Source organism: Schistocerca serialis, chromosome 2 (assembly GCF_023864345.2).
Source record: "Schistocerca serialis cubense isolate TAMUIC-IGC-003099 chromosome 2, iqSchSeri2.2, whole genome shotgun sequence".
Taxonomy (NCBI): Eukaryota; Metazoa; Arthropoda; class Insecta; order Orthoptera; family Acrididae; genus Schistocerca; species Schistocerca serialis.
In genome coordinates this window covers 696,215,386-696,359,564 of record NC_064639.1, presented here as the reverse complement: position 1 = coordinate 696,359,564, position 144,179 = coordinate 696,215,386, and the positions used below count along the sequence as shown (strand labels likewise).

At 43.8% G+C, this 144,179-nt stretch overlaps 1 protein-coding gene across 1 annotated transcript; it reads left to right on the top strand.

Moving 5' to 3' along the window:
* The first annotated feature begins 62,413 nt into the window (after positions 1–62,413).
* LOC126456343 (allatostatin-A receptor-like) lies at positions 62,414–135,671 on the top strand. Its single transcript, XM_050092095.1, has 4 exons — positions 62,414–62,602; positions 68,261–68,458; positions 115,444–115,808; positions 133,070–135,671. Exons 1-3 carry the CDS (start codon positions 62,414–62,416, stop codon positions 115,795–115,797), a joined length of 741 nt encoding a protein of 246 aa, XP_049948052.1. The 3' UTR covers positions 115,798–115,808; positions 133,070–135,671.
* The last annotated feature ends 8,508 nt before the right edge of the window (positions 135,672–144,179 follow it).

Below are 144,179 nucleotides of genomic sequence, written 5' to 3'. Positions count from 1 at the left end.
TAGATAAAGGAGAAAAAACAACTGCAGCGCAATAAAAAAAATTCACAACAGAATTATTTTATTGAGATAATAACCCCTGTTTATTTATTCACTGTTATAGATTCCTCAAAAATAACTGTTATAAAGGCTGAGCTAATATCGCAGCATCTGATAAGGGCAACTATTGAATCTAAACAGTATATACTTGCGTAGCCGGCAGGAGTGGCCGAGCGGTTTTAGACGCTGCAGTCTGGAACCTCGCGACCCCTACCGTCGCAGGTTCGAATTCTGCCTCGGGCATGGATGTGTGTGTTGTCCTTAGGTTAGTTGGTTTAAGTAGTTCTAAGTTCTAGGGGACAGATGACCTCAGAAGTTAAATCCCATAGTGCTCAGAGCCATTTGAACCATTTATACTTGCGTATTAAATGCGTTGGTGGTTCGGAGATTTTGGTCAGTACGTGTGTTACTAAGAAATTACACATCTGCCCTGTAGTAGTCGTCGAACTCCCTATTAGATGAAATCATCTTAAACCTTGATTCGACAGAAATATCTGTTAAATTAGTATTCCGAGAACTTGAAATTAGAGTCAGACTTTATTCCATGTTGACTATAAATCAGACAAGAGATTATCATGCGCCTTTATGTGAGAATGACATCCAATTCAGGCTATGGCATTCAACCAATTTTTAAAAATATACTACTAAAAAAAGATTCCATATGTATATTGACATTATTGCTATATACTATGTTAAAGTCGTTGTTACGCCTTGGAGTCGCTATGGCACAGCGGTCTCCTTGCTACACTTGTGATGACGTCGATTACGATGTTACCGTTATTGTCGCCGCAAGAAATCTGTAAGGAATATGATGCAAGTAAATACAACAACGACGACAGAACGCTCTCCATACTAAACCTTCACACATAACAGATATAGTTCCAGCTGTCGAAACGACTTTTCTAGTCAACTTTTCCTAAATACACAACTATGTACGCTTATTCATCTATATATCAAAATAGTACGGGATTTTCCTCTTAATCCAGTGTTTCCTTTTTTGAAATTTTTACCAATAAGACAGCGGAAAATGTAATACTCTTACGATGTTACGTTTCATATTGTCTTCCTAATTAACCTACTACATAATCTACATACATTCTCGCCTAATGAACTATAAGACAAAGAAATTCGCTCACAGGTAATGTGCGTTACGCTCCCAAACTTTGCAGCTACAGTCGTGGCACGAACATAACTCCTTGTAATAGCGATGTGTGAGTCGACAGGGGACCTGGATATGCTAATTTATGAGGCCGTCGGAGGGAGACTGATGTACTATCATCCTCCAACGTGTGCTAATGACCTGAACTGCGTTTCATCTGATTTACATATGGCACACATAACATAATTTTTTCCAGGTTTTCTAATTTCCTTCAGATATGGTAGTTTCACTGTACAAACCACAAGTGAGCACTAGACAATACTGTTGCATATATAAATCAGTCCGGATGTAAATTAATAACACAATATTACAAATATCAGGAAGGACGTTATTAGAGACGAGACGGTCCTTAAAGCTTGAAAAGAAGTTTCAAAAATTTTACCACAGCTCATTACTATCGGAGACAATAATGTATCTCACAAATTATTTAGTAATCCTTTGTCAAAACTAGACTTTTGTGGGTACGAAATTTCGCATGAATACCTTGATTACCTATCTACGATGATTCGAAGTTTTCTTACTCTCTAAAAGTTATTCGTTCAGTTGGCGAATGATTTTGCATAAACCGAATAATGAACTAACCTGTTAGGAAAACCGTGATTAACAGCATCTAGCACTCTGTTGAAACCTCTCCATCAACAGCATTTCACTAATAATTTCCCCGTACTCATGAATACACCTACATTTGTCTGCATTTCGATGGTCACCTATCGTCTTCGTTATCTAGCTCAAAGCGACATACAATACTACAGAATTCATTAACAGCTAGTTGTGCCCATTTTTTAACTTTAAATGACATGCCGAAATCTTTTGCTTTGGTACGATTCGAGTACAGCTCGTATGGCGAATGATAATTAAACAGAGTTATCATGTCTAACCAAGATTCGAACGGCAGAATCAAGGAACCGGTGGTTAGTGTTCACTAAGGGTAGCACAGACGTCGCAGCGGCCAGACAGTTAAGGACATGGTGATTAATTTCGGTAGTGTACCAGATTCACAAGACGGACATTTGATATTAATAGGGACCGCCCACATAATTTGAACTCCGGAAAGATTATAAGACTTTTAACTTAAAGCCGGCCGAAGTGGCCGTGCGGTTAAAGGCGCTGCAGTCTGGAACCGCAAGACCGCTACGGTCTCAGGTTCGAATCCTGCCTCGGGCATGGATGTTTGTGATGTCCTTAGGTTAGTTGGGTTTAACTAGTTCTAAGTTCTAGGGGACTAATGACCTCAGCAGTTGAGTCCCATAGTGCTCAGAGCCATTTTTTAACTTAAGTTTCTCTGTACAGAACTAAAATTTGCGAGAAATCCACATCGGTGGGAACAGTGGAGGTGCATAACGGTGTAAGAATCTGTTACTATTCTTTATCGTCTTTATAGTGAAGTGGTAGTATGCTAGGGAAGAAATTAAATCGACTTCAAAAAAGTGTAAGCTTAGGACGTGTTTCTGTGATTAACTAGCACATGATCGAAATGTTGTGTGTGTGGTGTAAAAAAGTATCGATACTGGCCACGTACTGTTGACGTACTGCTCTGCAATTCTTTCACAGGCATAAATTCATTTTGATTACAAAATGGCTGACAAAGAACACTGTTAAGGACTTTCAGTAGTCTGTTAAAATGAATCAGCAGCATCTGGATAGTCTCGACACATTACAGCACCATCTGCCCATCTATACTGTTGAAGTCCTGTTGCTGTGGTCCGCTGTGTGTAAATGCTGCTGCAAGCAATATTTTTAAATGTCTCTTTATTTAAATACCTGCTATCATTGGGTCCTTCGGCAGAATGAGAACTCAGCCATTTAAAAATTTAAAACTGACATGACGCTCTATTCTAACAATTACTCCTCGGTAATTCTCACATAAATATTCTGATAACCTAAAGCCTAAAACAAAAGTAATGACAGGCATTGAGAGGAGGGCTCCTAAACTAATTGGCAAAGACCTTAATTTATGGTGTCCCCGTTAGCTTATACTCCTTGGCTTCTACTTTTCGTATTTCAGTTCTATGTCAATTTGGCAGCTTCTTCCACTGAATTGCCTGTGGAAACATTATCTTCCTGCTGCTGCGAAAAGGGCAGAATTGTAAAATATGTCTAGCAGCTCAGTGATAATCGACTTACTTCCTTGGGTGACACGAAACTATCCTGCTACATTCACTTGTTCGTTGCTTGCATTTTCGTTAAATATTCTGAATGACTTTTAAAGAGTCTGTGCCTGATACGAACGCGTAATCCGTGATCAGTTCCAAGGACTCGTGAGTGGAGCACTGTATAAACACCAAGAACATACGACAGAAAGTCAATGTCCAAAGCAGTGTCGATATCCGAATGGCAGGTACGCGAGACCTGACAGAACTCATGCGGCGTACGAAACGTGACTGCCTCTCGATCCGGCCTGCTATCGGCCTCGGTGAGGTGACATCTGTGGACTGCACCAGACTGCTGGTAATATCGTTGCATCGCCTGCCATCGTAGCAGTACTTACCACGATGCTTTACTTGCATATATGAAAGAACAGACATTGTTGACAAAGTTATTCGAAATTTATTTGCTGACTGCGAATTCTTTGACATCAGCGGTATTAGGTGTAGATATAATACCTATCAGTGACATATGTTCGAGTCCCAGTTTGCCACAATTTTTCGTGTTATACACTGAAGAGCCAAAGAATCCGGCACACCTGCTTAATATCGTGTAGGGCTCCCGCGACCACGCAGAAATGCCGCAACACGACGTGCCATCGACTCGACTAATGTCTGAAGTATTGCTGGAGGGAGGTGACACCATGAATCCTACAGGGCTGTCCATAAATCCGTAAGAGTACAAGAGTTCTGAACACCATGTTGCAAGGCAGCCCAGATATGCTCAATAATGTTTATGTCTGGGGAGTCTGATAGCAAGCGGAAGTGTTTGAACTCAGAAGAGTGTTCATGGGGCCACTCTGTAGCAATTCTGGACGTGTCGGGTGTCACATAGTCCTGAAGAAACTGCGCAAGTTCGTCGGAAGGCACAACGTGCATGAATGGATGCAGATGGTTGGACAGAATGCTTACGTACGTGACACCTGTCAGAGTCGTTTCTAGACATATCATAGGTCCTGTGTCACTGCCACCACAACATTACAGGACCCCCACCTGCTTGAACAGCCCTCTATTGACATGCATGGTCCATGGATTCATGAGATTGTCCACATACCCGTACACGTGCATCTTCTCGATATAACTTGAAGCGAAGCTCGTCCGCCCAGGCAACATATTCCCAGTCATCAACATTCAAATGTTGGTGTTGACGGGTCCAGGAGAGGCGTAAAACTTTGTGTCGTGCACTCATCCAGGGCACACGAGTGGACCTTCAGATCCGAAAGCCCATATCGATGACGTTTCGTTGAATGGTTCGCACGCGATGGACCAGCATTGAAATGGTTCAAATGGCTCTGAGCACTATGGGACTTAACAGCTATGGTCATCAGTCCCCTAGAACTTAGAACTACTTAAACCTAACTAACCTAAGGACAGCACACAACACCCAGCCATCACGAGGCAGAGAAAATCCCTGACCCCGCCGGGAATCGAACCCGGGAACCCGGGCGTGGGAAGCGAGAACGCGACCGCACGACCACGAGATGCGGGCGGCATTGAAATCTACAGCAATTTGAGGGAGAGTTGCACTTCTGTCACGTTGACCAATCCTCTTCAGACATCGTTGGTCCTGTTCTTGCAAGATATTTTTCCGGCCGCAGCGATGTCGGAGATTCGATGTTCTACAGGATTCGTGATGTTCACGGTACACTAGTGAAATGGCCATAAGGAAAAACCCCACTTCGTCGCTACCTCGTAGATGCTGTGTCCTATCGCTCGTGCACCAACTATAACACCACGTTCTAACTCACTTAAATCTTGATAACCTGTCATTGCAAAAATCAAATGGCTCTGAGCACTATGGGACTCAACTGCTGTGGTCATAAGTCCCCTAGAACTTAGAACTACTTAAACCTAACTAACCTAAGGACATCACACACATCCATGCCCGAGGCAGGATTCGAACCTGCGACCGTAGTGGTCGTGCGGTTCCAGGCTGTAGCGCCTTTAACCGCTCGGCCACTCCGGCCGGCCCTGTCATTGCAGCAGCAGGAATCGATCTAACAACTGCGCCAGACACTTGTTGTCTTATACACACGTTGCTGACCGCTGCGCCGTATTCTGCCTGTTTATACATATCTGTATTTGAATACGCATGCCTATATCAGTTTCGTTGGCGCTTCAGTATACAATTTTTCATATTGTATAATATTTTGGTGTGGTGCAATCAGTGGACACATCATGGCAGACACATGGGTATGGAAACATCTCTAGGAGCCAGAAAAGAGTATCGTCTAACTGCAATATCAATTGAGTAGAATCTAGTAAACAGTGATTATAGTAATCTCTGCTGCAAGAACATAAGAATTCATAGATGCTTTGCGGACGAATTTTAAATCTCTGTCGCACCCTTTTTCGCTCGCACCATTACTTATATTTACAAATACTATTGTCGCCACTATCCACCTCCATTTTGCAGTTTTCTGTCCGAGAGAACTGTGTTGGCGCTCATGTTCGCCTGTTGTAATCAATTTATAATTAACGTTTCATGAAGGGTTAGCGAGCTAAGCAAAGCTAATTGACTTTTATTAGTTCCAGTATCTAATACAATTATTCATTAATAAAAATCATCCCTCTTTCATTTCATGGTTATGAGAAAGAAATATGTATGTAATGTATGCTATTGTGGGTCTCTCTGACTCTGTAACAGATCGAGACGTTGAACGCTCATTTCTTTTAGTACTTTTCTGAACCTGCAATTCCGTTATTTCTTTCCAAAGATCAGTTGTATTACAACTTATCTACATCTACATCTACATGACTACTCTGCAATTCACATGTAAGTGCTTGGGAGAGGGTTCATCGAACCACAATCATACTATCTCTCTACCATTCCACTCTCGAACAGCGCGCGGGAAAAACGAACACCTAAACCTTTCTGTTCGAGCTCTGATTTCTCTTATTTTATTTTGATGATCATTCCTACCTATGTACGTTCGGCTCAACAAAATATTTTCGCATTCGGAAGAGAAAGTTGGTGACTGAAATTTCGTAAATAGATCTCACCGCGACGAAAAACGTCTTTGCTTTAATGACTTCCATCCCAATTCGCGTATCACATCTGCCACACTCTCTCCCCTATTACGTGATAATACAAAACGAGCTGCACTTTTTTGCACCCTTTCGATGTCCTCCGTCAATCCCACCTGGTAAGGATCCCACACCGCGAAGCAATGTTCTAACAGAGGATGAACGAGTGTAGTGTAAGCTGTCTCTTTAGTGGACTTGTTGCATCTTCTAAGTGTTCTGCCAATGAAACGCAACCTTTGGCTCGCCTTCCCCACAATATTATCTACGTGGTCTTTCCAACTGAAGTTGTTCGTAATTTTAACTCCCAGGTACTTAGTTGAATTGACAGCCTTGAGAATTGTACTATTTATCGAGCAATCGAATTCCAACGGATTTATTTTGGAACTCGTGTGGATCACCTCACACTTTTCGTTATTTAGCGTCAACTGCCACCTACCACACCATACAGCAATCTTTTCTAAATCGCTTTGCAACTGATACTGGTCTTCGGATGACCTTACTAGACGGTAAATTACAGCACCTGCGAACAACCTAAGAGAACTGCTCAGATTGTCACCCAGGTCATTTATATAGATCAGGAACAGCAGAGGTCCCAGGACGCTTCCCTGGGGAACACCTGATATCACTTCAGTTTTACTCGATGATTTGCCGTCTATTATTACGAACTGCGACCTTCCTGACAGGAAATCACGAATCCAGTCGCACAACTGAGACGATACCCCATAGGCCCGTAGCTTGATTAGAAGTCGCTTGTGAGGAACGGTGTCAAAAGCTTTCCGGAAATCTAGAAATACGGAATCAACTTGAGATCCCCTGTCTATAGCGGCCATTACTTCGTGCGAATAAAGAGCTAGCTGCGTTGCACAAGAACGATGTTTTCTGAAACCATGCTGATTACGTATCAATAGATCATTCCCTTCGAGGTGATTCATAATGTTTGAATACAGTATATGTTCCAAAATCCTACTGCAAACCGACGTCAATGATATAGGTCTGTAGTTCGATGATTACTCCTACTACACTTCTTAAACACTGGTGCGACCTGCGCAATTTTCCAATCTGTAGGTACAGATCTATCGGTGAGCGAGCGGTTGTATATGTATGCTAAGTACGGAACTATTGCATCAGCGTAATCTGAAAGGAACCTAATCGGTATACAATCTGGACCTGAAGACTTGCCCGTATCAAGAGATTTGAGTTGCTTCGGAACCCCTAAGATATCTACTTCTAAGAAACTCATGCTAGCAGCTGTTCGTGTTTCAAATTCTTGAACATTCCATTCGTCTTCCCTTCTGAAGGAATTTCGGAAAACTGCGTTCAATAACTCCGCTTTAGCGGCGCAGTCGTCGGAAACAGTACCATCGGCAGTGCGCAGCGAAGGTATTGACTGCGTCTTGCCGCTTGTGTGCTTTACATACGACCAGAATTTCTTCGGATTTTCTATCAAATTTCGAGACAATGTTTCGTTGTGGAACCTATTAAAGGCATCTCGCATTGAAGTACGTGCCAAATTTCGCGCGTCTGTAAATTTTAGGCAATCTTCGGGATTTCGCATTCTTCTGAACTTCGCATGCTTTTTCCGTTGCCTCTGCAACAGCGTTCGGACCTGTTTTGTGTACCACGGGGGATCAGTTCCATCTCTTACCGATTTTAAACATACATGTATGTTATAAGTCGTTAGGTAGTACAGGCAAATACTCATTCAATTCCATTACATGTCCTTCCGCAGAATGAAACAGATCTAATCGATCTTTTGGCCACAAACCAGACGTACAGACACGAATTCGAGAAACTTTGCTGAAAAGCAGTTGGTTCCCCGGTGTGTTTTATATGTTCTGCGGGATAATAATAATAATGGCGTTTGACGAGGGCCTCCCGTCGGGTAGACCACTCGCCTGGTACAAGTCTTTCAAGTTGACGCCACTTCGGCGACTTGCGCGTCGATGGGGATGAAATGATGATGATTAGACAACACAACACCCAGTCCCTGTGCGGAGAAAATCTCCGACCCAGCCGGGAATCGAACCCGCGCCCTTAGTATTGACAGTCTGTCGCGCTGACCACTCAGCTACCGGGGACGGACTTCTACGGGGTGACATCCAACAAGTACCATCTAGTTTCGTTGTGGAGTCGTAAATCACTACCACAGATTGTGTAGGACTGGCGCCGGATTGAATTTTCCGACAACTCCAGATTCTGGCTGCACAATAGTGACGTTCGTGTGTGTTGGGAGGACGCCTAAGGCAGCAGTGGCTCGATTTTGTTACATATGGTGGTTACAATTAAACTTTCGCTACCTGAGTCAGTGTAGACGGAAAGCTATATACCGTGTGGGTAAATAGCTTTATAGGAATGATGTTCAGATTGAGCACTGCAGGATTAGAGTTGTTATTGGTGTCAGTGTAATAGCTTGCGTTTAGGCGCCGGTACTGGTACGGCGGCAATAGGATTGGAATACAAGCGTCAGTGTGCATTACAAGACAGACATCATGCGTCTGGACAAGGTGAGAAGGACTTCAATCGTAAATCTATTTTACCGAAACAACAGCAATAGCGCTGCCAGCGATGGCAGTTATCGGCGCACTAAGGGAAGAGAACATGATTCGGAAGTTCGAACAACCGGAGTTCCAGATTGTGCGGCCACCAAGATTACTAGATTTGAACCCGTGTGATTTCTGGCTGTGGAGTCCAACGGGACACTGACACACGTTGGAGGCTGAAGAGCAGCATAACGAGCGAGGTAGCCAACTTCCCACCTGTGATGTTTCGGGCAGTAGTAGAACAAACAATCTCTAGTACGATTCCAGGCTATCGTGGATGTAGATGGTCGTCGCATTGAGCAAAGTTTGTTACCTTCTCATCTGGAAATTAAAATGTGTTTCTTTCAGTGGTTTATTCGTTATTTCTCTTCTGCATTACAAATATTTCAACAAAGTTTCGCTGTCCTACGTTCACTCGTTTTTCATGGGGACCCTCTCAGGCAGCGAAAGTTTAATTGTAACCACCCCCTGTCTCTGCTGCAACCCAACTCCACTTCTCACACGATACAGGCCAGCACTAGTAGCGACGCGACGTGTGTTAACAGCACAAAGACGAGATAATCTGCGGCCATTTCAAGGCTCCCCGGTGGTATTTCCCTGCAGGATAATAGATGGACTTGCTCCCGATGATAAAGCCCACATAACTCACCATCTGCAATCACATCATAGTGCTCACAATCCAGTGAGAGAGTTGCAGCAAATATGAACGAACATACAGTAAGGAATCATACGATTCAAATATGTCTGCATGGCCGCTCAGGTCACGCTATGCCTACAGCGTACAAAGTAAGATGTATGTTTTCTGTTCTCTCTTCACCCTGTATACTTGTTAAGTGGCTAGAAACAAATTTTAAAACATTGGATATTCTCATTTAAAATTTTTCATTACGCCTCTAAATGCAACTGGCAATGCTTTAGTCTGCTTTCAAGCCACAACAAAAAGCAGATAATGGGATAAAATAGCACCCATTCATTTTCCGGCAATAAATGCTTTTGTTTGTTACAGCAGTAATAGTTAAAGAACACAGCCACACTAATCAATGAATCAGTGAAAATATCCTTGTCTTCGTTTATTCGTATCAGCACTAATAATGAATGCTAGTAGACATTACAGAATACAAGAAGCTGTGAAGCTATTCAGTTTATAAATCATGTGACAGTGTAGCAAATTATAAATTGCACACCAAATTCGAATCTCAGAAATCTCATTAACACATTATGCAAACAGACGGGATACACAAATTCCGTCCCGGGGGAAAGTGCTATTGACAAGAAAGGCGTTTGGCCACCCTCTACCACTAACACGGACAGATCCAGATTTACACGTTGAACATGTCAACGTACTGGATAAGGGCGGAAAAAAAAGAATTGTTGGGAATAAAAATTAGTTCATCTGAAAAGACGAAGTCGATTTTGATCCGATGATAGGACATGCCACCTTATGGATAGTAGATACTCTGATAAACGTCTCAGCATCGTTCCTATCAGATAGCGTAGTGGCATAGCTACCAGAGCGCAACCTGTGTCTACGCTTTAACAGTGAATGCTCACACCCAGAATGCTTAGTGTGGTATAGACCTTTGAAACAAGTTGGCAACCATGCCATGGAGATCCACTTATGATTCCTACAGTCAAATGAGCAGGTTTCAAAGGGATCAAATTGTGGTCCTCCGAGTGGCGGGATGGTCCTTTCGGAGAATTGCCACACAAGTTGGAGATGCTGTGCCAGTTGTGCAATGATGTATCAGTGGTCACGTGAACATTCTCACACCCGTACTCGAGGTTCTACACCTACAGCTACATATATACTCCACTAGCCACCAAGCGTCGTGGCACATTTCGCACAAAAGTCATATTTGCCCCCTCCCCCTCCCCCCCCCCCCCCCCCCTGTTCCACTCTCGGATCGCGTGAGGGAAAAACGACTGTCTGAGCGCCTCAGTACGAGCTCTTATTTCCTTTATCTTTGAATCGTGATCATCGCGCGATTTGAAAGTTGGTGGTAATAATATATGCTCTACATCCTCGGTGAAGATCGGATTTCGGAATTTAGTGAGCAGCCCCTTCTGTTTAGCGCGCCGTCTATCTGCAAGTGTGTTCCACTCGAAACTATGAGATTTGTAACGCTCTCGCGATGGCTAAATGTACCAGTCACGAATCTTGGCGCTCTTCTTTGGACCTTCTCAACCTCTTGAATCAGACCCAACTGGAAAGGGTCCCATAGAGACGAACTAAAGTATTGTAAGCAATTTCCTTTGTTGAAGGACTGCATCGTTCCAGGATTCTACCAATAAACAGCAATCTAGAGTTCGCCTTAACCGTTACTTGTGTAATCTGATCATTCCATTTGAGATCATTTCGAATAGGCCCACCCAGATACGTGACGGACGTTACCGATTCCAAAGACTGGGCATTTATTTTGTACTCATACACTAATGGGGATTTTCACCTGGACATCCACACAGCACGGACGCCTGCCAGAATTGTCTTATTTTTTAGGGCAGCAGAAGCAGATCGTACAGCTACCACAACACAGATAAGTGGGCTTATGAGCCCAGACCTATCAACACCAACCTTTATGAACCAGTTATTAGCAGTGGGATTGCGGACACGCACACCTGTAGCCCACCTTCCACTCACGCCACAACATCGAGGTGCATGGCTCGACTGGTGCCGTCAGAGGATCACTTGGAAGGTGGAATGTTGCGCCATGGATTTCAGCAATGAAAGCTGATTTTGCCTGCACGAAAGTGATGATCGTTTGCACGTATGACGTAGACCTGGCGAGTACTGTCTCGTAGAGTGCATTCGTCCAAGCCGCACTGGCCCCACTCCAGGCCTTATGGTCTGGAGTACGACAAGCCACAATTCTCGTTCACCTTTGGTGTTTCTGGCGCGGACGCTACCGAGCGCCCGGAACGTGCATAATGTTGTTAGACCCATTCTTTTACCATTCTTGCAGCAGAAAGGTGATGTGTCGTTCTAATAGCCTGTTATCCACTGCCTGTGAAACTCAACGTGGTCAGCAATACGTACAGTAGCTTCGCTGGCCAGTAGTCTCCAGACTTGTTCCCAATCGACACTACAAGAAATTACTCTTGGGACTCGTTAGCCAACAACTCTTATAAAACTTCATGAATAGGTCGAGAAAGCGTGATATAACCCCAGAACAGTACTTCCCATCTGTACGTTCGACTGGTTGCCAGAGTCAGCACCTGCATTGCCGCCCGTGAAGGCTATGCCATTTAGTAATGTGGGTATTTTAGCATGGTTAGATAACTGGTATCTCAAAAAAAAAATGGTTCAAATGGCTCTGAGAACTATGGGACTTAACTTCTAAGGTCATCAGTCCCCTAATACTTAGAACTACTTAAACCTAACTAACCTAAGGACATCACACACATCCATGCCGAAGCAGGATTCGAACCTGCGACCGTAGCGGTCGCGCGGTTCCAGACTGTAGCGCCTAGAACCGCTCGGCCACCCCGGCCGGCCTGGTATCTCAGAATCAGTTACTATTGATCTATAAATGTAATCTTTTGATGTATTTCTTGTGCACCTTCGCAGCAATAAATCTGGAGTGAACTGGAAATCTCCAAAAGTGTGTACCAATTTCTTTTCTGACAGTGTAAGTTGATGGTCACAGCTTATGCCTGGACAGGAGATCCATCGCTGTTTTCTCCGTGTTAGCCAAACTCATCTTCTATGGAATTCCCACTACCGAAAATTTGACTTGCGACTCGCAATGTCACATCAGTCTGCAGAGATCCTTCCATGTCTCCCAGTCGATATCTTCACAAGCGGGAAAACATCTTTTAACATTCGAGTGCATACTCTGTGTTGCAGACTGGATGCTTCTTGGTTCACGGGTAGTTTTTGAGAGGACCAGATGAAACTCTCTCGGGACCTTAGCCGAGCCCTGTGAAGCTCTTGTCCAATACGAGAACGTTATGGGTGTAGAGATGCCTATCTTAATTCGTGCCGAGCAGCAATGTTACGCATACAAAATGCTGTACTGTGCCAGCCAAATAATGAAAACACGTAGAAGGTCGTAAATTTCAGATAGTTCGAATTATTCATGAATCGTTTACAGCCACATAAACCTGGTACCACACAGGGTTTCCATATTTGCCTGCTGAATAGCGCTATGTCAGCGCCGCTGTTTGTTATGTCTGGTGCTGTGTATCACACGTGACCCCTGACAGCTTTTCTTTTGCTTTGTCTTCGAGCGGTATGGCAGAGTGAAACATTATAGCTCACACATGTTACAATTAATTTGGAGTCTTTGATGTCCGCCCTCATCGATGTTGGTGCTGATGTGGCGTGTGGAGTAGCTGAGGGCTCCTCTAGGGAGACTGCCAAGTGATGGAGATGAGATTGGCTGGCAGTGTCCGGGATGGACACTGTGGAGGACTCCGCCTCTTGTGCTTTCAGCACTCTCTGCATCTTCAACTGTCGGCCCACCCATGTCCAGCCCAGAAGATTGGAAACGACTACAGGAAATCAATACTGCCGGCCATGGGTTAAGAAAAGGACCTACATGGGATCTCGGAAAGAGATATGGTGGCAGCTGGCTCACAATGATTTACGTGTTCGGCCATGGAGATTTTTTGCCGGAGGTGACCTATCCTGAGGAGTAGAACAATAAGAAGCCAGAAAGAGTGTAAGAACCTCGCCAAAAGAGTGATGTTGGTGGAGCTTGAACTGCTGTAATTTAGAGGTACAGTCAGAGCAATTGGCTAGGTCTTTAGAAACAGGATGGATGGGCACAGTATGTGTCAGTACTATGCTATTTACTTCACAGAAAGAAGAAATTACCATGGACATAATGCATGACAGCATTTGAATGGTGTTCCCTGTGGATGTGGCAGTTATGTGTGAGACATAGGGGAAACCACTGCCGACATCTATGGCGATTAATCAGACCCCAGAATCCTGGACAGGTGGCAGCAACGTCTTCACAAGGAGGGTCGCCCTGATTGCTCTTTCAGGATCACTGTGACTGATCACTGCATCCATGTCCCAAAAGTAAACATGTTAGCTGGCCAGGCTCCTGGTGAGCACAATGCCCCACTGCCCTGTGTGCAAGAGAGACAAGACATGCTCCTGTAGGGCCTCTGGGATCACGACCCTGGTGCAGTCATTGTCCACCCTCAGCAGGAAAACACCATTGATGGTGAAGAGCTCATTCCAGTGATGTCAGTAGGCTTTGAGATCCCCGGCTGCTTGTGGTCTAGCAGGCAACTATGTTGTACCAGATGGAGAACCTCACAGAACACTAGGTCCTCAGCAATGTGGCATGTGATCAGCTTGGCATTTAACATTTTTACCTTGGTAACGACATGCAGTTGGAAGCAGACTTCAGAAGCCGCTTCAGAGGCAGCGTCATGGCCCAAAAGCAGATGCAAGAGGAGGTGAGCATCAGCACATTGGGTCACTGATTGGTAACGAATGTCACAATTGTAACTTGAAAGAAATAGACCCCCTACTGAAGGCAGCATGTCATTTTGGTTGGAATATTTTCTGAACATTTTGAAAAGAGGGAATAAGGGCTTGTAGTCCGTGAACAATGTGAAACTGTACCTGTAGGCACAGTCATGAAGCTTTCTTAGGCCAAATATGATGGCTAGGGTTTCTTTTTCTATCTGACTGTAGCTACGCTATGCAGCAGAGAGACTCTTAGACGCAAATGCAGTTGGTTGCTGCGCCATGTCAGTCACTTGTGAAGGGCTGCTCCCAACCCATAGTCCTATGCTTCAGCTGTCAAGATTAAAGGCTTTGTGGGGTCATACACTGTGAGATATGTGTAATGTAGGAGGGCTTGTTCAAATCACACAAGACTTATCACATACTGGGTTCCATTGCCACTGGAAGTTTTTGCACGGCCTCAATATACTGTGGGTTTGAGTGGCCATCTGACACATTAAAAACGTGACGCAAATATTCCACCTGGTGAACCAGACAACAATACTTGTCTCCACTGCATTTGAGGCTGGCCTATTGAAGGAGCAGGGTTTGTCAGTGCGAGTAGATTGGGCATTCATGGTTGTCTTGAAGTCTGCACAAGTTTGCAATGCATCGTTTGGTTTTTTCTAGAATAATGATGTGATGGTTGTGGCCCCCTGGCTGTTGCGAATGTAAGTGAGAATACTGTCGTCCAGCAACAGCTGTAGCTCCGGCCTAATTTGGTCTTCGAGTGCGAAGGGAGCATTTCTGTCTTTGAAGAACTTCAGTGTTACTAGTGGAAGAAGAGGCACATGTGCATTAACAAACAGTTAAGTTTATGCGGACATTAAACTACACTTTGAAACAAGGTCTTCTGCCGGCCGATGTGGCCGAGCGGTTCTAGGCACCTCAGTCTGGAACCGCGCGACCGCTACGGTCGCAGGTTCGAGTTCTGCCTCGGGCATGGCTGTCTGTGATGTCCTTAGGTTAGTTAGGTTTAAGTAGTTCTAAGTTCTAGGGGACTGATGACCTCATATGTTGAGTCCCATAGTGCTCAGAGCCATCTGAACCAAGGTGTTCTAAGTAGGAGTTGGTGCCCAGCAACTTGACGGTGGCGATGCAGTCGTGGATTTCTAAGCCGCGTTGAATAGATACAGACCCAAGAGACCGATGGTTTCAGGAGCATCGACAACTAAAATCCTGGCTGTGAGAGTGGGCAAATGCTACTGAACTTGGACCGTAAACTGCCTAAAGTTCAAGCAATTACAGCCTCTGTCGCAAAAATTAAGTCTTTTGACCTGGTTTCGACACTTCTATGAATCTAGAGACTGTTGAAAAGCTCTAATAATAGGGACACATTTTTCTAAGGAAAGGATTTTCAACTCAAGGAGTTCTATGTATAGTCCTTCATTACGAGCATGCACGAGGATCATGTCCGAGACCAAGAAAGCCACTTACGGTTACTTAGAAGATTACTAAAGGGGCAGTCGCAAGACAAACCTTGGAGGCAGGTGACTCATTCGCAGTCAGATCTCCCATTAAGTTCATGGCAGCTGGTGAATTTCTAGTGAGCTGCAGCTACATGCACCTGGTAGTCAAAATATTCTAACAAGCAGAACCTTAATCTGGCAAACAGCAGAACATAGAGTTCGACGTTTGCAGTTGGTAGTGAATGTCTGGGCCCACGAATGCTAGAAAGAAGGCGCGTTGCTGTGTTTAACTGTGATGCTGTGGGCTAAGAAATACGGTTCCATGCACGCGACGTACTTTGCCAACAGGATGGCCTTCTAGTCGAACTGCTGGAATGGCGGGACTGCTGCTCGGTAGTCTTTGCCCATAGAGTGGATCCTGGAGAGGCAGTTCTTAGAGCTCAGGAGGAGACATAAAGATAGCTGACAGCCACTCAATGAGGAGTTCGGGGTGCTCTGCAGCTGCCCGAGCAGTAACAATACTTGGGCACAGACATTCTTCAGTTTCTTCATGCTGTAAAAAATGTGACAAAAGTAGAACTTGTACCAAAATACTATCTACTGTGAGACACTGACTCAGATCATCGCCAACTGGTATGTCCGTGAAACGCCTGCGCTAGCAGGACAGAGCGGATTAGGTTGTGGAAAGAAGCCAAAATGAGTTGTTGTCAGTTGCACTCAACATACAAATTTTATTTATCAACACACAGTATTACAACAAGGATACAAAACACTCAAAACTTTAATAGACCTCCTTTGATTAACTTCAGATCGGCTCTAGGCCACACTCAAAATCCAAGACACAAGGCCAAAGTAAGAAATTGAAATACAAGGTTCTTCTGGAGGTTTCACCCTTTTGTATTTTCTAAATCTTCAATCTAAACAGGCTGAAGGACTTAGCAATTTAATTTGAATGGAACTTGGCTGGAGGCCGCATATTAAGCAATAAGAAGATTTACAATCAAAAGGCAGAAGGCCTTATCTTAAAACATTTCATGCCAAAGGGAAAGACAAGAACATCAATTTAAGAGAAATTAAAAATCGGCTGAAGGCCACACATGGACCAGATAACTAAAACTCAAACAGGGAAGTTACTATGTAACAGACATGGAACAGCGCTCAGAAGTTTCCAAGGGTCGGCCTGGAATTGTAAGACTAACGCCCGTTTAGGCGAAATCTGGCAGCCTGACCAACAGCTTCTAAAACGGAAGGCAACCCAACCGACAGACAGCCGACGAACCAACCAACTACCTGATTTCGATCACCAGACCAAAAACACTGCAACCAAAATGCCAAGCAGATCATTAACACTAGTCTTCAAATATTGGTTTGTTAATAAGCCAAGGCACAATAACTACTGACATGCATGAACATCGCAACAGCTGTGGAACTACACGCCTTGGCGGACAGCACCAACACGGTAAGAAAGCACACTCGCTGCTCTGTCGCAGCAGACCAACTGGCTACTGCAGTACGCAGACAGCATTACAGAGTTTAAAGCATTGCTCAGTCGAACTGACACAGGGTACACAGTGTTGCACGAAACACTACCACAAGAAACTCGAATCCCTGATGAACAACTAGAGAAATTGTCAGCGGACACAAACACAAACGCGAAGGACGGTCGTTGACGAAACACACGTCGTCTGACCAGACGACCAACCAACATTCAACCAAGGTCGTTGGCACTCAAACCATGTGCGTCCGCTGTGCGTCGGGAACTGGGAGACACGGCGATCCCGGCACACTGGCTCGGAACCAATCATGCAGATGTAACTCTTGCCCACTGGCCACGACGCCTCTGCACAAGAAGGAACAGAGCCACGCCCAGCAAGGTGACCCAGTGACGAGGCCCAGAAACGTTCAAAAGACCAAACATACGTCCAACTGAACGACCGACCAACAGTCGATGCCGCCGCCATCTCAGTCTGTCGGACAGTTCATCCTGTGTCGCGAGCGGTGAAAACCGGCTGTCCACGCCTCATTAGCGCTCCGTCCCCGACTGCTGCTACGTCCTAACTGCACTTCTGCCGCGTTCCAATTCCAATTACTCCAGGTCCGATCTCCAACTGACTGCCAGACACACGACGACCCGGAAATACTATCGGTCGCCCAGAGATAGTGCGACAGTGTACTTATCGATACGCGCTGCTGCTGCCGCTCACGGGCGGACAAGACAGCAATTCAGTGACACCAGTAATTGAAATTAAAATGACGAGGCGGCCGTACGGTAAAAACAAGATGGTAAACAAAGGCGCTTCAGTCCGGAAACGCGCTGCTGCTACGGTCGCAAGTTCGAATCCTGCATCAGGCATGAATGTGTGTCATGTACTTAGGTTAGTTAGGTTTAAGTAGTTCTAAGGGACTGATGACCTCAGATGTTAAGTCCCACAGTGCTTAGAGCCAATTGAACTATTTCTTGGTTAAATAAAGATGGCACGAATATGAGCCACTCACGGCTCAGTCCGCTGAAAGCGGTGCAGGAAAAGTGCCCAGTTATAAAATGAATAAGACATTTATTGTAACACATATAAACATCATCTCTGATAGAAGGTAGTTTGGAACACAACAGCTGGAAACGATTCACTACTCGAATATTTAAAGAACAACAACACTATATAAAGGCTGAACGCCTGATAATGTCACAGTAGATCGATAGTTCCGACATCCGATGTCCAGACACTAAGATGCCACAAAGTCCTGAGAGGACGAACAAGGAGGAATGCACAAAAGTCCAGCCTACTATCGATGAAAAACAAAGACAAACATTACAAGGTGCAATTGCTAGTAACAGAGTTGGAGTCACATCTCTTCGTTGTAGAGGCCACGACTGGAGTAGGTCCATAGTTGGCAGATCCTGGAGGTGAAGGTCGACGTGGCGTCGTCCTAGCGCTGGATCCAGAGTGAGATCCCGATTGTGGAAATACTTTTACAATGTGGGCCTTGCCCTGAAACCTCACTTGGAGTGAACTGAACCTGCTGAAGCTAGCCGCTGTCTTAAGGCTCTGAGAACAGCTTATAAGCCTGGAAGGTGTTAGCCACGTAGTGCATATTCCTTAAGCTCAGGGAAATGTAAGTCTGGGGTGCTGATTCAGGACTGTACGAACGATATGGTAAGACAGTACAGCTAAAATTTGAATTGAGATCTATGGTCACAGCATCATTGTAGGGACTGTCGTTATTGTGTTGCATGCTGAAGTTTGCCTTCTTCCGCAGACTGACTCCGGAACTTCAGGCTTTCAAGATAGTCAGCGTAGTGTTGTAACGCTCTGAACAGACAGTTACTTTACGCTCCAGCCACGTACAGCCTGTCCCAGGGAATTGTGTACATCACTTTGCCTGCAGATAGCTGTGTCTTTAAAGTCACTTGTTGGTACTGCATGGACCGTCTTGTGGACTGCAGCTCTAAGTTATGACACGTTCATGGAGGTGATGATATTCAGAAAATTATCACCTTCCGTCTCGTATTGCTTCGACAGGTCTCGAAAAATTACCATTCAGTAGTGTTTATGATGTTGAGTAAAAGTCTATAGCCAGCCAAAGTGGCCGAGTGGTTCTAGGCGCTACACTCTGGAACCGCGCGACCGCTACGGTCGCAGGTTCGAATGCTGCCTCGGACATGGATGTGTGTGATGTCCTTAGGTTAGTTAGGTTTAAGTAGTTCTAAGTTCTAGGGGACTGATGACCTCAGAAGTTAAGTCCCATAGTGCTCAGAGCCATTTGAACCAAAGGTCTGTAGGATCCATTCCTCACACTGCCGCAACAAAGGTTGCATAACATCTCGTGTAAGGCAATACAGCCGACATTCAGCTCTGCGCACAATTCGTTCGTGGTAGCCCGCCAATCGTCTCAGCGCAGTTGATCCAGACTATATCTTACCAGGGATTGTAGCTGAACAGAGTTTATCGGGCACAGCCTGTTGTGCACATCCTTTTCATCACTACTGAAACACAGCACCCACCGCCTTACATTACTCATGTTTACCCTATCGTCTCTATACATCTTTAGAAAGCGTCGTGATTGGAGCATTTGTACAGCAGTGAGAAATTCAATGATACATTTCTGTATGTATATGCACTTCAGTGTCAGACTCCATTTAGGAACCCTCACTTACTGTTTTTATCTGTCCCAAGACCACTAAACAATAAGACATTAGTTAGGAAATTCCAAAATTAACACTAACATAACGCTGCTCCGACACTGAAAGTCAACACAGAGAAATAGGAATATAGTATTAGACTGACACTTGCGTTTGGTTTGGACTGACATAATCACGTATCTTGGCGTTTTGGGCTCATGCTTAATCTCCTTACAAGTCACCAAGTTCCATCTTCTGCACATATTAAGCTAACTGCGTGATCAGATCATGAAGACCGGCCGCGGGGTGGGCAAAGATGTCTGCTCAGCACCATAGACGTCTGCAAGAGGAGGAGGGGGGGGGTGAAGGGGATGGAAGCACTCCTCCCCCACCCCCCACCCCCCACCCCCCCAACGCGTATCTGGCATATATGTTTTTAGTTCCTATACTGCGTGGAACACCATCGATTCTCTGAGGTATACACTGAGGTGACCAAAGTAGTTCAGCAACTCGACATGACGTGGACTCAGCTAGTTGTTGAAAGTCTCTTGCAGAAATATTGAATATTGAATATAGCTGTCCATAATGCGAAAATGTTGCCAGTGCACGATTTTGTACACGAACTGACCTCTCGGTAGTGTCCCATGTATGTTCAGTGGGATTCATGCAGGGCAATCTTGGTGGCCCAATCATTCGCTCGACTTGCCCAGAATGTTCTTCAAACTAATCGGGACCAATTGTGGCCCGGTGACATGGCGCATTTCATCGATAAAAATTCCATCGTCGTTCAGGAGTTCTTGTATGGCTGCACATGGCCTCCCAGTAGCGGAACGTACTCACTTTGAGCCAATGATCGGTTGCCTTGGACCAGAGGATCAAGTCCATTCCATGTAAACACAGCCCACGCCATTATGGAGCCGCCACCAGCTTGCACTCCGGCTTGTGATAACTTGGGTCCAGGGCTTCGTGAGGTCTGCGCCACATTCGCACCCTACCATCAGCTCTTAGCAAGTTAAACCGAGACTCATCTCAACAAGTCACTGTTTTACAGTCGTGTAGGGTTAGCGGAAACGGTCACGGACACAGGAGAGGCGCTGCAGGCGTCTCGTGCTATTAGCGAAGGTACTCGCGTCGGTCATCTGCTTCCAAAGCCCAGTAACACAGAAGTTCGCCACACTGTGGCAACGAATACGTTTGTCGTACATCTCACATTCATTTCTGCGGTTATGTCACACAGTATTGCTTGTCTTTTAGCACCGACAATTCTGTGCAAACGTCACTGTTCTCGGTCGGCCACTGCGTTGTTCATAGTGAGAGATAATGCCTGAAGTCTGGCAGTCTCAGCACACTCTTGACTCAGTTGGTCTCGGAATATTGAATTCGCTAACGATTTCCGAAATAGAATATCCCAAATGTCTAGCTCCAACTACCGTTCTGCGTTCAAAGATTACTGATTCCTGTCGCGCGCCCATAATTACGTCGGAAACCTTTTTCACTATTCACTTGAGTACATATGACAGCTCCGAAAATGCTCTTCAATCGACCTCACGAAGCTGTCTGTGTGCACCAGTCCTCCCACCGAGGATAGTTATCCCGAATTATCCACTTACTTAGACTCAGACACACTAACCGCAATGGTTCCCAACAGGTGGTCCGTGGACCCCCAGCAGTCCGCGAGCTATGCCAGAGGGGTCCGCAAGATGCTATTAGAATAAAAAATATATGTTAAATATATTTCGTATGATAACAAATTTTTTGTTTTGGCCGCTTCCTCACGAGCAGAGCTTTAGCGAACGCTAACTTGTGACTCTTAATTTGGCTTTTTTAGGCCCTTGATACTCTGATATGATAAGGTACCAATGATGAGGGGGTCCTCGAGAAAATTTTGTTGGGAACCCCTGCGTGGAATAGTTTGACATGAAAGCTACTCTTAAGCTACCTCCAGTGGAGAAGCAGGAGGTCGGAATGACAGTAAGACTGCTGTACCGTGAGTGAGCCGGTGCACGTCTCGGCTGTCGGGTGGCGGGTAATTACGGCTTCGGGTGACGGCGCGATGTGCCGCGTTGGAGTCAAAGAACAGAGGGGTGCGTGCGGGGGCGGCGGCACCTGCGGCTGCTCCCCCGCGTATCGCCGCTTTGATCACGAGCCGAGGCGCCGTGCAGAGGCGAGGCGCGGCGCCTGATTAGGCAGGGCCTGTGCCGGGCCTGCAGGACGGCCGCCTGTCATTGGCCGTCGCTTTGAGGAGCGGCTCTGCTCGGCTCCTCTCGATGGCCGCCGGCGCCCTGCAGCCACGTAACTCACTTCCGCCACACGAGCCGCGCAGCACTCCGCTTCTCCTGTCCCACAGGCCCGTCACAGTCCCTGACGCACTAATTCCTCCAACCACCGCGGCGACGAGTTCAGATGCTTCCCGTATGCCACAATGAGTCTTGCAGTTCCTCCTCGGTTTTCATTCTCTCTTAGAATTCCAGTATGTGACCTGCCACTTACACTATTGGCCATTAAAGTTGCTACACCACGAAGATGACGTGCCACAGACGCTAAACTTAACCGACAGGAAGAAGATGCTGTGACATGCAAATGATTAGCTTTTCAGAGCATTCACACAAGGTTGGCGCCGGTGGCAACACCTACAACGTGCTCACATGACGAAAGTTTCCAACCGATTTCTCATACACAAACAGTAGTTGACAGGCGTTGTTGTGATGCCTCGTGTAAGGAGGAGAAATGCGTACCATCACGTTTCCGACTTTGATAAAGGTCGGATTGTAGCCTATCGCGATTGCGGTTTATCGTATCGCGACATTGCTGCTCGCGTTGGTCGAGATCCAATGACTGTTAGCGGAATATGGAAACGGTGGGTTCAGGAGGGTATCACGGAATTCCGTGCTGGATCCCAAGGGCCTCGTATCACTAGCAGTCGAGATGGCAGGCATCTTATCTGCATGGCTGTAACGGATCGTGCAGCCACGTCTCGATCCCTGAGTCAACAGATGGGGACGTTTGCAAGACAACAACCATCTGCACGAACAGTTAGACGACGTTTGCAGCAGCATGGACTATCAGCACGGACCATGGCTGCGGTTACCCTTGAAGCAGCATCACAGACAGGAGCGCCTGTGATGGTGTACTCGACGACGAACCTGGGTGCACGAATGGTAAAACGTAATTTTTTCGGATGAATACAGGTTCTGTTTACAGCATCAGGATGGTCGCATCCGTGTTTGGTGACATCGCGGTGCACGCACATTGGAAGCGTGTATTCGTCATCGCCATACTGGCGTATCACCCGGCGTGATGGTATCGGGTGCCATTGGTTACACGTCTCGGTCACCTCTTGTTCGCATTGACGGCACTTTGAACAGTGGACGTTACATTTCAGATGTGTTACGACCAGTGGCTCTCCCCTTCATTCGATCCCAGTGAAACCTTACATTTCAGCAGGATAATGCACGACCGCATGTTGCAGGTTCTGTACGGGCCTTTCTGGATACAGAAAATGTTCGACTGCTGCCCTGGCTAGCACATCCTCCAGATCTCTCACCAATTGAAAACGTCTGGTCAATGGTGGCCGAGCAACTGGCTCGTCACAATACGCCAGTCACTACTCTTGATGAATTGTAGTATCGCGTTGAAGCTGCATGGGCAACTGTACCTGTACGCGCCATCCAAGCTCTGTTTGACTCAATGCCCAGGCGTATCAATGCCGTTATTACGGCCAGAGGTGGTTTTTCTGGGTACTGATTTCTCAGGATGTGTTGTTGTTGTTGTGGTCTTCAGTCCTGAGACTGGTTTGATGCAGCTCTCCATGCTACTCTATCCTGTGCAAGCTTTTTCATCTCCCAGTACCTACTGCAACCTACATCCTTCTGAATCTGCTTAGTGTATTCATCTCTTGGTCTCCCTCTACGATTTTTACCCTCCACGCTGCCCTCCAAAACTAAATTGGTGATCCCTTGATGCCTCAGAACATGTCCTACCAACCGATCCCTTCTTCTGGTCAAGTTGTGCCACAAACTTCTCTTCTCCCCAATCCTATTCAATACTTCCTCATTAGTTATGTGATCTACCCATCTAATCTTCAGCATTCTTCTGTAGCACCACATTTCGAAAGCTTCTATTCTCTTCTTGTCCAAACTATTTATCGTCCATGTTTCACTTCCATACATGGCTACACTCCATACGAATACTTTCAGAAATGACTTCCTGACACTTAAATCAATACTGGATGTTAACAAATTTCTCTTCTTCAGAAACGCTTTCCTTGCCATTGCCAGCCTACATTTTATATCCTCTCTACTTCGGCCATCATCAGTTATTTTGCTCCCCAAATAGCAAAACTCCTTTACTACTTTAAGTGCCTCATTTCCTAATCTAATTCCCTCAGCATCACCCGACTTAATTAGACTACATTCCATTATCCTTGTTTTGCTTTTGTTGATGTTCATCTTATATCCTCCTTTCAAGACACTGTCCATTCCATTCAACTGCTCTTCCAAGTCCTTTGCTGTCTCTGACAGAATTACAATGTCATCGGCGAACCTCAAAGTTTTTATTTCTTCTCCATGAATTTTAATACCTACTCCGAATTTTTCTTTTGTTTCCTTTACTGTTTGCTCAATATACAGATTGAACAACATCGGGGAGAGGCTACAACCCTGTCTTACTCCCTTCCCAACCACTGCTTCCCTTTCATGTCCCTCGACTCTTATAACTGCCATCTGGTTTCTGTACAAATTGTAAATAGCCTTTCGCTCCCTGTATTTTACCCCTGCCACCTTTAGAATTTGAAAGAGAGTGTTCCAGTCAACATTGTCAAAAGCTTTCTCTAAGTCTACAAATGCTAGAAACGTAGGTTTGCCTTTCCTTAATCTTTCTTCTAACATAAGTCGTAAGGTCAGTATTGCCTCACGTGTTCCAGTGTTTCTACGGAATCCAAACTGATCTTCCCCAAGGTTGGCTTCTACTAGTTTTTCCATTCGTCTGTAAAGAATTCGTGTTAGTATTTTGCAGCTGTGACTTATTAAGCTGATAGTTCGGTAATTTTCACATCTGTCAACACCTGCTTTCTTTGGGATTGGAATTATTATATTCTTCTTGAAGTCTGAGGGTATTTCGCCTGTTTCATACATCTTGCTCACCAGATGGTAGAGTTTTGTCAGGACTGGCTCTCCCACGGCCGTCAGTAGTTCCAATGGAATATTGTCTACTCCGGGGGCCTTGTTTCGACTCAGGTCTTTCATTGCTCTGTCAAACTCTTCACGCAGTATCGCATCTCCCATTTCATCTTCATCTACATCCTCTTCCATTTCCATAATATTGTCCTCAAGTACATCGCCCTTGTATAGACCCTCTATATACTCCTTCCACCTTTCTGCTTTCCCTTCTTTGCTTAGAACTGGATTTCCATCTGAGCTCTTGATATTCATACAAGTCGTTCTCTTATCTCCAAAGGTCTCTTTAATTTTCCTGTAGGCGGTATCTATCTTACCCCTAGTGAGATAGGCCTCTACATCCTTACATTTGTCCTCTAGCCATCCCTGCTTAGCCATTTTGCACTTCCTGCCGATCTCATTTTTGAGACGTTTGTATTCCTTTTTGCCTGTTTCACTTACTGCATTTTTATATTTTCTCCTTTCATCAATTAAATTCAATATTTCTTCTGTTACCCAAGGATTTCTACTAGCCCTCGTCTTTTTACCTACTTGATCCTCTGCTGCCTTCACTACTTCATCCCTCAAAGCTACCCATTCTTCTTCTACTGTATTTATTTCCCCCATTCCTGTCAATTGCTCCCTTATGCTCTCCCTGAATCTCTGTACAACCTCTGGTTCTTTTAGTTTATCCAGGTCCCATCTCCTTAAATTCCCACCTTTTTGCAGTTTCTTCAGTTTTAATCTACAGGTCATAACCAATAGATTGTGGTCAGAGTCCACATCTGCCCCTGGAAATGTCTTACAATTTAAAACCTGGTTCCTAAATCTCTGTCTTACCATTATATAATCTATCTGATACCTTTTAGTATCTCCAGGGTTCTTCCAGGTATACAACCTTCTTTCATGATTCTTAAACCAAGTGTTAGTTACGATTATGTTGTGCTCTGTGCAAAATTCTACCAGGCGGCTTCCTCTTTCATTTCTGTCCCCCAATCCATATTCACCTACTATGTTTCCTTCTCTCCCTTTTCCTACACTCGAATTCCAGTCACCCATGACTATTAAATTTTCGTCTCCCTTCACAATCTGGATAATTTCTTTTATTTCATCATACATTTCTTCAATTTCTTCGTCATCTGCAGAGCTAGTTGGCATATAAACTTGTACTACTGTAGTAGGTGTGGGCTTCGTATCTATCTTGGCCACAATAATGCGTTCACTATGCTGTTTGTAGTAGCTTACCCGCATTCCTATTTTCCTATTCATTATTAAACCTACTCCTGCATTACCCCTATTTGATTTTGTGTTTATAACCCTGTAGTCACCTGACCAGAAGTCTTGTTCCTCCTGCCACCGAACTTCACTAATTCCCACTATATCTAACTTCAACCTATCCATTTCCCTTTTTAAATTTTCTAACCTACCTGCCCGATTAAGGGATCTGACATTCCACGCTCCGATCCGTAGAACGCCAGTTTTCTTTCTCCTGATAATGACATCCTCTTGAGTAGTCCCCGCCCGGAGATCCGAATGGGGGACTATTTTACCTCCGGAATATTTTACCCAAGAGGACGCCATCATCATGTAATCATACAGTAAAGCTGCATGCCCTCGGGAAAAATTACGGCTGTAGTTTCCCCTTGCTTTCAGCCGTTCGCAGTACCAGCACAGCAAGGCCGTTTTGGTTATTGTTACAAGGCCAGATCAGTCAATCATCCAGACTGTTGCCCTTGCAACTACTGAAAAGGCTGCTGCCCCTCTTCAGGAACCACACGTTTGTCTGGCCTCTCAACAGATACCCCTCCGTTGTGGTTGCACCTACGGTACGGCTATCTGTATCGCTGAGGCACGCAAGCCTCCCCACCAACGGCAAGGTCCATGGTTCTTGGGGGGGTCTCAGGATGTATGCATACTCTCAGGATGTATGCACCTAAATTGCGTGAAAATGTAATCACATGTCAGTTCTAGTATAATATATTTGTCCAATGAATACCCGTTTATCATCTGCATTTTTCTTGGTGTAGCAATTTTAATTGGCAGTAGTGTATTTTCGGTAATGTTGTCTGGTGTCACCACATTCACAAGACCAGACTTTGAAGACAGTATTTTGCAGGCGATTAGCCTGCGTAATACTCTTCCGCAAACTCGTCGTTCCGACCACTCTCCGGATCTTCCTCAGGAGTCTTCCAGAGTTCCCGTCTCGCTGAACACTGAGGAAGATCCCCACAGAGTGTTCAGAAACGTCGAGTTTGTAGGAAAGGTTGGCCTAATCAGAAGCCTTATCGTCGTCAAGGGTGGCTGAGCACTCAGGAAGATTCCAATAGAGTGTTCAAAATGTCAAGCTCGGAGAGGAATAGTACACAGTATAATCAAGAAATTTGTCGTGTTCGTGTTGTGTCTAGACAAAGCCTAGACACAATGAGAGGAAGCCGAAAGGCACGCGCTACGCTCACTCAGATGGGCGTGAGGTCTGAAACAGGATACGTAATGAATGCTATAAAGAAAAGTACGTAGCTTCTGCAATACTTAACTTTAATCCATCTTTTGGTACATCTGGAGATTGTGGCGATACAAGTGAGACTCTTTAGATACATGCAATGTTACTAATGGCGCCTTGCTAGGTCGTAGCCATTGACTTAGCTGAAGGCTATTCTAACTATTGGCTCGGCTAATGAGCAATGCTTCGTCCATGTAGTCGCTAGCAAAGTCGTCCGTACAACTGGGGCGAGTGCTAGCCCGTATCTCGAGACCTGCCATGTGGTGGCGCTCGGTCTGCGATCACACAGTGGCGACACGCGGGTCCGACATGTACTAATGGACCACGGCCGATTTAAAACTACCACCTAGCAAGTGTGGTGTCTGGCGGTGACACCACAGTTCGCATGTGAGAGAATACTGAGAAAGTAGAGGATCTGAAATGTCGAGTTTCTAGAATGGACTTGTATTAACAATGAGCCTTCCTGAGTACCTGAACACTGGGGAAGATCCCAGCAGAGAGTTCAAAACGTCATGTTTGGAGAAAAGTTTGTCTACCTATCAGGAGCCGTTGGGTGTTCCTGTGTGGTTGAACAGTGGAGAAGACCCTAGCAAAGGTTTTGAAACGTAGCGCTTGGACAAGAACATGATGCAGTCCAAGCATCAGTCTTAGGGTATTCCCATTTAACATAACACTGTGGAGGATCCCAGCAGAGTCTTTGAAACGCTGAGTTGGTAGAATAACATGTGGCCTAATCAAAAGACTTAGACGTTCCCAGAGATGGCATAACACTGAGGAAGATGCCAGCGGAGGGTCCGAAACAGCGAGTTTGTAGAATAGGGCGAGGCGTAATGAGAAATTTCATGGTGCCCTGTGGCAGCGGAACACTAAGGAAGATCCCAACTGAAATGTGCGAAAGGTCGAGCTTGGAGACTAATAGGACGCAGCCCAGTCGTTCGGAAGATTTTATCGTCAATAATGGACAGAAAGGCCAGCAGGCTTACATAAAATACAACTGTTCTTTTGTTTTGTGCTGCCATGTTAGTATCCTCATAATAGTTACATGTAGCAGCCTGTGAGAAAGACTGCAAGACCGGAAAGCATTTTTGAAAATTATAATTCTCACTAACTGATCATCCAAAAGAGCGCCCAAGCAGACTAAAACTACGAGTACTGCCGATAAGGTGGCAACGCGAACTACACTCCACCATATCATATATATTAGATCAGTATCCGCCTCATTACTAATTGTGTTTTCAAATCCTTGAAAGACATTCATTACGTCTCGCTTTTAGCACCCTGCTAACCTCTCCCACCCGGATTCTACACCAGTTCGCGAAGATACCTCTCCAACTCCAGCATCTAGAACACCTTCTCCGTCACACATCTTCCGTAAAGTTGAGTCCTAACATCACACTTTTTCCTCCAAACTTGAGAAACGGACCTCCATCAACACTTCCTATCTTTCTTTCATCTCCCATCGGCTCCTACAGCAACTGCAACCACCTCCCTCTAAAACAACTCAAGGTAATCCCAGAGATCTACCTCTCATATCAATTACATCGCCCGTTCCCTCCCAATTGAAGCCCTCGATCATACGTAAACAACAGCGTCACTTTGTTTTGGTCCTTACGTAAATAAATCATGAACGTGTGCTCTTGCTAATGTAAACAATGACGTCGTTTCGTTTAAGACCACAAATTAAGTCTGTGGCGCCAAACCTGCGAACAGGCTTCTGGGGTGACTACTGGCAGAGTACACCCCTCTGTTCTTTGACTCCCGCGCGGCACATCGCGCCTTCATCCGAAGCCGTAATTCCTCGCCGCCTCACGCCCGAGGCGTGTACCGCCTCACTCACGGTACAACAGCCTTACCGTCATTCCAACCTGCAGCTTCTCGCAGAACTACGGCTGTTGACCCCTGACATGACAGTTGATCAGGTCCTGGAGGAAATCTAATTCAAATGCTGCATTTGACCTATACATAACCGCAAATTGACAAAAACGTTCAAACGTCTGTGAAATCTTATGGGACTTAACTGCTAAGGTCATCAGTCCCTAAGCTTACACACTACTTAACTTAAATTAGCCTAAGGACAAACACACACACCCATGCCCGAGGGAGGACTCGAACCTCCGCCGGGACCAGCCGCACAGTCCATGACTGCAGCGCCTAGACCGCACGGCTAATCCCGCGCGACGCAAATTGACAGCTTCAGGAATCAGGAGTTAAAATTTCATCGAATATGCTTCCACAAATCATTCATTGCTCTATAGGTAATGTAAATTACTAGTTTGCCTCGTTACTTGTTTCTAACAAATGTTTTACAAATTTGCTGCATTATTCTATGTCGCACAGAAACACAGCGTCATCAGTCCCCTAGAACTTAGAACTACTTAAACCTAACTAACCTAAGGACATCACACACATCCATGCCCGAGGCAGGATTTGAACCTGCGACCGTAGTGGTCGTGCGGTTCCAGACTGAAGCGCCTAGAACCGCTCTGGCACTACGGCCGGCCTGAGAGTGGACACTGCGGCAGACGCTTCGCCATAAACAGAAAAAATCACTGCCTGCATGTTCTTATAGTAACCAACGTGAGATTCTACTCACTGGTGTCTTGGAGCAATTGGAACGGGTATCATGTCATTAGTCATCAGAATATTAACCAGTGATGAAATATCCATTCTATTTGAATCCCAAGAAAATAGGTACCTTCTCACAAAGTAATTTAAGGTGATGTCAAAATTTATCCCACACACAAAAATTAACTGCAGAGCTTTCATGCACGCAATAGTAGCACACAAGGAAGTATTATGTCTTGGAAGCGTATACTTCATTTCCTCTTCTCATATCGATGCCCTTGTTTTAGTATGAAGTGAGAAAATAGACACGAAAAACTGAAGTTTCTGAGAAGCTTGTAACTCATTTCTTCTTCTCATATCATAGCTTTTGTTTTATTATTAGGTGAAAAATAAACAGTGTAGGGTTCTGAAGCATCACACGACACCGAATCTTGTCGTAGGCCCTAACGGAAACGCAAAAAGCTGTGAGCTCTCCATTCTTTTGTCCAACAGTCTGTTTCCTTTCATGCGTTACCACCTCTCGCAGATTCGTATTTAAGGACTTGCGGGCACCAAGTTCTTCAGCAGAATGAGCCTTATGTTATTGTGATAATAACGGTAGGGAAAAAATTCAACAAAGACGAGTTCCCCTAGAGCAGTGAAGATATTTGCGCATGTCTGTATTCAGCAGTGACTGCCAGCTGCCACAACACAACTGTGAGTGCACTTCAGACTTCATTCAGTAAGTCGTCAGGACACGTCAAATTAACATTGCTTTCCGAGTCATATTCAATCCAGAAGGAGGTGTTATTAAGGTAGTTGTGTGTTCTAGCAATTACACTTTGATAATTCCCATATGAGTATTCCGATAGCCAAAAGAACCCGTTAGTGTTAAACCGTCGGGAACTACATTAATATCAAACTTCAAGAACTCGAGACAATACGTGGACTCGTCCCTTCGCTGGGTAACCTCTTACTGTTATTTAGGCATTCTCTCTGTCATAGGCGTAATGCAAATGGAACTTCACATTCATGAGGCGCTCTCCGCTATTCTTGACAAACATCAGCAACTTACAGTCACTGCGAGTAACAACTGTGTGAAGATAATGCTACAGGCCGTCAGTGGATGTGGTGGTGTTATGCTGTCAAATTGCTTACGTTAAACATTAATGGTGGCGCACATAATCTAGCGCTGTGGTAGCGTCGTCGCTTCTCTTTATCTGGCGTCAGCTTGAGTAATCTAACGAAGATAGTACCCCATTCACGAGCTGCTACTGATACAGTATGACTACAGAGATCATCGTGCGGGTATTGCATTAATTCTACAATGAATTTCTTGACAAATATTACCATCAGCTATGTAGCTGAAATGACTCACTACACAGGTACTCTATGTTGCCCTTGGTTAAGTGAGCATCTCGCTGCAATCCTGCTTCTACTGTTCTTAAATACTTGTATACTGACCATTTGTTATTTGACTAAATATGCGCTACAAGCTGATTCGCATGTACGTGATACGGGTTAGCGCCATCACAAAGCAATGACTAAGGAATGTATGCCTGTGAAGTCCCGTTACATTGATGGCAAGACAGATGCTCGCAAATCACATGTATTGCCTCAAAAAACATTTGCATCTTAAATATCGAAGGGCAGACGTCCATATTTTCACAGGGCATTGAAATACAGCAACGACGGCAGATAAAAATATGTGCCCGACTGGTGTTCTAACCTGGACCTCCTGCTTATTAGACAGACGCGCTGACCATTGCACTACCTGCAAGGCCTATCTACACAAGTTCCTCGCTAGACGCAAATTCCCATATTTGCCGCATACCACATGCGAGGTACCCCTCGTCCATTATACCACTCGCTCGCAGCCACACTGTATTCCTTCGAGGATTCGGACGATGACGTGCGTCTAGCACTGAAAACTTTCTATGGCCCGTCGAGACGAGAATAATTATACAGGGTGTTCCAGGAGGAATACTAAATATTGTAGGAGGTGGTAGTATAGAGAAATTGCAGAAAAAATACCATATAACATATATCCAATTTTTATCGAGTGCATACAGCTGGGTTCAATGCATTTTCGTTTCGTTTGTTGGTCCTTACAGGACCCCGTTGTCTATACTTCCTTCAAAAGGATCTTCCAGGATTACTAGAATAGATTCCTTTGGCTGCCAGAATGCGTATGTTCCTCCAGCATGACATCATCCAAACTAAAATTTCCCTGAAGATGGATCAGTGGACTTGGCACTTGTCTTGCCTGTGGGGATGGTTGACAGGCGAAGTCTACAAAGAAAAAGTAAACCCACGAGCCGATTTCATCGTATGGATTATGAATAGGGCAGCCCTCATAAAAGAACGCAAAGACGACCTCAGAAGAGCTACATATGGTGTTATCAAGAGAAGTCAAAAGTGTATTGAAGTTAGGGGGGAAATTTTTGAAAATTAACTTTGAATGTCATTTGCCTTTGCTTTGAGTTTGTTAGGGTTACGTACTAACAGCTGTATCTCTGTACACAATAAAAAGTGGGACACATTTCTATGGAATTTTTTATGCAGTTCCTCTAGACTACCACTATTCCTCCTGAAACACCGTGTATATGCATATATGTGTGTTGTCTGCTCTTTCGGACATGTACGAAGAAAAAGACACCACGAATCCGGATTCGAAAGTGGTCAGGCACAAATTAACAAGGCTGTCTGTTTCGATTCGTAGTGTCTGTTGTTCTTTCGAACATGTCCGAAAGAACAGACACCACATACACACACACACACACACACACACACACACACACACACACACACACACACACACACACACACACACTCATGTTCATAGATTAAGGATAATTGCAGAATGTGGTGCCACACAACGTGGCACTACACAAAATTGGCACTAATAGTATAGGCACACAGAGAACACACAAGACACATATCTGTAAGTCCACGGTATTGGTGATAAGTTAAGAAAACCGTCCCGAAACACATGTGCTACTAAACGCCACTGTTTCCTGCGCATGTACCCCGACATCAGTATGGGATATGTTCACCATGCACACGTACACAGGCCGCACAACGGGTTGGCATACTCTGGATCAAGTGGTCGAGCAGCTGCTGGGGTACAGCCTCCCATTCTTGCACCAGTGCCTGTCAGAGCTCCTGCAGTGCCCTAGGGGTTCGAAGACGTGCATTCCAGACGTGCTCGATGGGGTTTAGGTCTGTAGAACAGGCAGGCCACTCCATTCGCCTGATATCTTTTGTTTCAAGGTACTGCTCCATGATGGCAGCTCGGTGGAGCAGTGCGTTATCATCCATCAGGAGGAAGGTGGGACCCACTGCACCCCTGAAAAGGCGGACATACTGCTGCAAAATGACGTCCCGATACACCTGACCTGTTACAGTTCCTCTGTCAAAGATATGCAGGGGTGTACGTGCACCAATCATAATCCCACCCCACACCATCAAACCACGACCTCCATACAGGTCCCTTTCAAGGACATTAAGGGGTTTGTGTCCGGTTCCTGGTTCACGCCAGATGAAAACCCGGCGAGAATCACTGTTCACACTATACCTGGACCCGTCCGTGAACATAGCCTGGGACCACTGTTCCAATGACGATGTACTGTGTTCTTGACACCAGGCTTTACGGGCTCTCCTGTGACCAGGGGCAATGGAATGCACCTTGCAGGTCTCCGGGCGAATAAGCCATGTCTGTTCAGTCGTCTGTATACTGTGTGTCTGGAGACAACTGTTCCAATGGCTGCGGTAAGGTCCCGAGCAAGGCTATTTGCAGTACTCCGTGGCCGTCTGCGGGCACTGATGATGAGATATCGGTCTTCTTGCGGTGTTTTACACTGTGGACGTCCCGTACTGTAGCGCCTGGACACGTTTCCTGACTGCTGGAATCGTTGCCATAATCTTGAGATCACATTTTGTGACACACGGAGGGCCCGTGCTATGACCTGCTGTGTTTGACCAGCTTCCAGTCGCCCTAGTATTCTATCCCTCATAATGTCATCAATGTGTGTTCTCTGAGCCATTTTCAAACGCAGTCACCATTAGCACCTCTGAAAACGTCTGCACACTTACTCGCTGCACTGTACTGTGACATGCACCAACACACCTCTGCGTATGTGAACTGCTACCAGTGCCACCGCGCGACGACCGCAGGACATATGCACCCCATGGTCATACCCCGAGGTGATTTAAACCCGCAGACCGCCCACCAGAGCGTTGTTTCACTATGTATCAGCATTATCCTTAATTTATGAGCATGTCGGTCGATTTTTTTACATTGCGACCAAAATGTGTCTCAGTTGTTGGCAACAAATTCCAGCTGTGATGGACACTCCTTTGGGGAAGAATTCGTAGTGCAAAACACACTTGGAGCTATCAGATGGAATGTTCACATTACTCTTTTCTCGAGTTTATGTCTTTTGGCAGTGCTCAGTCTTTCATTTCTTCTTGGGAACTTAACGATAAAGGCATCATATTCGTAACCAGTAAGAGTACTGCATAGGAATGCTCAATGAGCGACCTGATGACGTTCAAGCAAAACTGCAATTTAGTCACTCTGTTGATTTTTGTTGTTTCAAAGTAGAGCATACAGTATTCCTGCACAAAACTTCTGAACCTCGCCTGTTGAATGCAAATGTCTCATGATGGTTAAATGGTAACCCATCACTTATTGTGGAAAATAATTCATGCCAGAACGATCTTTGTTGAAACAAGAATATCTTCTTCTGGCGTATTTTTCGCAAGAGCACTCGCTCCATACACAGTTCAAATCTTTCAAGCTGCCTCCTCTGCATTCATCCCTCTATTATACCAAAAGTAAATATTGTGTTGCAGGTGTTACACCTTTTTCCACTTGCGACCCGATTTTACAAAATTCAACCATAGTTCATGATTTTCAAGTATGGAAAATCCAGTGCTTAAATACAAGTCGATAGCTAGAACTTCAAATTCGAACATGACGGTCGAGACATATACTGACAGCGTCGCGCCGCGTTCACCTGGCGTCTGGCCGGTGGCCGGTAGCCGCTGCAGCTGGAGGAAACGCTCGAGCGTAAGCTGTTCTGATCGTGACGCAGCCACAAGCTGTCCTGCGGGATTGTTTCTGGAAGTATTTGTTATTACTGGTGGGTAGAATGTGAAGTGAATTATCTTCGATAGTCAATGAGACTCATAACTTTAGACAAGGGCCGAAAAAGAGGTACGGTTGGACGCGAACACCCTGACTATAAGTTTAGAATGCATGACCACTGGCTCACACAAAGCGACAACTTCTCGGAAGTAGACACCACTTCCTCCTGACATTTCCACATCTTACTGTGTTGCCAGATTGAGCAAATGGCGGAACTTGGCGTTGTCAGAGGCGGTCGGTTTTATTGGCCACCTTAAGTGAACGACTCGGACTTAGTCTCTGTGGCGGCCGACCGGCGGTCAGTTTTTATGTCTAAGAATGCATATCGACTATGTGTAAATTGTTCTGGAATGAACATATACTTGAGTTTTTTATAACTACTGCAGATGTGAAAGGGAATGTTGTACCGTTAAATACTGTAGGTAAGAACTCGGAAATCATTTATCAACAGTATTTCAGTTGTGACGTACGTTCCTGTTTGCAGTATGTGAAGTTCAAGATGACACATACATATTTTTGACATGAGTGACAACGAAATGACGCAACAGTGAGTAGTGCAATTTAATGAGTGTTATTTATATTTCCATAGGTAGATGGTTTATTTCTGTTGCTTGCTCCTTTTCTAATATGAGCTTTAAGTAGTGTTTTCATCTATCGAACAGAACCTATGCGCAGGAGATGTGTCGCTTATTTTTACTGCTGTGCAGGAGTGATCTCTCGAGTGCTGTTCTTGTACAAACTAACGGTGCCATCGTAAATCTGTGTGTGTGTGTGTGTGTGTGTGTGTGTGTGTGTGTGTGTGTGTGTGTGTGTGTGAGAGAGAGAGAGAGAGAGAGAGAGAGAGAGAGAGAGAGAGAGAGAGAGAGTTGCAAAGCATTAGACATTTCCAATTCTATACGCAAATTTCGCATAAATATTGAAAGGGGGGGGGGGGGGGGAATTGGTGGAAAGTATGAGCTGTCGTGCTGCTGAAGGAATGTATGCTTTCTGCAGTTCCTGTCTAAAAGTTTTCACTCAGATCGGTTTTAGACCTGTATTAAGTCTAGCTATCACCTTCATGGTATATATCAGTTTCTATCTTCTCTAACATAGTAATGTCTACAACTGTATTTAGTTATTCCTCCAATATTACATTTAATAGGTGAAGTTTCCCCATGGGTCACATATGCTGCTTTAAGACTAGGTACTGTATCTCTTGTAAGCAGTGTGTGTTTTCAATGTAATGGAGAGTTCTGACACACTCCTTACACTTTTAGCAAATTTGTGGTAATTGTCTTCTATTCAGTGACGATTTGACCAAGTTAAAAGTTTTCTAGGTCCTATATTATGACCTATTAACATTATCATAACGTTAACAGGCGCATTGATAGAGTTACATATGGCCATGGGGCCACGCCTGCGCCTAACAGGTAACCAGAACGTCTATAGAAAACCGGGACAGCTGCGACAAGAGGTGCGTCTGATTCATGTTAACGCACATCCCAGTATCGCAAATATCGTAACGCAGAAGTTACGCAACTCAAATTAGGTACACTCGAGCATCCGCCCTGTGATTTTGCGCTCTTCACATGATATTATGACGCCTTCGGTCTAGTATAAAAGGCTTTGAAGGGTCGACGATTCCTGTCGGATGAAGATGTGCAACAGGCAGTTACGAACTTGTTCACGTAGCACGACATGATGTTTTACCAAACGATATCTTCAGCCAGGTGCGTCGGTGGGATGGTTGCCTCAATGCTCACCACTATTTCGCCTGATTGGCATACTGATTCTGGACTGCACGGCCCTCAAACGGAAACTTTTTGTTCACAATACTGCGTACCCTTAGTACGTGATAGGACTTTCGCTGCCCTCACGGCTTCCTGTACCTCTGGCAGAAAGACTTGCCATTGTGAAAGCTGCTGCATAGTTCAAAGTGAAACGGGCAGAAACGAATGAAAAACCAGTGAAACCTCCTAGTTGACGGAGGCTGGCTCAAAACGTGATTCCAAAAGTTTCCACTAAAGTCCGAACTCAAAACCAATTTCGTCGACAGCACGCTGGTAAACAGTCCATTTCACAGTCTGAGACATACGCTATATCAGCATTCCAGGGTTTTAGTAGCGATGTATTCTAAGTAATGCAAACTCCTCCTTCGACCAAGAAGTGGCGGTTCTGTCTAGCGGTTCCGCTTATATTGGTCTCTTCTGCACCACAGGATGGCCCGCGAGATAAAACTGATGGGCCTTCTGGTGCTGCCATCGCGGTTCAGTTTCTCCGCATTAACGCTAAATGTCCCATTGCAGCGGAAGTATGATTGGGCACCTCCTGTCTGAAATCCTGGGAACTTCCAAAACCTCTCAGTCGGCATCAGAGTCTGTGCTATCTTCGTAGGAAGCTAGAAAGTGAGTTCCAAGGCCGAAGGAAGCCAAGGTTATACGACCCACAATAGAACAAGTTAGCAATGCATTGTGGTGCTCAGACAAGCTTTTGGTTTGTCCTGTCGTTCGAAGAACGATGGTCCCATGTCGGAGTTGGTACCTCACGATGAAGCCAGCAACGAATGAATGACGTCGGCACAGACACGCCCTCAAGAGGATCTGTAAGCCGCCGCTGTTTGAAGAGTGCTTACGTCAGAGCGCTGTGCCGCTCAGAACCACTCTGCATTCATCGCTTACGAACACGCCGTTGTCTTACTTCAGATCCAGCAATGCGAGTTCTATTAGATGTAAGAACTATATGGAAGTTACTAGTGAATTGTACCCTGACATGAGACTTTCATTCAATATAGTGTCAAGTGATAAGCTATAGAGTACACAAATAAATGACATTCCGGTGGACATGCATTGTTTCCACGTTTTCAGATTGTTTCAGCGTTATTAAAAGTGGCCATCATCCGCATCAAGTACAGAAATATTGGTTTTGTAAATGAAAACCGCCTTTTTGTTTCTGCAACGAATTTTGTTCGATCCAAAAGCGTTTCGCCTTTTACTTTAAGGTATCTTTAGTGGAACAGTTATTCCGAATTTTTGGCTGAAATCTGAGTTTCCTTTCATCTGGCACTGTAACTTCACTTATGAAACGTAAGTACATTTTCTCGTTACGAACTTCCTTCTTCACAATTTTCACGTTCTTTGCGTTAATTGCTGTGGAGCACTATTATTTTTCTGTCACTAGTTGCACATATTTTGGGAAAACTGTAATTTAAAGTTCTAATTAATGTGTTTTCAACACACACACTCACACACATACACACACACACACACACACACACACACACACACACACACACACACACACACACATCTACATCTACATAAATACTCCGCAATCCACGAAACAGTGCGTGGCAGAGGGTACCTCATACCACAACTAGCATCTTCTCTCCCTGTTCCACTCCCAAACAGAACGAGGGACAAATGACTGCCTATATGCCTCTGCACGAGCCCTAATCCCTCTTATCTTATCTTTGTCGTCTTTCCGCGAAATATAAGTTGGCGGCAGTAAAATTGTACTGCAGTCAGCCTCAGATGCTGGTTCTCTAAATTTCCTCAGTAGCGATTCACGAAAAGAACGCCCCCTTTCCTCCAGAGACTCCCACCCGAGTTCCTGAAGCATTTCCGTAAGACTCGCGTGATGATCAAACCTACCAGTAACAAATCTAGCAGCCCGCCTCTGAATTGCTTCTATGGTTCAAATGGCTCTGATCACTATGGGACTCAACTGCTGAGGTCATTAGTCCCCTAGAACTTAGAACTAGTTAAACCTAACTAACCTAAGGACATCACAAACATCCATGCCCGAGGCAGAATTCTAACCTGCGACCGTAGCGGTCTTGCGGTTCCAGACTGCAGCGCCTTTAACCGCACGGGCACTTCGGCCGGCAATTGCTTCTATGTCCTCCCTCAATCCGACCTGATTGGGATCCCAAACGCTCGAGCAGTACTCAAGAATAGGTCGTATTAGTGTTTTATAAGCGGTCTCCTTTACAGATGAATTACATCTTCCCAAAATTCTACCAATGAACTGAAGACGACTATCCGCCTTTCCCACAACTGCCATTACATGCTTGTCCCCAATATTTAATCGACAAGACTGTGTCAAGCACTACACTACTGATGGAGTATTCAAACATAACAGGATTCTTTTTCCTATTCATCTGCATTAATTTACATTTATCTATATTTAGAGTTAGCTGTCATTCTTTACACCAATCACAAATCCTGTCCAAGTCATCTTGTATCCTCCTACAGTCACTCAACAACGACACCTTCCCGTACACCACAGCATCATCAACAAACAGCCGCACATTGCTGTCCACCCTATCCAAAACATCATTTATGTAGATAGAAAACAACAGCGGACCTACCACATTTCTCTGGTGCACTCCAGATGATACCCTCACCTCCGATGAACACTCACAATCGCGGACAACGTACTGGGTTCTATTACTTAAGAAGTCTTCGAGCCACTCACATTTTTGGGAACCAATCCCATATGCTCGTACCTTAGTTAGGAGTCTGCAGTGGGGCACCGAGTCAAACGCTTTCCGGAAGTCTAGGAATATGGCATCCGTCTGATACCCTTCATCCATGGTTCGCAAGATATCATGGGAAAAAAGGGCGAGTTGCGTTTCGCAGGAGCGATGCTTTCTAAAGCCGTGCTGATGCATGGACAGCAACTTCTCTGTCTCAAGGAAATTCATTATATTCGAACTGAGAATATGTTCGAGAATCCTGCAACAAACCGATGTTAAGGATATTGGTCTGTAATTTTGAGGATCCGTCCTTGTACCTTTCTTATATACAGGCGTCACCTGCGCTTTTTTCCGCACACAACACACACAGAGAGAGAGAGAGAGAGAGAGAGAGAGAGAGAGAGAGAGACAAACACGTATACTTCTTTAGGTTGGCAACATACACATAAACAAATCAAATAGGAAGATTCATTAACCTACAGTAGTTGCGACTTCAAATCACTGTTTTCGGCAAAATATCAACAACTAGTGACAGAAGAATAATAGTGCTCTACAGCAATTAGCGAAAAAAACATGAAAATTGTGAACAAGGGAGTTCGTAACGAGAAAATGTACTTATGTTACGTAAGTGAAGTTACAGTGAGTCGATGAAAGGATAAACAGATACCAGCCAAAAACTCGAATAACTATTCCACTGAAATTGCAATGAAATGCTTACAGGCGTCGACATACGTCAACGGAGACAGATGAAAATGTGTGCCCCGACCGGGACTCGAACTCGGGATCTCCTGTTTACAGACGCTGTACCCATTTTTTTTTTTTTTTTTTTTTTTTATCGTTGCGTTCGGTCGTCGCGGACGTCGCAAGACATCCTGTTCAAGTTCTGTGGTTGATCCTTCCACTCAGTTTTTTTATTACAGAGGCCAACCGGCTCTCTGGCCGAACACGCTGAGCTACCGTGCCGGCGATCCAGCTGAGCCACCGAGGACACAGAGGATAGCGCGACTGCAGGGATTTATCTCTGGCACGCCTCCCGCAAAACCCACATTCTCAACGTATTGTCCCGCACTACATTCGTAGTGCCTCCGCCCATTATACTCATTACTCGCGGCGCGTTGCCGATTCCCGTAAGAGTTCGGGCACTGTTTGTGCATTCGCACAGAAGAAGAAGATGGTCAAGTGGCCGGTGAGCCTTAACTATATATTTACTAAGATGGTATATGTTCTTTCGGACATGTCCGAAAGAACAGATACCATCTTAGTAAATATATTCCACTGAAGATACCTTGACGTAAAAGGTGAAAGGGGTCCGGAACAAACAAAGTACATTCCTCGAAGAAAAAGGCGATTTTTTATTTGCTAAACTAGTATGCATTAAAACTGATATAATATTTTGCGTATGTTATAGTATCTGCTCGACATTCTCCAGAAGTGAATCTAGTCTTGCCAGAACGCACTACAGTGCAGAAACGAAAGTCTCAAGTTGTTTTTTCATCCGGCAGTACAGAGTAGAGAACGCTTTTACTTGTTTGCAGCTCTCCCCCTTTCACCAACTGAATGTCAACGAAGTTCATTTATACGGCAGTGAGAAGCAACGTCCTTCGAACTCGTAATTAGCGAAAGGTTTCAGTGCCCAGTATAAAAGTATATGCTGCCAATGGCAGTGTAAAATCACATCGGTTACAAAACAACAGACGCGCTACGTGTGTGTGTGTGTGTGTGTGTGTGTGTGTGAACCGGCAAGTGAGCTCTTGTTGCAACGAAGTAACGATCGGGTCGCGTGCTGCTAAATTTCTCGCATCATCGCTTGGCAATGCCGGTGACAATGAGTCTACTTTGGCGGCGGTATAAATACGTGCTTCGCGGCGCGCTGGAATTAGACGGGCCGAGTAAACGCGGTGCCGCAAACAATTGGCGGCGTGGCACGGCGAGGACAGGTGACGCCCACGCCGGCGCCGCCTCTGTTTATACGCCGCGTCCGGCGCAGCCGTGTGTCTCGCATCACTCGGCACTCAGCCGCCTCGCACTTTGGCCGTTACCGGGGTCGCTGCCAGCCGCGTCAAAACGAATCGCGCGCCGCCTGCAATTCTGCTTCGTAATGGCGCGACCCGCAGGAGAGATATTCTGTAACAGTCGCGACTTCTATTCTGAGGTTCTGAGTCTGAAACGCCCCAGACCGTGTTATAACATCTTTCATTAATATATTACGTAATTTCATTCACCACTAAACATTGCGAGTACTTCCTAAACGGATGATATAACGACAGTAAACTTTGTTTAAGCTGTTAATATAGAGTGGTGTAGCAAGTGTTAAGACTGCGCCCAAAAATGCCATTCAGTTCCCTGTGGAACAGCCTTGAGGTCGCCGGTTCTATGGATTACAGTTCTTATGGGCATCCAAAAGGATCAGCTAGGTTAACTTACACTGAGGTGACAAAAGTCATGGAATACCTCCTAAAGTAGTTGTACAGAACATTCTCCGACTTCTCCCCGATCATTTTAGAGTAAATTATCAAGTTTCGACGATTACATCTATCGTCCTCTTCAGAAGCAACTGACTGTCAAAGTTGCTGCTGAGGTGCATTATGTAGCCCAAAGACGGATTCTGACTGGTCGGTAATTCGTTATGCTGTCGCAAATGGTGACAACGTCTGTGCTGCTTGCACCACTGCTCCCGCCATAGGGTGAACATTGGGACGAATAATTCTGGCTCCTCTCTGCATCGAGAGCTCGCTTCCCTGCACCTCGCTGTCACGGTTCAAGATTTCCTCACATATTCTTGTTTCTGCAGCTGTTTCGTAAAACAGTTTTTTTTTTTTTTTTTTTTTTGGTGCTATGCTGAGCAACTGCAGGTTTTTCCAGTCCTGGATTTTTAATATGTCGTTGATGTTTCGTACAGCGGTCGGAAACGGTGCGGGTGCACTGACCGATGTAATTGCTAAAAATGTTCAAATGTGTGTGAAATCTTATGGGACTTAACTGCTAAGGTCAACAGTCCCTAAGCTTACACATTACTTAAACTAAATTATCCTAAGGACAAACACACACACACACCCATGCCCGGGACCAGCCGCACAGTCCATGACTGTAGCGTCTTAGACCGCTTGGCTAATCCCGCGATGTAATAGCTACCGCACTCACAAGGGATGTTGTAAATCCCAGGGTTCCTTAGGCCAAGACTGTCCTTAACAGGACGTAGCATCTCCTTTACCTTTTTAGGAGGTCGGAAAATGTATCTGTTACCTCCTCTTCCAAGAATTCTACCTATTTTGCGGGATGTAGCGCCGTTGAAGGAAAGGAATTCAATCCGTGCCTCATTAAGTGAATGTGTAACATTTTCACGTTTCCTAGTATTGGAGAACGTATCACGTGCCCCATAGTCGTTCTTTCGGCTCACATACTTCAGATGATTGTTTTCGGAACTCAAGCGGTCCTCGTCGGAGACAGTTTTTGCTCTGTGTTTTTGCGAGACATGTTTCCACGGATTCTTTAACAGTGGAGTACTAAAAAGATATTACTGTGATCAGAATGCTAGTTTTGTCATGTCCCATTGAATATTCAGTGGACTTGCTTGGTTGCAAAAGGCGAGTGCAACGTGATGTTCATGGCAGCATTCTTTCACAGTGCGTGTGGTCTGCCCTATGCGAGCCATAACACACTGACAAGATATCTTGTAAATTCTGACCTTCCGCAAAAACAACCGTCCTTCACTGATCATAACAAGTCCGAAATCTTAGATGTTGGAAGGAATTTTACAGAGGATTCTTGCTATTTTAAACGAAATGTTGCCTACAAAAGGAATAAAAGCTAAAGATTTTGTCGGCGTGTTCTCCTCTTGATCCACTTCCTGATTCTTGATTTTAACTGACAGCACCCTATTAATCTGATGAGTGGATATCCACTTTTTCTGAACTCTGTCTTTGGGTGGGCGAGCTCTTTAAGCAAGCTATCTAGGTCTGAGACAGTGTTAGCTTCATATGTGAGTGTTTAAAGCACGCTCACAGTTTCCGACTTCTGATGGCAACTTGACACTTGCAAATGCAAATCCGTATAAGTGGACTTACGATAAACTAAATGCAGCAGAGAGACACCTTTTTTCGGCAACCAAGTCATTCGGGAAAGACAGACAACCTTCTCACTTTATGTTATGAACAGAGTTGAAATGGTGGAGAAATTCCATCACTTTATCTTCTCCAAGAGGCCGCACTGTGAAAGTATCGCCCATATACTTCCACAACACAGTTGGTTTCAGGGCCACCTGCTTCAAGCGCTCTCTTCTCAGAATCCTCCAGAAAAAGGTTGGCTACCAAGGGAGACAGAGGGCTGCCCATGGCGACGCCATCAGTCTGTCAAAATATTCTTGGTTGAACATAAAATAGGTTGATGTTAGAGCATACCGCAACAAAGCAGTGGTATCCACTTGAAACTTTTTCCAATCAGTGCCGAAAAACCTGCAAGAGGAACTTTTGTAAAAAGTGACGCCACATCAAAGCTAACTATGAGGTCAGAACTGTTTAGATGAAGAACACCCCCAGTCGACTGACAGAGTCAGCCAAGCTACAGATGTGATGTGAGCAGTTGCCCATCAACAGTCTCACTTGTAGGAGCTCCAGCGTTGATCGCTTGTGGACGTAATGGAACATTTTCTCTATGAGTTGTTGGAAGGCCATACGGTCTTGTTAGTACACAATCATGTAGTCTCAATCTCGTGATGATCTCTTGAGGTAAGGAAGAGTGTAACACGCCCGGGAGTACAAATGGTGGGGGAGGGACCCTTAAACTGTTTGTCGTTACGTGACCGTGCGCCCTAACCACACCACGTACCTGGTAATCCCGCGGTGGTCGTACTGTTCTGCTCCACACCGCCGGCTTGCCTGAAATTATCTATCGATATATGCAAGCGGGTTTAGGGGAGCCACTCAACGTTAAAACACAACACTGTCCGACGTCTGGTATGATCAACTATATTCTGAGACGATAAAAGAAAGTTGCAGGTTGCACTGTTTACATTCTAATTCAGAAGTGTTATCCCAATTAATGGTTGATTAACAGTCCACAGTCGGACGAGCGCAAGCGTAAACGACACGACGCGGTTGATTGTTGATGATGCGGAAGCCGAATGATCGCACGAAAGTTCTTACACTCGTCACGCATACACAGATATTTGGTACCAGTCCTCCTTGACACTAGTGATGATATAACACTATTCGTAAAGTTAATTTTTCAGTTCTTAGTTTTCACTTGTACGGGCGTGCGCGTAACCGTCGCGGTGCGGCTGATTGTTGATAACGCGGAACGCGATGACCGAACGCACGTCCTCACGCTCGCTACAAGACACTGGCACTTAAATGCCCTCTTTTGCGGTAAATAGTATTACCGATTCACATTAGTTCATTCTTGGAGACCGAACACGGCGCGGATGATTGATACTGTACGGTACGACATGCAACGAGAGGACACACAAATACGTTATCAGCAGCACTGCTCATTTTTAAATTACTTCTTGACGTACTTTCCTGTGAATCATCTACTTATTTTATCACTTTACTGTAATAACACTTGTAGCAACACTTCAACTTCCATGCTAACAATGCCTCTCACATGCAGAGCTACACACTACACAACGTAACACTTCCGTGTCCCGCGCTCGACTCTACAGACGCGGCAGCCCGCAAAGATACTCCAGAACTAAGCCAGCGATATGATAATACGCTTACAAGAGGAATTCAGTAATGCATAAGTTTTGAATTGCACACGTGTAGATCACAGTCAACCGTGCTATAGACAGCCGTAGAATCACTTAGCAGAGCACGCATCTTATCATTATACAAACTATGAGCTACCAAATTGGTTACATTACATTTGTGAGCTTTCAGGACCCTTACATCAGGGTCCTCTCGTAGATTTCGTTGTCCAGCCCCTTCTGCACAGGAAGTTACTACGTTGAGGAAGAGCTTCGAAATGAGCATGGAAAATTTCCTCTCTTACTTCATCATACAGCTTCTTCAGCACAGAAAACTTATTAAAGATGGTTGTCCAGCGGTAAGTGGACTTAAGGGACTCAACTCAAGCTATGACCAAACGACAAAAATTATGAGCATACTTAAAACACTCGTACATAGAGCTCACACTGTCTCTGCCCTAGATAGTTTGACTAAAGAGCTCGCCATTCCAAGGACAGAGTTTAGAAAAAATGGCTATTCCACTCGGCAGATTAACAGGGTGCTGTCAGTTAAAACCTATAATGTGGAAGTGGATGAAGATGGGAACACACCGGCAAAATCCTTCTTTTCTTCCTTTTGTGGGCAACATTTCGTTTCAGGTGGAAGTGATTTTCCGTCCATTATCTAAGACTGCAGGCTTTTGGGATCAGTGAAGGGCGACATTTTATTGCAGAAGGTCGGTGTTTACAAAATGCCTTGTCAATGTGTTATCGGTTACATAGGATAGACTACATGCACTGTGAAAATGTGGTTTTAGGACATCGTTTCCATATGTGTGAATTAAGAGACATGGAGGTACGTGTCAGTCACTGATGGTTTATAAAACCAAAGAGATGTAGGTGCCTGTCTTCATGCAGTGGTACGCTTTGTAGCAGTTAATTCCGTACACTTTCTCTGTAATGTTATGAGTAGTTCTGGGAAGTCGATGAAAAGTCTTTTGTTTTACATAAACATCACAAGACGAGACTCAATGAAATATACATTCATTCTGGGTCATCGTAGGCCAGAAAATGGGGTATTTTATTTCTTTTGTTTTTCTTTTCAGCGTATTTTAGGCTTATTTATTTATTTCTATATGAACAATTATCTCTGCAGCTTCGCCGTCTTTCGACTAGTACTGTCTGTTCTCATTTCTAACCATCATCATGTTTGCTGTAGTAAGCAGAACCATCTCTGGTAGTGGAGGTCCTTTGCACCTAAGAACCTGATGGTGTTCGTTGTAATTCAACGCCAACTGAAGTAAGGTTTTGGAAATCTAGTTTCCGTAATATTACTGTGTGCCAGCGAAATATGACCCCAGTTATATCAATTTTAATTGCTTTTCCCAGGATGTGCTTCGAGTTCACTGAATTCATTCTAAGTGACCAAAATAGTTCTTTAATTCTCCAAATGCATTTTAGCAAACACGAAGTTTGCAGAATTCGTATTACGTTAATTTAACAACTACATGTCTGAATGAAGCAGCTTTTCTTTCATACAAATCTTTCTTTGCACTGAAGTACATACCACCGAGACCTGGTTTTTTATATTCACTGAACCATATTTATGTCCTCTGTCAATCAATGTTTGCCCTACATTTAAAAAGCCTGTCTGCTGCTAAATGGTTTCAGGTCCTTAGCCCATTTCCACACACTTGTCAGACACTAAATCTGTGTCATCTTTCATAATATTTATGGAGTAAGCAAACTACTGGTCAAATTTAGAAACGTGTCGTAACATATTCGATGTTATCTGAAAGTGCCTCGTAAACTCACGAACACTTTTCTCCTATTAGATTTGTGTTATGTTTCATGAGTGGTATACATTCCCCAGTTCTTAATTTCCCGTCAGTTTCCTTTAAGTTTGGTTTGTTTGTTTTGTTGGTCCCACCGTTGTGGTAAATGAGCTGCAGCGAAACTGCCAACGCAGCCACGTACCTGGCTAGTTATGCTGGAATGACACGGCAACCTGTTGTCAGGTGCAGCATGCTGGACAGGTCCCGTGAACGTTGCCAGGTTTGCAGAAACCCAAGTTGGCCTGCTTTAACCACTGTGCACATGTACTCTTCTGTCTCTGTTGCAGCCAGCTGAGCTACTTTAATGGTTGCATCATGGACAGGGTCCAGCAGGATGGAATGAGAAATTTTACACATCTGGAAGTATCTCGTGCTTGTTTGTTTCAGTAATACATGGAATTATTGGTCACCGAGCTAGTATTGAAGTGTTGCTTCAAAGAGTGGACGTGATAGAAGGTCGCATCACACCTTTAATTATTCTTCAGGTTCTTTAGATGCGATATCTTGGAGACCTATTGTCCTTGAGTCCTACAGGGAGTGGTACAAACATCAGACTGTTTCCAAAGAAAAATAATTCCAATTTTTATAAACGTTTTTGCGTGTTTATTATTTATCATGAATTGCAAAAGATGGCAATTAATAAAAACCATTGCGAAAAACGTAAATGTAGGCTTTTGCAGACACAAAAAAGACAAAACATAAAAGCTACATTATTTAAAGATAACGTCATTTAAGTGATGGCCACTCCTCAGCATACATTCCAAAAACTGGCAGACATTTCCTTTCAGTTAGACTCATTCACTTGTCGTATAACGTCTTTCAAGTCTTCTAGTGCAAAGCCTTCGTTTGTGCACACTTTCGATTCGAGGTTACCCCAAAGGAAAAAGTCACGAACACAGAGGTTGGGAGGCGTGGGGTGGGGGGGGGGGGGGGGGGCGGACAAATAAGCCAAGCATTGTCGGCGTTGCGAGAGATGACGCGGCCATTACATTCCCTCCTGAAGTAAGCTATTTCATCATTTGCTGTGTGAGCAGTTGCGTCCTCTTGCAGGAACAAAATCTCTTTCATACCAAGACGTTTTCTTTTCAGTTCAGGAGTTAAGAAAGTGTCCAACTTTCTCAAGCAACGTTCTTGGTTTTCCGTAACTGTTCTCCCTCCCTCCTCAAAAAAAAAGTGCACCTCGATAACACATTTCCTAGTAATCCTACACGACACTGTGACTTTGTAATATGCAGGGGGCGTTCGTGTAACTTGTGGGATTGTGTCCGACGAAGAAATGTTCAAATGTGTGTGAAATCTAATGGGACTTAACTGCTAAGGTCATCAGTTTCTAAGCTTACACACTGCTTAACCCAAATTATCCTAAGGACAAACACACACACACACACACACCCAAGCCCGAGGGAGAACTCGAACCTGCGCCGTGTCCGACGAATAGCAAAATTTTTGTTTGTTAGCATATCCATCAAGGTGGAAATGAGCCCCATCACTCATTAGAAGAATTTCGTCGTCATCTATCACACCAATCATTCTTTCCGAAAATCTCTGACGATTGGCATAGTCAGGAATATTAAGCTTCTGAATAATTGCGCCGCGCTGGATTAGCCGAGCGGTCTAGGGCGTTGCAGTCATGGACTGTGCGGCTGGTCCCGGCGGAGGTTCGAGTCCTCCCTCGGGCATGGGTGTGTGTGTTTGTCCTTAGGATAATTTAGCTTAAGTTGTGTGTAAGCTTAGGGACTGATGACCTTAGCAGTTAAGTCCCATAATAATTCACACACATTTGAACATTTGAATAATTGCAGTTTTATGTTACTGAAGGAGCAGCTCCTCGTGTAGTGTTCTTCGCACTGAGCAGTGACGCATTCGAAGATCAGCAGCTTGACTACTCACAGATGGAAGCTGGCTAGCAGACATCAAGGCTTGTCTCGCATGCTCAGGGTTTTCTGGTGTTCTGACTGACCTTGAATGTCCTTTAGACTTTTGTTGTAATGTTGTATTAGTTGATCTGAAGTTCTTGGCCCACAACTTAATCGTTTTACACGAAGGAATTTCTCCCCAATCACTCACATGAAAATACAGGGTGATCAAAAAGTCAGTATAAATTTGAAAACGTAGTAAACCACGGATTAATGTAGATAGAGAGGTAAAACTTGACACACATGCTTGGAATGACATGGGGTTTTATTAGCACCAAAAAAAAGTTCACAAAATGTCCGACAGATGACGCTGGGCAGCAAAACTGCTACCGTGACAGGTGAGAGGTACGCCGGTATGTTACAGAATCGCATCATCCCCAGCCTGGCTCATAAACACCTGCTGGAACGTACGATGTTTATGCAGGATGGCGCTCAACCCCATATTGCTAGACGCGTGAAAGATCTCTTGAGCGCGTCGTTTGGTGATGATCGTGTGCTCAGCCGCCACTTCCGCCATGCTTGGCCTCCCGGGTCCCCAGACCTCAGTCCGTGCGATTATTGGCTTTGGGGTTACCTGAAGCCGCAGGTGGATCGTGATCGACCGACATCGATAGGGATGCTGAAAGACAACATCCGACGCCAATGCCTCACCATAACTCCGGACATGCTGTACAGTGCTGTTCACAGCATTATTCCTCGACTACAGCTATTGTTGAGGAACGATGGTGGAAATATTGAGCATTTCATGTAAAGAACATCGCCTTTGCTTTGTCTTACTTTGTTATGCTAATTATTGATATTCTGATCAGATGAAGCGCCATCTGTCGGACATTTTTTGAACTTTTGTAATTTTTTGGTTCTAATGAAACCACATGTCATTCCAAGCATGTATGTCAATTTTTACCTCTCTATCTACATTATTCCGTGATTTATTCAGTTTTCAAATTTATACTAACTTTTTGACCACCTGGTAGTTCAGAATTAATTTTACAACTCAGACCGGACTTGAAGTGTACAATAAATTTTCATGTTGTTCAGTACTACAACATGGGATTCCCAAAAATCTTCTGATGGTAACATACACACTTTACAGCTTATTTCACCATGCTACGTCACTTTATAAACACCGGATTGTACGTGCGCATTTTACGTGTACTGCTTGGCTAACTTCGAACCTCTGTGTTTCGGTAATAGATAAAGCTATCACGAAAATTTTCAAGCTTGCTCGAGATCGAGATCTTAGGAATACAGTGCTCTGATAAGTGGTTGTGAATAGACAAGATGAGTTGCTGACGCAATTACTTAGATCTGAAAATGATCCGTAGTGATCGAAACATTTAGTCTACTTGAAAATATTCAACTGAGATGGAACAATGAATGAGAATTATCTTAATCTTAGAAATAAATCACAAAAATTTCTGCTGTTTGCTGTGCACAGCCGTCTTGGAATCTGTGGCTCGATTTTGGTAGACCAAGAACCAAGTTTTTTCGGTCTTCTCTGGAACTGCCCATCTGTCGGACATTTTTTGAACTTTTGTATATTTCTTTGTTCTAATAAAACCCCGTGTCGTGCCAAGTATGTGTGTCAGTCTGTACCTCTCTATCTACATTATTCCGTGATTTATTCAGTTTTCAAATTTATACTGACTTTTTGATCACCCGGTATATGCGAAACTGACGTTGTTTGACAACAGCAGAATCGCCAGTTTTAAAATACGTCTCAACGACGAACGTACGATACTCACTGGACTACTGCTCCATGGCATCTGAAACTGCCTCGAGTAACCTTGAGAACTCCGTGCTCCGCACCATCCCCCTCCCCCACGCGACTGTGCACCAACGAAACCCATCGGGAATTTCTGCCGCTTCGTGTGTTAAGAAATAAGAAATAAATTGAAATATGACATTTTCGGTCAATTTCATGAGCGTTCCTCGCTAACAGGTAGCTACAGTACGTTTCGGGCTGTGTGATACGACGCCTGCACCCGTCTGTTGGCGGCGCGGGTGAGCGGCGCGGCAGGGGACTGTGAGCCGAGGCGTCCGCCGTGAAGCGAGCAGCCTGTGGCTCCGGCCCGGCCAAGCCGCTTCATTGAAATCGGCGACGGTGGCGCCGACGCGGGCAATAGCGGCAGCGGCCCGCGCCTTTACCTCCTACCCCTCTCACCCACCAAGCCTCCGCCCCTTCCCCTGCAGTTCCATTTGCATATTTGGATGGGAATCGAGCGCCGCCGTCTGGGCTGCCACTTGTGCCGGTTTCAATAACTGCGCTCGCGGCGCGGCACTGAGCACAGCCAGCAGCTTTTCACTTGAAAAAGGAAAAAGGCGGGCCAGGCCGCTCCCCCGCCACACTCTTCCCTCCTCCCCCCTCCCCCTCCTGCCGCATCCTCCTCCTCAGCTGCCGCCGCTGCGCAGTCTTCCGGATAGGGATTACAACCAGCACCGCCGCGGCTTTGTGAATTAACCGCGAGACTAGGCACGTTCCTCTCTCATTATTCTACAACTCCCGTAGACCGACTGTACTGCCGGCGCTGCGATGTACACACACACACACACACTTGCAGTTCAGAGAGCGGAGAACAAAACAGAGAAACAAATATTGGTCTGCTTTGTGCAGACGTGTAAACTTACCTCGCCGGCGGAATGATTTGCCACGTGAGCAACTCTAATTCATGTAACAACGGACCCTGCACATCCTTCCTGTTACACAAAGGAAGAGACGATATTACGGCTTAAGCTCCCTTCGGCTAGGAGGTCATTGGAGTCGGGGCACAAGCTAGCATCGTCGAAGGACAGGGAAATAAATCAGCCGTGATCTTTCAGGGGAACAATGCCAGCAGTCACCTTAAGCGATATAGGGACATCACTGGAAATCCAAATCAGGACCTATTATTGAAATTCTCCTTAACGTCGAAATTAATAGCAAGGTCAACCGGCTTCAACTGCCAAGAAGCCATGAACAGAATAAAAAAAAGACAAACTACAAATGTACTCAACAGTATTAAAAGAAAGTAAGTGATTATACAGGGTGGTCCACTGATCGTGACCGGGCCAAATATCTCACGAAATAAGCGTCAAACGAAAAAAACTACAAAGAACGAAACTCGTCCTTCTTGAAGGGGGAAACCAGATGCCTATGGTTGGCCCGCTAGATGGCGCTGCCATAGCTCAAACGCATATCAACTGCGTTTTTTTTAAACTGGAACCCCCATTTTTATTACATATTCGTGTAGTATGTAAAGAAATATGAATGTTTTAGTTGGACCACTTTTTTTTCGCTTTCTGATAGATGGCGCTGTAATAGTCACAAACATATGGCTCACAATTTTAGACGAACAGTTCGTAACAGGTAGGTTTTTTAAATTAAAATACAGAACGTAGGTACGTTTGAACATTTTATTTCGGTTGTTCCAATGTGATGCATGTACCTTCGTGAATTTATCATTTCTGAGAACGCATGCTGTTACAGCGTGATTACCTGTAAATACCACATTAATACAATAAATGCTCAAAATGATGTCCGTCAACGTCAATGCATGTGGCAATACGTGTAACGACATTCCTCTCAACAGCGAGTAGTTCGCCTTCCGTAATGTTCGCACATGCATTGACAATGCGCTGACGCATGTTGTCAGGCGTTGTCGGTGGATCACGATAGCAAATATCTTTCAGCTTTCCCCACAGAAAGAAATCCGGGGACGTCACATCCGGTGAACGTGCGAGCCATGGTATGATGCTTCGACGACAAATCCATCTGTCGTGAAATATGCTATTTAGTACCGCTTCAATCGCACATGAGCTATGTGCCAGACATCCATCATGTTGGAAGTACATCGCCATTCTGTCATGCAGTCAAACATCTTGTAGTAACATCGGTACAACATTACGTAGGAAATCAGCATACATTGCACCATTTAGATTTCCATCGATAAAATGGGGGCCAATTATCCTTCCTCCCATAGTGCCACACCATACATTAACCCGCCAAGGTCGCTGATGTTCCACTTGTCGCAGCCATCGTGGATTTTCCGTTGCCTAGTAGTGCATATTATGCCGGTTTACGTTACCGCTGTTGGTGAATGACGCTTCGTCGCTAAATAGAACGCATGCAAAAAATCTGTCATCGTCCCGTAATTTGTCTTGTGCCCAGTGGCAGAACTGTACACGACGTTCAAAGTCGTCGCTATGCAATTCCTGGTGCATAGAAATATGGTATGGGTGCAATCGATGTTGATGTTTCTGAGATTCCCGATTCTCGCGCAGTTTGTCTGCTACTGATGTGCGGATTAGCCGCGACAGCAGCTAAAACACCTACTTGGGCATCATCATATGTTGCAGGTCGTGGTTGACGTTTCACATGTGGCTGAACACTTCCTGTTTCCTTAAATAACACAACTAACCGGAGAACGGTCCGTACACTTGGATGATGTCGTCCAGGATACCGAGCAGCTTATACAGCACACAGCCGTTGGGCATTTCTATCACAATAGCCATAGATCAACACGATATCGACCTTTTCCGCAATTGGTAAATGGTCCATTTTAACACGGGTAATGTGTCACGAAGCAAATACCGTCCGCACTGGCGGAACGTTACGCGATACCACATACTTATAAGTTTGTGACTATTACAGCTCCATCTATCAGAAAGCGAAAAAAGTGGTCCAACTAAAACATTCATCTTTCTTTACGTACTACACAAATATGTAATAAAAATGGGAGCTTCTATTAAAAAAAAAACGCAGTTGATATCCGTTTGACCTATGGCAGCGCCATCTAGAGGGCCAACCATACCACCATCTGGTTTTCCCCTTCAAGCTAGACGAGTTTGTTCTTTGTAGTTTCTTCGTTTGATGCTTATTTCGTGAGATATTTGGCCCGGTCACTATCAATGGAGCACTCTGTATGCGCAGACTGGAGTAACGAGTGAAAATTGGTATCAGGGTTAGCATTCGAACCCAGCCTTCCTGCTCACTAGGCAGGTGTGCTAAACACTAGAGTGCTGCAATGCTCAATGTTTGACTGGTCTCGGCTCGTCTGTTGACGGGGGACAGAGCCGCTCGTGTCCTGCCCCACACGACGCGACTCGGTCACGTACTCGCCACATGGCTGATGTCCGGATTCCGGACACGCGGATATCCTAGCATGACGGGTCACCGAAGACGTCTCACGTCGCCTCGCCCCGGCTCGCTGCACTGTACTGTACGAATCCAACGCCTCTCTGTCTGTCACACGCGCACACACACACACACACACACACACACACACACACACACACACACACACACACACACAGACACACACAAACAATGTATTTATCTCTGTCTCTCTCTCTTTTAATACAAAAGTAACGTTTCCAAGAACGTGTACCTCTGTGTGTGTGTGTGTGTGTGTGTGTGTGTGTGTGTGTGTGTGTGTGTGTGTGTGTGTGTGTGTGTGTGGGTGGGTTGGTGGGTGGGTGGGTTTGTGTTTGTGTGTGTGTCTGTGTGTGTGTTGCAGCATACGCCTGCACACTGAGGTTTTAAATTTCCTACGGTCGCAGGTTCGCATCCTGCCTCGGGCATGGATGTGTGTGATGTCCTTAGGTTAGTTAGGTTTAATTAGTTCTAAGTTGTAGGCGACTGATGACCTCAGAAGTTGTCGCACAGTGCTCAGAGCCATTTGAACCATTTTTTAAATTTCTTTTCACAGATATCTCTCTTTGCCTTCACGCAGCGAAAATGTCAGGGTGTGTATCTGTCGAAATGTCGGCGGTTATCGAAGCCGGCATCTGGCTTCATTCCCGTAAGTTGCTTGAACGTATTATTTGGCTTTGGACTGCGGGAAGAATGACTATACCAAACTTGGTAGCATTAATGCCAATAACATGGGGAAGAGAAATAGTGCAGAATCAGTTCAATTGATACACTTTTAATGTGCTGCTACAGTACATCATACCATCACACGCCCCTACCGTAAGTGCTACAAAAGGGGCTCAATATAGTGTCCATCAGTGTCCAGGAGAGTCTGAAAGCGTAGTATTTCATTCTGCACAGCAGAATGAAGCATGTACGTAGGTATGCTGACTATATCTCTTGATATGCTGCGCTTCAGATCAGCACATGGTGAATGTTGCCCTAGTAAACCCCGTCCTTCAATAATCACAGGGAGTGACATCAGGTGATCGTGCCGGCCAAGCATTTGGAAACGATCGGCTGATAACTCGATCGCTTCCAAATGTGTTTCAGAGAAGCAGGTGGAGTTCACGAGCGATGGGAGGTGGGGCCCACCTTGCATGAAAACCGTTGAGTTCAACGCGTCTCTCTCCTCTAGGTCGGGTATGACATCTGCCAAAGCATATCGCAGTAACGCTGGCCTATCACACTCCACGTCTTTGGTACTTGAGCGCCAGCTATTCAAAAAAGAATTGGCCAATTATGAACGTAGCCAGTGCAGCCACACCATACAGTTACACGTTCATCATACAGAGGAACTTCATGTACACTGACTGGAGATGAAGATCCCCACACTCGGCAATTCTGTGTGTTCACCTCACCTCACCCGTCAGCGAAAAATGAGCTTCGTCTGCCCACAGGATGGTTCAGGGGCAGCCCTCGTCAACTTCAATCGTTGCGAAAAAGTGGAGAGCGAAGTCAACACGTCGTTGTGCGTCCTGTAGTGCAAGCTGCCGTACGATATGGAACCTTTGCGGATACAATTTTGGAATGGTTAGAAGCACCTTCCGTAGAGTGGACCACTGAATGTTCAATTGTCGTGACACAGCACGCGCACTGCCTGACAATCGGAAATTGCGCGCTGTGTTGTCTGTCATAGCAACAGCGATTTCATCAAGCACCTGTGGTGCAACCGGTCGTCGCCCTCTTCGCTGAGCGACTCCCAGTTCTCCAGTTAATTCCAACTTCTTCTTCATGTTCCGTACAGCAGGTGGAGAAAGAGGACCCTTCCGTAATCGTTTCAGCCGGCGATATTCTCAAAGTGCACCTGCAGCATTACTGTCGTTTTGATAACAGGGCTTCACCAATAATCCCTGCCCCTTTTGTCCAAGCTCATGTTGACACGTCAGTAAGTGCACTGCTGCTGGTCAGGTGTGTGAGACTGTGAAGCATGATGACTGATCACCGCACCTGGAGGCCGTAGTTGGAACTGGACGGTGGCCGTGTGACGCATGGAAATCATGTACCGTAAACTCTGCACTTTAATGCTACCAAGTTTGGAACTCGTACGGTAATTAATTATCGTGTTATAACGTGTTCAATGGGGAAAGTTTAATTATAACTACCCGGTATGTTTCTAGACCCCTAGCTTAATACTGGTTCTTGAAACTGAAGAAGTAAGCTTTTGCGAGATAATTGACTTTCATCTCCAAGTGTTTTTCCAGTTCACGTTTTTATGTTTCCCGCGACTCTCTCCCGTGTGTCAAAAAATCCCATGAGCATTCGCTCTGCCTCTCTGTGTATACGTTGCACGTCCCCTGTTAGGACGGGTGTTTGTGTTGTCCTCATCATCATCATTCGTGACAGATTGGACTGTAAAAATTAGGACATCGCATGGGCGCTGATGACCGCGCAGCTGAGCGCCCCACAAATCAGACATCGTTACCATCTGCCTTTTCTAGCGTCACGTAATTTTAACTGGCTCACTAGAGTGCTGCAACGCTCAATGTTTGACTGGTCAGTAATAAATTGTCTTAAAAGACGCGGATCTCCCTGCTTCACTCTCATTTGGGTTGTTAACCCTTTCGTAGTTGATGGGATGCATATGTCCTACTACAGTAGTACGCAATTTTAAGCGTTGGGACGTCTGAGTCTCATATATGTCTTGTGCTAGCATGTAGCGAGCTTCTTTCGGAAGCTGAGGAAAAATACTACGAACCATCGGGTGGACATATACTAGGCTGTGTGCAATCAAATGGGGCGACGTGTTTCTGTTTCATGAAAACCAGATCAAATCACCATCTTCCCGATTCCAAGCAGTAACTAATTGTCTGAAGTAACTAATTGTGTTTTCTTATACGTAACAGCCATTGTTTTGAAACATTACTACACACCTCAATAATTCTGCTGGTTTTACACAATTTGCATATGTTGTTGTTGTTGTTGTTGTTGTGGTCTTCAGTCCTGAGACTGGTTTGATGCAGCTCTCCATGCTACTCTATCCTGCGCAAGCTTCTTGATCTCACAGTACCTACTGCAACCTACATCCTTCTGAATCTGCTTGGTGTATTCATCTCTTGGTCTCCCTCTACGATTTTTAATACTAAACTGGTGATCCCTTGATGCCTCAGAACATGTCCTACCAACCTATCCCTTCTTCTAGTCAAGTTGTGCAACAAACTTCTCTTCACCCCAATCCTATTCAACACCTACTCATTAGTTATGTGATCTACCCATCTAATCTACAGCATTCTTCTGTAGCACCACATTTCGAAAGCTTCTATTCTCTTCTTGTCTAAACTATTTATCGTCCATGTTTCACTTCCATAGATGGCTACACTCCATACAAATACTTTCAGAAACGACTTCCTGACACATAAATCTATACTCGATGTTAACAAATTTCTCTTCTTCAGATACGCTTTCCTTGCCATTGCCAGTCTACATTTTATATCCTCTCTACTTCGACCATCATCAGTTATTTTGCTCCCCAAATAGCAAAACTCCTTTACTACTTTAAGTGGCTCGTTTCCTAATCTAATACCCTCAACATCACCCGACTTAATTCGACTACATTCCATTATCCTCGTTTTGCTTTTGTTGATGTTCATCTTATATCCTTCTTTCAAGACACTATCCATTCCGTTCAACTGCTCTTCCAAGTCCTTTTCTGTCTCTGACAGAATTACATTGTCATTGGCGAACCTCGAAGTTTTTATTTCTTCTCCGTGGATTTTAATACTTACACCAAATTTTCTTTTGTTTCCTTCACTGCTTGCTCAATATACAGATTGAATAACATCGGGGATAGGCTACAACCCTGTCTCACTCCCTTCCCAACCACTGCTTCCCTTTCATGCCCCTCAACTCTTATAACTGCCATTTGGTTTCTATACAAATTGTAAATAGCCTTTCGCTCCCTCTATTTTACCCCTGCCACCTTCAGAATTTGAAAGAGAGTATACCAGTCCACATTGTCAAAAGATTTCTCTAAGTCTACAAATGCTAGAAACGTAGGTTTCCCTTTCCTTAATCTATCTTCTAAGATAAGTCGTAGGGTCAGTATTGCCTCACGTGTTCCAATATTTCTACGGAATCCAAACTGATCTTCCCCAAGGTCGGCTTCTACTAGTTTTTCCATTCGTCTGTAAAGAATTCGCGTTAGCATTTTGCAGCCGTGACTTATTAAACTGATAGTTCAGTAATTTTCACATCTGTCAACACCTGCTTTCTTTGGGATTGGAATTATTATATTCTTCTTGAAGTCGTATATGTCCCAGAAAACTTCATAGAATGTGGAAAACATTGATTTGTGATACGTCAAAGCCGTCTTCAAATGTTATGTTGAAAATTTGTGTGTGCGTTTTTTTTTTGTTTTTTTTTTTTTTTTTCAGGGGAACAAAAATGTTTTGGTAATGATTTGTTATACTTTTATCCATAGTTGACATCCTGATAAAATCATTCTAAAATTAAAAATTTAACTCTTAAAATCCTAGGTACGTATGAAATCATGGTCTAGGTAGGTTCACGGAACCCATGCGTCCCACTCCACCCGTTATCACAATCGGTCAAATTAAACATTTTTTGGTTGTGAAAGTGTGTCATTTGTCACAAAGGAAGGAACTTTGGTTAATCAGTTTCAAAATTCGTTGCACTTGGTGCCCACAACTGTGTCCTACTCTCTCCCTCTCGTTTTCTACGTTCGTGTGCTGGCCAATAAGAGCGGAACTTGTTATCACAACTGTGATTCTTACTCCTGCTGCTTAATTACTTAGGTTAACCAGCGGTAGTTGTTTTTCTTAAACTTTCGTTCTTGCAGGAACTGAGCGCGGTGGTGGTATCTCACGGTCTTCAAAGATGCCCTGAACTTTGCTGTTCCCTATTTCACTTTTTAAGGTTTTACCTTAGCTGCCCGTGTATTTCGACAAATTCTGACTGCCTGCCGTTCTTTTGACGATAACCACTATTCCGGAACTCGCCTACAGCCAAGTCCAACTTGCTGTCATAGAGACTCCTTACATGCGGTTCAACGTAGGAAATTATCTACATAGTTAAATACTGGCAGCCACTGGTACTGAACCATGTTTCATTTACTCACAGCGATTAATTTATTCCGATTTGATCTGAATAAGCCGACCGCGGTGGCCACGCGGTTCTAGGCGCTGCAGTCCGGAACCGCGTCACTGCTACGGTCGCAGGTTCGAATCCTGCCTCGGGCATGGATGTGTGGGTTGTCCTTAGGTTAGTTAGGTTTAAGTAGTTCTAAGTTCTAGGGGACTGAAGACCTCGGATGGTAAGTCCCATAGTGTTCAGAGCCATTTGAACGATTTTTTGATCTGAATTTTTCATTCGAGGTTTAAATCACTCTCAGGACAGTTTTGGAAAAAGAGTCACATAACATTGGCACCATTTCTCTACGACTGGACGCGACATTGCATATGGTCCATATACCGCCTAAATTTTACCCTAAATTTAGAAGTTTTGCCCAAAAGTATCTCCATATCTCACGCACTTCAACTTCGGAGTAAGTTTCCAGCACCACGACATTTCCAATGCACACTGTGATGCACCTATTATCCAGACTTCAGCAGAACTGTGCCACTAGGAAACGGGAACATACTTTAATCTCTGCTGACAACGAGCAGCTCTTGTTGCGTAGTGGTGTTAGCGAGGGACAACATGTGTAACTTACCTTCTGAAGTCCCTATGTTTGTGAGTTAGGATAAGAGTTAAAAGTATGTAACCTAGTAATAACCAGTGGACCCTCATACTCTGTTGTTTAAAGAACCCATGTACACGTATAAAACAGTTTCAAGTGTCAGATAACTTGGAAAGGTTTAATGTGTTAAATATTTGACGTCAAGCATGTAAGAGAGATAAGTTCAAAAAAGGTTTGAAATTATGTTTAAAGCTTGTTGAAAGTTGCTAAATGCTCTCATTATCAAACCCTCTATGTCCTTTGTCTGGCTAATTTGCTGTCCGTTTTAAGCGAAAGATACTTTCTCACGCATCTCGATGTTCATGACTTATTATGTCCTGTACTACGGATCATACAATTTTTGGTACATTCGGTGGTGTATGTGGGTACTGGCTCCAAAATGGCTTGCGAACGAAGTTAGTAGTAAAGAAATAATGAATTAAAACGTCATGACTGATGAATTTTAGTGCATTATCAGAGATGATTTTTTTCATCCTTTCATCATTTTGTGAAAGATGTCAGCGAGAAAAATTTCTATAAATGTTTTATGTTTCTCGCTAACTGTTTTCTTTCTCAGCTGTACTCTGGGTAAATTGCACGCCGTGAATTACCCTGCCTCATCATAAATGTATATACAGTTTCTAACTCTAATATTTGACTTGCTGTGTTAAACCATTAACATAAAACTCTGCATCTTAATGAGTAGATCACGCCAGTATTTAAAATTTTTCAACTCGAACAATATTTATATGAAATAATGAAAAAAGTTCTTTTGTCTATGGAAGCTGTTAGACAGGCAATCTGCAATGTGGATCATGCACCATGAACCGAATTAGCAGTTTAGTAACATATATACGTTACTACATACGTACATACATATATGCATAAATACATACATGCATAATTAACAGTACAGTGTATAATGCAATATATTGTGTTCATAGACAGCTGAAGTAGCTCCATTCGTCTGTTTAAATTTTGGCTCAGACGTCATATGGATATGCACATTACAAAAATGTATGTGTGAATGCATGTATTTATGCAGATCTCATAAGCTACTTGACCGAACTGAACCAAACTCGGTACATGTATCATTTACTGTCTGAAAGGAAGCGCTGTGGCGGTAAGAAACACCTACCTACCAAAGAGGTTGGGATGGCGCTAAAAAACAAGTGCAGCCCACGACGTACAAATACACAGATTTTATTCATTCGGTATTTGAGAGTGAGAGCACTTAGTCAGTTCGCAACAAACTTTATACACAGTTCCACACTTTTGCAAAACTGTTTTTCTCGCTGACACCCCCCCCCCGCCCCCCTCTTCCAACAAAATGATAAAAGGAACGAAGTTTTTCTCTTACTGGGGACTGGTCTCTTACACTAAAACAAGACAAAATTGTCCACTAAATATAAGCTCTAAAACGTATATCTAAAGAGCTGTGAGCACTTGTTCATCTTTGCTGGTGTGAAACACATCTCTTCTACTGGAGAAAGCGCTCAATGCTCGTAAGGTATGTACGCACTTTAGGGCCCATGTTTACTGATCTTTTTTTCCTTGTTTTGGTGTAAGGCACCTGTCCCCAAATTTCTAAACGACATCCTGAAACACCCTGTATATCTGCAAAATTATATAATTGTACGACATGACGTTCAGGAGATACGACGCCATAAACATTGAGCTTCGTGAAACTGGCAACATCAAGGCGAAATTTGATACAGATACAGGGAAAATATGTGTGAAATATGTTAAATATACGTGAAATATGACATGTGCGTACGTAGGTTAAGCTGCGGGTAAAAAGCTCCTCCTAAACCCCTGGATCGATTTCATCTCTAATTTGATACACATGTTACTTACTACCTGAAGATGCTGAGGAGGTAAGAACCGCCAGCCTCCTATTGGGGTGCAGGTGATGGACAGAGAAGGGTTGGGGAAGAGGATGTGAAGAGACTGAGTAAAGAGGAGAAGGACACAGATGGGAGGAGAAGCAGATGGGCAGAGAGAGAGAGAGAGAGAGAGAGAGAGAAGAGAGAAGAGAGAAGGAGATGGATAGAGAGGGTGGGTGAATATCAATTGGATAGAGACAGAGGAGGAGAAAAGGATAGAAAAGGGGAAAAGGAGAATGGTAGAGAGAGAGAGAGAGAGAAAGAGGGAAGGAGGACAGAGGAAGGAGATGAACAGAGATACGGGGAAGGAGGACTAATAGAAAACTGGATAAATGTGTACCTGGGCAATGCTGTGTACATAGCGGGTAATTAAAAATAAATTAAAAAAGCCTTGCTGTGGTGATAGCAGTGAGTCGGTAGTGGTTTAAGAAATCTGTACAGCCTGCCGCGAGATTGGCCCGTCAGTTAGGAAACAACAGCGCCGGATGGCGAGGCGTTTGTGAGAGCAGGCGAGTAGCCGGGGGCGTTCCCCGTAATCTGCTGTGAAACGTGGCAGGGCGGCGGTTATGAGGGCAGTGGGTGCAGGCGGGCGCTCGCTCGCACAGTGGCAGCGAACAGAGGCGGCAGCAGCAGCAGCAGTTGCCCAGCCCCCACTCCCTCCCTCAGCCACCCACTCACCGCCAGTTCCCGCCCCGCTAAACTCGCCCGTTTCATATCTCCACACCTCCGCCTGCGCGCAGTTTCTCGCCACACGTGTAAGCGCCTGTTGGCCGCCAGTTACGAATGAGATATGCGCAGCTGTCCGATACGCAACTTTGAAGCTTCAGGTAGCCGAAATTTAGTTCGCATTTTCATAAAACTACCATCACTCTGACGTTTTAATTTTCTTAATGCTGAGCAATAGTTACATTACGACAACCTCGAGTGCCGTACGCATTGAGTTCTTTAAAGAAGCTACCTTTTTTCTTTAACAGTGGACGTAGAGTACAAATACAGTATGTTTGATTACAGAAAAGATGTATAACGAGATGAATGAAAGAAGTTTTGCCATTGGCATCATTCAATAGATACGTATATAGACCAGATAAACTCATGTTCGTGACATCAGTAAGCTGGCTATCCACGAAACATAATTGCATCAAGAATACCGAAGTCTATCCGGACAACATAGAAACACGTAACATACATCATGCAAGGAAAATCTGACACATGCAGTATACCAGTGCGGTACTGCTTAGTGTACATGTAACAGACGTTGTAGGCAGAGGTCATGAACAGACGTCATCTAACATCTATTGGGTTGGTGCATAAGTTCGCACCGTTTTTCCGTAAGTTTAATAAACATTACAGTAATTGGTTCACTCTAGCTCGTTCGCTTTACATTTTGAGATAGTCGTTTAACATATTAAGGCTTCATATTGCCTGCCTAAGTTCATCTATCTTTGCGAATGTCTTTCCTGCATTCTGATTTCAGGCTGTATGTCCTACCTGATTTAGCAGTCCTGGCTTACTGTAGAACTTAGGCACCTGCCTTCTTTTTTTGTCTTTAGTCAGAAGACTGGCTAGTTGGACCCCTCAGCACTAGTCCATCCAATGTAAGCCTCTTCGTCTCTGCAGAACTATTGCAACCCACATTTATTCGAACCTCCTTGTTGTAACCAACCCTTGGTTTCGTTCTACAACTTTTATCCCTCCCGTACCCTGCTCCTACACACTTCGCTACATTACCACACTGACGAGTCCTTGACGCCTCAAGAGGTATCCTATCATCTTTTGCCGCGTTACGGTTTAAATTTCTTTTTCCCTAGTTCGATTCAGTACATTCTCATTAGTAGTCAAACCTGCTCGCCTAAATTTCGGCATTTTTCTACAGCACTGCATTACAAAACTTTTTGTTATCTTCTTGTCTGAAGTATTTACTGTTCACGTTACACTTCCGTACAAGACTACACACTAGGTAAACACCTTCAGAAATGACTTCCTGACACTTAAGAATATATTAGATGTTAATAAATCCACCTGTTTCAGAAATGCTTTTCTTGCTATTGCCAGAGTGCAATTTACATCCTCTTTACTTCGGTGATCATGAGTTATTTTACTGCCCAAATGGAGAAGGTCAGCAGCTACAACTTTGTCTTACTTCTTGTCTACACTACCTAACAAAAAGCCGAAGTATCCATAAGACATAATCGGATGTCAATATAAGTACGTTTCGTACAGTCCATTGGCAGGTATGTAAATGATTCGAGTTGCAAATTCCCTGTGACAGGTAAAACAGCCACCAGAGAGCATTAGTATCCTTTGTGTTTAGTGTTGTTACCATACATGAGTGGCCTGAACTGCGCCAGATGTTGATGATCACTGTTACGGACTCGAACATGCAGCTTACTCGTGTGTCTCAGCAACTGACTACATTACCGGGTTTGAAGCCCATTTGGCGGGCTTGGCTTGTCACATAGTGTAATGTACAGGTTTTCAGATGTGACAGTCGCCCGACATTGGACTGCATGGGAACGTGAAAGCATGAGTAATAGTAGTCAACGGTCCGATCGACCACGCCTGACCACAAGGAAGGATCATTGTATTGCGCACCAAGTATATTTGCGCCTGCCATCCTGCCGTCCAGCAAAAGTAATGGACTGAATGCAACACTCTGCTCATCTTGCACTGTTGGACAGAGGCTAGAAGCAGCCACACTAGGGGATTAGTGAGACATGTGTAGGCTACAATTAATAATACGAAACAATCGGCAGCGTTTGCAGTGATTCCATCAATGAGAAGCATGGACTATTGATGAATGGGGTTACGTTGCGTACAGCGATGAATCGCGGTTCCGAACTAACAAGATTACGGTCGTCAGCATGTACGGCAGCAACGTGGTAAGAGGTCCCATTCCTCCTTTGTTTTGGAGAGGCACGAAAGAGTTATTCCTGGATTCATAGTGTGAGGAGCCATCAAATATGACGTCAGGTAATGACTGATAGTTACAGACAACTCTGACGGCACAACGGTACTTCACAGACATCCTGCGTCATCTATTATTTCTGATCCAATAACAACATGGTGTCATATTTCAACAGGACAACACTCGTCCAGACATAGCACGTGTCCCAATGAACTGTCTGCGTTATGTCTAGGTACTGCCGTGCCCGCATGATCCCCAGATATGTCTTCGATAGAATACGTGTGGACGACCGCTGACGTCAAATCCGTCTAAGTGAAAGTATTCAGGATATCAGGGACCAGTCAAAAGCTGTGGACCAGTTTGCGTCAGGGGAGGATGTAACGTCTTTATGACACTTTACAATAGAATTAGTGCGTACTTTCAGGCCAGAGAGGGTGCAACGTCATACTGAAAAGTGGGTTCCTACTGACATGATTTTGTAAATCACTAAAATAATATCAAATAACCTCTCAACCTTTGAAGTTTCATTCCGTTTCCTCCTCCCCTTCTGTGCGCTTCACTTTCTTTGTCAGGCAGTTTAATTGAGCAAATTCCATTACCCTTTCTTCACTTCCGTTTATGTTCATCCTTGCCGCAGAGAAGCTACAGCTGAAAGTTGACGATCACTTCCAAGGATACGTCGCGTAGGCCGAGCTGCTCGCAACAGCGACGCAGGTAGGCATCCGGGATTCATTCCAGTACAGTGTGGTGTATGAGATTCCATTCTCCTTATTGTATTCGAACCTGCATTGTAGCTACACTTTCTTCTTCCCATTATTGGCTCTCATTCATAACCCTGCTCTCGACGAATCCGGCTTTGTTTACAAATCACGTGTTCGTGTTAGGAGACAACAGAAAACTATCTACGACCGATGACTAGCATTCCGGTATACCTAGTATTGTTTGCACCATGTCGCGTGTCTCACTATGACACTGCGCCTCCCCCCCCCCCCACCCCCCCACTCCACTGGATGCGTAGCAGTAACTGTTTCACAACTGACTCATAGAACTCTGCGTCTGCAGTATTACTTGCAGCGAACAAGAGTAAAACGTATATCGATGATGTTTCGTTGAATGGTTCGCAAGCTGACGCTGACGCTTGTTGATGGCTCAACATTGAAATCTGCAGAAATTTGCGGAAGGGTTGCACTTCTGTCACGTTGAACGATTCTCTTCATTCGTCGTTGGTCCCGTTGTTGCAGGATCTTTTTCCAGCCACAGCGATGTCGGAGATTTGATGTTTTACCGGATTCCTGATACTCACGCTACACTCGTGAAATTGTCATACGGGAAAATCCCCACTACATCGTTACCTCGAAGATGCTGTGATCCATCGCTCGTTCCCCGACTATAATACCACGTTCAAACCCACTTAAATCTTGATAACCTGCCATTGTAGTAGCAATAAGCGATCTAACAACGGCGCCAGATACTTGTTGTCTTATATAGACGTTGTCGACCGCAGCCCCGTATTCTGCCTGTTTACATATCTTTGTATTTGAGTACGCATGCCTATATCAGTTTATTTGGCGCTTCAGTGTATTTTACAACGTCATGAGACGGGAGCATCAGTCTGACTAAGATAGTGAAAATGGAAATTTCAGGTTAACTTCTGATTTGTAAAAATGATTATCATCAGAAAACTTCACACGGATTAATACAACTCAAACCATCTGCTGTACTTAATACAGTGACATTCTGCTCGATTCTTTAGTCGACAGTTCGACAATATTTAAAAAAACCACAGAAATATCAACGATGTTTCGTGACAGAAACAACGACTTGCTAACTTCCGATAGGGGATCAAACATGGGAGGTGAACGTAGTCAGAATGCTGTAAATTAATCTCACTCTCTTACTTTGCTACACGGTTCGCTGGAAAACCTAACAGTGACACTGCCTCCACATATAACATCTAACTGTGAGGAAAACAGTAACAGCTTATCTCGTATCGCTGAGCAGAATAAAAACAGAGGAGAAGTTTGCACATTTCGTAATTAATTTAAGAAATATAGCTGGCTCTCTCATGGTATGATGGTGTGGCCACTCTCATTACAAATTACAATATTATTCATTCCTCTTCAAGTGAGTGGCAGGTCCGCCCCGGTAGCTGCGCGGTCAGCGCAAGGGTCCGGGATCGATTACCGGCCGAATCAGAGAGTGAGATCAGAGAGTGCGTGTTGTGTTGTCCTTACATTCGTACCGGCACAACTGAGATTCCACTACTGAGTTGGCTGAATGGGCACAGCCGGGAAGTTAACAGAAAAAAAAGTGAAAGGCAGCAGAATTTTCAGACTACAGCCTGTCTGACAAAAACGACTATCAAAAGGCCTCTTCTGACTCCGTGCCGTCTGCCCTTACAAACTCAGAATAGGAGACACTTCATAGGTGCAACCGCTCAGCGCCAACTACCTCACAACAACATGAACTGCTTTACAGCGCGAGTCCCCTTAGGACAGCCCACATGTGTCCACAACAGACTGACCGACTTCGTACAACTGACTCTCCTTCTTCGTTTCAAATTGTACGTTCTCATGTGGCCCTATCTGTTCAGTGGCCGATCTACCGCTTCCAAGTACCAAAAGGAAAATTTAAGTGCTTCGGATGTAGCAATATCGAAATTTATTAAAGTGCAATCGGAAAATAGAAGCTAAGAACTCTCCCGTAATCCCGTACTTCATCCAGATACAGGATGGCTGAAATAACAGATACCTTTCAACTCTCGTATCAAATAGCGACTTGTACAACAAAGTGTTGTTAGAAAATAAGAGAAATACACCAATGAAGTAGAAACATCTCTAATATATATATATATATATATATATATATATATATATATATATATATATATATATATATATATATATCAACTGCTTTTTTTAAAAAAATAGGAACCCCCATTTTTTATTACATATTCGTGGAGTACGTAAAGAAGTGTGAATGTTTTACTTGGACCACTTTTGTCGCTTTGTGAAAGATGGCGCTGTAATAGTCACAAACATATGGGTCTCAATTTTAGACGAACAGTTGGTAACAGGTAGGTTTTTTAAATTAAAATACAGAACGTAGGTACGTTTGAACATTTTATTACGGTTGTTCCAATGTGATACATGTACCTTTGTGAACTTATCGTTTCTGAGAACGCATGCTGTTACAGCGTGATTACCTGTAAATACCACATTAATGCAAAAAATGCTCAAAATGATGTCCGTCAACCTCAGAGCATTTGGCAATACGTGTAACAACATTCCTCTGAACAGTGGGTAGTTCGCCTTCCGTAATGTCCGCACATACAGACATTATATATGTTTGAAGAAAATACACGCAACTGTGTTTCGTTCAAGGTCCAACGTGGTAGTTATTTCTGGTTCAGAACTTCGTGTATGTAACACTCTCTGTGGCCCATGAAAGACTTTGAAGATGAACGGCAGTAGCAGTGACGGGGTGTGTTGCGGCGGTGGTGTTGCAGATCAGCTTCTTCCTGACGTCGTACGTGCTGCCGCTGCTGCTGATCGTGAGCCTGTACCTGCGCATGCTGATGCGGCTGTGGCGCGCCGGGGCGCCAGGCGGCCACCTATCCGCCGAGAGCCGGCGCGGCAAGAAGCGCGTCACGCGCATGGTCGTCGTCGTGGTCGCCATCTTCGCCGTCTGCTGGTGTCCCATACAGGTGAGCACTTCATAAAGTCTCTCACTATGGAACACGATCGCTTACAGCTATTTTGTCTAAAACTGACATGGTGAGACCGTGGCTGTGTACAAATAATGTAGTTTCATTCTTACAAAGAAGAAGACACTAGTGGCAGGTTGCTGTCTTCTTCTTTGTAAGAATCCACCTACATTAACGATCGCTTACAGTTACACTGAGGGCAGTGGGAAGTGCTATGCCATGAACATCTTGACCGAATGATGCGAAACTGATACCCCAATATTATTTCATCCTTATGCGAGCTTATTTTTAATACAGGAAAAACTATTCTTACAGATGAACGATGACGTACGAGGGTCGTTCAATAAGTAATGCCCCACATTTTTTTTTTTGAAAGAGGCATTAATATACACAGACAAATGTCCTTATTGGTGCTTCATGTTTGATGTTTGTACTGCGCGACGGTGAAACTGCAAACCCTTATGGCAGATGTCAGACCTGTAGTACATCGTCAAAATGCGGTCTACATAAGACTCACATTACAAGCAGGGCGCTGTTATTGAATTCTCGAGCGCAGAAAAAGAAACCGTGGGGAGCATCCATAAACGTTTGAGTGCCGTGTATGGCGATGCTTTAGTTGATAAAAGTGTGGTATCGATAGCAACGATGCCACGGCATAGGTTCGTAAGTTGGCACTACGAGTCACCGACGACAGCGCACTCTAGCCGGAGCGGGAGAGCTCTACGAGCTCCGCGCCAGTTTCAGCCCATTTGATCAAGAGCAGACGGCCGGGACACTCAGCTTGAGCTTCGCACCTCATTGCAAAGTTATGTAATATGTTTGCATATGTTTATACACTGGTTGGTTCAAATGGCTCTGAGCACTATGGGACTTAACATCTGTGGTCATCAGTCCCCTAGAACTTAGAACTACTTAAACCTAACCAACCTATGGATATCACACACATCCATGCCCGAGGCAGGATTCGAACCTCCGACCGTTTATACACTGGTAAAGGTGCTTTAACTGTATTTGAAGTACCGACGTGTTTATCTTTTCGTGCTCCTACCCACACGCCGCCTTCTAGGCGGGATACAAAGAAAGTACTGTTAGGCGATAGGTAAATAAAGTTACAGCATAAGGAAATGCAGAACCAGAGCTACGTGATCAGCCACGCTCGGGACGTCCTGTCACAGCCACTGCTCCAGACACGCTGAATCGTGCAGATGCAATTATTCGCGCATCACAAGTCGACAATTGTCTCTACAGTAGTCGGTCAGCATTAGACGTGCATCTGCACTGACCGAAATTCTCAGATATTCAAAGAGCTGCTCACGATGGGCTCCACGAATGCTCACAGCGGACCATAAAATTCAAAGAAAGGCCGTTTCATCTGAATTGTTGGAGCGTTTTGAGACCGACGGTGAGGTCGTTCTGTCACGGATCGTTACGGGGCACGAAACCTGGGTGCACCACTTTGCGCCGGAAACATGGCTACGCCTACGGGACAAGAGCTTTTACAACGATGGTGTACGGTCATAGAAGGTGATGGAGATTACGTAGAAAAATAGGACGTGGACGAGACATGTTGATGTACATTGCCACCAAATTCTGACTCTTAACAATAAATACGTTCTGAGAAAAAAAAAGTGTGGCACTACTTATTGAACGACCTTCGTAACTACATCATGCCTACTGTGTCTAACTTGAATGGATTTTTGGAGACGTAGATCGCAACGCAGAATGCCCAGACGACGTTCTAGGCACCTTATCGCCACCTTTCAGTCATATTCATGGCTACCATTTGCTTGCACGTAACGCGAATCTTTCGTCCAGGGCAAAGTTCCAGACAACTGAGTAAAAGCGCCAGTTACTCCTGTATAAAAGGAAGGCGAAAGAACGGACCCTCACAGTCACAGGCCAATATTCGTAACATCCGGTTACTGCAGAATTCTTGAACACATGCTGAATTAGAAGGTAACAAAATTGGTTGAGACAGAAAAGCTTCTTGCTATTTTGTCATATGATGACATGGTTGGAGACCGTGGCTGTTGTTTGAAGACAAATGTCGATGGTGTTGAGACAGCAACCAACCACGAATTTATTTTCAGTTCCTTTATTCAAAGGGTACCGTTACCGGTCTCGAATCGTTATGATTCATCTTCAGACGGTTTTCATGCTTTCATTACAACGTTTTCTTACAGATTAATTGTCCTAAGATATAAATAATACATAATTATAAGCACGCCACACAGATGGTTCCATTGCAGATTTTCATTGGATGTGATTATGTGAAATGTCGGTTTAAAGTGTTTGTTTTCATTACAGATGTGAATACATTCCCACTGCATTCTTATCGTTGCATACGTAAATTGTTTTCGCTAAACACTTTATATTTGTCACAGAAAAGATTTCTAGCACACACCACATGTTTTGATACAATACAAAGTGCTTACAAACATATGAGTGACAAAGATGCTGTGATATATCGTAACATCATGAAGATGTCCCATGTTTGGACAAAGATCATAAATTCACGTATGCAACTGAAACGCCCTTTACACTAGTACAGAGAGATTTCCTGAGCTTTAGAGCGAATACTGTTACATTAATTACAAAGTTGATAGTTTTGAGTACTGTATAGGTAAGACAGTACATTATTTATTAACTTTTAGCATCATGAGAATTGTAGTAACATATAAATTTGCTACTTGATCTACAGATAGGCGTAGGAATATTATTTGCTTTGGAGGGTGGAAAATAATTTTTGGAAATTTTTCAGGAAAGGGGTGTCAGCTAACTCGGTTTGTTCATTAAGGATATATTCTGGGGTGCTGTTTTTGTGTGTTTGTATTTCAATTTCTTCTAATATATTTATAGTGGCTCCTTTTCCTGCTAGATGTAAAAATTTTAAGTTGTTCTCAATGTTTCTCACTTAATGGTTTTCTTCAGCAATATGAGCTGCAAATGCAGCATCTGTCCACAAGTCAGTACGGATTTAAAAAGCACTCCTTGCGACAAATCAGCTCGTCCTCTTCTAGCATGATGTCCCACAAACCATGAATGGAGGGCAGCAGGCAGATTCCATAACCGTAGTTTTCCGGCGAGCGTTTAACACGGAGCCCCTCTGCAGGCTGTTGACAAAGGTCCGAGCTTACGAATTATGTTCCCAGATAGGGATATAGGAGGCTGTAAGATGAACATCAACAAAAGCAAAACGAGGATAATGGAATGTAGTCGAATTAAGTCGGTTGATGCTGAGAGAATTACATTAGGAAATAAGACACTTAAAGTGATAAAGGAGATTTGCTATTTGGGGAGCAAAATAACTGATTATGGTCGAAGTAGAGAGGACATAAAATGTAGACTGGCCATGGCAAAGAAAGCGTTTCTGAAAAAGAGAAATTTGTTAACATCGAGTACAGATTTTAGTGTCAGGAAGGCGTTTCTGAAAGTATTTGTATGGAGTGTAGCCATGTACGGAAGTGAAACATGGACGATAACCAGTTTGTACAAGATGAGAATAGAAGCTTTCGAAATGTGGTGCTACAGAAGAATGCTGAAGATTAGATGGGTAGATCACATAACTAATGAGGAGTTATTGCATAGGATTGGGGAGAAGAGAAGTTTGTGGCACAACTTGAAGAAGGGATCGGTTGGTAGCACATGTTCTGAGGCATCAAGGGATCACCAATTTAGTATTGGAGGGCAGCGTGGAGGGTAAAAATCGTAGAGTGAGACCAAGAGATGAATACACTAAACAGATTCAGAAGGATGTAGGTTGTAGTAGGTACTGGAAGATGAAGAAGCTTGCACAGGATAGAGTAACATGGAGAGCTGCATCAAACCAGTCTCAGGACTGAAGTCCACAACAACAACAACAACACGTGGGCAGCTCGAAGACTTTTTTAGTACCGCAGCCCACTATGTTGTCATCGACAGCGAGTGTTCACCAGAGACAGGGGTACAGTCAGGAGAGCCCCAGAGAAGTCTGATAGGACCGCTCTTGTTTTCTACGTACATAAATGATCTGGCAGACAGGCTGAACATCAATTTACGGCTGTTTGCTGATGACGCTCTGGTGTAGGGCAGGGTCATCCTTGAGTGATTAGGGGGATACAACATGTCCCAGACAGATTTTCTAGTGGATGTGCTGAATGACAACGTGTTCGCAATGTAGAAAAATGTAAGTTAATTCAGACGACTAAAGAAAACCATCATCAGCATCAGTAACGTGGTGATTAGCACAGTCACATCGATTAATCATCTATATGTAACGTGGTAAAATAATACTAAATGGAAGGAGTATGTAAGGGCGCTAATAGGAAAGGCAATGGTCTACTTGTTGGAAGGGTAATTGTAGCTCGTCTATAAAGGAGACGGAGCATTGAACTAGTGCAACCCATTCCCGAGTACTGTTAGAGTGTTTAGTTATATCGATAATGGACTAAAAGAAAATAACAAACAAATAAATAATATTTGCGATCACCACCATATCGATTAAAAGAAGATATCAAAGCAATTCAGAGGAATCCTGCTGGATTTGTTACGGGGAGGTTCGATCAGCACGCAAGTATTGTGGAAATGCTTTGTGATCACAAACGGTTATCCCCGCAAGGAAGACGACGCTCTTTTTGCGAGGGCCTATTGCGGAAATTTAGAGAATCCACATTTGAGGCCAACTGCAAATCGATTCTACTTCCGCCAACGTACATCTCGCGTAAGGATCACGAAGATCCGACGCGAGAAATCAGGGCTCATATGGAGGGTTATAGACAGTCGCTTCCCTCTCGCTCTAATTGCGAGCGGAACAAGAAATGAAATAAGTAGTGATAGTGGTACGTGGTACCCTCCTCTATGAACCGTATGGTGGCTTGCGCAGTGTGTGTGGAGATCTAGATGTAGGACATGGAGGCACTATGCCGACAGATTACATACAGTTGGCTGTAGTACTTTGTCTGCAGAACCAGTTGTGACGAGATGGAGTCGGAACACAGTGTGGCAAGAAAGTCTAAGTAGGGGTCTTTCCAGAATGACTACGTCCCGAGAACATCGTAGAATTGTTCTGATGGCTCTGACGAATAAACGGATGAGAAACGCTGAAATTCCAGAATGGGTTATATGCGAAGTGTCGCCACGTACTGTCGGATACTTATTAGGGGAAGCTGCTTTCAGATCTCAAATTCCCATACGTCGTTTACTGCTGACAACATATCACAGAGGCTGTAGGGCGAGAGTCAAAGTGACTGATGACCTTGAAGTTCAGTCCCTTTCACTCCAAACAAACCAGCAAACAGGAGTCAATTGTATCATTGAGGGACACTCCATGACAGGCAGCTTGCTATAAATACAACAAAATGTAAGTTAATGCAGACGAACACTCTAACGTTTGAATATACACTCCTGGAAATTGAAATAAGAACACCGTGAATTCATTGTCCCAGGAAGGGGAAACTTTATTGACACATTCCTGGGGTCAGATACATCACATGATCACACTGACAGAACCACAGGCACATAGACACAGGCAACAGAGCATGCACAATGTCGGCACTAGTACAGTGTATATCCACCTTTCGCAGCAATGCAGGCTGCTATTCTCCCATGGAGACGATCGTAGAGATGCTGGATGTAGTCCTGTGGAACGGCTTGCCATGCCATTTCCACCTTTCGCCTCAGTTGGACCAGCGTTCGTGCTGGACGTGCAGACCGCGTGAGACGACGCTTCATCCAGTCCCAAACATGCTCAATGGGAGACAGATCCGGAGATCTTGCTGGCCAGGGTAGTTGACTTACACCTTCTAGAGCACGTTGGGTGACACGGGATACATGCGGACGTGCATTGTCCTGTTGGAACAGCAAGTTCCCTTGCCGGTCTAGGAATGGTAGAACGATGGGTTCGATGACGGTTTGGATGTACCGTGCACTATTCAGTGTCCCCTCGACGATCACCAGTTGTGTACGGCTAGTGTAGGAGATCGCTCCCCACACCATGATTCCGGGTGTTGGCCCTGTGTGCCTCGGTCGTATGCAGTCCTGATTGTGGCGCTCACCTGCACGGCGCCAAACACGCATACGACCATCATTGGCACCAAGGCAGAAGCGACTCTCATCGCTGAAGACGACACGTCTCCATTCGTCCCTCCATATACGCCTGTCGCGACACCACTGGAGGCGGGCTGCACGATGTTGGGGCGTGAGCGGAAGACGGCCTAACGGTGTGCGGGACCGTAGCCCAGCTTCATGGAGACGGTTGCGAATGGTCCTCGCCGATACCCCAGGAGCAACAGTGTCCCTAATTTGCTGGGAAGTGGCGGTGCGGTCCCCTAAGGCACTGCGTAGGATTCTACGGTCTTGGCGTGCATCCTTGCGTCGCTGCGGTCCGGTCCCAGGTCGACGGGCACGTGCACCTTCCGCCGACCACTGGCGACAACATCGATGTACTGTGGAGACCTCACGCCCCACGTGTTGAGCAATTCGGCTGTACGTCCACCCGGCCTCCCGCATGCCCACTATACGCCCTCGCTCAAAGTCCGTCAGCTGCACATACGGTTCACGTCCACGCTGTCGCGGCATGCTACCAGTGTTAAAGACTGCGATGGAGCTCCGTATGCCACGGCAAACTGGCTGACACTGACGGCGGCGGTGCACAAATGCTGCGCAGCTAGCGCCATTCGACGGCCAACACCGCGGTTCCTGGTGTGTCCGCTGTGCCGTGCTTGTGATCATTGCTTGTACAGCCCTCTCGCAGTGTCCGGAGCAAGTATGGTGGGTCTGACACACCGGTGTCAATGTGTTCTTTTTTCCATTTCCAGGAGTGTAGCTTTAGCAACGTGGTGCTTCACACAGTCACGTCGATTAACCACCAGATGTAACGTTGAAAACTGTTAAGAAACGGAAGGGGCATGTAAGTTCGCTAGTAGGAAAGGTAATGGTCGACGTCGGTTTATTGGGAGGCAAAGTGTAGCTCGTCTATACAGGAGACAGAGCATAGAACGTTAGTGCTAGTGCTAACCTTGCCCCACGTGAACATGGTGGGAGACTGCATTATAATATAATTAGTTTGAGAACACAACAGAAATACAAAATCTTCGCTGATCAGACTGGCAAATGCTCTATGCATAAATTTATTGTATTAGTTCCTTGTCAAATATGAGACCAACTTGACAACAACAAGAATTACGAAAGTCAAAAGAATCTGAGAGTGAAGAACACATGTTGTTTTTGTTGTGATCTTCAGTCCAAAGACTATTTGATGCAGCTCTCCATGCTATTCTATCCTGGGCAAGCCCTTTCATCTCGAACTACCTACTGCAACCCACATCTCACTGAATCTGCTTAGTGTATTCATCTCTTGGTCTCCCTCTACGGCTCTCCACCCCCCTCACGCTTCCCTCCAGTACTGATTTGATGATCCCTTGATGCCTCCGAATGTGTCCTACCAATCGATCTCTTCTTTTAGTCAGATTGTACCACAATTCTTTTCAGTACCTCCACATTAGTTACGTGATCTACCCATCTACTCTTCAACATTCTTCTGTAGCACCACATTTCAAAAGCTGATATTCTCTTCTTGTGTAAACTGTTTATCGTCCATGTTTCACTTCCATACGTGGCTACACTCCATATAAATAATTTCAGAAACGACTTCCTGACACTTAAATCTATACTCGATGTTAACAAATTTCTCTTCTTCATAAATTCTTTCCTTGCCATTGCCAGTCCACATTTTATACCCTCCCTACTTCGACCATCATCAGTTATTTTACTTCCCATATAGAAAAGCTCATTTACTATTTTAAGTGTCTCATTTCCTAATCTAATTCACCCAGCATCACCTGAATTAATGCAACTACTTTCCATTATCCTCGTTTTCCTTTTGTTGATGTTCATCTTATATCCTCCTTTCAGGATAATGTCCATTACGTTCAACTGCTCTTCCAAGTCCTTTGCTGTTTCTGACAGAATTACAATGTCATCGGCAAGTCTCAAAGTTTTTGTTTCTTCTCCCTGGACTCCAAATTTTTCTCTTGTTTCCTTTACTGCTTGCTCACTATACAGGTTGAATAACACCGCGTATAGGCTACAGCCCTTTCTCACTCCCTTCTCAACGACTGTTTCCCTTTCGTGCCATCTGGTTTCTGTACAAATTTTAAATAGCTCTTCGTTCCCTGTATTTTACCCCTACCACCTTCAGAATTTGAAGAAAAGTTTTGCAGTAAACATTGTCATAGCTTTCTCTAAGTCTACAAATGCTAGAAACGTAGGTTTGCCCACCTTTAACCTCTCTTCTAAGAGCAGTCGTAGGGTCAGTATTGCCTCACGTGTCCCTACACTTCTCCGGAATCCAAACTGATCTTCCCCGTGGTCGGCCTTTGCCAGTTTTTCCATTCTTCTGTAAAGGAATCGTGTTAGTATTTTGCATCCGTGACTAATTAAACTGATCCTTCGGTAATTTTCACACCTGGAAGCATCTGCTTTCTTTCGAATCGGGATTATCATCTTCCTCTTGAAGTCTGAGGGTATTTCGCCTGTTTCATACATTTTGCCCACTAGATGGAAGAGTTTTGTCGCGGCTAGCTCTCCAAAAGCGATCAGTAGTTCTAGTGGAATGTTGTCTACTCCCGGGGCCTCGTTTCGACTTAAGTCTTTCAATGCTTTCTCAAATTCTGCACGCAGTATCGTATCTCCCTTCTCATCTTCCTCTACGTCCTCTTCTCTTTCCATAATATTCCCGTCCAGTACATCTCCCTTTTACAGACCTATATACTCCTTCCACCTTTTTGCTTCCCCTTCTTTTAGGACTGGTTTTCCATCTGAGTTCTTGATATTCATACTGGTAGTCCTCTTCTCTACCTGCAGGTAGCATCTATCTTACCTCAAGTGATATATGTTTCTATATCCTTACATTTGTCCTCTAGCCATTCCTGCTTAGCCATTTTGCAATTCCTGCCCATCTCATTTTTTAAACGTTTGTATTCCCTTTCGCCTGCTTCATTTATTGAATTTTTATATTTTCTTCTTTCATCGATTAAACTTATCTCTTGTGTTACCCAAGGATTTCTACTAGCCCCCGTCTGCTTAATTACTTGATCCAATGCTGCCTTCACTGTATCATCTCTCAAAGGTACCCATTCATCTTCTACTGTATTCCTTTCCCATGTTCTTGTCACTCGCTCTCTGATTCTTCCTCTGAAACCTTCTGCAACCTCTGCTTTTTTCAGTTTGTCCAGGTCCCATCTCCTTAAATTCCTGCCTTCTTGCAGCTTCTTCAGTTTTAATCTTCAAATGTGGACACGTGTGACTTTTGAGTACGTCTTTTTGGCATAGCCCATTTTCATAATATTAAACTTACGAGAACATAAACTGTTTTATACTCAGCCGGGAAACGTGAAGTCCTGGCTAAAACAGTTCCAACCAAGAAATATATTTTTCACAATACTAGCAAGGAGCACCTTCAAAGGCTCAATATAACTTATGAGCCTTGAAAAGGACTTCTACCCCTGCTACACTATATGATCCTGGTCATTCCCATGTTGACGTACATTTAATGGTTGGTTTATCGATTTAAAAACGTTACAAAATGGGACTGGATGAACGTTAGACTACAATAAGAGCAAATGAAAATAACAAAATTAATCACATTTTTACATGACCGTTGCCAGTCTGTAGCACGCCGAGGTTCTGCACGCTGTGAAGGCAGACGCCGACAAATCCTAGAAACGAATGGCAACGCACCAAGCTATCCCTTAAAACCGAAACCGCTTAAGATGACTTTTCCATCGCTAATCATTGTCTCAGCGAAAACGTTGGTGCACCAGTGCATCAACGACCTAGAAATGTATCAGGTACCAGTATGTACATATCGGAACGATATGAGAAATGATGAAATAAGCGAAGATGAAACGGACTTATTACATCCAGAGTTTTACCATTCTTCACTGAAACATCTGAGGATATCAACAACTTATTTCCGAATTGGCCTTTTTTTATTCATACTGTTCTTCAGTAATCCCTGTACCCTCAACCCTTTTGTAGATCCACACAAAAAGTGCATAAACTTGCAAATGGGAGCTAAAATTGTTTGTAGCACATCTATCCTAAACAACAGCAATAAATTCTCTAATGGCGGAGACAGTGGAACATCATATATCCTTGTGATAAAAGGATTATCTAACATTTACCGTACTGCTGTCACTGACACCCTCGCAGTGTGCCACACTGCATCAACACAACGTCGATCATTTGAGTTTACAGAGATAATTCGCAATCGAAATCCCATGGGCTGTGGCAAGGCGATGTCTCAGAAATATATTTTGCTCTAGGGATGCCCGGTCTACGAGGTATGTAAGTGAACTTCTGTGAAGTGTGGAAAATGGCGGATAGGTGCTGGCAGGGTTGAAACTAGGCGGCTATAAGTAATTCTCTCACGGAAATTGTTAGGCGTACATCTATAGTTATTTTAGCCATTTCATGAGCTTCTATTGAGACATGCTGTCCTGAACTGTGATCCAGCATGTGCTATGCCGGTCTTAACTCACATGGACAAGATAGTGTGATACCTTCAAACACTAATATGTTTACAGTGGATAGATGGAGTACACTAGAAATACATTAAATGCCTGTAAAACTGAATTCCAAATACCTAACATGTACATTTCTTATATAACCTCCTAGTTGAACGTGAGAGTCACGTGGTCATCAGAGAAAGATACGAGTAATACAGCTGCTCCTCGGAACATCTGAATGGACACAGCACATTCTGAGTCTCACATATGGTCAAAGCTCGGTCCGGAAAGGGTGTCCAAGCTACTTAACGAAAAAAGTGCCGACAAGCAATACTAAACTATTATTCCAAAACCATGGATCCAATTTAATTAATATTCACGAAATATGAATCGCATATGAGTAATCTATATACAGATGAAAACAAAGTTTTTAAGTTGACAGACACGGGTTATAATTCTGCAGTGTATCTCCCTCGTGCTGGTCATGTCCTCATTTTGACTCATGCGGTCGGCCCGTGCTTCGGCCTTTGGTGAGACGACCAGGTTGTCGAAGTTGCTCGAAGCAACGCCTGGTGCTTTTCCTAGATGGTGGCAGAATCAAAGATAAAATGCCCTCTGTGCTGAAACTGCTCACTCACTTCTTCAAAACTTCCAGTGTGCTGCACGGGTGGCGCCTATGAACTGATGCGCACTGGCTGGCAACGGGCGCGAACACGATCGCTGTCGTTTTTTACACCTCGTTACCATACTATCGGTGGTAAACGAAAATTTAGATCCTCTTTTTTTCCAAAGGTACATAAAGCATTCATTTTCAATTTGTAATTCATTAAATACATATTAATTACATTGGATCCGTCCTTTTGAGTAATCATGTATAGCCAACACTGAACTGGCGAGAAGGACCTACATAAGTTCAAAATAAATTATGACACTTGAATAGTACAGACCTTACGTCCAGCATATATTGATGTGCACTAATTTCTCCCTCTATTATCCCACGTGGCGCTGACCATACTAATGGCGAGATACATCTAACGAGGAGTTCAGCAATCTGGCATAACGGGTATTCGTACGCATCTGATATTCGAAGCTCGAGGTAAACATGACGACATGGATTGCGTAAGTCTGAGGGAAATAAAATAGGCCAGGTTGTTATTTTTAGCAGAGTAAAAACGAGAAGGCAAGCTTACAATTCTTACTCCATTTACTTTTACCGCAGTATGTTATTAAAACCCGTATTTCTATGTATCACTGCGTGGGTTACTTTTCTAACTACAACAGTTCAACTTTCAGAATCTTGTCGCATTAGTTTTTAATGACATGCTTGGGTAACGGTATAGTAAAAGAGAATAGGCATGCATGTCCTGGAAGAATAAGATGGAAGAACCTGAAATGAACAAGAAGATAAGGAATGAAAAGAAACAGCGTACTGGATTGAAGAACAAGTGTGAGAAAGTTTTACGTGTTCTTTGCTGGGCAGCCGGATAAGAAGAAAAAGGAAACCAGAAGTAAGGAGGAACAAGTAAGAAGGAGCAAGTAAGGAGGAGCACAAGAGTCATCGGAGGTTGTCTCGAATGAAAAACAGCCCACATTTGTACTAAATTATGATTATTTTAAACCTTGACCATGGTTTCTGCTATAATAATATAGTCTTCTTCAGAAGTCATTTACATTAATAAATGAAAAATGTCTTAGCCCAGCTGCTCCGTCAAGACCAATAAAATAACTTTAACAGACAAAAGCCTGTTTCGAACATAAGTAAAATTACATATGGCACCGTATGTCCTCCGCCACTACCACTGTTATACTCATCGGAGGTGTTGGATGTTTCCAGTATTCGTGACGGTGATTACGATAAGTAGTTTACTGGTGCAATGAAATCATTATCTACAACTAAAGTGCTATGTTCCATATATGGAGAAGTAGGAAAAGAGAAAGAATTGTGGTGCAGATGTGTTTGGTACTCTACTTGTTTTGAAGACGCTGAATATTCTGGAGAAGACACGCCAAGAATAAGTTTGTGATTACTCGTTATCCAAGAAATGGTCAAACTAATTGTTGAACTGTGAGAATGAAAGTGATTACACATTCCAAGTTGTTAGAAATAAAAGTTTACTATGCAGTCACTGGTTTATTTTCCCATAACCCGTTGAGATGGTCCATGTGATAATCTTCAGGTGCAAAATTGTGTTTTTACGTTCCTGGTGTTAATGTAGGGCACAGACCCATTTCCACAGCAGCAGATCAAATGCAAGGTAGGGTATCTTTCGTGTTTTGCTGGTGATCAAGTGCTTTTTCGGGAAAGCGATCATAAATAAAATACCAATTTGTAGCAGTAAATCATACGTGTAAGGAAAGTAGGAGGAAAAAAATGCTGCCTACTGCTACGTGCAACAAGTAACAGTATTTAGCATCTTTTGAATTCTACTTCTTCTTAAGTACACTTTACTCTTACAAATTCGTGATTTTAAGTTCAAGCTGCCTTTTCTGCAAAACCATTTTCTTCCATTTCCCTCAGGTCTGCTGTAGCTTCTTAGATCCATGTCACTGATATTCCTGGGTTTCTATCAAAAACGTTAAAATCATTTTTGTTATTCTTTTCTCATCTACCCTTTTTGAAGTCCATAGAATACAACTCTTCTCTTCCTCATTCGTTCCAGTTATTCATAAACTTATGTATTACTTCTTAAATTCCCTTTGTCATATTTGACTCAAACATTTTTCTGGTTATTTCGTTTCCTTTTTTTCTATTTCACCTAACTGATGACTTTATTTAACGAAAGGCATTCTGAAGCAAAAAGGGATTCTGGTGTAATAAAAACGTTGCAGTGTCGGAGTTTTGCGTTTATGGACATAGATTTCTTGTTACACAAATACTTTCTTAATTGAGTAGCCACCTCCGATTTCCTGTCATCACTAAGTTAGCTTCTTTGTTCATAGCATTTGGTTGTATTATTTCACATGAATATTTCAATTTTGTAGTATTTTTTATTCTCTCATTATCAGTTTCCATGTATTTTGGTGGCTCCTTCGCATCTGTCATATACTCTCTTTCTTCAGAAGATATTCGTAGGCCCGCTTTTCAAGCTGTCTCTTGTAGGAGATTCATCCGCATTGTTGCATCTTCATAAATTCAGCTAAGATGACAAGATCGTAGTGAAAACCAAAACCCCCTACTGCTGTTTTTTAATCTTTCTTCTTCTTTCCTAGTACACAATTCAAAAGCAGTTGGGATAATCCATGTCCTTGTCTCACACAGTTTTTATCTCAAAAACCTTGGAGATTTCGCCTAAAAATTTACTTTTGCACTTTCTGATTGTAAATTTCAGATTAAAAATTTGTTCCACACAGGATCGACCTTCTTCAAAACCCACTTGGACTCTTCTCACTACTTTTCCAGTTGATTTTCCTCTCTGTTTTGTGATGATTTTGAAAAAAATTTGTAACTCATTGCAAGGAGGAAAATTTCTCTATAGTTGTTGGGGGTCAGTTTTCTCTCCATTTTTGTGGACTGCGTGAATTAATGCTGCCTTACAAACTTATGGTATAGCTTCTGTTCCCCAGAGTTTTTGAAAGATTTCACGTAGCTTCTTGACTGTTCCAACAACTGCAGCTTTCCACATTTCAGCATTTACTAAATCTTCCCCTGGGGCCTTATCATTCTTCAAACCTTTAATGACACTTTAATTCTGAGTTTGTGTAAGCGCATCCGCGATTTTGTGCTTGAAATTTTGGTTTTGGTTTCTCACAATTTAAAAACAACTTGAAGTAGCTTGCAAATATTTTTCTTGGTTGTTTAGGGCGAATTTTCCATCTTATTTCCTTTCCAGTCTGCACGTTGAAATTCCCTAGTACAATTTTAACGTTCTTCAATGGAACCTTTCATGGTTCGTGTTCCAGTGATTCCTAGAAGCTTTCTTCTTTTTCTGTATTCCCTTTAGTGTCCTCATTTATTGGAACAAGGCAGTTTGTACGGTAAAAGTGGACAGAAAGAATTGAGAGCCCTTCACTTGCAGGATAAAAACCTATTACCGAATTAACTATTGTTCTGCTTACCACGATTCCTGTTCCTAGATGTGGAATGCCTTTTCCCATTGGATTCTAGTCTTTCTTTCCATTCAGAATCCTGTATCCTTATGATTCTATCATCAGTAGACATAGCTTCTTGAAGAGCCAAAAGTAGTATTTTCTATTCGTCTAATACTTTAATATCAACTTTTTTTTCTCTGTTTTCAAAAGTGAATATTTGTTTAAGATGCCAAATAAGAATTTCCTCTTTGATCTTGATTTTCCTGTAGGGTTCCAGAATATTGTGAGTTCTCTACCTTGCACGTTGCTCCAGGATTATGATGTGCTGGTTGCACCAGTTCCTGTGACGCAGGATTTCCTTCGTAGCTTACCTCCTGAGATAGTTGCATTTGCAGAAATATCCGTCATGCATAAACTATTTGATCTTCTCGTTGGGGAATTGGTATGTGCCAAGTCACATCTAAAACAGAGGCTCAAGAGAGTTATTACAGCCACCCCTCACATGGGGTACTAATGCTGACCAAATGCCGCCGGATACGGGAACAAAGGCGTTTGGACTTATAGGTTGTAGCTTTCATACTGCCCCTAAAACCAAGGTTGCCTCAGCGCCAGTTATGCTGTACCAATGATTTTCATCACCGTCTGCACTACCGTTGAGGTCTCCATCGCTAAACTAACAAGCGGACCGCACTAGGTACCATCACCGGCCAGGAGAACAAAGGGTTTTTTAAGGAGGTGTTACTCCTCCCCCCCTCCTTTCTCAACCGAGCTTGCAACGCCATCGGTGGAGTTTTATTTGTATTTATTAACAGCAAAGTGACACGTAATTTACACGGCGATTATTTTCACGCGGACATACTTAATACCTTCGCAAGCACAAAGTTCCCCAAACACTGGGGATAATTACCACGTGAGGGAGGGAATCCATCTTATATTTGCAGATAAACTTTATTGTACTGTTTGCCAGATTCACCGGTAAATGATTAAACATAGTAAAAGTAGAGATACTACAACTATCTTACTTACAGTTGGTTTTAAGGGAAATTATCACGAATACGTAAAAACAATAATTTGTGCTTAAGTAATCAGTTTTCGACCATTTTTCCTTAATTCTTGGTTGTCAAATTTTACATATTCTGGAAAATTCCACTGAGTGAAAGTTTTATTGGAAAATTGCGCTGGAAACACCAAACTGCACAAAGTGAACCCACGTTCCTCTAAATATTTGCCAGCCCACAGCAATATACGGCTCCGCATGGTGGCCGATGCAGACGCCACCGATTCCTGAAACAAATGCCAGCACACTACGCCACCTGAAGCTCTTAACGACCGGACGAAACGGCCAAAACTCAGTGAACAACCGCGAAGCAGTCTTAAATTAATGTGCCGTTGTGCGAACGAACTATTTCACTCCTATAGGCTTAGAGAGGTAGAAATTCATCGAGCCTTAACTCGTTTGTGATAGAGAAATCTCAGCGATGATAAAAGTAGGGAAGAGAACTCCTTTCAAAAGCGTTACCTACGAATGGCAAGACTCGATACTTTGGCCGGCACAGAGTTTTATTCTTCCAAGAATTTTCAGTCTGCACGATAATTTAAAGTGGGCCTCAGTCGAAAAATTAGGGCGGAGGTGATACAAGCGGATTGATCACTCTAGAAACTTAAAGTGCTATTGTTGACAGGCTGCAAAATAAAGCTAGATGCATACTGTGAAAGATAGGCTCTATGTGGTTAGACCTCAGCCCTTGGCCATCTGAAAACATTGACCTGTAGAGAAACGGAGATCGGCTGAAGTTGAGTCGTGACGTGGCAATCCCTATTGACTTTTGAGAGCTTGTAAAACTTGACGATGCAGCGGATCTAACTGCAAGATCTGCTACCCCTCTGATCTCCAGTTCTCGTTACTATGATCAGTAGCGACGGAGGAACCAGTATTAGCCGAGTCTGATCAATTTCTTGGTGATTAATACCAACGCTCTAAAGGTGGGAAAATGGGACACGAGGAAGATGTGCAGAATGAAGATAGGTAGTGCGTTTTCTAGCATTCTTTCTGTAGGGGCAGAAAAGAGCGGATGTAAGATGAGGAACTGTGTCTTTCAAATAGGGAGCAAGTATTATATAATGCCTATCGTCGACATCGCACTTATACTGTAGGAAGTGTCAGTGAATTATTTAAAGTGACATTCTTTAAAATCGTGAAGGGCAGGAGAAGATCTTGCTACAGAGCCTTTCGGTGTCATTCAACATTTAAATCAAACATACTATTCGCACAGATCGGAGATTAGGCTAAATTAGCCAATACAGAAACAAATAAATTAGATTTGTTGGAACTAGGCAAGTCATTAAGGCGAATAAATGTTACTCTTTAGTTATTTTTTACTTTCAGCTTTTTATATTAAAATAATTAGTGTTTCAGCGCTGTTAAGACTTTCTTCTAGTGGATTAAGTATCACAGGAACAAATGAACTTCAGAAAGTCTTTGTTGTCAGATAAGGGCTCATTAGTCACGGGTGCTTAACTTTTACTCTCGCTTGAAAGTTTCAAATATTCGTAGGGATTTTAGATTAATTAAACCCACCTGTGAGTGTTCCGCAGCGCTTCATGGTCTATGCATTCTAGGAGACAATACGGCTGGTAACATTAACTGCCGTGAAATTTTTTTCCAAGCGAACAAAGGGAGAGTTTTCGGGGTAATTAGTGGCAGGAAGTAACTGTGCAAGTCTCTCTGTTTCTGCACAACTAGTGAAACCTGTATCTATGTGCATGTGCTTACTGTACTACCGAATATCTTCCACCTGTAACTTCCCCCTCCTTCTTCCCCTTTATCGAGCTGACTATTCCTTGACGCGTCAGGATGTGTCTTGTTCTGCACTTACTCGAGAATTACTCAATCTACCCATCTCATCGTCGGCATTCTTTTGTAGCACTACATTTGAAAAGCACCTATTCTACTCTTCCTCAACTGTTTTTCATCCATATTTCAACTTTGTATAAGGCTACACTCCAGACAAAAACCTTAAGAAAATACAAATACATTTCTATTCGATGTTAACACATTTCTCATTTTCAGAAACGCTTTCCTCAGAATTGCCAGTCTCTATTTTATATCCGCTATATTACGTCATCGTCAGTTATTTTGTTTCCCAGGTAACAATACTTATCCACTAATTTTAGTGGATAAGTACTGTTGCTTCAGCAACGCTTCGTTCCATTCTCCTTGTTTTACTTTTGCTGATATTCTTTTCATAACTTCTCTTCATGATATTAACCATCCCCTTTAACTGATCTGCGAACTCCTTTACTGTCTCTAACAGCATCAGCAAACCTCAAAGTTTTTTTGTTGCTCTTAGGTGATCTCATTCAACCATAAACATACGTAATATGCTTTAAGGCGTCTTCCTGAACTTTAATTCCCTTTCCTAATTTCTCCTGGATTTCTTTTACTGCTTGTGTAATTTTCAGACTGAATAACAACGGGGGGAGGCTAAAACCCTGCCTTCTCACCTCCTGTTCCCTTTCATCTCCTTCCACTCTTATAATTGCTGTTTCTGTACAAGATGTAGATAACATTCCAATTCCTGCTTTGTATTCCTGCTGCTAAATGGTTCAAATGGCTCTGAGCACTATGGGACTCAACTGCTGAGGTTATTAGTCCCCTAGAACTTAGAACTAGTTAAACCTAACTAACCTAAGGACATCACAAACATCCATGCCCGAGGCAGGATTCGAACCTGCGACCGTAGCGGTCTTGTGGTTCCAGACTACAGCGCCTTTAACCGCACGGCCACTTCGGCCGGCCCTGCTGCCTTCAGGTTTCAAAGAGTAGGTTCCAGTCAACACTGTCAAAAGATTTCTCCAAACCTAGAAATGCTGCAGTCATAGTTTTATCTTTCTTCAGACTATCTTATAAAATAAGACAGTACTACCTTGCATGTTCTCACATTACTCCAAAATCCAAACAGATCTTCCCCATGGCCAGCAGCTGCTGATGTTCCCATTCTTCTATATAGAGGGTAACTCAACTGCTCCTACCAATGACATTTTATGCAAGCCTACATAACAGAACAATTTTGTTGACCAGAACGCTCTGCAGATGTGAAGCACATGGTCAGAATCTCGCTGAATAACTGGTAAAATATAAGAAGACATCTTAGAGCTATTGCACAAATATTGTTTGTGAAACTAGTTTAGCTCATTAACGCAGCGTGTCATATATTAATCTTTTCGTTGGGTTGTATACCGGGAAGTTGTTGTTTCCACGCTTATTTTGATATATGATGATGATACTTGGCTTGTGGGCGCTCAACTGCGCGTTATCAGCGCCCGTACAAATTCCCAACCCTTGCTCAGTCCAATGTCGCCACCTTCATGAATGATGATGAAATGATGACGACAACACAAACACCCAGTCAACTCGAGGCAGGTGAAAATCCCTGAGCTCGCAGGGAATCGAACCCGGGACCCCGTGCTCGGGAAGCGAGAAAGCGACCGCGAGACCACGAGCTGCGGACTCATTTTGATATATCCGGTCAATTTCATTGACATGATGGTGAAACACGCTTAATAAGGCAACGTTTTTAAACTATTTACGAAAGATTAAGTACTATAATCAGAACAAACTTACAGAGACATCCAAAAACCTGTATTACTACACCATTAATTAAACGAGAAAAATTGGCTACACTTCCGTAAGTATGGCGGAAGTAAGGTACATCTTGATAAAAAAAAAGTGTAACTAATGGCCAATTCCACTTGTATTTTTTACAGTTTGATTCCGATTGCTAACATTCACCCAATGCTCCGAGAGGAAACTTAAACCGATTATATGTCTGTCACCTGTGTAGATAGTTTTCCTGATACAGAAATAGTGCGGGTTGCGTAAAACGACATCGATAGGGGCTGCAGAGTGACCCATATAACACGAATCAATATTGTGCAAGCATGACTGTTACACGATGGTTCGTTAATATTCATACCAGTCAACGACTGCCTTCTTTATAACTGGAATTATTACATTGTTCTAGAAGTCTGCGGGTATTTTGGCTGTCTTATATACATTGCATCCCGGGTAGAATGTCGTGATATGTTCTTCCAAGGACTTCAGTAATTGAAGGTTCAAAGGGTTCAAATGGCGCTGAGCACTATGGGATTAAACTTCTGAGGTCAACAGTCCCATAGAACTTAGAACTGCTTAAACCTAACTAACCTAAAGACACCACACACATCCATGCCCGAGGTAGGATTCGAACCTGTGACCGTAACGGTCGCGCGGTAATTCTAAGGGAATTTAGTCTGTTCCACAAGGCTTGTTTCTACGTAGGTCTTTTCCTAACCCTGTCACATTTGTCTCTCAGCGTCTCACCTCTCATCTCTTGTTAATTTATTTTCTTTTCTCTTTAGATTAATTGTCTTCAAGTTCACTACTTTTCTATAGACCTTCTGTATACTCCTCTTACTGCCAGCTTTCTTTTCTTTGTTCGCTACTAGCCTGTCATCTACGCTCTTGTTATTCACACGTCTGCTTTTTTGCTCTGAAGGACTCTATCATTTTCCTGTCGGCGGCATCCAACTTTCCCATATTCATCGAATGGTTTTACAGCTTTGCGTATTTTCTATAGCCATCACAGGTTTGTCTTTCTATAGTTCGCGCACTATACAGGGATTTCCTCTGCTGCTTTCGCTATTTTATCTCTCAGAGTTAACCATTGGTTGTTCTCATTTCCCCTGTTTCAATTAACCGTTAACTACTGCTCCCTTTGAGTCTCTCAACAACATCTGGTACTTTTAACTTTTCCAAGTCGCGTCATCTTTAATTTACTTTCTGAAATTTCTTCATTTCTGCAATTCACAACCAACACTTTAGCATCCGAGTCCACACCTGTCCCTGGAAATTAAGTGCAACATAATATCTGATGTTAGTATCTCTGTCTCACTGTCATAAAATCTGCCTGAAATCTTCCTGCACCATATCTCTTCTACGAACAGGACCTTCTCTCTTGATTTGTAAACGAAGTGTTAGTAGTGATTAAATTTTGTACTACATTCAGCCTTACGATCTGAGTAATTCATCTCATCATATACACGGTGTTCGGAAACTCCCGTTAGAAATATCTCGGACTTACAAGGAGGAGTGAGTAGGAGCACTCGCCCGGAAACGTACTGACTCCGCCCTACGATGGTTTCGGCCTCTCCAGTCTGACGAACCGGTTTCAGGCTCTGTCTCAGGCTGATACTGATCTACGGCCGGACATGGCTGCTTGTCCTGTTCCAGAGGTTGCCCCTCAGTCTGCAAGATCCGGGCGGTCGCAGAGGGTGGGCTTACTGGTAGTTGGGAGCTCCAACGTCAGGCGCGTAATGGGCCCCTTAGGGATATGGCAGCAAGAGAGGGGAAGAAAACCAATGTGCACTCCGTGTGCATACCGGGGGAGTCATTCCAGATGTGGAAAGGGTCCTTCCAGATGCCATGAAGGGTACAGGGTGCACCCATCTGCAGGTGGTCGCTCATGTCGGCACCAATGATGTGTGTCGCTATGGATCGGAGGAAATCCTCTCTGGCTTCCGGCGGCTATCTGATTTGGTGAAGACTGCCAGTCTCGCTAGCGGGATGAAAGCAGAGCTCACCATCTGCAGCATCGTCGACAGGACTGACTGCGGACCTTTGGTACAGAACCGAGTGGAGTGTCTGAATCAGAGGCTGAGACGGTTCTGCGACCGTGTGGGCTGCAGATTCCTCGACTTGGGCCATAGGGTGATGGGGTTTCGGTTGCCGCTGGATAGGTCAGGAGTCCACTACACGCAGCAAGCGGCTACACGGGTAGCAGGGGTTGTGTGGCGTGGACTGGGCGGTTTTTTAGGTTAGATGGCCTCGGGCAAGTACAGAAAGGGAGGCAACAGCCTCAAAGGGTGCGGGGCAAAGTCAGGACATGCGGGGACCAAGCAGCAATCGGTATTGTAATTGTAAACTGTCGAAGCTGCATTGGTAAAACACCGGAACTTCAAGCGCTGATAGAAAGCACCGAAGCTGAAATCGTTATAGGTACAGAAAGCTGGCTGAAGCCAGAGATAAATTCTGCCGAAATTTTTACAAAGGCACAGACCGTGTTTAGAAAGGATAGATTGCATGCAAACGGTGGTGGAGTGTTCGTCGCTGTTAGTAGTAGTTTATCCTGTAGTGAAGTAGAAGTGGATAGTTCCTGTGAATTATTGTGGGTGGAGGTTACACTCAACAACCGAGCTAGGTTAATAGTTGGCTCCTTTTACCGACCTCCCGACTCAGCAGCTTTAGTGGCAACACAACTGAGAGAAAATTTGGAATACATTTCACATAAATTTTCTCAGCATGTTATAGTCTTAGGTGGAGATTTCAATTTACCAGATACAGACTGGGACACTCAGATGTTTAGGACGGGTCGTAGGGACAGAGCATCGAGTGACATTATACTGAGTGCACTATCCGAAAATTACCTCGAGCAATTAAACAGAGAATCGACTCGTGGAGATAACATCTTGGACCTACTGATAACAAACAGACCCGAACTTTTCGACTCTGTAAGTGCAGAACAGGGAATCAGTGATCATAAGGCCGTTGCAGCATCCCTGAATATGGAAGTTATTAGGAATATAAAAAAAGGGAGGAAGGTTTATCTGTTTAGCAAAAGTAATAGAAGGCAGATTTCAGACTACCTAACAGATCAAAACGAAAATTTCTGTTCCGACACTGACAATGTTGAGTGTTTATGGAAAAAGTTCAAGGCAATTGTAAAATGCGTTTTAGACAGGTACGTGCCGAGTAAAACTGTGAGGGACGGGAAAAACCCACCGTACAACAACAAAGTTAGGAAACTACTGCGAAAGCAAAGAGAGCTTCACTCCAAGTGTAAACGCAGCCAAAACCCCTCAGACAAACAGAAGATAAACGATGTCAAAGTTAGCGTAAAGAGGGCTATGCGTGAAGCGTTTAGTGAATTCGAAAGTAAAATTCTATGTACCGACTTGACAGAAAATCCTAGGAAGTTCTGGTCTTACGTTAAATCAGTAAGTGGCTCGAAACAGCATATCCAGACACTCCGGGATGATGATGGCATTGAAACAGAGATGACACGCGTAAAGCTGAAATACTAAACACCTTTTTCCAAAGCTGTTTCACAGAGGAAGACCGCACGGCAGTTCCTTCTCTAAATCCTCGCACAAACGAAAAAATGGCTGACATCGAAATAAGTGTCCAAGGAATAGAAAAGCAACTGGAATCACTCAACAGTGGAAAGTCCACTGGACCTGACGGGATACCAATTCGATTCTACACACAGTACGCAAAAGAACTTGCCCCCCTTGTAACAGCCGTGTACCGCAAGTCTCTAGAGGAACGGAAGGTTCCAAATGATTGGCAAAGAGCACAGGTAGTCCCAGTCTTCAAGAAGGGTCGTCCAGCAGATGCGCAAAACTATAGACCTATATCTCTGACGTCGATCTGTTGTAGAATTTTAGAACATGTTTTTTGCTCGCGTATCATGTTGTTTTTGGAAACCCAGAAGCTACTCCGTAGGAATCAACATGGGTTCCGGAAACAGCGATCGCGTGAGACCCAACTCGCTTTATTTGTTCATGAGATCCAGAAAATATTAGATACAGGCTCCCAGGTAGATGCTATTTTCCTTGACTTCCGAAAGGCATTCGATACAGTTCCGCACTGTCACCTGATAAACAAAGTAAGAGCCTACGGAATATCAGACCAGCTGTGTGGCTGGATTGAAGAGTTTTTAGCAAACAGAACACAGCATGTTGTTATCAATGGAGAGACGTCTACAGACGTTAAGGTAACCTCTGGCGTGCCACAGGGGAGTGTTATGGGACCATTGCTTTTCACAATATATATAAATGACTTAGTAGATAGTGTCGGAAGTTCCATGCGGCTTTTCGCGGATGATGCTATAGTATACGGAGAAGTTGCAGCATTAGAAAATTGTAGCGAAATGCAGGAAGATCTGCAGCGGATAGGCACTTGGTGCAGGGAGTGGCAACTGACCCTTAACATAGATAAATGTAATGTATTGCGAATACATAGAAAGAAGGATCCTTTATTGTATGATTGTATGATAGCGGAACAAACACTGGTAGCAGTTACTTCTGTAAAATATCTGGGAGTATGCGTGCGGAACGATTTGAAGTGGAATGATCACATAAAATTAATTGTTGGTAAGCCGGGTACCAGGTTGAGATTCATTGGGAAAGTCCTTAGAAAATGTAGTCCATCAACAAAGGAGGTGGCTTACAAAACACTCGTTCGACCTATTCTTGAGTATTGCTCATCAGTGTGGGTCCGTACCAGATCGGGTTGACGAATAGAGAAGATAGAGAAGATCCAAAGAAGAGCGGCGCGTTTCGTCACAGGGTTACTTGGTAACCGTGATAGCGTTACGGAGATGTTTAGCAAACTCAAGTGGTAGACTCTGCAAGAGAGGCGCTCTGCATCGCGGTGTAGCTTGCTCGCCAGGTTTCGAGAGGGTGCGTTTCTGGATGAGGTAACGAATATATTGCTTCCCCCTACTTATACCTCCCGAGGAGATCACGAGTGTAAAATTAGAGGGATTCGAGCGCACATGGAAGATTTCAGACAGTCGTTCTTCCCGCGAACCATAAGCGACTGGAACAGAAAAGGGAGGTAATGACAGTGGCACGTAAAGTGCCCTCCGCCACACACCGTTGGGTGGCTTGCTGAGTATAAATGTAGATGTAGATGTAGATGTAGATGCGTAACGCGTACACCTTTGCTGAGGGAAGGAGAAAAATCTCAGAGTTGCTCGTCCCGTTAAGCAGTAGGGTAGACAGGATGACGTGTATCACGTCAGACGCTAACCTGATGTCAGTTAACGCCTGCCTTGCTGTGAGACCTATTCAATGCCTGTGCCTCGCCGATAGAGATATGCTGGTACGAGATCTGGCCGCTGTACTGGAAACTGAAGAGACACCACGTGGGCAGCAGAGTGTGTACCAGAACATGCTTCGTAGGTCCAATGTCTGTAACAATGCTGGTGATCGCCACATCGAGCCGCTGTTGTAATGCATCAGCAGTGTTCTATATCTACAGTGCGCTGGGGTCATTTTTATTTTGGGATAATGTAAACATAATGTTTAAGTGTTAATACAAGAAAAGTCTTTAAGTTGTAAATGGATGTCCGTTTTGTTTCCTTTCGGGCTGTTACCTAATAAGCGTACTGCGTCATGTCGGATTCAATTTCTCAAGCAGAAGTGGATAAGTTAAACATCTGAACTGAAACCATCTTAGCACGGAAAGGGCAATGGATTTCTATTCAAAATATTTTGTACTCACCCCCCTCTACAAGTCCTGGAAGTTTATAACGGGAAAATCTGAATACCCTCCATTACTTCAATCTCTTCGTCATCTGCGAAGCTGGAAGGCATGTGAGCTTGTACTACAGTGGTCGGTGTAGGGTTGAAACTGCTTTGCCTATGTCCAAGCGTTCACTGTTTTCCTAATTTTCTCCTACAGTTTCTCCTATTTGATTGTTTGTTCAAAACTCTATTCTCACCTGACCAGAAGTCCTGTTGTTTCTATTACCAGACTTCACTAAATTGCGCTATATCTAATTTCAGCTCAGACAGTTATCTTTTCAAATTCTCAGGTCTACATACCCGATTAACGGACCTCAAATTTCATGCTGTGTCATGAAGAACGTCAGTTTTGTTTTTCTTGATGACAGCATCCTCCTGAACATTAGGATCTCCCGGAGATCCGAATGGATCTCGTTTATTTCAGAAATGTTTTACTGAAAAGCATGTCATCATTAAACCAGAAATTAGAGCTGCATGTTCTCCGGAAATATCACGGCTGTAGGGGCCCCTTGCTTTCAACCTTTCGTATTACCATCATAACAAGTCCACGTTGATTAATATTACAGGGACAGATTAGTTGGTCATTCAGACTGTTGCTCAATTAAGGGCCGCAGAGTTGGTATGGGCCTGGGTTTAGCTTCTAGGCAGTGCCGCAGCCCATCTTGAGAAGACAATACGCAAAGAAACACAAGACCTGCGACATCGCATCCACGACACACATGCAGAGGGCATTCATGTCTCTCCTCACAGGTTAAACAGGCCCTTGTGTTCAAGATTACCGAACGCAGAAATAATGACTTCGTCTCAATGAGGAGTTGTTTTTCAGATGCAGAAACTGCACTGAAACGGAGATAATGACAACAATGACCACTTATTCAATTTTTCCTCATTAAATTAGTTAAATATCATACTATCACAAAATAATTATACACATGGAGATGTTTTTAAAAGACAAAATAGAATATTCAGTGAAATAGTTGTTTCTTTGGAGTAATATGTATAAGAATCCAGTAGGATATACAGAGTGGTCCACTGATCGTGACCGGGTCAAATATATCACGAAATAGGCGTCAAAAGAAAAAACTACAAAGAACGAAACTTGTCTGTCTTGAAGGGGGAAACCAGATGGCGCTATGGTTGGCCCGCTAGATGGCGTTGCCATAGGTCAAACGGATATCAACTGCGACTTTTTAAATAGGACTCCCCATTTTTATTACATATTACAGAAATATGAATGTTTTAGTTGGACCACTTTATCGCTTTGTGATAGATGACGCTGTAATAGTCACAAACATATGGCTCACAATTGTAGACGAACAGGTATGTTTTTCAAACTAAAATACAGAACGTAGGTACGTTTCAACAATTTATTTCAGTTGTTCCAATGTGATACATGTACCTTTCTTTTCAAATTCTCAGGTCTACATACCCGATTAACGGACCTCAAATTTCATGCTGTGTCATGAAGAACGTCAGTTTTGTTTTTCTTGATGACAGCATCCTCCTGAACATTAGGATTTCTGAGAACGTATGCCGTTACAGCGTGATTACCTGTAAATATCACATTAATGCAATAAATGCTCAAAATGATGTCCGTCAACCTCATTGCATTTGGCAATACGTGTAACGACATTCCTCCCAACAGCGAGTAGTTCTCCTTCCGTAATGTTCGCACATGCATTGACAATGCGCTGACGCATGTTGTCAGGCATTGTCGGTGGATCACGATAGCAAATGTCCTTCAACTTTCTCCACAGAAAGAAATCCGGGGACGTCAGATCCGGTGAACGTGTGGGCCATGGTATGATGCTTCGAAGACCAATCCACCTATCATCAAATATGCTATTCAATGCCGCTTCAACCGTACGCGAGCTATGTGCCGGACATCCATCATGTTGGAAGTACATCGCCATTCTGTCATGCAGTGAAACATCTTGTAGTAACATCGGTAGAACATTACGTAGGAAGTATGCATACATTGCACCATTTAGATCGCCATCGATAAAATGGGGACCAATTATCCTTCCTCCCATAATGCCGCACCATACATTAACTCGCCAAGGTCACTGATGTTCCACTTGTCGCAGCCATCGTGTATTTTCTGTTGCCCAATAGTGCATATTATGCCGGTTTACGTTACCGCTGTTGGGGAATGATACTTCGTCGCTAAATAGAACGCGTGCAAAAAATCTGTCATCGTCCCGTAATTCTCTTGTGCCAGTGGCAGAACGTTCAAAGTCGTCGCCATTCAGTTCTTGGTGCATAGAAATACGGTACGGGTGCAATCGATGTTGATGTAGCATTCTCAACACCGACGTTTCTGAGATTCCCGATTCACGCGCAATTTGTCTGCTACTGATGTGCGGATTAGCCGCGAAATCATCCTTTGTTGCAGGTCGTGGTTGACGTTTCACGTGAGGCTGAACACTCCCTGTTTCCTTAAATAATCTAACTATCGGCGAACGGTCTGGACACTTGGATGATCTCGTCCAGGATACCGAGCAGCATACATAGCACACGCCCGTTGGGCATTTTGATCACAATAGCCATGCATCAACACGATATCGACTTTTTCCGCAATTGCTAAACGGTCTACTTTAACACGGGTAATGTATCACGAAGCAAATAGCGTCCGCACTGACGGAATGTTACGAGATACGACGTACTTACACGTTTGTGACTATTACAGCGCCATCTATCACAAAGCGAAAAACGTGGTCCAACTAAAACATTCATATTTCTTTACGTACTACACGAATATGTAATACAAAATGAGGGTTCCTATTTTAAAAAAACGCAGTTGATATCAGTTTGACCTATGGCAGCGCCATCTAGCGGGCCAACCACAGCGCCATCTGGTTTCCCCCTTCGAGCTAGACAAGTTTCGTCCTTTGTAGTTTTTTCGTTTGACACTTATTTCGTGAGATATTTGGGCCGGTCACTATCAATGGACCACCCTCTACTGTGATATCGTGACGATATCGGCTGTCAGTAAACTACCATGCTGCCCTGCCAGCAACATGTCAGTCAGCTTCATATGTTTGAAGTCTACAAGGATACTGGAATGGCGACTCAGGGGAAAGGAAGATGGTTTAGTAATAATTACATGTCTATTTAATCTTTATAAAAGTACAGAAAAACTGTGGAACACTAATTTACTTAATGAGAACGACTGCAAGCAAACCTGCGGCATTTAATTTCATGGAAAAATAAATGCAGTACTCTTAAATACTTGCTATGCAAGGTAACGAATCACATTGGTAGAAAAAACAGCATTTTAAACGAATCAGTTGGGAGCAGAATTCTGCAGATTCTCTACACTGGGTCGTGTGGGACCTCCTCTTGCCCGGCGTGGTGCATCAAGTGGACGTGGCATCGACTCAACAAGTTACTGGAAGTTCCCTGCAGAAATTTTGAGCCGTGCTGCGTCTATAGCCGTCCATAATTGCGAAAGTGTTGTCAGTGCAGGATTTTGTGCACGAACTGACTTCTCGTTTACGTCCCATGAATTTACGATGGGATACATGTAGGAAGATCTGTGTGGTAAAATCATTTGCTCGAACTGTCCAGAACGTTCTTCAAACTAATCGCGAACAATTGCGGCCTCATTACATTGCACGTTGTCATCCATAATTGTTCCATCGATGTTTAGGAGCATGAAGTCCATGAATGGCTACAGATCGTCTCCAAGTAGCCGAAGACAGCCATTTCCCATCATTGATCGGTTCAGTTGGACCAGAGTACCCAGTCCATTACATGTAAACATTGCCCACACCATTATGGAACCACTACCGGCTCGCATAATGCCTTGTTGACAACTTCGATCCATGGTTTCTTGGGGTCTGCCCAACAACCCTACCATCATTTCTTACCATCTGAAATCGGGAGTCCAGGCCACGGCTTTCCAGTCGTCTAGGGTCCAGCCGATATGGTCACGAGCCCAGGAGAAGCTCTGCAGGCGCTGTGGTACTGTTAGCAAAGGCACCCGCGTCGATAGTCTGCTGCCATAGTCCATTAACGCGAAATTTCGCTGCACTGTCCTAACGGATACGTTTCTCATACGTTCCAGGGGTTATTTCACGCAGTGTTGCTTGTCGGTTAGCACTGATAACTCTATGCAAACGCTGCTGCTCTCGATTCTTAAGTGAAGGCCGTCGACCACTGCGTTGTCCGTAGTGAGAAGTAATGCCTGAAATTTGGTGTTATCGGCACGCAGTTGACACTGTAGACCATGAAATATTGAATTAACGATTTCCGAAAGGGAACGTCCAATGCTTCTAGCTCCAACTATCATTTCCCGTTCAAAGAATGTTAATTTCCGTCGTGCTGGCATAATCACGTGGGACACCTCTTCACTTGAATCACCTGGGTGCAATGACAGCTCCGGAGCACTGCCCTTTTATACCTTCTGTACGCGATGCCACCGCCACCTGTATGCATGCATATCGCTATCCCACGATTTCTGACACCTGAGCGTATACATACACATCAAAAAACAAATGTGTGCATCACCTCGGTTCCGAGAATTCTGAAACCTGTACAGAAAATTGAAATAGAGATCAACATAAACGTCATTTCGGCCCTTTTTATTGCTCATGGAAACCACATATTGCATGTTGTACCACCATACAGTGAGGCCTTCAGAGGTGGTCGCCCAGATTGCTGCAAATGCCAGTACCTCTGATACCCAGTAGCACGTCCTCCTGCATTGATGCATGCCTGTATTTGTCGTGGCATACTATCCACAAGTTCATCAAGGTGCAGTTGATCCAAATTGTCCCACTCCTCAACGGCGATTCGGCGTAGATCCCTCAGAGTGGTTGGTGGGTTACGTCGTCCTTAAACGATCCTTTTCAATCTATCCCAGGCATGTTCGATAGAGCTCATGTCTGGAGAACATGCTGGCCACAATAGTCGAGCGATGTCGTTCTCCTGAAGGAATACACAAGATGTGTACGATTGGGGGCGCGGATTGTCGTCCATGAAGACGAATGCCTCGCCAATATGCTGCCGATATGGTTGCACTATCGGTCGGAGGATGACATTCACGGCTGGTCCCGGCGGAGATTCGAGTCCTCTCTCGGGCATGGGTGTGTGTGTGTTTGTCCTCAGGATAATTTAGGTTAAGTAGTGTGTAAGCTTAGGGAATGATGACCTTAGCAGTCCCATAAGATTTCAAAAACATTTTTGATGACATTCACGTTTCGTACAGCCGTTACAGCGCCTTCCATGACCACCAGCGGCGTACGTCGCCCCCACATAATGACACCCCAAAACAGCAGGGAACCTCCACCTTGCTGCTCTCGCTGGACAGTGCGTCTAAGGCGTTCAGCCTGATCGTGTTGCCTCCTCCGGCGATTCTCTGGTTGAAGGCATATGCGACACTCATCGGTGAAGAGAACGTGATGCCAATACTGAGCGGTCCATTCGGCATGTTGTTGAACCCATCTGTACCACGCTGCATGGACCTCGCCATGGATGCCAAGAGTGAAGTTGAGCATCATGCAGCCTATTGCGCACAGTTTGAGTCGTAACACCACGTCCTGTGGCTGCACGAAAAGCATTATTCAACATGCTGGCGTTGCTGCCAGGGCTCCTCTGAGCCATAATCCGTAGGTAGCGATCACCCACTGCAGTACCAGCCCTTGTGCGGCCTCAGCGAGGCATGCCATCGACAGTTCCTGTCTCTCTGTATCTCCTCCACGTCCGAACAACGTCGCTTTGGTTCACTCCGAGACGCCTGGCCACTTCTCTTGTTGGGAGCCCTTCCTGGCACGAAGTAAAAATGCGGACGCGATCGAACTGCGGTATTGACCGTGTAGGCATGGTTGAACTACAGACAACACGAGCCTTGTACCTCCTTCATGGTGGAATGACTGGAACTGATAGGCTATCGGACCCCCTCCGTCTAATAGGTGCTGCTCATACATGATTGTTTACAACTTTGGGAGGGTTTAGCCACATCTGCCGGCCGTAGTGGCCGTGCGGTTCTAGGCGCTGCGGTCTGGAACAGCGAGATCGCTACGGTCGCAGGTTCGAATCCTGCCTCGGGAATGGATGTGTGTGATGTCCTTAGGTTAGTTAGGTTTAACTAGTTCTAAGTTCTAGGGGACTAATGACCTCAAAAGTTGAGTCCCATAGTGCTCAGAGCCATTTGAACCATTTTTTTAGTCACTTCTCTGAACAGTCAAAGGGACTGTGTCTGTGATACAATATCCACAGTCAACGTCTGTCTTCAGTTCTAGGAACCGAGGTGATGCAAAACTTTTTTTTTTGTATGTGTATAATCTTTGACGATGTTGAAGTGTTACTACTACATTCCGTTTAGAACTACTTTGAAAACGGAAGAGGAGAATTTAAAGTTACTTAGACAGTGAACTGGATAGAGGTGGAGCATTAGTTGTGTTTTAAAAACGTGAAAAACGTAGGATATAGAGGGAGAAGTACTGTTGTAGGAAGCCGGCATTAGGATGATAGCCACGGCATTGTCAGTGGAAGAGTGTCGGTATCCTATCCAGCTCATATAAGTATATCTAAATGAGAATGGTTCAAATGAGATTTGAACACTGCTTTTTTCCATATATGAGTCCAATGATTTAACCACAACACCTCAGGTAGTCACCTATTTTGAAAGTTGTCCTGTGTTGATCGACGCTAACTAGCAAAAAACTGGAGGACATTAAAGAACTAGCAGCAAAAGAAAAAAGGGGTAAGAGGTTAGGGTTTAATGTCATATCGAAGATAAGATCATTGGACACAGAGCACTAATTAGGATTTGGCAAAACAGCATAAAGAAATCGACTGTGGCCTGTTGAAAGGATCCATTTTAGCACTCGCCTTTTCTTCGGAGAAACATTATACGTACTGGATACTTGTGCACAGCTACGTACTGCCGGAATATAGCCCAGCGTCCCACTGTTTCTTGAAGTAGACTGATCCTGCGTAGATCCCACTTTTCATATTATGTAAAATAGGTGGTTAGTCCTTGACGCCAAATACTACGCTAATCGCCCGTCCTGTGTGAGAACCTAGAATGCTTATCGCAACGTTACGCTTGTTGAAGAATCGCATGGCGCGTAATCACTCACTGTTATGTCTGTTGCACGAGTAAATACCGGTAACGTCAAGACGTGCTCATCTCTTGTGCTATATCTTTTCATGTGTCTATCCTGACAATGTTGTTGATCGTTTGTGGTGTAATGTCTCTGGTCGCACTGACATTCTGTGTAATTTATTACCTTTGGCGCTCCATCGGTGTTAGTATTGACATGTTGAAGGACACCTTTGCTAAGACAGTAGCAGTGGCACTTCCCACTTGGGGCAAAGCCACGGGAGTGAGATATGTTTAATGACCCTTGGCTGTCACTTTCTCACGATATCTGTGCATCAGGCTTCAAAGCAGTGGGCACGAAACCAGTCGTCAGTGTTTTCCCATCGAAAGACCTATTCTCTTTTGCGACCAGGTAGTTTCTAACTTCTTCTATTGCATTTGAACTCCGGCTCTCTGTATTTCTAAGCAGTATTGTGTTGTTTACTACAAAAAGTCTGTGTTCATTTCTGCCATATCCTCCTTTGCATCTTTCGGCCTGTTAATTTAGCGCTTCTGCTTTCCGTGTATTCTAGGGTTCCATAACGACTCCCTTTGGTGCTACGTGTTTGACTTAGCTCTAGACCCTCTCTTTTTCTTAAGGATATTCTAAGTTTTTCAGTTTTCTTATTTTCTCCCCTATAGTTCCTTATTTTATTGTAATTTCTAATTCTTTCTGGGTCTCTAGAATCGTCCTCATAATTTCTTTCTTTTTATTTCCAAATTCTCTAAATTTGTTTAACAGGAAAAATTCGACGGCATTCAAATATTTTGGTTTCATCACTGAACCGTAGTGCCTGAGTGTTGTATTGATTAAAATTGATATTTTGTTATAAAAACTTTGGCCTAAATAGTACACAGTTTCAAATACTTTTCTTGCTCTTTCCATTACTGCAGCAGCTAGTATCCATATTGGTGTTATCCACTGCTTTAAGTACTTAAATTTATGATTCTAGCAACACATCTCTGATTTTGTTCAATCTCTGTTGCCATGCCTACTTGATAATCAAGAGGAACAACACTCTAGAGAAGATTCGTTTTCAATTGAAAGTGACTACATTGAGTAGCGATTCCGCAGGTGTGCTGTTAACTACATGCACAATTAAAAAATTACTATCTCACTTGGAGCCGTGAGTAGAGCTTACCGATTTTTAGTTGTGTAAATAGAGCTACTTACGTTAGCGCAGATAATGTGAGAATATTTTTTATTTATGATGTCGCTGCTGGTTTGTTGCCTGCAGACCTTGTATCTACGCTGCCAGAAAAGAATGCAGGGCCATTAAGTAGTATGTTCATGACATTGCAATATGTGCGTACTAAGGGGTTGTAGTGTTAGTAATGCCTTGGCCACAGTCACCGGCGATCAGATGCCGCTCAGGAGGCCACGCTGTGAATCTTTTAGCGCTGCGGGCAGTAACGGTGCTGAGCTTAGAGATGAACAGTGTTTGCAACATTCATTCTATGGCACAACAAACCCTCAACGATAAGTACATACTCCCGTCGAACACCTTCAGCCATTTGAACAGGGTCACATTGTGGACCTGCGGCAAGCCGAATGGACACTTCGACGGATTTCTGCACATGATTGGCACATTGTATCGGCGCTGTGTCGGTGCTTTGAGCAGTTGTCTGAGGAACATTCCCACACCTGAAGACCAGGTCCTGGACGTCTGCGTAGTGCAGACGCACGTCAAGATCGACGCATTGTGGGAGTAGAGGTGGCCGACCGATCATCATCCAGGGGCGAAATCTGGCCAGATGTTGCACCTGCTGTGTCATCAGGGACCATCGGGAACCGTCTGATAGCAGCAGGGTTAAGGTCACGTGTACCTCTGGCTGGGCTACTACTGACACCACGACATCATGACTCCCCTGGTGGTGTGAAAGAGTTGAATGGAGACTGGAATGGCACTCTGTTGTCTACAGTGATGAGAGTGGGTTCTGTCTGTATGCGAGTGATGGACGTACACGTGTACGGCGTAGATCCAGTAAGAGGTCTATTCTGAAGTGTATTCGTGCAAGACACACACGTCCCACTTCAAGCGTCATAAAGTGGGAGAAGGGGATGGGTTAGGCATAATTTACAACTCGCGGTCACATTTAATGTTTCTGCATGGTAAAGTAACCAGTGCTCACAACATTGCACAAGTTGCTATCCCCGTGCTATTTCCATTTCTTCGACAGGAAGGTGATGCGCTTTTCCAGTAGGACAATGCACGTCCACATACGGCTGCCGCGATGCAAGGTGCTTCTCGTGTTGTACACCGCTTGACCTGGCCAGCACGATCTCCAGATCTCTCGCCCATTGAACTTATGGGGGACACGTCGCAGCCATAACTTACTCGCTCTACAGGCTCTGTAACAACCAGCATCGAATTGCAACCAAAGGCTCGAGATGCTTGGGGAATTCTACAGCAGAATGTCATTCCCCGCCTTTATGATCATTTGCAAGCGAGTATACACACACGGATTGGTGCCAGAGAGGCTACAATGTGCACTCTTTGGGCACCAGATTCTGTGTGTCTCATTTGGTCTGAATTTGTTATCATAAACTCCTACAATGTTGAACTACCTATCATCTCACTAGTCAGCGATACAGATAGCTGTACCGTAGGTGCAACCACAACGAAGGGGTACCTGTTGAGAGGCCAGACAAATGTGTGATTCCTAAAGAGGGGCAGCAGCCTTTCCAGTAGCTTCAGGGACAACAGGCTGGATGACTGACTGATCTGGCCTTGTAACACTAACCAAAAGGGCCTTGCTGTGATGATACTGCGAACGGCTGAAAGCAAGGGGAAACTACAGCCGTAATTTTTCCCGAGGACATGTAGCTTTATTGTACGGTTAAATAATGAAGGAGTCTTGAGCCCGATTCGGATCTCCTAGCAGGGACTACTCAGGAAGATGTCTTTATCAGCAGAAACAAAAGTAGTGATCTACGGATCGGAGCGTGGAATGTCAGATTCCTTAGGTTACAAAATTTAAAAACGGAAATGGATAGGTTAAAGTTAGATACAGTGCAAATTAGTGAAGTTCGGTAGCAGGAGGAACAAGATTCCTGGTCTGGTGGATACGGGATTATACATACTAAATCAGGTAAGGGTAATGCTGGAGTATTTTTAATAATAAATAAAAAATAGGAACGCTGATAAACTACTACAAACAACACAGTGAACGCATTATTGTAGCCAAGATAGACACAAGCTCACGCCTACCGCTGTAGCACATATTTATACGGCAACAAGCTTCGCAGATGATGAAGAGATTGAAGAAATGTATGATGCGATAAAAGAAATTGTTCAGATAGTTATGGAAGATCAAAATTAATAGTTATTGCGGGTCTGGAATTCGATAATAGGAAAAGGAAGAAGAGGAAAAGTAGTAGGTTAATATAGGCTGTGGGTAAGGAATGAAAGAGGAAGCCGCCTTGTATACTTCTGCACAGAGCGTAACTTAAACGTACCTGACACTTGGTTTAAGAATCATGAAAGAAAGTTGTATACGTGGAACAGGTCTGGAGACACTGGAAAGTTTCAGATAGATTATATAATGGTAAGACAGAGACTTAGGAACCATGTTTTAAATTGTAAGAAATTTCCAGGGCCAGATGAGGACTCTGACCACAATCCTTTGATTATGAACTGTAGACTGAAACCGAAGAAACCGCAAAAAGGTAGGAGTTTAAGGAGTTGGGATCTGGATAAACGGAAAGAACCAGAGGCAGTAGAGAGTTTCAGAGACAGCATTAGAGAACAATTGACAATAACCGGGGAAAGAGATACAGTAGAAGAAGAATGGGTAGCTTTGGGAGATAAAGTAGTGAAGGCATCAGAAGACGAAGTAGGTAAAAAGGCGGGCACGAGGGCTAGAGGGAATCCATGGGTGACACAAAAGATATTGAATTTAATTGAATAAAGAACAATATATAAAAATGCAGCAAATGAAGCACGCGAAAAGTAATACAAACGTCTCAAAACGAGGTCGACAGGAAGTGCAAAATGGCTAAGCAGGAATGGCTAGAAAACAAATGTAAGGATGTAGAAGCATGTATCACTAGGGGTAAGATAGATACTGCCTACAGGAAAATTAAAGAGAGCTTTGGAGAAAAGAAAACCACCCATATGAATATCAAGAGGTCAGATGAAAAACCAACCCTAAGCAAAGAAGGGAAAGCAGAAAGTTCGAAAGAGGGTCCATACAGGGGGGATGTACTTGAGGGCAATATTATGGAAATGGAAGAGGACGTATATGAAGATGAAATGGGAAATATGATACTGGTTGAAAAATTTTACAGAGCACTGAAGGACCTAAGTCGAAACAATTCCCCGGGAGTAGACAACACTCCACTAGAACTACTAATAGTCTTGGGAGAGCCAGCCATGGCAAAACTCTTCCATCTGGTGAGCAAGATATATGAGGCAGACAAAATACCCTCGGGCTTCAAAAAGAATATAATAATCCCAGTCCCAAAGAAAGCAGGTGCCGACAGATGTGAAAATTACCGAACTATCAGTTTAATAAGCCACGGCTGCAAAATACTACCAAGAATTCTTTACAGACGAATGGAGAAACTGGTAAAAGCCGACCTCGAGGAAGATCAGTTTGGATTCCGTAGAAATGTTGGAACACGCGAGGCAATACTGACCCTACGACTTCTCATAGCAACGAGGTTAATGAAAGGCAAACCCACGTTTCTATCATTTGTAAAATTAGAGAAAACTTTTGACAATGTTGACCGGAATACTCTCTTCCAAATTCTGAAGGTGACAGGGGTAAAATACAGGGAGCGAAAGGCTGTTTACAATTTGTACAGAAACCAGATGGCAGTTATAAGAGTCAAGGGACATGAAAGGGAAGCAGTGGTTGAGAGAGGAGTGAGACAGGGTTGTAGCCTCTCCCCGATGTTATTCAACCTGTATATTGAGCAAGCAGTAAAGGAAACAAAAGAAAATGTTAGTGTAGGAATTAAAATCTATGGAGAAGAAATAAAAACTTCGAAGTTTGGCGACGACATTGTAATCCTGTTACACACAGCAAAGGACCAGGAAGACCATTTGAATGGAATGGACAGTGTGTTGAAAAGACGATATAAGATCAACACCAACAACAGCAAACTGAGGATAATGGAATGTAGTCGATTTATTTCAGATAATGCTGAGAGAGTTATATTAGGAAATGAGACTAGTAAAGTAGTAGATGAGTTTTGCTATTTGGGAAGCAAAATAACTGATGATGGTCGAAGTAGAGACCATATATAATGTAGACTGACTATGGCAAGGAAAGAGTTTCTGAAGAAGAGAAATTTGCTAACATCGAGTGTAGATTTAAGTGTCAGGAAGTCCTTTCTGAAAGTATTTGTATAGAGTGCAGCCATGTGTGGATGTGAAGCATCGACTATAACTAGTTTAGACAAGAAACGAATAGAAGCTTTCGAAATGTGGTACTACAGAAGAATGCTGAAGATTAGTTTGGTAGATCACGTGACTAATGAGGTGGTATTGAATAAGATTGGGAAGAAGAGGAATTTGTGGAATAACTTGACTAGAAGAAGGAATCGGTTGGTCGGACACGTTCTGAGGCATCAAGGGATCACCAGTTTAGTATTAGAGGGAAGAGTGGAGGGTATAAATCGTAGAGGGAGACCAAGAGATGAATACACTAAGCAGATTCAGAAGAATATAGATGGCAGTAGTTATTTGGAGATGAAGAGGCTTGCACAGGACAGAGTAGCATGGAGAGTTGCATCAAACCAGTCTCTGGACGGAAGACCGCAACAATATCAGAAGATATTATTTTGGTACAATAGAGCAAAGGACGTGTTCGAAACAGTAACTAATTTATGAAAATATAATACAGATATCTGTTTAGACAAGTGTAGTAATGTAAATTTATATGAAAACTAGACTCTCTCAGGGAGTAATTCACAGAGGCAAAGCTTACCTGTCTTAAACTGGGATCAGGTGCAAGAGATTTCGTTTTCTGGGAGGGGCTCGTGTGTTACGAAAATTTCGAGAACATGTAAACTGTTGTTTATCTCCTGTATGTCGCAAACAGTGACGTGTCAGCTAGTCCCAACGTCAGCGTCAGCTGCGGACAGAGGGAGAGCCTCGCAGCTGTGGACGGAGCCGAGCGCTCAATTTCTGGAAGCTTACACTGGCGTGACTGATGGGTCACCCGAAAGACGAAGGCAAACAAGCGCTACGGCCTGCGACGAGCGACGTGATGAATCACAGGTGCGACACACTGATATTCTTGTCGCGGTTAGGAATCTGACGCTACGAAATTAGTCACACTAAGGTAAACGCTCTCTCCGTGCGCTAATAAGAAATTAAGCGTGCCTCAAGACAAACATGGGAAGCCTTCTAATAGTCTGTGCTTCATAATAGACGGCGATTCTTTGTTTTCCCTTGCAAGGCTTTGTGAAAATTAAGTGGTGGACATCACAATGCCCTCGAACTTCCCTTGAGGGCCTGCCCCCGAAAGGTTGCCATTAAGTGCTTTTTTTCCCCTCACGACATTGTCGTGGTGGCTAGATGGGACATCAGGCAGCTTTTATCTTGTCGCTTACAATATGCAGGCTCTTTGCATGTGTATAATGATGTACCTTATCGAAACTAAAGAGAAACTAGTTGTTTTCTCTTGCGACACGGACACTGTTTGCTTAAGTCTGTATAATTTACCAGTGGTATTGGTACAGGGCATTGCACACTAATACATCCTGGTGGGCCAAGAAATAAGCTGATGGTGACGTAAGAAGGACTTTGGATTAATCGCGACGGTACAGTCGATTTTTCTTCTCCCTCTGTTTTCTTTTCGTGGTATTTTTGTCCCCTAACTGTATTCCACACTCTTCAATCGTTAATTAATACACATGATACATGTGTCAGATTGATGATCAAATGGATATATTCAAACATCAGAATTCCATAGAGTAAGCTCAGTTTGTAAGACAACCACAGTTGCAATGAATATTTTTTATCAGCCTGTTTCGCTCGATTTAAGAAGAGCATCGTCAGATACTGTGGAATTTACAAGGTATTACACCATAGAATTTTAAATTTACCTAATAGAACATATTCAGTTTACAGTATGATAACTTACGTTCAATGTAGTTGGCTGATTACAGGCCTATGTGAGAGATTAAGTAGCTCGTATAACAGTATTTGTAACATCTATGGTCAAGTACCTCCAAAGATAACGGCAGTATTTTTCTAGTGAACGAATCAGTCATGTATGAAATTACCTAAAGAACAGGTATTGAGATCATTGCTACTTTAATACGTACCCACTTCTGTATCTTGCTTGTTTTTTCTCTGCGTCTAACAGTCTTCCTGTAAACACACCACTTAATTCATAACTTGATGTTTTCCACACTGTCGTAACTGCGCCGCCAAGTGGACCACATCTGCCAATACAGATTATCTGTTTTGCGTCCATGTATCCACACTTCAATACCTGACCTGCTGTACTTTCAAAAGTCTTGTAATATTCTGGCCAAAAATCATATAAAGCGTCAATAGCCATAAGAATTTCTTTCTTCCTTGTTTTTCATTTTACTCGAAACCTATATATATTTCATTGGACACTTCTTGCGAAAATACATTGAGAAGTGATGGTCATGTTCTGCACCTATAATGAAACTCGTAGTCTTGACCAAAAAATTTGTTATTTTATTTCCTCCTTGTGTGTTTCGGCATTTCACCATTGTCGAACGAAATGAATACTGTTGATACAAAGTATCGCTTCCAACTCTCTTAATTAATCTATTTCTTTAGAAGTCAAATACCAGCTTTCATAGATACCGCTTTAAAAATGCCTTTCTAGTTCATTAGTAATCATTTATTTTCCAAAATGACATTCGACCACTGTTTCACACCCATACACTTTAAATTTTCAGAAATGCTGAAACACGTAAATTACGTGACTATTGAAAGTACAGTATCTAAGTTATGAAGAAATACATTTTGTTGCTTGTGGTCTGCTGTGTAAAGACTGATTTGACGCTATTATACCACATGCAAGCCTCTTCATCTCCGCATAACTACTGCCACATGAACTCAATGCAACCTGACAAATGTGGTCTTCGTTCACAACTTTTATCTCGAACAGCTCTTCACATTTGCGAATTGACGAGTCCTCGATGTCTCAGGATGTGGTCTATCACCCGATCCCTTCTTTTAGACAGACTGTACCATAAATATCTTTTCAAACAGTGCAAAACAGTACTCCCTCGTTAGTTATTCAATCTACCCACCTAATCTTCGGCATTTAAAAACTTTCATTCTCTTCTTGTCCGAATTGCATTTCGTCCACGTCTCACATCCATAAAAGGCTATACTTCTGAAAAAATACCTAACGAAAAAGACTTCCTATAACTTAAATTTAAAACCTATGTTAACAAATTTCTCTTCATCTGAAACGCCTTTCTTGCCATTGCCTGTCTACACCTCACATCCTCCCTACGTGGATCACCGTCAGTTATTTTGTTACTCAGAAAGCAAAACTCATCGGCTACTTTTGGTGTCTCATTACCTAATCTAACTCCTTCACCATCGCCTGATGAAATCTGTCTGTATTCTACTACCCTTGTTTTACTTTTATTGTCTTTCTGTATTCTACTACCCTTGTTTTACTTTTATTGTTTTTCATCGTATATCCTCCTTTCAAAACACTAACAACGTTCTTAAGCTGCTGTTACAAGTGTTCTTCCGTCTCCCACGGAATTATAATGTCATCAGCGTACCTCAAAGTTTTAATTTCTTCACCCTGAATTTTAATTTCCTTTTCAAATTTCTCCTTGATTTCTTTTACACGTTGCTCATTGTCTACATATTGAATTAATCGAGGATCAGCTGCAACCGTGTCTTATTCGGTTTTCTACTTCTGTTTTCCTTGAACGTACTTAGACTCTTATAACTGCGGACTTGTTGCTGCATAAGTTATGAATAAGTTTTCACTTGCTATATTTTATCCATGCTACCTTATGGATTTCAAATAGTGTAGTCCAGTAGACACTGTCGAAAGCATTCTCTAAATCTATTAATGCTGCCAACGAAGGTTTGCTTTCTTCAATGCATCTTCTAAAATAAAACGCTAGGTCAGTTTTGCCAGACGTGTTCCTCTATTTCTGTGAACCCAAACTGAGCTTCCTCGAGTTCGACGTCTACTAGTTCTCTAGTTGTTCTGTAAGTAACTCATATTACTGTTTTCGGTATGACTTACACTGAGGTGATGAAAGTCATGCGCTAGCGAAATGCGCATATACGGATGGCGATAGTATCGCATACACGAGGCGTATAGGGGCAGTGCATTGCTGGAGCTGTCATTTGCACTCAGGAGCGATTATGGCTGAATGACGGAAAGTGACGGACTGAACGCGGACTGGTAGTTGGAGCCGGGCGCAGGGGACGTTCCTTTTCGGAAATCGTTAGGGAATTCATTATTTCGGGATCCACAGTGTCAAGAGTACGCGGAGAATACCAGATTTCAGGCTTTACCTCTCACGATGGGAAACACACTGGCCGACGACCTTTAAATAACCTCTGAGAGCGGCGGTGTTTGTGTACAGTTGTCAGTGTTAACAGATAAGCAATACTGCGTGAAATAACCGAAGAAATCGATGTTGGACATCGACTAACGTATCCTTTAGGACACTTCGGCTATGGCAACAGACTTCCGACGCGAGTGCCTTTGCTAACTACTCTACACTGCCTGTAGTGCCTCTCTTTGGCTCGTGAGCCTGTTGGTTGCTCCTATATGACTGGAAAACCATAACCTGATCAGTTAGTAAGAGCTGATAGTGGGGTTCACCACGTATCAATAAAACGTTCTCCGTTTTCAGGCCGCGTCAACTCGAATAAAATCCTCGAGCTTTCGATGACCGTCTCCGCCATCGTCGTCAGGAGTTCACTGACTGCAGGGGCTGCTACGGTTTCTCGCTTGTATAGGCATGATGACATCATCAGCAGCCCATCAGATAGACCCACCGTGGAGCGCGCGCGTAAGTCGACCCGGGCAGTTAGCGGAGCTATTGCCGTCGACCCGGGCAGTTAGCGGAGCTATTGCCCGTGGCAGCACCGGTGACGTCAGGTGGCGCCAGGCAGGCGCCACGTTTGAAACTGTCACTCTCGCGTCACGCATCTGTCTTTGCTTTCTTTCGATGCCCAACGCCTGCCCCCATGCCCTGCTGAGCGTGTACCCCTGGTCTCTGTTGAAACTTTTGTTAAACGAATCTCGGCCGCTTCCTTTATAACGGAGTCCCAATATGTAGATGCATGAGCCAACACTTTTGTATTTTCGAACTGTATTTTATGTCCGTTTTCTAGGCAATGCTCCGCTATGGCCGACTTGTCAATCTCCCTTTGTTTTATATGGCGCTTGTGCTCAGTGCAACGCTCCGCACTCGTACGAATTGTTTATCCGATATACGTACTGCCGCATTCACAGGGTTCACTATACACGCCGGACACTCGAAGAGCAATGTCGTCTTTAACAGGGCGCAACATATCTCGTAACTTGGGGGCGGGCCGGAACACTGGTCTTAGCCCATGTTTCTGCAGCAGACGTCCTAACTTGCTGCAAGTTTCTCCAAAGTATGGCAGGAATGCAGTCCGTTTGGTCTCTTTACTGATTCACCTGGTGTCTTCCGTCGGTTGCCCTTGAAAGCGTTTGCGATGACTCTTTTGCTGTATCCATTTTCCCCGAAAAGACGTTTTAAGTTCTGCAATTCAGATTGTAGGTGGTCGTCGTCAGAGACAATCTTGGCTCTACGAACGAACGTGTTCAGGACCGCTTTCTTGTGTACAGGGTGGTGGAAAGTATTGGCGTTCAAGTACCGATCAGTGTGTGTTGGTTTCCGGTACAATGAATGGCCAAGCTGGCCTCCTGTCTTCCGGTCAACCAAAACATCCAAGACTAGTAGCTTTCCGTGTTTGTCCATCTCGACAGTAAATTTAATGTTGGGATGGATACCATTCATGGGATCGACGAACTGCTGTAGTGTATCTTCACCATGAGGCCATATCAGGAAGGCGTCATCAACGTATCGTAGAAAGCAAGACGGCCGTAATGTCAGAGTTTGCAGAGCCTGCTCCTCAAAGTTCTCCATGAAGAAATTAGTGACTGCTGGAGACAGTGGTGATCCCATAGCTGTGCCGTCCGTCATCTCATAATACTCACCGCAGTACAAAAAGTACGTTGTCGTTAGGACGTGACTGAACAACTTAATGATTCAAGCTGGAAAATGTTGGGCCAAAAGATCCAGCGTATCTTGTATTGGCACCCTAGTAAAAACGCCCAGGCTAACCATTAGGTCCTTTTAGCCTAACTTCATTCTTTTGAGTATCTCAACAAATTTCTGCGAGTTGACAGCATGGTTTTCACAATGTCCCAATTTTGGTGCTAACAAACCTGCCAGATGTTTTGAAAGTCTGTAGGTGGGCGAACTGATTGCACTAACAAAGGGCCTCAGAGGAACACTTCCCTTGTGTGTCTTTAGTAATCCATGGTCATCGAAAGCTCGAGGATTTTATTCGAATTGACGCGGCTGGAAAACCGAGAACGTTTTATTCACGTATGCCGTCGCGTAAGACTCCGCGCTCACCACGTGTGTCGCACACCCCACTAAGCAATGGACGCAAGTTGTCAACAAGGCACTGTGCCTGCTGGTGGTGGCTCCATCGTGGTGTGGGCTGTGTGTGCACGGAATGGACTGAGCCCTCTGGTCCAACTGTACCTACCATTGGCTGGAAATGTTCTGGAACTTGGAGCCCATTTGCATCCATTCATGGATTTGATGTTCCCAAACAACGACGGAATTTTTATGAATGACAATGCGCTATGTTACCGGGCCACAATTGTTCAAGATTAATTTGAAGAACATTCTGGACAATTCGAGCGAATGGTTTGACCAGCCGTCGAACATTTATGCGACATACGAAATTTGAAAATTTGTGGTAAGTTCCTATGGGACCAAATTGCTGAGGACGTCGGTCCCTAGTCTTACAAACTACTTAATCTAACCTAAACTAACTTACTCTAAGGAGAACGCATACACCCATGTCCGGGGGAGGACTCAGATCTCCGGGGGGAGCCGCGCGAACTGTGGCAAGATGCCCATGACCGCGCGGCTACCCCGACCCCGCGCGGCCTATGCGACATAATCAAGAGTCAGTTCGTGCACAAAATTCTGCACCGGAAACAGTTGCGCAGTTATGGCTGTAGAAGCAGCATGCCTCAATATTTCTTCAGGGGACTTCCAACGACTCGTTGAGTCCACGCCACGTCGCGTTGCTGCACAACGCCCAGCAAAAGTAGGTCCGACACGATATTAGGAGGTATACCAAGACATATGTCGCCTCAGTGTATTAAACTGATAGTTCCGTAAGATTCACACTCGTCAGCACTTGGCTTTTTTGGAATGGTAATTATTACCTTTTCTTTGATTGTATTTCGTCTGTTCACCGATCTACTGCATCGGGTAAATAGTTTTGTCATGGACCTCAATAATTCGGAGGTAATGTCGTCTACTGTAGGGCCTTGACTCGAATTAGATCTTTCTGTTCGCTGTGAAATTCTTCTCGCACCATCAAATGTCTCATCTCTACCTGGTTATCCTCCCCATGGTACAATACTATTTTCAGGTTCATTTCCCTTGTACAGGCCTTCCATATATTCCTTCCATCTTTCAGCCTTCCCTTCTGTTTTTAGTAATGGTTTGCCATCTCAGCTTTTAATACTGAAACAGCTGCTTCTCTTTCGTCGAAAGCTCACTTTGATTTTCCAATAGGTGGAAACTGTCTTTTCAGTGGACATGCATGGATCTCCAGCCTCTTTTTTCTGCTGTAGACATTTATGCTTCGTCATTTTGCACACACATAGGAGGTCGAGTTCAAAAGTAATGTCTCCGAATTTTTTATATCGGCTGAGGCATTACAACTTATGAGTATTACTCGGTCGACTTTTCCGCCTTGCTACAGCAAGTTGCAACCCTCTGCCGTTAGAGGGCTCCGAATTGTAACGTACAACATGGTGGTGCGTGAGCGATCCTCGGAAACTGAAATCACGAATCCGAAGAGTTCGTCCACTCATGGAGCGAACAGTCCTTCAGCATGACAATGCCAGGCTACACACGACCGCTGCAACATCTACAACAATCTGACGACTAGAGTTCACTGTCATCTATCTTCCACATAGTCCCGACTTGGTCTCATCCAATTTTCATCTGTTTCGAAAATTTAAAGAATACCTTCGAAGTCTTTACCTTGATAGTGATGAAGTGATGCGAGCAGAGGTGAGGTGGAGTGACCGTGAACAAAGTCAAGCCTTCTGCAGAAACGGTATCAGCAAATTGATCTCTCGTTGGGAGCACTGTCTTGAGAAATAAATACACTACTGGCCATTAAAATTGCTACACCACGAAGACGACGTGGTACAGACGCGAAATTTAACCGACAGGAAGAAATGCTGTGATATGCAAATAATTAGCTTTTCAGAGCATTCACACAAGGTTGGCTCCGGTGGCGACACAAACAACGTGCTGACATGAGGAAAGTTTCCAACCGATTTCTCATACACAAACAGCAGTTGACCGGCGTTGCCTGGTGAAACGTTGTGATGCCTCGTGTAAGGAGGAGAAATACATACCGTTTCCTACTTTGATAAAGGTCGGATTGTAGCCTGTCGCGATTGCGGGTTATCGTATCGCGACATTGCTGCTCGCGTTGGTCGAGATCCAATGACTGTTAGCAGAATATGGAATCCGTGGGTTCAAGAGGGTAATACGGAACGCCGTGCAGGATCCCAACGCCCTCGTACCATAAGCAGTCGACATGACAGGCATCTTATCCGCATGGCTGTAACGGATCGTGCAGCCACGTCTCGATCCCTGAGTCAACAGATGGGGACGTTTGCAAGACCATCAGCACGAACAGTTTGACGACGTTTGCAGCAGCATGGACTATCAGCTCGGAGACCATGGCTGCGGTTACCCTTGACGCTGCATCACAGACAGGAGCGCCTGTGATGGTGTACTCAACGACGAACCTGGGTGCACGAATGGCAAAACGTCATTTTTTCGCATGAATCCAAGTTCTGTTTACAGCATCATGATGGTCGCATCCATGTTTGTCGTCATCGCGGTGAACGCACATTGGAAGCGTGTATTCGTCATCGCCATACTGGCGTATCACCCGGCGTGATGGTATGGGGTGCCATTGGTTACACGTCTCGGTCACCTCTTGTTCGTATTAACGGCAATTTGAACAGTGGACGTTACATTTCAGATGTGTTACGACCCGTGGCTCTACCCTTCATTCGATCCCCTACATTTCAGCAGGATAATGCACGACCGCATGTTGCAGGTCCTGTACAGGCCTTTCTGGGTACAGAAAATGTTCGCCTGCTGCCCTGGCCAGCACATTCTCCAAATCTCTCACCAATTGAAAACCTCTGGTCAATGGTGGCCGAAAAACTGGCTCGCGACAATACGCCAGTCAGTACTCTTGATGAGCTGTGGTATCGTGTTGAAGCTGCATGGGCAGCTGTACCTGTACACGCCATCCAAGCTCTGTTTAACTCAATGCCCAGGCGTATCAAGGCCAATATTACGGCCAGAGGTGTATGTTCTGGGTACTGATTTCTCAGGATCTATGCACCCAAATTGCGTGAAAATGTAATCACATGTCCGTTCTAGTATAATATATTTTTCCAATGAATACCCGTTTATCATCTGCATTTCTTCTTGGTGTAGCAATTTTAATGGCCAGTAGTGCATATAGACATGAAGAATAAAAATGTAATGTGTTACTAAGGTTATCTACTTTAAAAGTCTTACACGTTTCCAGATACAAGTCAGAGCATCAGTTTTGAGAATGCCCTCGCAGATAGACATTACCTTCAAGCATTACCGTTTGTTTGCCCATACTCTGTAGAACACTGATATGAGTGTCACGTAGCTCCTTCATAAATGTAACCTGCTTCCCGTACCGGTGTTGTGATGTCTGTTTATCAGAGGTGCGGTGTGTGCTCGGCAGGTGATCCTGGTGCTGAAGACGGTCGGGATGTACGACATCACGACAGCGAAGGTGATGCTGCAGATCGTGTCGCACGTGCTGGCCTACATGAACTCGTGCGTCAACCCCATCCTGTACGCGTTCCTGTCGGACAACTTCCGGAAGGCGTTTCGGAAGGTGATCTACTGCGGGCCGGCGGGCGGTGGCGGCGGGGCGCAGCGGGGGCGGAGCGTGGGGCAGCGGCAGAGGGCCGACGGCGCGGCGGCGGGGGCGGGCGCCAACGGCGGCGACGCCCAGCTGCGGCCGCTGCACGCGCACACCGCCAACGGCACCAAGACCACGCGCGCCGACGCTTCCACCGACGACCTGCTCTGAGCTCCCACCAGGTGCGTGCGCCGCTCGCCTCTGGTTCACACCCAACTCGTTCTCTGCAGCTCAGCAGTCCAACTTCTTCCAGGTACCCCACACACTTGGCCTCTATTAGACACTTAGTTCATTCTCTGTAACTTAGCAGCCCATCTCCTTCCACCTAATTCTGCATGCGTGACACTAAATTAGTGGCGCAGTGGTTCAGTCACTCGACTCGTACCCAAAGGGAGCGGCGTTGAGGTTCTTTAGTTGCGTCTTCCTTGGGTCCTCTAAACCACATGAGGCGCGGGACGAAATAAGCACAACGGACAGACTGGTCACCCCTATGTGCCACCACACTAGTACCGTCTACCGTCGCTTCTAGCCGTTTTGGTAGGCTAAAGTATTACGGCATTAGGTACGAAGAAAGGGAGATTAGCGCTTAACGTTTCATCGACAACGATGACGTTAGAGGTGGTTATGACATTATGGAAAAAGCCCAACAATGTTTACCTTCATATCTGTAAAGTAGAAGATGGTTCCCTAGTGTCAACAAAGAGGGAAGAGGTTGAACTGTGAGTGGGATCACATAAAGTTGAAGGTGCCAAAGTACTCTGTATAGGGTTCGACGCTTTTCTTCATATGTAACAATGACATTAAACTTTGAAAAGACACTCTATATGCAATTCAGAACCTGTAAGAGGTTTCCACTCAGCATATGCATAAAGTATGAAGGAGAGCAAGTAGAAGAGGTTGACAGTCTTAAATTCCTGGGATTACAACTTGATAATAAATTCAGTTGGGAGGAGCACACCACAGAACTGCAGAAACGCCTTAACAAATCCGTATTTGCAATTCGAGTGTTAGCAGGCATAGGCGACATAAAAATGAAAAAGCTTGCATACTTTGCCTACTTTCATTTCGTAATGTCATGTGGTATAATATTTTGGGGTAACTCTTCAAGTCAAACAAAGATTTTCAGAGTCCAAAAGCGTGTAATACGTATTATTTGTGGAGTAAATTCACGGACGTCCTGTAGGAACTTCTTCAAAGAACTGGGTATACTAACTACTGCCTCTCAGTATATTTACTCCTTAATGAAATTTGTCCTAAATAATATATCTCTTTTCCCAACAAACAGCTCAGTTCATACATACAATACCAGGAACAAAAATGATCTGCACAAAGACTTAAAAGCACTTACTTTAGTTCAAAAAGGAGTCCACTACTCAGGAACACTCATCTTCAACAATTTGCCAGCAAACATAAAAATTTAGTTACAAAAGGGGTAACTAAGAGAAATATGGAAACCGTAGAACGATTTGCGGATAAAATATGGTCTTATACCTCGGATTCAATTGGTGATAGAAAGACAGAGCCAAGTGTTTTGGATAGCCTCTTGTAGACCCTGCGGAAGGATCGTCTTATTGTAACTATTCTACGTTACAGGGTCAAACTTCGAATATTACACACATCTTCCACTTTACGCAAACGGAGTACATCGGTTGGTCCTTTTTCACTTGATGTGATCTACAGTGTATCTTGAGGGGCGTTGTGGGGGAACCATTGCGTTCATGGGCGGTTCCAGAGAAAACCGAAAAAACTTGATTCTTGGTCTACCAAAACCAAGCCGCAGATTCCAAGACGGCTACGCACAACAAACGGCTGAAATTTTTGTGATGTATTCCTAAGATTAAGATAATTCTCATTCATTGTTCCATCTCATATTTTCAATTAGATTAAATGTTTTGATCGCTGTGGATCATCTTCGGATCTAAGTAGTTGCGTCAGCAACTCATCTTGTCTATTCACAACCACTTATCAGAGCACTGTATTCCTAAGATCTCGATCTCGAGCAAGCTTGAAAAGTATCGTGTTAGATTTATCCATTACTGAAACACAGAGGTATGAAGTTAGCCAAGTAGCACACGTAAAATGCGCACTTACAATCCAGTGTTTATAAAGTGACGTAGCATGGTGAAATAATCTGTAAAGTGTGTATGTTGCCATCAGAAGGTTTTTGGGAATCCCCTGTTGTAGTACTGAGCAACATGAAAAATTTTTATACACTTCAAGTCCGGTCTGAGTTGTAAAATTAATTCTGAACTATTTCTGTTTCACATAAGTAAACTATCAAAATTTTACTGACGCATAATGCTCTTTCCATATAACTCCGTTTAAAGGACTGACTGAAAAGTAGAATACTAGCTCCCTCTTTCTACCTTCCTTAACACTTTTAAAAATTTTCCCAAAAATTTTCGCACGCGAACATATTCGCGTTTTTTATGCTGAGAGAGAGAGAGACAGTGCCAGGGGAAAACAAATGGAAGCGTAAAAAATACTGGAATATAGTATACAGTGGTTGTGAAATAGAAAGAACGAAGGAGACAATGGCAGTGTGAGTGAAACGCATGCACGCACTTGTAGTGGGACGTAGTCGACAATGACAGAACAGTACCTGGAAAAGAGTGAAGGAAGCAGGGAGAGTGTGGAAGCTGGTGAGAGCCATTGATAAGAGATAGATTCTTCGACAATGACAACGAGGAAGAGAGAGATAGTGACAGAGCGAAATGACAGCGTCAGTGGAAAGGAATCAATGAGGTAGTAGCAAGACGGAGACAGTCACAGTGAGAGGAGCCAGTAGTAGTAGAACAGAACGAAGGAAACTATGGCTGTGAGACAGGAAGACAGTGACACAGAGACGCAAACAGATAACGGCAATGAGTACGGCTGACTGACTGGGTGAGAAAGGACAAGCGAGGGTGTATGGGGATGAGTGGCTTACAGCGATGGAACAATGGGTGTGAGCGAGTTATCGTCAGGGGAGCTTGCGGGAGTGAGAGGTGAGTTGCTGGTAAAAAGAGCACAGATACACTACTGGCCATTAAAATTGCTACACCACGAAGATGACGTGCTACAGACGCGAAATTCAACAAACAGGAAGAAGATGCTGTGATACGCAAATGACTAGCTTTTCAGAGCATTCACACAAGGTTGGCGCCGGTGGCGACACAAACAACGTGCTGACATGAGGAAAGTTTCCAACCGATTTCTCATACACAAACAGCAGTTGACCGGCGTTGCCTGGTGAAACGTTGTGATGCCTCGTGTAAGGAGGAGAAATACATACCGTATCCTACTTTGATAAAGGTCGGATTGTAGCCTGTCGCGATTGCGGGTTATCGTATCGCGACATTGCTGCTCGCGTTGGTCGAGATCCAATGACTGTTAGCAGAATATGGAATCCGTGGGTTCAAGAGGGTAATACGGAACGCCGTGCAGGATCCCAACGCCCTCGTACCATAAGCAGTCGACATGACAGGCATCTTATCCGCATGGCTGTAACGGATCGTGCAGCCACGTCTCGATCCCTGAGTCAACAGATGGGGACGTTTGCAAGACAACAACCATCTGTACGAACAGTTCGACGACGTTTGCAGCAGCATGGACTATCAGCTCAGAGACCATGGCTGCGGTTACCCTTGACGCTGCATCACAGACAGGAGCGCCTGTGATGGTGTACTCAACGACAAACCTGGGTGCACGAAAGGCATAACACCATTTTTTCGGATGAATACAGGTTCTGTTCAGAGCATCATGATGGTCGCATCCATGTTTGGCGACATCGTGGTGAACGCACATTGGAAGCGCGTATTCGTCATCGGCATACTGGCGTGTCACCCGGCGTGATGGTATGGGGTGCCATTGGTTACACGTCTCGGTCACCTCTTGTTGGCATTGGCGGCACTTTGAACAGTGGACGTTACATTTCAGATGTGTTACGACCCGTGGCTCTACCCTTCATTAGATCCCTGCGAAACCCTACATTTCAGCAGGATAATGCACGGCCGCATGTTGCAGGTCCTGTACGGGCCTTTCTGGATACAGAAAATGTTCGCCTGCTGCCCTGGCCAGCACATTCTCCAAATCTCTCACCAATTGAAAAGGTCTGGTCAATGGTGGCCGAGGTACTGGCTCGTCACAATACGCCAGTCACTACTCTTCATGAACTGTGGAATCATGTTGAAGCTTAAGTAATTCTCTCTTAAATTTAATAGTTCTCCATTGCTTCACAAGAAATTTAGATCAGGTGCTAAGAATTTGCCATGTATACCGCATCCCAGTAACATTATGAAATGAGTGGACATAAATCTGAGGAAACAAATGGTGGCCACTCTGAACTGGGTACCAAATAATTTTTTCTGTTATTAAAAACCTTATCGTAACAAATTATTTTCTATAGATAGAAAAAAGTAAATTAACAAATAGCCTAGTTTCGTGAAATTTTCTTTTCGAACTTTGTAGCTATGTAAGCACTGCATCTGTTTACAACATAGTGAAATCAAGTTTATCAGTGGCGCAGACCTGGCAGATGACTCAGTGTTTTCGATGTCTGGGGCGCGCCGATGTAAACGTTGAGAATGTACGCAGTATTTCCTCTGTCTGTGGATGGATGAGGGGTGGTTACGTGACTTTGTTCTCGTGCGGTTCACTTCTCCTGTGGAGACAAGATGTCAAAATCTATGTTACGTAACACTAGTACAGTATCGGCCTGCTCTTCACTTCTGCAATGAAGATACCTACATCAAATACAGTTTTTGCTACCGTGAGAAAATACAGAAGACCTTTACCATACTGCAATCTACCAATCAGCTGCCGACAATAGAAAAAAAGATGTGCTGATTTAAAAAAGATGTGCCGAAACCGCACTGAAGTACACGGTTCTAGCGGCGTATCGCTTGACAAGTTGCAATAACTGTTACAGTGAACCGAGGACTGGCTCTGCGCTTCTCGTGTGAATTGACGCGTAAGGCTCAGCGCAAGACAAATCGCTTTGGTTCTGTCCACATGGATACACGACCTCCCGTGTAAAAGGATCCTCATTACAATCATTTCGTCTACTGCTTCACGCGGGTTTTTATTTGCCAATATTATCTTTCACACTGAAACAATGACAGGTCATGTGCTTAAAAATGTTCCAGACAATAACACACAAAAATATTTTTGAAGACATTTAAAATAAAGTTTATCGCAGTACTTGTGAATTTATTGTGTTTGACTAATCGCATGTATTCAGCAAATTTTGCTTTAAATATAAATATAATATAATATCCTTGAACGTGAGATACAAATCCTGAATGTATAGCGCGAATTAATAATACATTTCTGGCCATTAAAGCTGCAACAACAGGAAAGATAACAAAGAACGAGATTTTAGATCTTCTCCCTCCACGGAATGTCAACGGCCTTGCTGCGGTGTTAACATTAATTCCCGTCAGATCATCGAAGTAAAGCACTGTCGGGTTCGGCTAGCACTTGGATGGGTGACCGTTGCCGAGCGCTGTTGGCAAGGGGGATGCACTCCTTGTGAGGCCAATTGAGGAGCTACTTTACTGAGAAGTAGCGGCTCCGATCACGAAAACCGACAACGGCTGGCCCTCCATATCGTCATTCAGTAACACCTGTCAGTTGAGGATGACACGGCGGTCGGTCGGTACCGTTGCGCCTTCCGAGGCCTGTTCTAACGGAGTTTAGTTTATTAGTTTAGCCTCTACAGCATATACGCTGTTTGACTATTACAGGTACAAACGAAAGGGGCTAGCAAGCACAGCTCCAGAAACCAGTATGTTCACCGACACGACGGATGCACAACTACAGACATGCGACTGTTGGAATTCGGGATTCGGACATGAAATTACTTCCCATAGGATAAAAGTATTTCAGTGGCCCGCATAGATATTTAAATATTGTCCCCACACAATCGGCTAATTCAGAGGATTAAATATAACAGACACAACCGGGCTGCAACATTATTATTAACAGTTCTTGGTCCTCGGTCTTAACCAGTAATAATACCTGAGACAACTTCATCAGTAAGACATAAAATAGAAAAATAGCTCTTAAAATATACTAGAATCACAACAAACACATACGCATGGGTCTATTACAACCATCGTCACCTGACAGCTACCACAACAAGGCATATAAATCGCTCTACCAAACTGGCTATGGATGTCTCTTCATATATTCTTATGCAAAATACAAACAACTGATTATTCGCATAAAAAGTAACATCAATTTTAAGCATTAATGCTCATGGCGCAGTTGAAACAAAACACTTTAGGACTAACAAAATTAATCATGCTCACAACGTGGCGTTCCCAAGTAGAACAGCTCTTGAGCTTAACGTGCACGCCCGCACACCTGCATGTCATCGATAAACAACCACAACTTGTCACACTACAAGCAAAGTCTTCCGGCCGAGGTTACCCGCGCAGAAAATGTGACTAGCAAACGTACACAATGCATCTCGTGCATAACACACAGTGCAATGTACCAACTACAAAACGACCAACACGTGTCAATACCCCTTTCTCCGTTTCCACTGCGATTGCTGTCCTTCCGGTCGGAAAAATACACCATTGCTCAAGCACGCTATTTTGCCCACACAGTGGCGATTCCCTGCACAGACTGTAGTGACGACCACCTAACAGGACCATAACACATCAGATTCTGCAGACCGTAATCTACACCTGTGCCCGGAACTTGCTCGTTCCTATCTTTAGTTTCCTCATCGCCACTGTAGCATCCTCGTTTGGCACTGTAGGATCTTGTACCGTAGAAGCAAGGGAGAGGATGTTAAAACTTTGCCGTCCGCTCGTCTCGTACAAATGTATTCACTTGCCGTCGGTAGCGCTAGTTCGGATTCTTTGGCTTGTCACTGGCCGTTCTTGACATTATCGGGAGGTTATAAATTGTTAAGTTTTACTAATCTCGTCGTTAGTTCTCATAAGTTCACAAGCCTGTTCCCCTACTTTCATAAAATTTCGAAGATATACATACGTAAATAAATACAAAATTTGTTTGTTTCATATATTCGTTTATTTGCGTTGTCTTTGGTACTTAGTAGTTCTCTTTCGTATGATATCCAGCAAAACAGTCTCCAAGATGTAACGCAACTCCACAAGACTTGCACATTAAGTTTGTTTTCTCCTTTTTTGTTTTTGGAACATACATGGCATTTCCCTCGTTTTCGTTTATTCGTTTCGGAAATAAATATTAGCTGGTGTTGCTTTATGTGACCGGAAAGTCTGTCAACCGGATCATGATGAGACGTACGCGACGTAGCGGCAATCCGCAAGTTTTGCTCAGGAGCAGGTAAATGGTCTTTATCCACGAATCAGACACTTTCGGTAAAAAATCGTGAAATACGAGACTCTTGTTGTCTGTATTGAAATATTTCCATGTACGGAACGCATTAAATAATGCGCAATTAAAGAGGTACGCCGGCCGAAGTGGCCGTGCGGTTAAAGGCGCTGCAGCCTGGAACCGCAAGACCGCTACGGTCGCAGGTTCGAATCCTGCCACGGGCATGGATGTTTGTAATGTCCTTAGGTTAGTTAGGTTTAACTAGTTCTAAGTTCTAGGGGACTAATGACCTCAGCAGTTGAGTCCCATAGTGCTCAGAGCCATTTGAACCATTTTTTTGAAAGAGGTACATCCAAACCTTTCTTGTCCATTTTATAGTTTTTCTGTATATAGGGTAACAACTCAATTATTGGTCTGCCCGGTCCACTCCTTTCATGTATTTGTTGTAGTGTAATACACTTTTAGCCTTTTTGTTGTGTAATTGGTTTTTCTACGTTTTCTTTGAGTGTCAGTCAAAGTGATATTATGTATTGTAGATCACTCGTACCGTTTTAGCTTTCGAAGCTCTCCATATCTGTGCGAGTGCTTCACCTTTCCGTTGATGAAAAGCTTCAAACACATTGACTTCTGCGCGCTTTAATTTTTCTGGAAATCCTATATTTTGCCGTAACGTTCCACAAACTCGAATTTTTTTTTTCCAAGCAACTTCCCTGCAAGTTCTACACTGTTATAATAATTATCCATGTAGAGGTGATGCCACTTTCCATAAGAAGGTGTCAATAGTTCCATCACTCTTTTTGCTAAAGGCTGTCCAGCGCCGCTATATATCTTGAATAAGGAAATGTATCCCGTACTCGAATCACACAGCATCCGAATGAGTATGCCATATTTCGTAATTTTCGACGGATTGTAAATTTATCCGTCCACGCCACGGTATCATTCTTTCATCAATTGACATGTTTTGACTGGGATTAAAGATTTCTTTAAACTTTTTGGAAAAATAGTCATCAGTTATGAATTGCACTTTGAAAAGCCAGTCGGCATTATCCGGTTCATCGTTGTTATCGGAAAAATGTCAAAATGATATTTGTCTGAATCGACTGCTGGACATCGTTTTGCGAAATCTCGGTGTGTCCAGTAACGTTGACCAATAATCATCGATCCTTGTTTTTTTTTTTTTTGTTTACAATAAGGATAAGAGCCCAAGCCATTTTCTAAGTTTGGGTCCCGTAACGTTGACAAATTTGGCATTTTTTATACAGTTTCCTTCTATTGCAACTTTGACTGTAGTACTTGTTGGTTTCGTTGCTAATATAGTCAAATAGATCGTTCCCAATAGCCAATTCTACGATATCCTTGGCGCTTTGTGTATCTTTGGGAAATATGTTTCGACCGGGAGATCCTTCAAATTTAGTCCTCGGTAAATCAAAGTCTGGCCACTGTGCACTGTCACCTTCTTCTGATTCATCCGAATCCGCTGGCAACCGTAGCGTTCGCCGAATTCTTCTTCGACGTATTTCACTATCTTCCGACAATTCTGCTCCACTTCCATTTTTTTTATATTCAGTGTCTTCTTCCAACTCGGCCAAGTCGTCCGAAACGTCAGGCAATACGTCCGCGCATTCATCTCTTTAGTTCTGGCATGATGAAAGGGCACGTACTTGTTGACGTGTGTAACTTATTGTTACCTAAACAAAACACCAACAGAATGCAAAAGATGGTGAAGTGCTGTAGCCGGCCACTGCGCGATACTATGCTCACGACATCACTGTGGTGTCGCCGGCCGTTGACCGCTATTTAGCGAACGACACCACTGTGGTGTCACCAGAAGGCATAGTGTTAATATGGGTGGCCGGTATCTTCTTTTCACAGCACAGATGCCCTCGTGGATTAACACATTCTTTATTTATATGAACTATAAGTTTTTACTTAACTTTAATACTGTCCGTGTGTTTTGGTACAAGCTCTTCAATCATTGTCCTCTTGCAGACAATATCGGTAATTGCTATAATCTGACGCTGTGTGCTGTCGTAGCCTAAGCCCGCTCTGCGAATAAATGACAGACTCCAAACTAGAATGAGTCAGTGAGAGTCACTGAGCTAGTGACTGCGCTATTGCTGTGCTAGTGACCGCGCCCCTCCGGTCAGCGGGTGAAATCTAAATACTTGTTGTCGAGAGGCCGTTGATGGCGTGTTGCTTGTGAATCTGTCTTTGGCCTCCTTTCCGATAGGCGAGCTTGATCCAGCGCCTACTATAGATCTTCGTGTTACTTCTTTGCTTACGTGTATGCTGGCGACAGTTTACGCCAGCATGCAATCCGTGCAATGACTGACTGACTTCAACACCTTCAGGCCTATCTTGCCGTACGGACACGGACGCGCTGCAGGCTTGACCCCTGCTTCCACCGCAGCAGCGGCGGCGGCCTCCGGCAGATTTGCTGATTCCAGTTGCTACTGCTGACTGACGAATCCGCCGACTCTTCTGGTCGCCAGGTCGCCACTGCAGCTCTCACGACAATCACGTGTCCGCGCCGTCCCTCCTCTCATGACTTCACTGCGACACTCTGTTAAAAATTACTTTCTGGAGGTGGAGAAAACAACCGTACCATTCGACATGGCGAACTCCACTCGTTTCATTTCATTATTTATCTACATACCTAAGTATTGGCAAATAGTATTTCGGCAACCAAAAGTGTGGCCTCCCAGGTCCCCAGACTTAAATTTTTCCTTGACCTTGGATATATTTAAATGCTTTGAAGAACGCACTGTTCAGGACAATAATCAGCCGTCCTCTGTATCAAGGTAGATGACAACAGCAAGGGCAACACGACACCTTATGTTATCTTGTTGGAAGATAACGTCATCAGATCTCAGAATACAGCTACTATCCTCAACAGGTCATAAATGTAATAGCCAATGTCTAATTTATCGACTACACAAACAAGAACTGACAATCTTCTTGTTGCAGTAATTTACCAACAGCTGTATTTATTGTAGAAATTTATTTTATTTTATGAACTTCTATGTGCTACCAGTTTCGGCATTACATTGATGCCATCTTCAGGCCCCAATCGTCATAGTCGTAATGGAAGGAGCCATATAACTGGATCCGTGAATCAATCTTCCTGCAACAGCTCTTGGTGGCCAGGCGACACAGTCTGTAAGCAGTCAGTTTGTAAAGCTCTTTCTCTTGAATAAATCATCCTTTTTTTCTGAAACTGTAATAGTATGTTTGTCTGTACGGGTACATCTACACATGTCTCATTCGGATAATTCCTTCGAGGTGAGTCACTTTTCTCTTCCGTTCTACATCCACGTGATTACTCTGCTATTCACAATAAAGTGCCTGGCAGAGAGTTCAATGAACCACCTTCAAGCTGTCCAACTCTCAAACGGCACGTGGTAAATACGAGCACTTAAATTTTTCTGTGCGAGTCCTGATTTCTCTTATTTTATCGTGATGATCATTTCTTCCTATGTAGGTGGGTGCCAACAGAATGTTTTCGCAATCGGAGGAGAAAACTGGTGATTGAAATTTCATGAGAAGACCCCGTCGCAGCGAAAAACGCCTTTGTTTTAATGATTGCCACTCCAATTCACGTATCATGTCTCCCCTATTTCGCGGTAATACGAACTGGCCTTCTTTGTACTTTTTCGATGTCATCCGTCAGTCCCACCTGATGCGGATTCCACACTGCACAGCAATACTCCAGAATAGGGCGAACAAGCGTGGTGTAAGCAGTCTCTTTAGTAAACCTGTTGCACCTTTTAAGCGTTCTGCCAATGAATCGCAGTCTTTGGTTTGCTCTATCCATAATATTATCTATTTGATCGTTCCAATTTAGGTTATTTGTAATTGTAATTCCTAAGTATTTAGTTGAATTTCCAGCCCTCAGGTTTGTTTGACTTATCGAGTAATCGTAATGTAGCTGATTTCTTTTAGTTCTCATGTGAAAAACTTCACACTTGTCCTTATTCAGGGCCAATTGCCACTTTTCGCACCATACAGATATCTTATCTAAATCATTTTGCAAGTCGTTTTGATCATCTGATGACTTTACAAGACGGTAAATGACAGCATCATCTGCAAACAATCTAAGACGGCTACTCAGATTGTCTCCTATGTCGTTAATGTAGATCAGGAGCAACAGAGGGCCTGTAACACTTTCTTGGGGAACGCCGGATATTACTTCTGTTTTGCTCGATGAATTTCCGTCTATTACTACGAACTGTGGGCTTTCTGACAGGAAATCACGAATCCAGTCGCACAACTGAGGCGACACTCCGTAGGCGCGCAGTTTGGTTACAAGACGCTTGTGAGGAACGGTGTCGAATACCTTCTGGAAATCTAAAAATATGGAATCAATTTGACATCCCCTGTCGATAACACTTATTACTTCATGAGTATAAAGAGCTAGTTGTGTTTCAGAAGAACGATATTTTCTGAAACCGTGCTGACTATGTGTCAATAAATCGTTTCATAATGTTCGAATACAGTATATGTTCCAAAACCATACTGCAACTCGACGTTAGTGATATAGACCTGTAATTCAGCGGATTACTCCTGCTTCCCTTTTTGGGTATTGGTGTGACTTGACCAATTTTCCAGTCTTCAGGTACGGATTTTTCTGTGAGCGAGTGGTTGTATATAATTGCTAAATACTCTGAGATGAACCTGACTGGTATACAATCTGGACCGGAGGCCTTGCCTTTATTAAGTGATTTAAGCTGCTTTGTTACACCGAGGATATCTACTTCTATGTTTCTCATGTTGGTAGTTGTTCTTGATTGGAATTCAGGAATATTTACTTCGTCTTCTTTGGTGAAGGGGTTTCGGAAAACCGTGTTTAATAACTGTGCTTTAGTGGTACTGTCATCAGTGACTTCACCGTTGTTATCGCGCAGTGAAGGTATTGATTGCGTCTTGCCACTGGTGTGCTTTATGTATCACCAGGACCTCTTTGGGTTTTCTGCCAGATTTCGAGACAGAATTTCGTTGTGGAAATTATTAAAAGCATCTCGCATTGAAGTACGCGCCATATTTGGAACTTCCGTAAAACTTTGCCAATCTTGGGGATTTTGTGTTCTTTTAAATTTGGCATGATTTTCTCGATGCTTCTGCAACAACGATCTGACCCGTTTTGTGTACCATGGGGGATCAGTACCATCACTTATTAATTTATGTTGTATATATCTCTCAATTGCTGTCGATACTATCTCTTTGAAAACTTTCCACAACTTTTATACACTTAGATGATCCGATCGGAAGGAGTGAAGACTGTCTCTTAATAAGGAGTTAGAAGCACTTTTATCAGCTTTTTTTAAATAGATATACTTTGCGCTTATTTTTGATGGTTGTAGGTGTTACGGTATTCAGCCTAGCAGCAACGGCCTTGTGGTCGCTAATCCTTGTATTCGTCAGAATTCTCACTATTTGTCCAGGATTATTTGTTGCTAAAAGGTCAAGTATGCTTTCACAACCATTTACGCTTCGAGTGGGCTCATGAACTAATTGTTAAAAATAATTTTCTGAGGAAGTCTAACATTCTGCATGGTGTCTGTTTGTTCTAAGTCGTGTCTCCCTACCACTTTCGCGCAACGACGCTCTGAGCGTGTTTTTTAGGGAATTGACTAGTTTGAACCTGGGACCTGTTGCTGGTGAGAAGACGCCAGATCACACATGACATGTAGAGTTCAGAAGAGTTCAGTGAGACTAGCGATGATATAATCAAATACTTAATGATTTCAGCGTCAACTCCACTGCACTCCCTGTAAAAGAATCTTAATACTAACTAAATTTAATGGAAGGGGCTCAAGGCTTTCCTATTTTTAGTTAGCTGGTAAAACAACGTCGAAAAAGCAGTTAAGATTACCATTGAAATTATTATTCTACTCACAAAACATTGTTTATAAATTGTACTATTGATTGAAGGAAATATATTAATACAGGATGATAAAAACCAACTGCGTTCAACAAAAATGTGAACGAATATTCCCTGAATGGGTTTCCAAGTTCTATAATGGATCGAAAGATGACCTATGCCATATCTCATCTACACTCCTGGAAATTGAAATAAGAACACCGTGAATTCATTGTCCCAGGAAGGGGAAACTTTATTGACACATTCCTGGGGTCAGATACATCACATGATCACACTGACAGAACCACAGGCACATAGACACAGGCAACAGAGCATGCACAATGTCGGCACTAGTACAGTGTATATCCACCTTTCGCAGCAATGCAGGCTGCTATTCTCCCATGGAGACGATCGTAGAGATGCTGGATGTAGTCCTGTGGAACGGCTTGCCATGCCATTTCCACCTGGCGCCTCAGTTGGACCAGCGTTCGTGCTGGACATGCAGACCGCGTGAGACGACGCTTCATCCAGTCCCAAACATGCTCAATGGGGGACAGATCCGGAGATCTTGTTGGCCAGGGTAGTTGACATACACCTTCTCGAGCACGTTGGGTGGCACGGGATACATGCGGACGTGCATTGTCCTGTTGGAACAGCAAGTTCCCTTGCCGGTCTAGGAATGGTAGAACGATGGGTTCGATGACGGTTTGGATGTACCGTGCACTATTCAATGTCCCCTCGACGATCACCAGTGGTGTACGGCCAGTGTAGGAGATCGCTCCCCACACCATGATGCCGGGTGTTGGCCCTGTGTGCCTCGGTCGTATGCAGTCCTGATTGTGGCGCTCACCTGCACGGCGCCAAACACGCATACGACCATCATTGGCACCAAGGCAGAAGCGACTCTCATCGCTGAAGACGACACGTCTCCATTCGTCCCTCCATTCACGCCTGTCGCGACACCACTGGAGGCGGGCTGCACGATGTTGGGGCGTGAGCGGAAGACGGCCTAACGGTGTGCGGGACCGTAGCCCAGCTTCATGGAGACGGTTGCGAATGGTCCTCGCCGATACCCCAGGAGCAACAGTGTCCCTAATTTGCTGGGAAGTGGCGATGCGGTCCCCTACGGCACTGCGTAGGATCCTACGGTCTTGGCGTGCATCCGTGCGTCGCTGCGGTCCGGTCCCAGGTCGACGGGCACGTGCACCTTCCGCCGACCACTGGCGACAACATCGATGTACTGTGGAGACCTCACGCCCACGTGTTGAGCAATTCGGCGGTACGTCCACCCGGCCTCCCGCATGCCCACTATACGCCCTCGCTCAAAGTCCGTCAACTGCACATACGGTTCACGTCCACGCTGTCGCGGCATGCTACCAGTGTTAAAGACTGCGATGGAGCTCCGTATGCCACGGCAAACTGGCTGACACTGACGGCGGCGGTGCACAAATGCTGCGCAGCTAGCGCCATTCGACGGCCAACACCGCGGTTCCTGGTGTGTCCGCTGTGCCGTGCGTGTGATCATTGCTTGTACAGCCCTCTCGCAGTGTCCGGAGCAAGTATGGTGGGTCTGACACACCGATGTCAATGTGTTCTTTTTTCCATTTCCAGGAGTGTATAATCTAGGTTTAAATTAAGTTTCATAAAAGAGAAAACTATCAAAAATGGTCTACAGTGACCCTCAATTATCTTTAATCACTTATTTAACTTGTCATAAATTGCAGTGGCTAACGTGGCTTCTCAATAATTATATAACAGAAAATTCATCGCGTTTCAGATTTTAACTTCAAGTAGCAAATGTGAATACCACGAAGTTTAATTGATGATCGACACTAGTATTATGTAAAAAGGAGATGTGACAGATGAGACTTCTGCAGTTCTGAGTGAAGCCTTATGCGCTCTTATGCGGCATTGCGTGCGTTCATTACCTTGTCGGTGGTTAGGCAGCATCAGGGGCGGCGGGCGGCGCAGCTCCACACACCTCGCTGTCTCGGTAGCAACTCTTTCGAACTTCTCCTTACTACAGTTTACCGAAGTTGGTTTAAGAAAAAGGTATCTGGCTGTGTTTCCAACTGACTAATCAGTGTCTCAGTGTTAACCTTAAGCTCCGCCTACAAAAATTCTGTCTATCCAATGAGAAACGTTATACTTTTCATGGTGGGGAAATGTTTTTAATGTTTGCTATGCAACAGAGACGCATATAGTCTCACTCTAAAACTTGCAGCTGGTGTGGCCCTTTTAGTGATATCGTAAGATGTATACTGTTCTTCTGGAGGGCTCTATCTTTTAACGTGGGCTGGGGGATAGACCTCCCGGCGGTCGGCCAGCGATGTGGGTGTCATATGGCCTTCTAGCCTACACAGCTTTTCTCTCGGCTTCTGTTCTCGCTTGTCCCCTCGGAACTGCGTCTGTTTCATGGTGGGAAGGTATCACATGCATTTAGGCGTTCTTGTGTTAATCTGTGGTATTTCATTTTCTCACTCGTTGATCGTATTACTTTGGTTAATTTAATGTCAGGATTTATTCGGAGCTATGTGACATATTGCCCGATTTGCTATCATGTCAGGGTTTTCATGGAAGGTGTTGGATTTGTCTGACACCTTACAGAAGCATTCAGTACAATTTCGGATGACGTTTTATGCCTGCCGCCTTTAAACGTTTAATTATTCCAGCACATCGAGGGTAGATTAAAGTCACCACCGACTATAACTGTATGAGCAGGGTACTTATTTGAAATGAGACACTAGTTTTCTTTGAACTGTTCAGCAACTATATCTTCTGAGTCGGGGATTGTGTTACAGAGTTACAGTGTTACAGTGTATAACCACTTCCGACATTTCTTAACTTCGGTTATTGGCCCAGGACCATTGTATTCAATGCAGCAAGGCCCCTGTCATGGATACACTGATATTCTACTGATTTGTATACATAATCAAGTAGTACATTCAGTGTCAGTTTGACGTTTTTTGAATGCCGCCTTCATGGTGTTACTATTTTAATGGCGAGCAGTAAACGTAGAATTTTAACCCTTTCGTGAGCCCTGGGAAACATGCTTCCCACTACAATTAACTCGCTCCTAGTCCCGTGGGATTCACAGTTCCCACTTCTGTACGGTGCTACCACCTAGTGAACAGTATAGCGTACTACTTCCAATCGGAGGTTCCTGCCGTTTTTGCTGTACCTTCGCGCAGAGGCATTGTATAGCTGAGTGTTGCTCTGTAGAGGAGCCTTTCAGTGCTGTTTGCGTGACCTTTTGTGATTTTTTCCTCAAAGCTATAGTATAAGGTAAATACTTTTGATTTGCCCAAATTTATGAAGGAAAACATAAAATTGGAACGAGGAGAATTCCAGTTTGAAACAAAAGGAGCCATTTCTGCAGTAAAATGGATGGGTAACCATCCAGTCACTTTCCTGTCCTCAATTCATGACCCATGAGAAACAGCCACAGTGAAAAGGAAAAACAAGGATGGTACTAGTACAGAGATTCCTTGTCCTGAAGTTGTGGCAGAATACAACAAAATAATGGGTGGTGTCGATAAGTTTGATCAATTACGAGAAAGGTATACTGTTGGCAGACGTTCTGTAAAATGTTGGCACAGAATACTTTATTTCCTGGTGGACGTTGCTGCAGTGAACAGTTTTATCCTGTGGAAAATAAGTAAAAGAGAAAGTGGACAGCACGATCAGCTCACATACAGGATCCATCTAGCCAGACAACTGATCGCTGGCTTCTCATCCCAAAAAAGGAGTGGACAAAAACCTGTCTTTCTGGCAAAAAGGGGTAAAGTACCTGAAGATTTTCTTAATGTGGCTGTAGGGGAGCATCGACCCATTTTAGGAGAAACCTACTGGACGTGCCGTCATTGTAGTTCCAAAGCTGCGGAAAAGAGCACTCGCTGTGTTTGTACATATTGTCAAATACCACTTTGCATAGAACCATGTTTCAGAAACTTTCATGGCAAGTAATTGTGAACAATCATTGTAACAAGAGAAGTAAATTTATCAAATAAGTATGACATATATTGTAAAAGTTGTTTTTGTCATTTAAGGGCAGTGGGAAGAATACTTCCCACTTTGTTGTGTGACCTCACTTTCACAGTTGGAACAAATCTGATATTTTGTATGATTAATACACCTATCTATTAACTACTATCAGCTCTCCATTCATTAAAAAAAAAAAGCTGCTCAATAATTTTGCCCACGAAAGGGTTAATTTGGGTGAAGCACTGCTAGTGAAAATGTGTAAGAATTCCTTCGTCGTACAGTGAGGATGGCGTTGCTTGTCTGCAGTTGTAGAGTGACGTGGCGGCCGGCGCAGCCCCCGACGGTTTCGTGCTGTCGCCGCGGCGCCCTCGGCCACAGCGTGCAGACGTCGCCCCACCTGGAGCCGCTGCGGCGCACAGCAGCCGGCCGCTACTCCGGGACACAGCCAGCTCTGACCCTGCTTTCACCGGCGCGCCGGCGTGTTATCGCTGGACGCTCGTCTCTCGCCACTTTGCCACACCTCACACCGCCTGTCCGCCCGCACACCAGTCCAGCGACGCACTGCGAGGTTGCTGCCTCGTTAGGCTCTGTCACAAATGGCGGTCTCAGTTTCCCCAACAACAGTCTTAAACAGAAGTTCGTCCATCAGGCCGCTTTTCCGTGTCCAAGACAGGCCGAAGTGAAATTCGAACATTTCATTGTAATCTCACTCGTCTTTCTTCTTACCCAGCATAATGCCGCTAACACATATCGTGTAACCACTTATTATGTAGCTGACTGCTACAGTTCACTAAACACTTCCGAGTGATAACCCAATACACGCTCTCCCATCTGAAGAGATTGCTATATCGAAGGAAATCATTACAATTACCAGCATGCAGCGTACAAACTATTTTAATATGATAATATCAACAAAGCCAAAAATTTTAAGTTATCGTATCCCTTTCCCAGGAATAAATGAAGTTATTCTCACAACATCAATGATGAATCCGCTATAGTTGTAAAAATTACTTATTTCTAAAAAGGAAACAAGAACCCGGTTTCAGGACCTGTGTCCCGTCTTCAGGTGTATATTGAAATGTGAGCCAACAAACGGTGGATAACTAAGGTTAAAATAGGTTAAAACGTGTTTAAACAGTGCATCCCTGGATGCATTATTTGACCATGTTTTAACCTATTTGAACCTCAGTCATCCATCGTTTATGGACTCAAATTTTAATATACATATGAAGCCGGGACACAGGTCCTGAAACTGGGTTGTTGTTTCCTTTCTAGTAATAAATAATTTTTACAGCTCTGCTAGATTTTATCATTGATATTGAGTATCAGCAGATGTGGATGGAAAAAAATTCATAAAAGATGGAATAAATTACAGTGAAATGTCCAAAAAATACGTTCATTTATTAATTTGGAATCGGTGACGTTTCCCTTCAAGAATTCGATCACAGCTGTATTTTAAATAAAATACTTCGCGAATCTTCGATCGCTGAAATTGCTCCTGACATTACGACTGAAACCGTTCCACCCTGTTGAATGAACGAATATTGAAGGAAGGTAGCTTGTCGGCCAAATTATTAGAACCTAATTTTGAAAAATACTGGTAAATGTTAAAAAAAGGAAACTGAAATACTCTGCAACTAAATAAGGACCTGTAGAAGTCGACATTACGAACTTCTTACATTATTGTTAAACGATGTACATTTCCATTGTGACGTACGGCGGTGGGGTTTGTGGCGACCATAATGACCAGTGGCAGTGGTTACAGGTAGAATCGGAAAATCAGAAACAAAACTGCAGTTCCTGTTTGCCGGCGAAAGACAGCGAAGCATTATCTTCACCTCTATCCCTATTCATAAGTATAATAATCTCGCCACAGCCACCATTCTCATAAAGTTGAATGATATGGAAATGAAGACATTTTTACCCAGTCTGTAAAGTTTCACTCTATGGTATAACTCTTCAGATGGTACATTACTTGGAGGCGCAAGTAATAACTATTCGTGCGAAATGTGAAGCGCTGTAGGGACAGTGATTAAGTTACACTTCTAGAACGGTGGAGAGAATTCGTAGCTCCCACAGGACTCGAAATGGCACGTGACAACCACTATTTACTACATAACTACTATTTAAGGCAAAATATGAGAGTATGTAATGTTTAGTTACCGGGATAACTAATAACTAACTCACTAGTACTAGCGACCTTTCGGTGTACACTGCATACATTGACCTACAAACGTGTGTCAACACTGTTTTGAAACGGAGTGTGCTTGGAGTCGACACTCCATAACGCTACCGCATTTCTGCATCTACTAGCACCAACGCACACATTACTCAGCTCTAAGCGTTGGACTGCTGTGTCATTAAAATATCGTCCGTTTCACACGAAGTGAACAAACAGCAGCACCTGTGAAGAGCCCTGTCTACTTTTTCCTGAAGTTCCCACCACATGAAAGAACTTCACACACAAAAACTCTCTTTTGTGTCGTTTTGTGTGATTTTTGTTTATTGCGAATATTTAAAGTGCAGTGTTCCTCCCCTTTTTCTTCAGCTGTTCCATCTGCGATTTTTAGTGTCCTCTCGATACCTGCAGCAGTGTCGGAGTCAGCCTCTGTATGCCGCCAGACTCCACGATGACAAGTGTCAGGAGCGTGTGCGGGCGGATAGGCTGCACCGCGGCGGCCCTGTCTACAGTGTGGAGCGCCGTGGAGTGTGGAAGTGCCAGCCAGCCAGTCCGCGTGGGCCGCGGCCGCCGCCCCGCCGCCCCCGCCGCCCACGGAGCCGCCCCGAGCCCCGGGCAGCCCCCTCCGGCCTGCGGGGGTGGCAGCAGCCGGCGGCGCGCTGGCCCACTTCTTGTTGATGTTGTTGTCGTTGTTGTTGTTCACTTGTAAGCTGTAAACATGTAAAGCTTCAATAAAGGTATATTTCGTGTTTGTCACACCCAGCCTCATACGGTTATTTGTCGTAGAGACTACAAAACAGGGTACGCCTGATGAAGATGATATTTTACAACAACTGCAAAAATAGAAACTACATACACTACTGGCCATTAAAATTGGTACACCAAGAAGAAATGCAGATGATAAACGGGTATTCATTGGACAAATATATTATACTAGAACTGACATGTGATCACATTTTCACGCGATTTGGGTGCATAGATCCTGAGAAATCAGTACCCAGAATAACCACCTCTGGTCGTAATAACGGCCTTGATACGCCTGGGCGTTGAGTCAAACAGACCTTGGATGGCGTGTACAGGTACAGCTGCCCATTCAGCTTCAACATGATTCCACAGTTCATGAAGAGTAGTGACTGGCGTATTGTGACGAGCCAGATGCTCGTCCACCATTGACCAGACGTTTTCAATTGGTGAGAGATCTGGAGAATGTGCTGGCCAGGGCAGCAGGCGAACATTTTCTGTATCCAGAAAGGCCCGTACAGGACCTGCAACATGCGGTCGTGCATTATCCTGCTGAAATGTAGGGTTTTGTAGGGATCGAATGAAGGGTAGAGCCACGGGTCGTAACACATCTGAAATGTAACGTCCACTGTTCAAATTGCCGTCAATGCGAACAAGAGGTGACCGAGACGTGTAACCAGTGGCACCCCATACCATCACGCCGAGTGATACGCCAGCATGCCGATGACGAATACACGCTTCCAATATGCGTTCACCGCGATGTCGCCAAACACGGATGCGACCATCATGATGCTGTAAACAGAACCTGTATTCATCCGAAGAAATTACGTTTTACCATTCGTGCACCCAGGTTCGTCGTCGAGTACACCATCACAGGCGCTCCTGTCTGTGATGCTGCTTCAAGGGTAATCGCAGCCATGGTCCGTGCTGATAGTCCATGCTGCTGCAAACGTCGTCTAACTGTTCGTGCAGATGGTTGTTGTCTTGCAAACGTCCCTATCTGTTGACTCAGGGATCGAGACGTGGCTGCACGATCCGTTACAGCCATGCGGATGAGATGCCTGTCATCTCGACTGCTAGTGATACGAGGCCGTTGGGATCCAGCACAGCGTTCCGTATTACCCTCGTGAACCCACCGATTCCATATTCTGCTAACAGTCATTGGATCTCGACCAACCCGAGCAGAAATGTCGCGATACGATAAATCGCAATCGCGATAGGCTACAATCCGACCTTTATCAAAGTCGGAAACGTGATGGTACGCATTTCTCCTCCTTACACGAGGCATCACAACGACGTTTCACCAGGCAACGCCGGTCAACTGCTGTTTGTGTATGAGAAATCGGTTGGAAACTTTCCTCATGTCAGCAAGTTGTAGGTGTCGCCACCGGCGCCAACCTTGTGTGAATTCTCTGAAAAGCTAATCATTTTCGTATCACAGTATCTTCTTCCTGTCGGTTAAATTTCGCGTGTGTAGCACGTCATCTTCGTGGTGTAGCAATTTTAATGGCCAGTAGTGTACTTTGAGAACGTTTTTAGATGCTGACAGAAAGAATCACTTGTATAATGAGGAGGATAGTCAAGAAAGGATGCCTTAAGCACTGTGTGCAGTACAAAAATAGCAAGCACCTATAAGCTCCATATAGGGTATATACGCTTAGAAACTAATGTTGAAGTAGAAGTATACAACCCAGTTGTCAGTCGCTTCGTAGATCACTATTGAATATATTAGGTATTTTATTGTCTTTTCTCCTCTATCGATCTTACTTTCCATACACAAACGTTGTTTGCAAGTAAATGTCTCGCTAAATGAGGGCTGAATCGATGGACTAAAGCTCTAGGCCAGTACACTGCTTGCATTAAGACGCATACCGCCCAGTCTTCTATCAGTAAGCAATTAGGGGGCTTGAGAGTGAGGCCATGTGACTGTCTTCATTGTCTGCACGAACGGGGGAGATCGCGAATATTTACTCTCCCTTGTATTTAGCATCTACTCCGAGGCAGAAGGCTTAGGTCACCTGCCGCTGCTCCCTTGGATATTGGCTTTGCTCCAGAGCAGCCGGCCTTAGGTCAGAAATATACCTGTTCCTTTCTAATATCTTTTAATGTTGGCCACCCACCCCTGTCCGTCAAGAAACAGTAATCTGGAATTACTCCATTGTTGCTGGAGAGTCTCAATACGCAGAATGGGTGACGTAAGACGTGACCTTACCTTTATACCTTGAACGGTTCCAGATATCGAAACGAAGTTTTCGGCAAATTATAGTACACCAAGTGTTACGTATTTTTGTATGTTATAGATGATTTTAAGTCTTGTATAGATCGAGATATTGAAGGAAGTAGGATTTTTTAAAAATAAAATGATATACTTTTCTAAATGGCACCCGAAAGCGCTTGAGAAGACGAGCACAGTTATATAACTTCTTAAAGTTGATATTGAAACTCTTCTCAAAAGAATCCGAGAAATATTCTAAAACTGAAACGCAGAAGTCTTCGAATGTTTGCTTTTCTACACTACAGAACTAGCAGCAGCTGTGTTGTCTATCGACAGGTCATTTCTCCTTCAACATTTCTTGCATGCAGATATCTACACCAATGAGGAGCAGTCATATATGCTGCTTTTATACGGCGAATGTCAAACGAATGCTGTCGAACTGGTAATGGAAAGCTGCCTGACGCAAGCTGTAGCTGTTCCGAAAAACGTACACACATTTGAAATAATTTTCCTAAGCCCCAGCTGATGCGCCAGAAACTAGTATAATTATGTTTCATATAGCTTATCCTGTATTTATGTCGTATAGAAATTGAGGTTTTATCTCCGTAGCGTCGGCATGTCTTGCTGTATATAACGACGGAGCCTCGCATGAGAGCTCTGCTTGGCGGTGTTTACATCGCAATAGCCGACTCTGGCCACATTGCTTTCCAAATATAGTGCGTTTCTCGGACTCTTTTGCGATACGTTTCAACGTTAGTACTAACAAGCGCTATATCACCGTATTCGCCTTTCCAACAGCTATTGAACGCAGTTATGGAAATCATACAGTTCCATTATAAAAACCATAGCTGTTTCAATATCTCGGTTGATACAAGAGTTCAGAGCAGTATCCATACAAAACATTACGTGCCCCTCAGCATACTATCAATTGCGGAAAACATCAAAATCTCTCATTTTCTATTTGCTCATTTTGGTTATTATTGTTTGTACGAAATTCACGATTTCCTCTCCAGTGATCTTCATCCTCAACCCTTTCTAACAAAGCTGAAAAACTTCTATGATTACTTCCTACGTATCTTTTGGAATCTTCAGGGAGTTTTTTTTCCAAAGTTCCCACACTATTTCAGATTTAGTTCGTCTAGTCTTCAAGTGAATTAGTTTTCGGTACCGGGTCTCACAAAATTCTTTCACAGATTGTCTGCCTCTGAGGTCATACAGCCTGCTCAGTATACATTCGCGCCACAAATGGTCTTGTTTCTGTTCTGACCAATATTCTTCAATGAATTTCTGCTTAAATTCTTCAAAAGACATTCGTTCGGTTTCCAAATTAAGCCCCCATCTTTCAGCGTCTCCTGTTAATGCACTAATCATTACGTTAATCTTTTCCTGATCTATCAAGTATTCAGGAAAATTTCTTTCACAATTCTTTGTGAAATCAAGAGGCTGCCACCCCTTGTGTCTTTTTACGGGGTCGAACTTTCTTCGCCCTCTAATAATTTGCTGCAAACTATTCTTTCTGTAACTTGGGTCGGTCGTTCCCTTATTTTTCTTTCCAAGTCGCACATTTTGCCTTGGATTTGAGATGGATGATAGTCGCAATTCTTATCGCATGTAGTTATTTGTTTCCATAGCTCTCTTTTAGTTTCAGTCACCGATTGTCTCACTTGAGCAAACTCGGTGTTGCATTCGGTTAATATTTCGGATGTAATACCGAATACTTTTTCATCAACTTTCATTACGACTAGGGGTTCTGCTCGTTCCTGAATTTTTAGTATTTCAGAATCAAATCATTCGTTGATGTCATTAATCTGTCCTTGGATGTTAGTAGCATTATTGCTAATAGCATCAACTTCAGATTTAAGATTTCTAATCGCATTACTCACAACGCCTACTTTTGCGTCCACCTTTTCGATTTGCTTACTAATTTTTGTTCCTTGCATTTAGATCTGCTTACTAATTTGATTATTAATGTCACTTCCCTGTGCTGCAAGTTGGGCGTCAGCTTTTTGAACAATTCTATCATACCTGGGGACTTTTCACTTTTCGGCTCTACTACATTTTCGCATTTAAATTCTACTTCCTTTTTTTACTTTTAGTGAGTCAAACATGTCCCTTGACTCATTCGCATAGCCACTATCTTCAATTACATTGCCTTCCTTGTCTTATTTGTGCGACATTCATGGCTTGGATTTGTTCATTTACGTTAAACTGAAATTCTATATAGTCTGCACTGCTCCAGCTACGGCCAGCCGGTGCATTTCGCCCACTCCCATCCTGCTTGCCTTGGTTAATTTGCAATTTTCCTTCCATTTTAGTTAGTGTTTTATTTTGATATCTTTCACTTCCAAGCTTAGCTAACCTCTTGTTATTTATTCTTTCCAATGTTTTGCAAGTTCGTGCCTGGACGTTTCGTGCTTACTTTACTTTTTAAATCACGTAATATTTATCTTTTTTCCAGTCTCTTGCTGCAAAGTGAACTAACGTCTTGTCCCACGGCGCCACATATAACCCTATCACTGCACCGTTTTGCTATGTCAGCATATAGATAATACCCAACTTTGGAATTTGAATACGGTATAATGTTACCCTCTGGGAGGATTTTTACAGATTTAACCGTGAAATGCTTAAAGGATTTCTGCTTATCAGACTTGAAATTAAAGTAACATAAAAAAAATAGAGTGTGTCAGATCCAATTTAGATAATGTTTTTAACTAATCAAATTTATTCAAATGAAAAGGAACATGGTCGCCAGTGTAATCAGGCATAGAAACGTGGAACATTTCTTTTAGAGAAAAAGTAAATAGTTTTGGTGGAAAAACACCACCTTTACTCCTATCTTACTGAAGTGAAATGAAACCTGTCACAAGTAGAAAAATTTTATAGTGGATAAAAGCAGTTATTGTGAGATGTTCAAGTTCTCACAAACACAAATGACACTTTAACACTCATCAACAGTAAATACTTTTCCAAACCTGAATTATTTCATTATCACAGCAATTGCAGTTCATTACTAAACTAGAAATGGACATGGGCCTAGTCTTGTTTCATCAGATATTTTCTACACAGCACAAATTCAATTAAAATTCACTTGCATTAACATTCACACATTCCTTAGTAAGCAATGTTGTAACTGTTTCTGTGAATAAGGGCATTCATAGTAGCCTTACCTTCAGTAATAAAAACGGTAAGTAGGGGGCTCCCAATCTGATAACACTTTTTATCACACAATGTGCAAAAAACTCAACATAAACTTTAAAAATAGTTGGTATATTCATTAATCAAGTAACTTTATACATTTTGAACAATTTACAATGGGGGGGGGGGGACGCTTAATCTTGACTGCTATTATAAAGAAAACTGGACACACTTCTCTGAAGCAAATTAAAATCAGTAAACTTTGGTAACACTTTTCATAAATTTGACTCACCTTAATTGTCTTTTCAACAGTTAATGCAGTAGATATTTTTACCAGATATCGTATTTCAAAAATACCTTTGAAAATATTTACTTTAACTGTTGTTGTTGTTGTTGTGGTCTTCAGTCCTGAGACTGGTTTGATGCAGCTCTCCATGCTACTCTATCCTGAGCAAGCTTCTTCATCTCCCAGTACCTACTGCAACCTACATCCTTCTGAATCTGCTTAGTGTGTTGATCTCTTGGTCTTCCTCTACGATTTTTACCCTCCACGTTGCCCTCCAATCCTAAATTTGTGATCCCTTGATGCCTCAAAACATGTCCTACCAACCGATCCCTTCTTCTAGTCAAGTTGTGCCACAAACTTCTCTTCTCCCCAATCCTATTCAATACCTCCTCATTAGTTACGTGATCTACCCACCTTATCTTCAGCATTCTTCTGTAGCACCACATTTCGAAAGCTTCTATTCTCTTCTTGTCCAAACTGGTTATCGTCCATGTTTCACTTCCATACATGGCTACACTCCATACAAATACTTTCAGAAACGATTTCCTGACACTTAAATCTATACTCGATGTTAACAAATTTCTCTTCTTCAGAAACGATTTCTTTGCCATTGCCAGTCTACATTTTATATCCTCTCTACTTCGACCATCATCAGTTATTTTACTCCCTAAATAGCAAAACTCCTTTACTACTTTAAGTGTCTCATTTCCTAATCTAATCCCCTCAGCATCACCCGATTTAATTTGACTACATTCCATTATCCTCGTTTTGCTTTTGTTGATGTTCATCTTATATCCTCCTTTCAAGACACTGTCCATTCCGTTCAACTGCTCTACCAAGTCCTTTGCTGTCTCGGACAGAATTACAATGTCATCGGCGAACCTCAAAGTTTTTACTTCTTCTCCATGAATTTTAATACCTGCTCCGAATTTTTCTTTTGTTTCCTTTACTGCTTGCTCAATATACAGATTGAATAACATCGGGGAGAGGCTACAACCCTGTCTCACTCCTTTCCCAAACACTGCTTCCCTTTCATGCCCCTCGACTCTTATAACTGCCATCTGGTTTCTGTACAAATTGTAAATAGCCTTTCGCTCCCTGTATTTTACCCCTGCCACCTTCAGAATTTGAAAGAGAGTATTCCAGTTAACGTTGTCAAATGCTTTCTCTAAGTCTACAAATGCTAGAAACGTAGGTTTGCCTTTTCTTAATCTTTCTTCTGAGATAAGTCGTAAGGTTAGTATCGCCTCACGTGTTCCAACATTTCTACGGAATCCAAACTGATCTTCCCCGAGGTCAGCTTCTACCAGTTTTTCCATTCGTCTGTAAAGAATTCGTGTTAGTATTTTGCAGCTATGACTTATTAAACTGATAGTTCGGTAATTTTCACATCTGTCAACACCTGCTTTCTTTGGGATTGGAATTATTATATTCTTCTTGAAGTCTGTGGGTATTTCGCCTGTCTCATACATCTTGCTCACCAGATGGTAGAGTTTTGTCATGACTGGCTCTCCCAAGGCCATCAGTAGTTCTAATGGAATGTTGTCTACTCCCGGGGCCTTGTTTCGACTCAGGTCTTTCAGTGCTCTGTCAAACTCTTCACGCAGTATCTTGTATCCCATTTCATCTTCATCTACATCCTCTTCCATTTCCATAATATTGTCCTCAAGTACATCGCCCTTGTATAAACCCTCTATATACTCCTTCCACCTTTCTGCTTTCCCTTCTTTGCTTAGAACAGGGTTGCCATCTGAGCTCTTGATATTCATACAAGTGGTTCTCTTCTCTCCAAAGGTCTCTCTAATTTTCCTGTAGGCAGTATCTATCTTACCCCTAGTGAGACAAGCCTCTATATCGTTACATTTGTCCTCTAGCCATCCCTGCTTAGCCATTTTGCAGTTCCTGTCGATCTCATTTTTGAGTCGTTTGTATTCCTTTTTGCCTGCTTCATTTACTGCATTTTTATATTTTCTCCTTTCATCAATTAAATTCAATATTTCTTCTGTTACCCAAGGATTTCTATTAGCCCTCGTCTTTTTACCTACTTGATCATCTGCTGCCTTCACTACTTCATCCCTCAGAGCTACCCATTCTACTTCTACTGTATTTCTTTCCCACATTCCTGTCAATTGTTCCCTTATGCTCTCCCTGAAACTCTGTACAACCTCTGGTTCTTTCAGTTTATCCAGGTCCCATCTCCTTTAATTCCCACCTTTTTGCAGTTTCTTCAGTTTCAATCTGCAGTTCATAACCAATAGATTGTGGTCAGAATCCACATCTGCCCCTGGAAATGTCTTACAATTTAAAACCTTGTTCCTAAATCTCTGTCTTACCATTATATAATCTATCTGATATCTTTTAGTATCTCCAGGATTCTTCCAGGTATACAACCTTCTTTTATGATTCTCGAACCAAGTGTTAGCTATGATTAAGTTATGCTCTGTGCAAAATTCTACAAGGCGGCTTCCTCTTTCATTTCTTCCCCCCAATCCATATTCACCTACTATGTTTCCTTCTCTCCCTTTCCCTACTGACGAATTCCAGTCACCCATGACTATTAAATTTTCGTCTCCCTTCACTACCTGAATAATTTCTTTTATCTCGTTATACATCTCATCAATTTCTTCATCATCTGCAGAGCTAGTAGGCATGGGCTTTGTGTCTATCTTGGCCACAATAATGCGTTCACTATGCTGTTTGTAGTAGCTAACCCGCACTCCTATTTTCCTATTCGTTATTAAACCTACTCCTGCATTACCCCTATTTGATTTTGTATTTATAACCCTGTAGTCACCTGACCAAAATTCTTGTTCCTCCTGCCACCGAACTTCACTAATTCCCACTATATCTAACTTTAACC

What these genes read in the sequence shown, in the direction of transcription:
- LOC126456343 (XM_050092095.1), top strand. Translation starts at nt 62,414, where the DNA reads ATGAGGGCAGTGGGTGCAGGCGGGCGCTCGCTCGCACAGTGGCAGCGA. An exon ending in CGCAGTTTCTCGCCACACGT is followed by an intron (nt 62,603 to 68,260) that starts GTAAGCGCCTGT and finishes GTGGTGTTGCAG; the next exon opens with ATCAGCTTCTTCCTGACGTC. An exon ending in TCTGCTGGTGTCCCATACAG is followed by an intron (nt 68,459 to 115,443) that starts GTGAGCACTTCA and finishes TGTGCTCGGCAG; the next exon opens with GTGATCCTGGTGCTGAAGAC.